The sequence below is a fragment of the Mus musculus genome, chromosome 10 (genome assembly GCF_000001635.26).
Source record: "Mus musculus strain C57BL/6J chromosome 10, GRCm38.p6 C57BL/6J".
In the NCBI taxonomy this organism is placed as follows: Eukaryota; Metazoa; Chordata; class Mammalia; order Rodentia; family Muridae; genus Mus; species Mus musculus.
Genome location: NC_000076.6, coordinates 70236774 through 70380952, shown reverse-complemented (window position 1 = coordinate 70380952; position 144179 = coordinate 70236774). Strand labels below are relative to the sequence as shown.

The window sequence follows — 144179 nt, the reverse complement described above, 5'->3', positions numbered from 1 at the left end:
TTCTGAAAGGATGTTTCAGCCTTACCTTGAGCCCAAATGCAATAGAGTTGGCTGACCATGGCCAAAACTGTAAATGAATTAAATATTTCCTCCTTAAGTTGCTCTTCTCAGTTATTTCAGTAAAGTGATAAAAATTAACCAACGTAGATTTATGAAGTACTAGGAAATGATTGTTCATTTCCTCAACCCAGTTACCAATGTAGCCCAAGTGTAGATTATGGGGGGAAAAGTATTGCAATAATTTTTACAATAAACAATAATATCTAGCTTTTATTTGATCTCTGCAATACTTATTTGCCTTTCAAAATATGCAAGGGCCCTTTGTATACATGAGCTCATGAAACACAAATAATAGTGAAATGAGGTATTCTTATTCCAATTTGACCATATGAGAACTAACCCAGAAAGCTTATTTAAGTTGAACACATCTGCAAGATGCAGTGTGTATACCACTGTCTCTCTGCCCCTGAGCCCGGGCATGTATGTAATCACTGTGCCAGGATCACATGAGGACCAAGAGGAGACAGACAAAGCTCCATGTCCAGGATACATCTGCCATTCTTCCTCTTATTTTGAGTTAAAGTCACGCTCACATAAAGATGCTGTTTGTCCTAAAGGAGTCACATTGCTGTAGCCATTGTGAGCCGTGCCATTCACGGCTGGCCCATCTTCTCTCTCCCACTGGTTGCTTCTAGTCTCGACCCAGGGCCTGCCTCCTGCTCATCATGTGATGCCTGCCTTTGTTTCTACAGCTGCCAGCTGTAGCTCCCTCTATTCAATCTTTCTGAGTCACTCTGTTTAGGACAACAGTCACATGGCTGCTCGCTCAGTTGAGTAGGATCAGGCAGATGAAAGGAAGCAATGGATCCCCGGGGGTTGTACTAATAAAAAGGGCTTGATAAAGCTAAGGGGTTAGCATATAGCAACAGCAAAGACAGACTAGGAAAGCACCAGAGAGAAAAGGCTCCTCTAACATCATGTTCCTGAGTCCTATCTCTTTGGCACAGAAAACACTTGATCCTCAGGGCCAGACCACCAAGCTATGCACTGTTGGTATCAGGACCTCCAAAACCCATGCCATCACATAGGTGGGACCCGCACACCTGTTATCAAGGCAACAGCCACTGTATTCCCAAAATCTACTTGGCTCACCTTCCACCTTTACGTGTGATTACGTCATCTCTCTCTCTTCCCCCTTCTCTTTCCACCACCACCTTGCCCTTCTCTCTCTCCCAATAAACCTCACATGGAACTGTTTGGCCTGGTGTGGTCCTTCTGAGGCCGTGCAACAATCAAGATCACAACATACAGGACAACGTGGGTTCAGAACCACATCTTGAAATATGAGTTCTTTACACCTTTGTTCATATCACCTACACCTGACCACTGACCAGACTCTGTGACAGAAATCAAGAAAATCTAGGTCAGGTGTGGATAATTCACACATACACACCTTCTAAACACAACGCCAACAAGCTGAGACTCGCCGTTCTGATCTGTCTCGCACGCCACCATAAGAACACAGCTTGCTTCATTTGGGTTAAACCAAGAGTCACCCCTGGTTTTCCAAGGATGGGCACAACTGAGAAAAACAGTTTGGATTTCCAGTTTTAGTCACACAGTTGATGACAACGGTCCACAAACATTAAATAGAAAGTTCCGGAAATAAAACCATAAGTTTTAAATTGCACGCCATCTGGATAGCTTGATGAAGTCCTATGCCATCCGTCTCTGTTCTTTATAGGACATAAATCATCCCCCTTCCAGAGTATCCATAACATATATGCCACCCACCCATTTATCAGTTATTAGCTGCCCCCATTACCTGACTGAGCATTGCTGTATTACAATGTGCGTGTTCAATTAACCCCTATTTCAATTATCAATGGCCCCGAAGCTCAATCAAGTACCATCTGAGAAACCCCTGATCTGCTCTCTGTTCTTACAGATGTGTCTTTCGGATGTGTCAGACAAGCTAAATGATACATTATGAGACTGTAGCTAAAATAAAATTGCTTATACCCACCCCCACCCCCACCCCCACCTCCTCAAGTTTACAACAACAAACTAAGGCTCAATTCCACCGAAGTTCATTCTGAGGAAGCAAGGAATTGACCAGACTTCCTGATAGCTCACGGGTGACAGGCTACTTACTGGAATGTGGGTTCTCCCTTCCAAAAGGCCTTACAGGAAAGTCTTTACTCTGCATGTGTGATGGCTTTCCCATAGCTGTAGAGATGGATCTGCCTTCCTCTAGGCTTCCCTGCCCCCCAGTTTATACACTCTAATCTTAGCCTAAAGCTACAAGGATGTGTGCAGTTAGGGAGGAGTTACACACAGTAGGTGGTAGGCAGTGGCTGGAACTCACAGGAGGGCTCCTAGGACCCTTCCCACCCAACTCTAAGAGGATGCAAAGAGACAAGCCCAACTGGGATGGTACAAGCAGGAACAGCCACACTAGCAAAGATGGCGGTGGTTTGGCTCAGCTGATAATCACCTGCAACAGTTCTCCTGTATTTACTGCCTTTGCAACACTTAGTGTGCTATTTCCACAATTCTACAAGACCCTCTATAAAGAGTACCTTAAAAGACCTTCCTGCTTGTATGTAGCAGATGTGCAGCTTGGCCTTCATGTGGGCCCCAAACAACTGGAACAGGGACTATCCCAAAAGCTGTATGTGGGACATGTTCTTCCAGCTGGGCTGTCTTGTCTGGCCTCAGTGGGAGAGGAAGAGCCTAGAGACTTGATAGGAGAGTTAGGAGGGTGAGGGGAAATGGGGGGGGGGGGCGGGGATCTGCTCAGAGGAGGGGGGGAGATGGGGAAGGATTGAGGAAGGGGGTGACTGGGAGTGGGCAGTGAGTGGGATGTAAAGTGAGTGAGTAAAACAATAAAATCAAATTTAAAATATTTTACATTTACTTAATGTAAATGTAGTGAGTGTGTGTGTGTGTTGGCATGCACATACCGTGTACCAAGGTGCAAATGTAGAGATCAGAGAATCACTTTCCATATATCACGTGGTTCCAAGTGGACAACACAAACTGTCTGCCTTGATGGCAAATGCCTTTACCCAGTGAGTCACCTCGATACTCCTGTAAAAAATATCATAAAATGGAAATTATTTCTCATTTCCATTTTATAGCTAAGGAGGGAAATGCAAGAAGTATCTGGGCTCATGGCAGACCTGGTCTTCGGGTGCAGAACTGCTCATTTTCAGCCTCTGAGATCTTCGGGAACAGGGGGATGGCTATAAAGTCCTGTTGTGATGAGTTAAGAACAAGACTTTATGTTTAATTTGGCTGCTAAGTCACCAAAATACTTGCAGACTGACCTTGGGCATGGTTTCTAGATTCCGCCTGCTCCTTTTCAAAATGCTTACCGTATGATTGTGAACCATTATTCCTACCGTGGATTTGTACATGCACTTAGATACACATGATACACTCATGCACACACATAGACATGCATATGGATACACAGACACACACAGACATGCACATGGACAGACACATGGACACACATACGCACACACAAGCAATACATCAGGTTTACAGGCTTCTTAAGCTCACGCAAGGTTAAGAACACACAACTCCACACTCTCGGCTCCTTGGGCTCCAGAATTCCAAGATGCCTACGGTACAAAATGCAATTCTGTATTTTTGACGACGTTTAGAGAAATTATTTTTTTCTTCCTGCTTCAGCAGCAAAATCGGAGTAATGCGATTCGGAATTAAACCAGCAAGTGGATTTACTGCCAAAAAAAGATCACTGTAGAGCAACCCAGCAGCTAAACCCGCAGGATGAGCACCCCTCAGAAACAAGGCTTCCTAAGCTTCAAGTCCCCAGTTCCACACCACACGCAGCATACTTCTGTTATTATTAGCAGGAATAAAAGAAGAAGAAAAAGAGATGCACTGTGACCCTGGCTTTAAGAAAATATTCATTTGGGATTTACAGAAAGCATAAGTATGCTTCTGTGGGATGAGTAAGAGCTACATAGGTTAAGATTAAGTGTGTTCTGGCGGAGCAAGCGGGCCAAATTGAGCAAGCAGAGCCAGAGCAAGGGGGTGGGTGCAGAGGGGCGGGAGGGGGGCGCAGTGTTAGCTGAGTTAGGTAGGGGTGGTGCACGCCTTGAATCCCAGCACTCAACAGGCAGAGGCAGCTGGATCTCTGAGTTCAAGACCAGCCTGGTTTACAGAGTGAGTTTCAGGCTGGCCAGCCGGGGCTCCACAGGGAAACCTGTGCCTTGAAAAACAAACAAACAATACAAGTGAAGAAAAAGAGCAGTGCAAATCCTTCAGGGGACCCAAACTATGAAGCGAGGGGGTGAGAATTAAGACACTCACTTTCTGAAAAACTAATTTCAGTTTCTCAGAAAGAACCGACCCATGCACATGAAGTAGCATGCTACTTAGAAAAAGAACAGCCAGGGACTTCAGAAAGCCCTCAGCTGGACGGAGTGGTATTGAGGAGCAGCACATCTGGGGGAAACTTCTGACAGATGGAGTTCAGTAGACAACCTCATTCCAAAGACCCACAGCAGATTCCGGAAAGCTGACTACCCACGAATCCTCAATATCACCCTACTAGGATTAGAAAAGATAGAAAAACGGCTCAACTGCTGGTTGGACCAAGCACATCTGTGGAGTGAGACTAACATAAGAATATTTAGATTATTAATATTAATAAAGAAAGTCAGAGACACAGGGAGCAAAAAGGGTAGCTTCAAAACTATGTTTTAACCTGACTCTGTGGGAAAAAATTACACACTAATATTCCTTGGGGAGGGGGGAGTCTGTTTGGCAAAAGGTCAGTTGTTATTTCCCTATGATAAGGTTTTAAGAATTTACTTTAATTTTTAAGTGTGTGTGTGTGTGTGTGTGTGTGTGTGTGAGAGAGAGAGAGAGAGAGAGAGAGAGACTATGTGTGTCTAGGTGCCCTTAAAGAGAGAGAGAGAGAGAGAGAGAGAGACTATGTGTGTCTAGGTGCCCTTAAAGCTCATAGGTGTCTGGTTTCCTGAAGTTACAGGTGGTTATAAGCCCCTGACATGAGTGCTGGAAACTAAGCTCAAATCTATGAGACATTTTAAAAAAAAAAAAAAGTTCTGTGGGTTAAATTTTTTTCCAACAAATGTATTATTCCCATAGTCAGATTGAAAAGTAATAAAGTTTTTCATTATCTGGCTAAGAATTCTGACTTTGTGAGAACTCGCTTTGCCTGGGGGGTGGGGGTTCTGCTCTTGTTTTTGTTGTGTTTTTATGTTTTGTGTCTTATGTTTTAAAGTCCAGCTGGCCTTATTTTAGGATATTTATTTGTATCTGTCTTGATGCGTTGCAGTTCGAATACCCACGCCCTTGCCTAGTGACCTTCAACATCTCTGAGCAACCGAAATAAAGGGGAAGGAAGGAACAGTCGTGCTGGGTCCTGACACTCATACCCACAGAGGGAAAAGGAGAGTGGATATTCCTGCTTGGTGAACAGGACAAACTGACATAGCTGTATGCTTCCTCCACCACTATGAGATTATTAAGACTAAGGTGCATAAGTTCTGCTGAAAGGTGATTATTTATACAAGACATGGTCCCTGCTTTGAAAGGCTGCATCTTCTAGCTCTCACATGGCGCAGGAACAGATCGACCACACTCTTAATTAACACCACTCTCATAGCATTAGTGGATTCTTCAATTGTGCTTTTACCACCCCCCCCCCCACAACAACCCCTCCCCCCCAACCTCCCCCCCCCCCCCAGCCACACACACACATGCATGGAAACCTGTTCTTAAAGAGGTTGAATTTAAGAACAGAAAAATTAAGGATCAGGGAAGGCAGTAGGCTGCCAGTGCTCATGAAATAAGGAGTGATGAATGAAAGATTTAAATCTGTGAAAACACGCCAGACACAACCATGGCAATTATTAAGGCAACGGCCACTCTAAGACACAAGAAGTTAAGATTCCCAAGTGGCTTCCAGCTAAGCTTGCCCTTGTCCAAAGTGCATGCATGTGCTGACATAGGGGAACGGTTCACCAGGCCTTGAACTTTTGTCTCTACCGCTGCTGTTTTCAATCTGCTGCCCTTTCCAAGATGAACGACTTGTGACATCATCTCAGGCCCTCAGAAATTGACTCGGAATTCTTATTTCCAATGACTGACCTTCCGTAACATGAATCAGAAGCAATGAAAGCTTTTTTTTTTTTCTTGGCTAATTATAGACTCTGGAATGATCTCAAACGTCATCTGAGGACTGGAGGCAGAGCACTTGCTACACAATATAAGGGTCTGGGTTCGGATTCATGGCACTCAGATAGAAACCAGAAGTGGTAGCACACACGTGGAACCCCAGCGCTGGAGGGTGAAGACTGAGCACTTGTGGAGGCTCACTTGCAGGCAGTCTAGTCAAAATGGCTAGCTCCAAGCTCAGTAAGGGACCCTGTCTCAAAAATAAAGTGACCAGCCGGGCAGTAGTGACACACGCCTTTAATCCCAGCACTTGGGAGGCAAGGCAGGCAGATATCTGAGTCCGAGGCCAGCCTGGTCTACAGAGTGAGTTCCAGGACAGCCAGGGCTACACAGAGAAGCCCTGCCTCAAAAATAAATAAATAAATAAATAAATAAATAAATAAAAATAAAAAATAAAGTGATCACCGGGCACGGTGGCGCACACCTTTAATCCCAGCACTCGGGAGGCAGAGGCAGGCAGATTTTTGAGTTCGAGGCCAGCCTGGTCTACAAAGTGAGTTCCAGGACAGCCTGGGCTATTCAGAGAAACCCTGTCTCGAAAAAAATAAATAAATAAATAAATAAATAAATAAAGTGATCGAGGAAGACACAGGAAGTTGGCCTCAAGCATACACAGTTAAAAGTAACAGCGCACAGGACTTCATTTGAGGGAAGACCAGTTACTGTTACCTAGATTTAGGTGGGGCGCCTCCAAGGAATGTAAGGCATGTAGCTCTACCGTGTGCTTTTCACAAACCCATCTACCAAAGACAGAGTGTACTGTTCCATTTCATCCAGAAAGGATGAAGCTCAGAGGTCTCCAAACTTTTCCAAGACAACACACATACACACACAAATATATATATGGAGGGAGGGAGGGAGGGAGGGAGGGAGGGAGGGAGGGAGGGAGGGAGGGAGGGAGAAAGAAAGAAAGAAAGAAAGAGAGAGAAAGAGAGAGATGTAGTTAGGATCCATGCTAGATTTCTAGGAAAAATCTGACATTTAGAGTTATCTATCATCAACCTAAAAAAATGATTTGTGGTTCAGAAAAAAATTGGTTCCGGAACATACAAACATCCCCAGACGACAGTTGCTGGCTATAGAATGATGCCACAGGAGTACTGGTCTCCTTCACAGTTACTTGGCTGCTATAGACGAAGCAAAAATTAATCTGCCATGTTTCGTGGCCTGAATGTTACACCCAAAATACCCTTTAATATAATAACCTGTGCTCTAGGCCAAAGAACAGGAGATAAAAGAAGGTCATTAGCTCAAATACTAAACGATAATGGAATTTTCTTCTTAATAAGATTTTCTGATTACCCAAGGCTCAGACAGAACCAACTTTGGCAAAAAACCAACTTTCTGAAATGTCTCAGTCATTCAGAAGGGTACATGGCAGAGAAAGCTGCTTCAAAGTTCTACGGTCAGCATTACATACACTAATATGTGCGTGCACATTGGAATGTGAGTGAGTGAGTGTGTGTGTGTGTGTGTGTGTGTGTGTGTGTGTGTACGCGCGCATGACATGAACTACTTCAAAACTGTTTCCTAAAAGGATCCCAGCTCTGTTTCGGGTTGGAAATGGCTACTTAATAAACAAATCTGCCTGCCTGGTTTGTGCCAGCTTCCCTATCTGGTACGATTAGTGCATCCAGGTTGTTGGTTTGGTGCTGTTTGGTTTTTTTTTTCTTTTTTTTTTCCAGACAGCTTTTCTGAATTCTAGATGTTTATTCTTATTCTATATCTCTGTCTGGTGTTTGTGGGAGGCATTTTTGTGCCCTGAATAAGAAACGCCATCTGGGGTTTGTTTCTTCAGTTCTGTTCGGAAAGAACATCTCTGGCATTTAAATCTCAAACTGCTGAGTTGTTCTCTGGCTGCTTCTGATAGAAATCTAACAGGAGTTAGGGCCATGCCCCCCCTCCCCCCCCCACCTCCCGCCCCTCATGGGTGTTTCCTAATCTGAGGTTCCATGGCTGCCCCATTAACCAGCTTGAACATCCATCCTCTAACCAGGTTAGCAGGCTTCCCGTCTCTCTGATAGGCTTGCAGACAAACACGCTTTAGAACAACTGACCCTGGCTCTGCCTCCAGCCCATGGTTACATGTGCTTGCTTGTAAATTTCCAGCCACTACACTTGAAGCCACTTCCTCAAGGTACAGAAAAGCTGTTATTTTCCATTAGTCTAAATGCCTCAAGACCAGGGCAGGAGCAGGCATGGTCCCACTTGGTTTTCTGTATACTTTATACAGACTTGGAAGATTTTCAATGTATTTCTGTCTCCAGACTTCCAGGGGAGGCTACCCCTATGATCTAATTGTGATCAGGGTGCCAATGTTCCAACTCACCACCAGTAGACCTCAGGAGGCAAACACGTGAGCCTCGTCTTCAATTAGCCTGCCAGAGATCGGAACCCATCCTTCCCTGACTGAGTCACGAGCACCAACAATAGAACCTCTGCTTCCAGGACTTTCATTTGAAGAAGAGTTTAAACACCAAAAAGTGAATGTTGAGGGCTTAGATGCTGTCATCCCATCCTTACAACAACAACAATAACAAAAATATTCTGAACCCACAAAAAAATCAATGACATTTCTTAGACCATCGAGGATCTGAGATCCCAGAGCAGCCACCACACTGAAATCTGAAAAGACTGTAGACAGAAGACACAGCCCAGGGTGCCTCCATGAGCAGAAGCCACCTGGGCCATCAGTTCAGGTTTCTAGATAAAGTTCTCCAGGCTGTATGTACACTGCTCTGAGAATCAGGGATGGGGTGAAGTGTGTGTGGGGGGGGGGGATGGTTTCCATCCCAGAGATGCCATTACATCAGGGAACAGCCATTTAGGAAACGCACTCATTTCATAATGAATATCAAGACAATCACACTAACAATACACACTGAGGAAAGATGGAAGCAACCACTTTGAAATACATTCGCTGTGCCTTCCACAGCAAAACCCAACCCTTCCATGACGGGGACTCCAGCAGACCCTAGTTTACCTTGAGTGGAAGAGATACTGTCTGACTCCAGCCCTTTTTGAATTTGTGTTTCATGCAAGGGATAAAAGAACAAACAAGCCCAGGGGTTCATACCTCATGGGTAGAGGTCTGCTGAAATTGGAGAAAATCTTTTGTTGTTGTTGTTTTTAGAGACAGGGTTTCTCGTTATAGCCCTGGCTGTCCTGGAACTCACTTTATAGACCAGGCTAGCCTGGAACTCAGAAATCCGCCTGCCTCTGCCTCCCGAGTGCTGGGGTTAAAGGTGTGCACCACCACGCCCGGCCTGGAGACAAGTTTAAGATAGTGGATGCTGCACTCCCCCACCTGTACAGCCTCGCTAGTTTTTAAACCTACTTTGAGTATAAGTCATAGACTGGAACCGGTGACCAATGGCTTGTGTAGCAGAAAGACCAAAGACTGCCTCGGCCAGGTGACCAGAGTTAACGTCAGCATTGATGACTTCCGGTGACTGTGGGTATTTTGATGAGCTATGACGAAACGGTGCCTCCTGCCTGAGCTTCCTTTCCGTAAACTAGACAGGGCACCAGCAAATGTCAGCGAGGTGGTAACGGACCATTCTACATAATGCTTGACCTCGTACATGTCTGTTGTATTTTATATAAAGATAAGAGAAGCCAGGTATGTGTCTGATGGAGGTGCGGTATGGTGTGGGGGAAGGGGATGCTTCTGCAGGTCCATGCAGGTTCCCCCTGAGGTAACAGCCACAGGACAGCATAATACAGAATGGAGTTTATTTGACGCGTGGGAAGGGGAGTTAAGGGGGTAGTAGAGACTGAGAATGGCAGAGAGAGATGGGGAGTAGAGAAGTAAAGGCCAGCCATGAGCACATGGAGAGAGGGGGAGGAGAATGGGGAGAGAGGGGATAGAGGGTAAGGGTGCAAGGGCAAGGGGAGAAGAGAGCAAAAGAGAGAGGAGGGGTGAGCAGCCCCTTTTATAGTGAGTCAGGCACACCTGGCTATTGCCAGGTAACTGTGGGGCGGAGACTAAATGCCAACAGTATCTAGGTTCCCAGAACAACAACAACAACAACAAACCATTGTCACAGCCAAAGGAAGACACAATGGCTGCAGGTATCACAGGGTACTGGGATATGAAAAGACTGTTAGTAGCTAAACATGCTTGCAATAAGTTAAAGGCTGGTTTAAAACTGCATTCTTTTCTACTGTAAAACAAAACGGTAACACACTGATAACAAGAAGGTGACAGTACACACCTGTAATCCTGTAATCAGCAGGAGATGCTGAGGCAGGAGGATATCAGGTTTGAGGGGTACCTATGCTGCATTGCAAGACCTTGTCTCAAATTCAGGGGTGGTGTGTGAAGAAAACACTATGTTAAAAAAAAAGATTAAGGAACAGAAATAAACTCTGGGGTTTAGTTAATAAGAGCATCGATACTGGTTCCTAAAGAGTAATTCTAAAGCAGGCTGTCAATCAAGTAAAACAGGCGTAGCTATCACAGCTCTTCTGTGAATTGCAAGCCAGTTTAAATCCTTTTTTTATTGTAAAAGGAAATGTTAGCACCTTGAGGACTGGAAAATTAACGTGCTTGGATTAGTTGGTTGGTTGGTTGGTTTTGTTTTTTCTGATATCCCCAACTTTTTAGTCTCAAAGGGAGAAAGTGTGCATGTAGAAAGAAAGAAAAAAGAAAAAAGAAAAAAAAAAGACGCTGTTCCCTAAAACCAACACAGTAGCAAGCAAGATGAAAAACGCAGCTTAAGCTTCCAGAGGATTTCAATTCAGCTTAAAGTACAGAAACAAATGCCGCCGTGCATTAAACTAACCTGAAAGGTTTCAAGTGTACCCTTCAAAAGTTGTGTTTATTCCAAATTCACCTGGAAGAGGCGTGGATTGCCACCTGTCGACTTAGCCCTGTGCCTCATCAGTGTATAACGTCACTGGGTCCTGTCGAATGGGGTGTGCGGCAAGCAGAAAACACAACAGTTGGGCCAGATCCCAAACTGGAGAACAGAGCTGAGTTATGGGAAAGGGGGTGGGGGTGGGGGACACAAAAAAGGAAGAGGGAGGGGGGGGTTAGAAGGGACTTCTGGCTGAGGTGGCTCATCACCTGAGACCAAAGGCTTCCCAGGAACTCCAAGCCTTCCCAGGTGAGAAGGAAGCTCTTTGCAGCCATGTTCCCTAGCAAAGCAGGCTGTGTGGGCAAGGCCCTGACTTCCATGGAAGGACTGTGTTTGTGAGCTGCCCGAGTAAATAGACATCTTCTAAAGGAACTGCAGACCCCACCGCCCTGTGTTTCCAGCGTCACTTGCGCACCCCAGTGGGGCAAGCTGTAGAGTTCTTAGCCAGTCCTCTGCAGTAGATATGAATGCTTTCAGACTCCAGCATCAGGCTTGGAACTTCAGCTACGGGGCTGAGGCAGGGAATCGTGAGTTCAAAACCAGCCTAAGGAGCTCAGTGAGACCTTGTCTCAAAATAAAAACAGGAACATCAAAGTGGAGCTGGGAATACAGAAGGCTTGCTCAGTGAGAGTGTGCTGTTCAGTCTCCAGCAGAAAATAAATCCAAACACAAAAACCAGAAAGGAAATCTACTCAAAGTTTGGACTAAGCGTCTACTATTTTGTTCCATAAAACAAACTTGGATGCTGTTGACAAAAAGGTACTAGTCTACACTGAAATAAACTACAAAGGTTTTGGGGGACATTAGAATAGGAGTTTATTACAGTCCTGGGCTGGTGTAGAGCAGGCAGGCAGCCATTCAGGAGTCAGACTCCAGTTGCCCTGTGGCGCCATCTTGCTTTAGGGCGGTAAAACTACTCGCTTTGGGAACCAGGCTGAAAGCCCGGGAAAGTGTCCCTAGCTGCTTCAAAACAGCAGCTACAAGTCAGCTCACACTGCACCAGCAAAGCCCGCAGGGCTGGGGAACATGGTCCCCAGGCTGGGCGCATGCTCATTAGCTGGGCAGCACCTGCCAGCCACTAGCCTGCACCACAGAGCCAGAAGGTATTCCTTCGGGGGGAGGGGGGGGGAGCCATCTCAGCCACCCTGGGGAGATGCAGAGCCTTAATGACAATCTGACTCCTTCTCAGACTCTGGGGAATCCAAAGCATAAGGCAGAAAGAATTTACTTCTAATTTCACCCCCTTGGAGCAGAAGTTACAGTAACTGAAAGAACCTGGAGAAAAAGCATAAAAGCTTTACACTAGAATCTCCCAAAGTACTGCCTGGGACAGAAGGCCAAAACTAGCACTTGCTGCCTTTCTGCCACAGAACACAGAATGCAGAACTATTCTGTGCAGAAATGACAATGTAACCTCCACCCCCCAATCTCCAGGCCCCTTCCAGCAAAGTCCAGGTTCTGTCCATTCTCATTGTACCAACAAATGCAGGCATCAACTTTTAAAAGTTTCAAGATGGTCTGGTCTTTGGTTCATTTATTTTTATTCTTTGCAGCCGGTGGGAGGCTGGAGGCTGACACAGTGTCTGCTTAGGAGTCGGAAGACATTGTTTCTAGTGGTTGTGGATATCTTGCCCCCTGGGGTTCCAGCAAAGAGCCAGGAAGAGATGTTTGGAGTGGTGGGTTGTTCCATCTGTTCTGTGGGGTTTGTCTGAGACAGCTTACACAGTAGGGGAGCATCCAGTTGTTGCAATAGAATCCCAGTGTGGAGAGATTCCGTTTACTATGTATGATGCTCTCTTGGGTCTGCTGGGGAGATGGCTGCTCCTGTTCACCTGTTCTGCTTTCTTCCTTGATCCAGCAATGGCCTTGGCAGAAAACAAAGGAAAGGAAAGATCGAGGGGAGGCGAGGCGAGGCGAGGCGAGGCGAGGCGAGGCGAGGCAGAAAAAGAGAAAAATCTAGTCTGCCACGCCCACTTTTCTCTTACCCTCACCCATTCCTGGCCAGAGAGTTTGGTATCCATGCACACATTTTCTGGACTCTTACCTTCGTTGTGCTTGTTAATTTTGCCGCTGCCACTGCTGCATTATGCTGAGTTAAACAGAAGATGAGCCAGCAAGATGCCTCCATGGTTAATAGCACTTGCTGCCAAGCATGATGATCTGAGTTCAATTCCCAGGCCCTACATCAGGGAAGGAGAGAACTGACTCCCAAAAGTTGTGTTCTGATTCCCACGTGTGCATGGCATGGCATAGAAGAGTACGCAGGAGTATTCTCTCTCTCTCTCTCTCTCTCTCTCTCTCTCTCTCTCACACACACACACACACACACACACTCAAATATAATTTTTATATATCGGTAGGGAAATGGAGGCAAGATCCTAGCTCTACAGATTCTCTACTTTCTGGTGAATGAACTCAAGGTCTTCACCTCCCTGCCCCCAAATAGCTACTGTTATCTTCCTCAATGACTGATCAAGGCCTGGTGTGTCCTGGAGGAGTCAGATGACATCATCATGGCTTTGCTAGGGACAGACCCAATGGACCATTTGACTTCTTAGTTCGCTCAGGGATTTGGTAGACCTGTGTAGAAAAGTCTTTTTTCCTGCCCATTTCCATCCTTTGAGGATCAACAGCCATTTCATTTGATGCTCACGAAGCAACCTGACCTGAAGATCTCTCGGAATGGGGTGACTTTGGAAAAGTGACTTTGGGGTGACTGGTCAGTTGACTCCCCACAGAGAGGAGAAAGAAAAGCCTCCGGTCCTCAGGGATAAACCGGTGCTTGCTGGATGTTCCCATGGTAGAGACATTTTGGTAATAAGAACCAATATCAGTAATATTATCATTGATAAATAATTAGATATATCTTAATAACTTCCATGCAAAGGCATACCAATTATTATATTCCCTTTCAAGGTCACTGTTTTTGTTGTTATCCGGAGAACATCACATTGGCATTTTGATAGCAGAGTTATCAGATCAACGAAGCATTACTGGACCTGACCCAAGTACTTCAAAACCTGTTATTTTTGAAACCATAAGCTTATTGCTAATTACTAATTATTTCAAGCAGGCTTATTATACATTTCAAGCATGGAGAAGCCTTCCTTGCATCCTTCTGAACAGAGGTCTCTCATTAGCAGTGCTAATTTTTGCTAACCTCTCCCCACCCAGTCCTCCCTTACTCCCCCCAACTCTGCTGCTACCAAAACCTACCTCTTCTCTCTCTCTCTCTCTCTCTCTCTCTCTCTCTCTCTCTCTCTCTCTCTGTGTGTGTGTGTGTGTGTCTGTGTGTCTGTCTCTCTGTGTCTCTCTCTGTCTGTCTCTCTCTATATATGTCTTTTCTCTGTCTCTCTCTGTTCCTGTCTGTCTGTCTGTCTCTGACTTTGTCTGTCTCTCTCTGTCTGTCTCTCTGTCGTTTCTCTCTGTCTGTCTCTCTCTCTGTCTTGTGTCTCTCTCTGTCTCTGTCTCTCTGTGTTTCTCTGTCTTCTCTCTGTGTCTGTGTCTGTCTCTGTCTCTCTCTGTCACTATTTCTCTCTGTGTCTTCTTTCTATGTGTATCTCTCTGTGTGTTTCTCTGTCTCTATCTTCTGTGTCTGTCTGTCTGTCTCTGTCTCTCTCTGTCTCTATCTCTCTCTCTGGCTAGGTTCTCCCTTTTGTATCTTTGTGAACCCTGGGGGAAACATGCACTGAGGAAGACAAAAGGACGACATGGTTTACCTAGCCCACCCATGCCTATACATGCTGCCTAACAGAGATTCACTCCAGCCCCCAATTGCCCATCTAGGCCCACCTGCTTAGTACGATTTATTTTTGTATGCCCAGTCCCTTAAAGAACTCAGTGCCCTTCAGTGTCAGTTGCTTCTTGGACTTTTTGGAGCAGGAGAGATTACCTTAGATTACCTAGACTTCGTGTGTCACCAAAGCCCTAGGCTACCATCTCCAGCATTTAGTGAGCTCAGACCAGATTCCATACAAGTATTCTTTGCCGGCCGCTTGCCCCTCTTGTTCCAGTGGTATGCCTTGCCCTGCTTTCTACAACGCTGCGCTGTGGTACTGAGCTCTGGAAGGCTAATAAGCCTGCTCAACTCCCATAGCAAACATCTACCCATGTGACCAAACATCTGCCCATGTGACCACGATTCAGAGATTTCCTTTATGGGTTTATAATTACCAGATGCCTGGCAAGAAACATCGTCCAGTAAGAAAGACTCGCTTTGGCCACTGTTTATGGGACAGGGCATCTGGGAGGGGAAATCATGGAGGCATGAGGGGCCGGTGGCCGTGGCAGTGGTACATACAGTAAGTCTCCTTGCTCATAGTTCTCTGGACCAGGAAGCAGAAGAGAAGAGAAGAGCTAGGAAGGGCTATCAGTGTCCCACACCTACCTTAAGTCCTAATTCTTCCAGCTAAATCTCACCTCCCGAAAGTTCTGCCATCTCTCCGAACAGTAGTATCAGCTAGCAGTGTTCAAACACATGAGCCCGTGACGGATATTGAGATCCAAAATTCTAATGCTTTCTGCCTGCAGCTCATTGGGTAATTTGATGACCTTGATTGAGTCCTCTGGGATGATTGTGAGTGGTGAGACTCGGGAAGCTTCTTCATGGGGGCTCTTCTTCCTTTCCAAGCTTGCTTCGCCCTCCCCTCACATCCACTGCTCTGATAAAATGGACTTACGTATGAGCACGTGTGTGCGCACAGTATGAGAGCAGCTTTGCCATGTGCCTACGCCAAGCGCTTACTCGACCAGTTCCATCACAGCGCAACTCTCTCCTACTGAAAAGGTGCACCCTTGAAACTCTCAGAAACTGGCTTGTCCCAAGAACAACAGAGAAACAGGAACAATAAAGAAACAATAGCTGTCACACCCAGAGTTTATTAGAAAGTAGGTTAGTGTGCACACCATATAAATGTTATTAATTCATTTCATCTTCCCAGCACATCCGAATGACTGTTTCGTTCGTAATTACCCATTTGCAAGTGTGGAAAGGAAGACACAGAAGAGTTCAGTCCAAGGTCACAAAGCCAGCAGGTGATGAGTCTGCATTCCAGTCCCTCCCTCGTGTCTCTCTTCCCCCCAACCCCACCCTACCCCACCCATCCTACCCCCACCTAGATTTGTCTCGCAGAGCATCAGGCTGTCCATTCATTTCTCTGCAATTTTGTCTCATCATGCAAGTCAGACAAGAACTTTTTCTTTCTCGTTCTCTCTGGAATGTTCTCCTAAGTTTCTTCTCTCATTGAGACTTGGCTGGCTTTCCATTAATGTAATTTGCTAAGTCATTAATATAAGGATGCATCAAGCAGCCAGGCGTGAGGGTGGGAGCCGTGGTAAATTACCAGGGATTTATGTCCAGATTCATCATTCCTGATGCACCGGTATCAGCCTTCAGATCGTTCGAGTCTGTTTATTCCTCTAATTTCTGAGAGCAGAAAGGAAATCATTCGTCACCTTAGGAAGGGCCAGACACGCTGCATAAATCTGAATCTAGTGCTCTGCCAAGCTTATCAGAGCAGAGGTTCAGCTCGATGGTGTGCATTTCCCTCTTGGTAAATTTATATCAACACTAAATGCTCATTATTTCTTAAATTACCTGTTTGATAAATATACCATAATCTTGCTTTGGGGCCCTGCAAGCAGACCAAATGGAAATGTCATTTTCCTTCTAAAAAAAAAGTTTTTTGTGTAAGTGTGAGAGAGTGTGTGTGTGCACGCACACACACACACGTGCGCAGAGGCCAAAGGAAGGCCTTAGACACTACTCCTCACGCACCATCTGCATTTACTTTTCAGACAGATTCTCTCACTGGCACAGAACTCTCCAGTTTGGCTACCATGGCTGGTCTGAGAGCCTCGGGGATGTGCTTGTCTCCTCTTTATCCAGCTTTTTATATGTGGATTCTGAGGACTGAAATCAGGTCCTTCATGAATACAACACAAGTGCTCTGCCCACTGAGCTATCCCCCCAGCCCCAATCGATTTCTTCTTTGCCCATCTTTCTACTTGTCCTCCAGTCCCAGGTTTCCTTAGGAGGCACAGAGGATGCTTCTCTGGGGACAGCTCTCCCTGTGTCCCTCAGAAGTCATCTCTGTAGATCAAGGAGACCTGCATTTACTAGGAGTGAAAAGCTCCTTAGCAGAAATCATCTGCCTAGACCTTGAGTTCTCACATGCCAAACTGGTCCTGATGTTGGCTCATTCTCAGAATGAGAGTCAAGTAGCATCGATGTATGGCACAGCTTCATCTTCAGACCATCCGTACCACGCTGGCAGCTGCTGGATGCTCATTTCGTTCTGAGCCTCTCCATGTTCTTATGAGTCATTAAGAAATATGGCCAAATCCCTCTTGGCTGCATCCACTCACAGGGCACCTAAGATGTAACCTTGTCATCTCTCCGGCCATCTTTGTGTTTCACTTCTTAAATGCTTTATTCCTTCTTGATTTATAACTTACTGATAACTCAACCGCCATTAAAATGCAGTTCTCAGAACTGGAGAGATGGCCTAGCAGTTAGGAGCTCTTCCAGAGAGCTGGGATTGGATCCCCAGGACCCTGTAACTCCACAACCATTTGTAACTCCAGTCCCGGGGTCCTGACACCCTCTTCTGGCCTCTTTGGGTACTGCATGCATATGGTACACAGATGTGCATGCAGCCCACCCATATACATTAAAAAACAAAAACAAAAACAAACAAACAAACAAAAACCTCAAGCATTTCTTGTGCTGAATACCCAAGTCTAGATAGTCAACTACCCTGAGCTGCTGTTTTATCCAAACAGATCCTCGAAACCAGCATGAGGTAGGCGCAAATGAGAAAGGATTCCAAAGGTAAAAAGACCCTCTGAAACTTTCCTAGGGTGGTAGCATGGGTCAGACATATTGAAACCTTGTCAATCACTTCCTTCCAGGCCCCAGTCTGCTGACAAATGCTACGGACTGGTGTCTTAGTTAGGTTTTCCATTGCTGTAAAGAGACACCATGACCAAGGCAACTCTTAAAAAGGGCAACAATTAATTGGGGCTGGCTTTTGGGTTCTGAGGTTCAGTCCATTATCAGCATGGCAGCCTCCAGGCAAACGTGGTGCTGGAGAAGATGCTGAGAGTTCTACATCTTGATCCAAAGGCAATCAGGAAGAGACTCTCTTTTGCAGGCTGCTAGAAGAAGACTCTCTCCTGCCCTGGGCAGAGCTTGAATATTAAGGAGTCCTCAAAGCCCACCTACACAGTGACACATTTCCTCCCAACAAGGCCACACCCACTCCTACAAGGCCACACCCACTCCAACAAGGCCACACCTCTTAATAGTGTCACTTCCCATGGGCCAAGGATATTCAAACCACCTCAACTGAGCATTTTCTACCCAGTGGAATGAGTTTATGGGTGTGGATCTGTCTAATTGGGTTACTGTGGTTCTGTTTTCAGAGAATGAGCCTTCATCACCCCAACTGGAGAGCAGAGCAGATGTTGGGGAGGAAAACCAAAGACCCAGCTGACCTCAGAAGACATGGGCAGTGAAATGAGAATTAATGAATACTGATAAAACTTCCTCACTCTTATGAAGGAGAGTTCTAGGAGGACATAAGAAGCTGAGATGACAGCTTCTTGTTCCCAGAAGTCAGTTTGAGGAAAATGGTAGGGAGGGCAATCAGTAGGCTTCTAAACAGAACCAATACAGGAAAATGCTGGAGCCAAGGGCCCTATAGCACAGGATGTTTGGCTGACTCACAGCCTGCAGCCCTCCAGCCAGAAAACATAAGCTAGCTGTTAGCTTTCTCATCATCCAATTTCTTGTTCATACCAGGGAAAGAGTTCTCCTTGCTGACCACCCACACCCCAGTATTCTTCCAAGTTATTGTACACCTAGCACATTGTAGGTATTCTATAAACTGTTTCTACTGCGCCAAAGACCCAGGCTGAAGAATATATGGGGGGGGGGGGGAAATGGGTTGTGGGACCTGTTAGTATACAGGGCTGTGGAAAGTTCAGGAGAGCTCCTGGGTAAAGAACTTTCTAGCAATGGTGCAAGCATGCTTCCCTAAGTACCAGCCTACACACACACACACACACACACACACATGCACACACGCACTGGCATGCTCATGCACAGAGCTGCAGCTAGTTCTCTTGATCTCAGCAAGCATCCATCCTATACTGCACACACACAGCTACTCTAAGTAAGGAGCTAATGTTGGTCTGAGAGACCTTGCAAGCCCAAGAGCCCAGAAGGCCCAAGCCTAATGGTCCCCGTTATTTTTTTTTTCCGAGGCAGGGTTTCTCTGTGTAATCCTGGCTGTCCTGGAACTCACTTTGTAGACCAGGCTGGCCTGGAACTCAGAAATCCACCTGCCTCTGCCTCCTGAGTGCTAGGATTAAAGGTGTGCTCCACCACGCCTGGCTTGGTCCCCGTTACTATTAGACCCTCTCCCCTTTAACCACCAGGGAACAGTGGAGAGACAGGCCTGCTTCACCGTCCTCTTTGCCTGACAAACAGGCCTCAGGTTTAATCTGCCCACAGAGGGTAAGCAGCTAGGGGAGGGAAAATAACATCTGTGGGTGCTAGCATGTTCCAGTGCCATCCTGCCTTTTTATCCTTAAGATAGATGTTCTGTTTTGAAACAATACTCTCAGGCAGATACAAAAACTGTAAGAATCCTATGCACCCTCCAGCCAGTTTCTTCCTGTGTTGCTCAGCCATCTCAAAGATGACCACAGTGATATTATTCTAGGTCTCTACCAGTGCACGATGTATTTAAAATAATTACTTGAGAGCATTGGACTAACTAAGCAAGCCATACTCAACCCAGTATAAACAGTCTTGACCAGTGGGAGACCCATTGGCCTCTGACTGCACCAGAACAATTATGGCTGTGCCCCTTTACCCATCAATGGCTTCCTTTGCCTTTGAGCAAAGCTTTAAAAAAAATCTTCCTTTCCTCCATTTGGTGGAACCCCCTATGCTGCAACAAGGTCTGGAGTGATTCACACAGTTCTGTCCCATCTTACAGACTCTTCAGATTTTAATGTGCCAGAAGTTACAGCATCCCTCACGGTTCTGTGCCCTGGCGGGCTCAGATGAATGGATGCTTCCTCCTGCTCTCCATCATAAACCACAGCTGGCTCTGTAGTAGTCTAAGTGATGTAGGTACCTCTCTGGGGGCGCTGATGGGAATGGATAAAAGAATGGGCTTAGCTGGGATAGTGGAGTGTTTAACATTTCTGTGGTTTCAGGGATTTATGGGGTGGCTGTAACAATGTGCATAATAAATAGTCTTGGGGGCTTAATGATGTTACCCTGGCTCAGTTATGTGTGGGGGTTGGGATTGGGGGGAGGGGGAATCAAGTTGCAAAGCAAAGTGTCCCTCATCCCATGATGTGTATTGCAATATATGCTTTGTGTGGTGCCTAGAAATCACTAAGTATGAAGAACAAAGAGGTCTGAAGAAAATATTCATGGGAATGAAAGGTTTACCTGTGAGGAAAGCTGGGGATGTAGGAACTGGAGTGGGGGGTGTTACCTGTCATTGTCCTTTTGAATCACCTTTAGTGTTGTGCCTTTTGTGCAGTTTGGTAGCTCAAGTTTTGCACCAGAGAATAGAGTGTGATTAGATTCCTCCGATGGGCTCTTGAGGTCAAGTGATGTAGAACCAAGGCCCACACAGGGAGTGGGAAGAAAATTAAATGACTGCCATTAAGGCGTCTTCCTGTTGGGTGATGAATCATGAGCACTGTGAATCTGGCATTTCTTCTTGGCTCTTTGCTGCAAACCGGAAAGGCAGAAGACTCAAGGTCTGTCTCCGTTTCTTTAATGGCTTAGATGAGAAAGACCAGAGTCCTTTCCAGTTCAGCAAGAGACAAGGCAAATAAGCACCCCCTCCCCTCCGGTGCCTCTCACTCCGCTGAGCAAACACAAAAGCAAAGAGATGTATAATGTTAGCTATGGCCACAAAGTGGGAAAACACACCGTGGGAAAAGTGCCTCCGTTTTGCATAAACAGCAACAATTGCAGAAACTACAGTAATTCGGTTCCTAGAAGTCAAGTGACCCATTCCTCTAGATTAGCAGTTCTCAACCTGTGGGACACAACCCGTTTCAGAAGCTGTGTATCAGATTGAGAAGGCTCGGCTGATTTCAAGACACACTTCAAATTGGCAGTTAAGGAATACAAACAACGGCAACAACAGGCTCCAGCCTTCAGGTAATGGAAAGTCCCAGCCACCTGGCCTGAGGCAAGGACAATGGGTCAGCAGCAGTTTCCAGACTTCCCCAGCTACTTCCTCAGCAACAGTTTCCAGACCTCCCCAGCAAGATTCCAGACTCCACACCCCAGTAATGGAATGTCCATAGAGATAGAGCAAGATAAAGGTCACCTACCGCCCCCCCCCCCCCCCCCCCGAATTCCCTAAAGTGCTTTAAATCAGGCCTAAAGCTCATTTGGGCGTCTCTCTGTCTTGGTAATGGGAAGACCCCAGTGTGCTGGACTTCTGCAGAATAAAACACTCTTTGTGTTTATATACTGTTTGAGTCTGGCATGTCATTCTTTGGCACAGCATGGACCCTTACAAGATGCCCTGCATATCAGATATTTATTTATGTTATGATTCATAACAGTAGTAAAATTGCAGTTATGAAGTAGCAACGAAATAATTGTATAGTTGGAGGTCATCACACCATGAGGAACTGTATTAAAGGATCTTAGATTCTTGACTTCCCACCCTGAATCTCCAATAATGGGTCTTGGCATCCCTCAACTGGCCAATCACAGGTTACCTGTATAAATGACCAATTTTAGCCAAGGAAGGAAACTTTTCAATCTCCTTCCCACCTCCTTCCTGTGAACACTGTGAGGAGGGTCCCCACTTGGCCATGAGGGGCTAAACTCAGAAGCTCCCACCAATGCTGGTGTCTGCCTATGGGGTTAATAACTCTTCTAATACATTCCGGCGTACTCAAACACCAATTCACCTCAGTGACCTCCTTTGAACCCAAAACACTTCATTTAGCTGAAGACCTGAAGCAAACATAGACAAGCAACCTTAGTGCCTGAATAGGAAATGATCAGACATGTCTATGTTTAGACTCACAGGGGGAGGAGACAGAGAGAGAGACAGAGAGAGAGAGAGAGATTTCATAAATGTTTTAAAAGTTAAGTCAACACAGATTTCAATTTAAAATAAAAAAAAAAGACATTGCTATCTGTGAGGAAGAAAAATTTAAAGTTCTCCTGGATGGTAAGCATCCATCAATAAATGAATATGTTTAAAAAAAAATAGGGCAGATCTGAGTGGGAGTGGTTCAATGATAGAGAAATTGCTTAGCAGGCCCAAGGGCCTGGATTCCGTCCCCAAGACTGGGGTAGGGGTAGTGGTGGGGTTAGGGGGTAGGGGTGGGAGTGGTGAGGGGGTAGCACACATACACAATGATACACAATAAAACAGCTTTCAGCCTTCAAAGTGAAACTCTTGTCTGTTGTAATAATATAGATGAACTTGGGAGATGATACTGTTAAGTAAAATAAGCTGAAAAGAAAAAGGCAAATGTTTCAGTGTCTCACACGCAGCATCTAGAAAGGTTGAATTCCTAAGGGGGGGTGGGGGACTAGAACATTGTGACCAGAAGCTGAGGGGGAGAATGAGGGGGATGGGGAGAGGAAAAGGAGATTTTAGTCAAAGAATATAAAACTCTGCTTGTCACAAAATAAGTATGTGAGCTAACACAGGTGCTAATCCGCTTGATTTAGCTAATCTACATCACAGACAAGCTCTACAAGCATTAGAGACAATACAGTGACTATGCAGGATTTTCTGTCAAGTTAAAAAATAAAGAAAACAATTGATCTACCCAGCTCATGGGGGAGTGAGTTCTCTAGAGCCTGCCCGGCATACACAAAGCCCTGGGTTCAATATGTAACATTGCATAAACTGGCTGAGGTACCTCATTCCTGTAATCTCAGTACTGAGGAGAGAGAGAGAGAGGCTACCAAGGGGCCCAAGGTCATCTCATCCATGCCTACAGAGTGAGCCAAGGTTAACTTGGGCATCACTTTAAAAAAAATTAAGTATCTACAAAGTAATTGGATTACGGAAGCCTCCATTTTCTCTATTTCTACAATATGAAAAGCCATGTCTATGGCCACAAAATCACCCTGTAAGATGTTGTTGTGGGTTGCCCTGGTGCTGTTTGTATTTTGATGTTAATTCTGCTTCCTCAAGAGGGACTGTCCCCAACGAGGAGTAGATCACATACTCTGGTGACCCCATTGAACACTCTCCCCATTCTAACTAGTTAAATGAAAGGTGGCACCTAGGCCGGGCATGGTGGCGCATGCCTTTAATCCCAGCACTCGGGAGGCAGAGGCAGGTGGATTTCTGAATTCAAGGCCAGCCTGGTCTACAAAGTGAGTTCCAGGACTACACAGAGAAACCCTGTCTCGAAAAACCCAACAACAACAACAACAAACAAAAACAAAAAAAGAAAGGTAAAGCCTATGATTGGGCAGTGGAAGGGAAAGGTGGGACTGGAGGTCTCAGAGGAGGGAGGAGAAGAGAGAGAGGACAGAGGAGGAAGAGGTGGAAGCCTGTATGGAGCAGAGAACCACATGGCCAGGAAAAACTGCAAGTAGCAAAGGGTCTCATAGTTGGGAAGTAAGGAATGATAGTGAGAGATCTGCCCAATCTAGGCATATAGCTTATAAATATAATAACTGGGTTGTATGTTGTTACATGGGCTTATTGGGTTGGAAATTACTGCAACAAACCATCAAATATAAATCATCTGCCAACTAGAGTGGAAACACTTATTACATAGTCCAGACAAAGCCCATCCTCAATAGCACAAAACGTCGACATCAATAATTCATAGATCCTGCGACCATGTTACTCTGATGCTTGGCATTCCCCACTGAAGACTGTGGCTCTCCACTGGAGAACAATTCTGAACAAATTAACATTCAATGTCTCAACGCCCGGAAGTTGAGCTTGCTGGTGGTGTGTTACACTGACAGAAGATTAGGTGGACCGGTTACTTTTCCATTGCTGCAAGCAAACACCTGACAAGAAGTAATTAATAGGAAAAAAGGTTTATTGTGGCTGACTGTTGAGTCCATCATGATAAGAAAGGCAGCTGTAGTATGGGTCCATGGCGGGGTGGCAGAAGGAGGGGTGGAGGGTGGAGGTGCTTGCTCACTTCTCAAGAAGCAGAGAAAAGAGAATGTGAGGACGCACTGGCTTTCTCATTCTACCCTTTCTGTTCCTCATGGGATGGTGCCATTCACCTTCCGAGTTTTGTTCAGTTCATTCTCTCTGGAAGTGCCCCCACAGAGACCCGTCCAAAGGAGTGTCTCATAAACACTCAAGGTGTTGTAATCCAATCAGACTGACAATTAGAATTAACCATTGTACAAAGATATCATATATCTCAGTCAGGGCTTCTATTCCTGCACAAACATCATGACCAAGAATTAAGTTGGGCAGCTTACATTGCTGTTCATCACCAAAGGAAGTCAGGACTGGAACTCAAGCAGGTCAGGAAGCAGGAGCTGATGCAGAGGCCATGGAGCGATGCTACTTACTGGCTTGCTTCCCCTGGCTTGCTCAGCTTGCTTTTTTAAAGAACCCAAGACTACCAGCCCAGGGATGGCACCACCCACAATGGGCCCTCCCCCCTTGATCACTAATTGAGAAAATGCCCCACAGCTGGATCTCATGGAGGCATTTCCTCAAGGGAAGCCCCTTTCTCTGTGATAACTCCAGCTTGTGTCAAGTTGACACACAAAACCAGCCAGTACACCATATGAAACTGTTCTGTGCTAAAGCCATGGGAGATAAGAACAAAGACTGACTGGCCATCCCTTAGAAATGCTCATGTGATGCCAGACCATGCTGCAGTCCAATCAAGAGAAATAAGAAGACACATTCTAAGAAAGGGTGCCATAGCACGTAAAGCTGAAATGGGGTGGCATCCCCTGTGCAAGACAGTGCCATCTGCAATGGAGATACCCAAAACAGCCAGACTACCACTTACAAATAAGTACCAACCTCTGGAGGAGGTAGACCAGAACTCCATAAAAGTACCAGCTTTTCCCCCACCCCCTCTGGTCAATAGTAGCCTAGGAACTTCTTTCCAGTTCCAGTGTGAAAACTGATCGAAGCACAAACCCTCTACCTTTGTTGTTGTCGCTATGCAGAAGTTTCTTCTAAATGGGAATATGTTCCTCCTGAAAAGGGAAGCTCAAGAGACTCAAAAACAAAACAACATCGAAAGGGGAAAGATGAAACCTAGAAGTTTCACAAAGCCCCTCCCTAAGGTCACACAAATAAAAAGAACTTCCTTGGGAGAGGAAACTCAATGACAAGTTTGGCTGCCAGCAAATTTTTCAGGGACCTTTGGGGAAGCAGATTTTGTGGCCCATCACCCATGTTTACATGGGCTTCTTGGTGATAACTCCCTTGAGTCATCTCTACCCATGTAAGCAACCCTTCAACCATAGTGTTTTAGGCAATCCCCCAAACTCTCCAGTTTTGACTTCAGTGGATGATTGCTTGGATCCATCTTGAGTCTGCAGCTAGAGTAAACAGGCATTTACTCAGACCTTCCCAGGAAACGTCGACACAACACTTTCCTGTGCTAAGTAATGCACAGCTCCCAAAAGTCCTATTGTAAGTGTTTCTAACTGACTCAGAGAGCCCCTGGGTACATTTTAACTGCAATTATTATGGTAATATCAAGTTACTTGTAATTAAACAACTAATATTCAAATACATTTGTTTTCATTTATTACATAACAAATTGCTACCAATTTCATAGCTTAATATCTATTTATGATCTCACAGCTTTGCAGGTCAGAATCTGGGCATGTTGTGGACAGTTTCTTTGGCAATGGAGCATAATTAGTAAGAGGCACGGGCCAGCAAGATGGCTAAGTAGTTAAAGGTGCTTGCTACTCAACCTGCTGACCTGAGTTAGATCCCTGGGCCCACATGGTAGAAGGAGCGAAGAGGATCCCACTAGTTGTCCTCTGATTGCCAGACATGCTATGGCAAGCATCCCTCACCCCCCTCATGAACTGATAAATAAACATAATTTTTTTTTTAAAAATCAAGATTGAGTTATAATTTGCATGCTACAGACTGACCATTTTAAAGGATACAATTCAATGGTTTTTGATATACAGTATTCACAAAGTTGGGCAACTATCACTATTTTAATCTAATATGTGAGAAAGAAATGGGAAACCTTCCTTACTTTCCCTCCTTCCCCTCCCCACTGGCAGCTGCAGTCTCTATCCATCTGAGTTTCCTGGACATTTTATGCAAATTGAATCATATTGTATATGACCTGCTGAATTTGGTTTCTTTCACTCAGCATATAATATTTCCAAGATTACTCTAAATTGTAGCATGAGCCAGTACCTTTTTTCTTTTTATAGGTTAGCAATATTTCATTGTATGGGCATACCACATTTTCTTTACCTATTCCTCTGAAGACTATTTGCATCTTTCCTTTTTATTTGATTTTTGAAATTGCAATATAATTACATTTCTCCCTTCTCCCATGTATCCTTTTCCAATCTCCTTCAAATACATGACCTCCTTTTTCACTGTTTTGGTGGTGGTGGTGGGTTGTTTTTTGTTTTTTGTTTTTTTTTTTTGGTTTTTCGAGACAGGGTTTCTCTGTGTAGCCCTGGCTGTCCTGGAACTCACTTTGTAGACCAGGCTGGCCTCAAACTCAGAAATCCGCCTGCCTCTGCCTCCCAAGTGCTGGGATTAAAGGCATGTACCACCACTGCCTGGCTCTTTTTTCACTGCTATTGTATATATGTATATACATATTCATATATGTACATGTATATATTTATAAATATGCATATTTATAGGCATACATCTATGTGTGTGCATATATACACACATATAAATATATCATATACATATAGACATATATTATAAGCAGATACATTGCATGTACACAACATGTGCATGTCCATATACATCATAAACATATATATATATACACACATACAAATACATCACATACATCATAAACATATATACATATGCATGTGCATATATATACATATATGTTTACATATACATATATCATATACATCACATACATATAAACCATAAACATATACATGTGCATGTACATATACATCATAAACATATACATATACATCATAAATATATACATAATAAACATATACTTATATGTATTCATATATAGCAATCATATACACATACACGTGCATATATAAATATGTATATGCATATTTATTCTTAAACATAATATGCTCAACCCATATAATGTTACCTGTATGTGTATTTTCAGAGTTGACGGTTTGGCACAAGACAGCTAGTTGGTGTGTTCTTTCCTGACAAGGGCCACCTCTCCTCCCTCCACTTTACACAGTTGCCCATAGTTCTCTGTAGAGGACTGAAGCCTCCGGCTTTCCACATTCACCTCAGCATGCTCACTGCTGACATCCTTGCTCAGCTCATGTTTAGGCCGTCATGTGGGTGAGAAGTCATGAGTGGAGCTTCTGATATTACTAGCAGACACAATCTCTCAGCACATTCCCTGCACTTGCATCCTTTCTGCGCCCTCTTCTGCAATGTTCCCTGAGCCTTGGGATACAGGAGTGTTTTGTATTCATTGAGGCTGGAGTGGTCTCCACTGGTTGCAAAAGGAAATTTCCATTTATCTATTTCTGAATAATGTTGTCTACAACAACTTCCATTTGTAAGTATCTTAGTCAGGGATTCTATTCCTGCACAAAACATCATGACTAAGAAGCAAGTTCGAGAGGAAAGGGTTTATTCAGCTTACACTTCCCCATTGCTGTTCATCACCAAAGGAAGTCAGGACTGGAACTCATACAGGATAGAAACTTGGAGGCAGGAGCTGATGCAGAGGCCATAGAGGATGCTACTTACTGGATTGCTTCTCCTGGCTTGCTCAGCTTGTTTTTTGTTTTGTTTTCCTGGTTTTTCAAGACAGGGTTTCTCTGTGTAGCCCTGGCTGTCCTGGAATTCACTTTGTAGACCAGGCTGGCCTCCAACTCAGAAATCTGCCTGCTTCTGCCTCCCAAGTGCTGGGATTAAAGGTGTGCACCACCACTACCTCAGCTTGCTTTCTTATAGAACCCAAGACTACCAGCCCAGGGATGGCACCACCCACAATGGGTCCTCCTACCTTTGATCACTAATTGAGAAAATGCCTTACAGCTGGATCTCATGGAGGCATTTCCTCAAGGGAGGCATCTTTCTCTGTGATAACTCCAGCTTGTGTCAAGTTGACACACAAAACAAGCCAGTACAGTGTTTCTTTTTTAATGGATATATATTTCTAGCTTCCTTGGGAATAGATCCATGGGTAGATTTGTGTTCACTGTGCTTATTTCTTGATGAACTGTCAAGCCATTTCTCCACAGCATCTTTGCTGTCTTACAGCCTTAGCTGCCATGTTTGAGGGCTTTCTGACTTTTAGGATAGGATTTTTCCTTACACTATGAAATGTTTCTGAGGAGATGAGGTATTTTATCCTTTTTCTTCTTTCTGCCTTTGTTTCTTTTCTATTCTTCTTTCATGTCTCCTCTTCCCTTCCTGTGTTCCCACCTCTCTTTCCTCCTTACTACAAAATTTCCTCCTTAAGCAACTCCAGTTCTCACTGGGTTGTAGCTAAAGAAGTATGGAGATAGCCAGGCGTGGTGGCGCACGCCTTTAATCCCAGCACTTGGGAGGCAGAGGCAGGCAGATTTCGGAGTTCAAGGCCAGCCTGGTCTACAGAGTGAGTTCCAGGACAGCCAAGGCTATACAGAGAAACCCTGTCTCTAAAAAACAAACAACAACAACAACAACAAAAGAGTATGGAGATTTCTAAAGCTCGCCTATTCAAGCACACATTAAAGTTAATGTGACCAAATGATCTACTTCAAAAACTAGCTCCGATAGAGATGATAGAGTCACAAATAAGAGTCACTGACTTTACCTTCCCTGACCCCCAGATCTTTTTTTTTTTTAAAGACTCACTAGCAGGTCCAGGTCCTGCTTCTGGCTTGTTTGTGATTTATTTATTCATTATATGTAAGTACACTGTAGCTGTCTTCAGACACTCCAGAAGAGGGCGTCGGATCTCCTTACGTATGGTTGTGAGCCACCATGTGGTTGCTGGGATTTGAACTCCGGACCTTTGGAAGAGCAGTTGAGCAGTCGGGTGCTTTTACCCACTGAGCCATCTCACCAGCCCCCCCTCCCCCCCGATCTTTTATTGTACTCGAAGATCTTAGCTTTAGGAGGAGGGTCCCATGCTTCAATAGATAAAGAGCCTTACCTTGGAAAATGTTTACCCAAGGATATTTTAAAGCCAGGAACCAAAAGGCTTCAGGGCCCTACAGATGGTCAGCGCCTCTGGAATTTAAGGTTGGGAAGATTTGTGAGGTTTCTGGGATAAGTTAGTGAGGGTCCCTTGCCCAGCCATGTACAGGAGTGGATCCCCAGTGTGATTAGTCACCCACCCTCCCAAGCCCACTAGTGAGAACAGTGAAGCCCATGGCCTCTACTCCATCATTTTCACATCCAACCCTTAGAGACCTTGGAAAATGAAACACGAAGCAAGCATAGCCATCGTGGACCTCCAGCAATACGAAGCACTATAAAGAACCTGCTCTCATCTACAGGGCTTAGGCAGTCACCTCTCATTGAACAGGATTTCTTGTTTTATAGAATTCTCATTTCTGTAAAAGCAGGAGCTCCAGGGAATGTGGAGTAGCAAAATTCCCGCCCCTTCATGTGCAAAAGCTAGAATTTTAGCTTCTCCAAGTGAAATGAGAACGCTCTTCCCACAGTACCACCACGTGTGAGTAGAGAGAACTCTGAAGAATTCACATGTTGGCATTTGATCCCACTGCTGAGAGGCAGGACCTCTCAGAGGTCACCAGGTCACCAGGGTACTACATCCATAATTTATTAGTATTATTATCTCAGGGATAGGTTCATTTTCACAAAAGTGAATTTCTTGTAAAAGCAAGCTGGCTGGGCATGAGGGGTCATGTCTGTAATCCCAGCACTGTGATGGAGGTAACTGTCAGAGGATTGCTATGAGTTCAAAGACAGCCTGGGCTACAGGGTGAGACTCTGTCTAGTAGACAGACAGACATATGTGCAAGCTAGCAAATTTGACCATTGCTGTAGTTGAATAAGGGTGCCCAAAAGGGGCATGTGTAGAGGAGTTTGTCTTAGGGTAGTGAGAACTGTACAGGGCGGGACTTAGTAGGAGCCCTTAGGTCAATGAGTGCATGGGTTTTTTTGTTTGTTTATTTTTGGGTTTTTTGTTTGGTTGGTTGGTTGGTTTTCTGTTTGGTTGGTTGGTTTGGTTTTGGTTTTTCGAGACAGGGTTTCTCTCTGTAGCCCTGGCTATCCTGGAACTCACTCTGTAGACCAGGCTGGCCTCGAACTCAGAAATCCGCCTGCCTCTGCCTCCCAAGTGCTGGGATTAAAGGTGTGTGCCACCACTGCCCAGCTATGAGCACATGTTTTAAAGACACTGTGAGACTCTGGCCTCTTCATCTTTGCTCCCTGGATTGTGGTATGAGTAGGTTTTTCCCATCATGCCCTTCTACTCTGGTGTGGGGTCTAATTCTAGGTCAAAGTGATAAGCTCGTCTGATCTTATGCCAAGAGCTGCAACCCTATCTGCCTGCACTTTGATGTTAGACTTCCCGGCCTGTAGACCAATGAGAAATAACTTCATTTCCTCAAAAACCATCTAGTCTCTCCTACTCTGCCATCGTAGTGCAAGATGGAAGATACCATCCTCATTACGTTTTGGACATATGGCCTCATTTGAGAGTAGAAATCACTGGAAAGAAATCCCCATGTATCCAGCATTGTGTGCCTTTGGCCTGCACCTCCCTGTCTCTGCAATACCTTCCACCTTCCACCCTCTCTACAATGCACCCCCCACCTTCTGCCCTCTCTACAATCCCCCACCTTCCTCCCTCTCTGCAGCACCCTCCACCTTCCCCCATCTACAATACCTCCACCTTCCCCCTCTCTGCAATGACCCCCCACCTTTTGCCCTTTCTACAATTTCCCCATCTTCCTCCCTCTTTGCAATACCTGGGTTGTTAGATTGACAGTTCACAGAAAGACAACGCACTTTGCTTCATCTCCATAAGAAAGGAGATAACGAGCTAGCCAATGTATCATTCCACACTGTTCTGTCTCGGGAACTGAGCATAGACCCTATTGCGAGTTCCCTAAGCTGAGAAAATGGCCTGCATCGGTCACTTTTCCACTGCTATAATAAGACACCATGATCAAGGTAACTTGTAGAAGGAAGGGTTTATACTCAGGCTCACAGTTCTGGAGGGATGAGAGTCCATCCCAGTGGGGAGGTCTGGCAACCAGAGCAGAAAGCTGAGAGCTCACATCCTGAACTCCAGCTACAGAGCAGGAAGATCAATGGGAAACAGCAGAGGCATTTTTATCTCTAAGCCCAACCCTAGTGACAAATCCCCCACCCTCAGCAAAGTTGTACCTCCTTAGTCTTCCCAACAATGCCAACAACAGCAGGCCAAGTATTCAAACACCTGAGAAAATGAGAGATATTCTCACTCAAACCACCACCATGCTGTCTTCAGTTCCATTTTCTGTACTTTCCTTTGTCGACTGAGACTACACCTTTTACAATTGTTTGGGTTATGATGTCATCTTTTATCAATTGTTTTCAAAACACTCTTGCACTTGGGTTTCTGGTCTCTTTTTTAAACCCAAAGCCAGAACGCTGCAGGCGATTTTAAGTGGAGGTGTTCCCCATATCCCACATTTCTTTGCTTCAGTACAAAGCCAGCCGGCAGGCTCCTCACCTTGAGAGGGAACATCTGTCAAACCTGACCTTGCAGACAATACATTTATAATATAGCAACAAAGTATTAATAACATGCTCATCATGAAGCTAAAGAGGATGTGAACACAAGCCAAGTTGAGGACCAAGTACAGGGGAATCTATCAGCACTGGAGTGGGATGTGTTCGAAATGTTTAAACTTACCCTGAAATCAGAGCTGTTGAGATGGCCCAGTAGGAGAAGGCTCTCGCTGCCAAATTAGACAACCTGAGTCCCCTCCCAGGACTGTCACAGTGCAAGGAGCATCCCACTCACTGTTGGTTTGTCTCCCCTTAGAGCAGTGGTTCTCAACCAGTGGGTCATAACCCCTTTGGGGGTGAGTACCCCTTTTGCAGGGGACACACATATCAGAGCTTCTGTATATCAAATATTTACATTATGATTCATAGCAGTAGCAAAATTACAGTTATGGAGTAGCCACAAAAATATGGAAGATACCATCCTCATTAAGTGTTAGACACATGACTTCATTTATGGTTGGGAGTCACCACAGTGTAAGACACTGTATGAAAGAGGTACAGCATTAGAAAGGTAGAGAACCACTGCTTTAGAGCAAAGAACCAGGGTGAGTGTGATGGTTTGTATATACTTGGCCCAGGGAGTGGCACTATCAGGAGATGTGGCCTTGTTGGAGTGGGTGTGTCACTGTGGCTGTCGGCTTTAATACCCTAGTCCTAGCTGCCTGGAAGTGAGTATTCTGCTAGCAGCCTGCAGATGAAGATTTAAAACTCTCAGCTTCTACTGCACCATGCCTGCCTGGATGCTGCCATGTTCCTGCCTTGATGATAATGGACTGAACCTCTGAACCTGTAAGTCAGCCCCAATTAAATGTTGTCCATATGAGAGTTGCCTTGGTTGTGGTGCCTGTTCACAGCAGTAAAACCCTAAGACATTCTTTCTCAAGTTTAGGGCAGTGAGCTCCCCCTGCTAAGAAAGAACTAGGCCTATGGAAGTCTGTTTGTCTCTAGCCTACGATTATGTCCAACCCTCTCTGGCTTCATCTGCTCCTCGATGCTGGCACTCCAGATCCATCGCCACTCCATCTGACATTAGATCCTTATACATGAAAATCTGCTCAGCATTTCCACATGATCATGACCAACATTCCAAACTGAACTCTTCATATGTTTGTGCTGAAGCCTGCTTCTCCTGACATCTTCATATCTCCATCATCATCATCAGAAACTCCATCCCTTCAGTTCTAAGACAAAGTTCTTGAAGGTATCTATATCCTTGAAGTTTTACTGAGTGGTGTTACAAAACCTCCCAAGATCCTAGAGACTTGCAGCAAGGGTGCAAAGCTAAAATACCAAAAACTCTACAATTAGTGACTGTGCTGGCTAGTTTTATGTCAATTTGACACAAGCTAAAATCATCTGAGAGGAAGAAACCTCAATGAAGAAAATGCTCCTATAAGATTGGGTTATAGCCAAGTCTATAGGGCATGTTCTTAATTAGTGATTGATAGGGGGAAGATCCAGCCCATTGTGGGTGGTGCTATTCCTGGGCTGGTGATCTTGGGTTCTGCAAGAAAGCAGGCTGAGTAAAGCCAGTAAGGAGCATCCCTCCAGGGCCTCTGCATCAGCTCCTGACTCCAGGTTTCTGCCCTGTTTGAGTTCTTATCCTGTCTTCCTTTGATGATTGTCTTAGTTAGGGTTTTACTGCTGTGAACAGACACCATGACCAAGGCAAGTCTTATAAAAGACAACATTTAATTGGAGCTGGCTTACAGGTTCAGAGATTCAGTCCCTTGTCATCAAAGTGGGAGCATGACAGCATCCAGGCAGGTATGGTGTAGGAGGAGCTGAGAGTTCTACATCTTCATCTGAAGGCTGCTAGAATACTGGCTTCCCAGCAGTTAGGATTAAAGGGTATTAAAGCCCACATCCACAAGGCCACACCTACTCCAACAGGGCCATACCTTCTAATAGTGCCACTTCCTGGGCCAAGCACATGCAAACCATCACAAAGCTGAACAGTGATGTGGACGTGTAAGTCAAATAATCCCTTTATTCTCCAAGTTGCTTTGCTCATGGAGTTTCATCTCAGCACTAGTAAACCCAACTAGTGACCAACTCCCTCCAGGCAGGTCCCATGCCCTCTGGGTTCTACAGACTCACAAAACAGCACTGCTAACTGAAGAACCAGCTTTCAAACCATGAGTCTTGGAGGAATTGCAATTAAAGCCATAACATCTTCCCCCAGGACTTTGCCTTCCTGTTGTTACAAAGGTCATGTAAGCACCCAGCCTCAAGTCTTTTCTCACTGATCCCTTTCTCCCCATTCTCAGATCTGTGTCCGGCTCCTTCCTGTCCTCCACATTTTAACAGCCCTCCCCAAGCCTACCCTCACTGCCTCTTTTAACATTTCAGCTTCTCAACCCGTCTTCACCGAGATTCTTTTTGCCTTTCAAATCACAATGACAGCCTCCTCATACTTATTGCCTTTCAAATCACGATGTGATTTACCCATGATTCTCACTGCCACGGTCCATTACAATGTTGGTCCCGCAAAGGCAGGCAGCTTTGCATAGTCTTAGTGCCTCCCAAAACAAAGGCTTATGGACCCTAAATCTATCCAGCTAGACCTCGGGCAGAGTAGTATTGAACACTGGGTGGGTGATTCAACATCTGTCAAGTGGACAGAGTGGACAACTGGTTGACCTCCCCTGACGCCTCTCCAGGTTTTGTCTTCTTCTTAGTCTATTACTTGCGGGATATTGCAATTAAGTGTCTGTGGTTGACTCAAGACTTCTCATTATCTGTCAAACTGTATGATTCATTTGAGTTCCCCAAGGGGAAAATAATAAAGGTTAGGTCAACTGAAATTGAGGTTCATTTTCTTTGAGGAATTATTTCCTGTTTCTTTAAAGCCAGATGACAGTATCATTAACTTCTGAAGCATGCATGTGGGCTCTTTAGTTGCTGTTGCTCAGATATGAGAGCAGGGTTGGGTGGCAGGGATAGAGGGAAGTATTTTAAGCCAATGCTTATCTCAGAACCATAAAAAAATAAATAAATAAAAGCTCCAAAATTATTTTTAAAAAAAGAATGCCATCTTGATTATAACTATCTTTAACACAACAACAGAAATGAACAAAATAAGCTCAGGATTAAGAAAAAAAGGGATGAAAGAAACTATTTCCAGATAGCGCTAAGCTGTGTTTTATCTTGAATGAGACTCTATGATTAAGCTGTGGTGCTTTTCAAGTCCTGCAGATCCTTTAGAAGAAAACCAATTTCTTCAGTTATCAGCTGCTTTTTTTTTTTTTAATCTTTTCAAAATCAAGTGGAACAAACGTGCCCTGCTAATTCACTTGCCATCGGTGATGGAGTCTCCACTAGAGTCAACACCAGAGTCCAAACTGGCATTAAACCAAAACGTTACAGGTAGAACTCACCCAAGAAAAATATAATTCTAGTAGCAGCCACATGGGTTCTGTGTAGAATAGACAAGATGCATTCAAAAGAACTATAGAAGTTGACTGACAATATATATCTTCATTTATAACCATAAATAAAATGAAAGTATTGCAATGGAGAGGTTACTAAGGAGAATCAGCTGTCATCAACATTACCAGGGATTCTACTACACAGTCTATAGTGGTTGAGATGATTAATCACCCACCCAAAACTTATGGTCCCCTTTGGGTTTCTTTGCCGGTGCTGCCGACTCTCCCACCCATGTGGGGCCCTGTTGCAAGTTCTCATCAAGCAAATGGCGACAGGAAAGGATTCCTTCTGGCACCTGGTAGAGGGCCCACCACGCGTGCTAGACAATATGGCAGATGAGCAGAATGCTCAGACCCCTTCTGTTTGCTGGAAGCAAAGTCAACATTAGGGAAGACAGCTACAGAGGGAAGGGGCTTGCTTTTGAGACTCGCTAGAGAGAAAAGCCCAGGATCTGAGCACTCAGGATCATGACCTTCGTAAGTACAGACTGGGGGGCAGCAAGATGACTTGGCAAGCCAGGAAGTTAACAGCCAATCCTGAAGGCCACTTACTCAAGAACCCATCTGGTAGAAGAAGAAGAGAATCCACTACTGAAAGCTGTCCTCAGCCTACACACACACACATCACCATGGCATGTATTTATGTATGTACACATACATATATGCACACAACAAATAGATGTAAAAGCATTTTTCAAAAAATAAAAAACTAGGCTTATACTTTCACGTCGTAATACCCAAGATTTTTATGTATCTATTTTAAAATCTATGAGTCACATATGAAAAAAAAAAGTGTGTTATTTATCATTTCAATACTGGCTTTATTTGCTTAATAAGAAAATAGAAGATCAGAGAAGACCAATGGGAGATCAGAGGGATGAGAAGAGGGAAAAGGAGTATGGGGATGGATGGATACACTCAACAACCAATACATGCTTGTATAAAATGCCCTTGATTAACGCAGTACCACGTTCAAGACTATGAACAGTTACAAACTGGGTAGATAGAGATTTAGAAACAGGTTCATATAAACAGCAAAATGGAAATAAAAGCTAATAGCAAGAGAACTGTTGAGTAAATTATAGTTTGTGCCCTCAGACAGTCACTGTGTGACTAACTCTACAGAGGTCGGTAAAACATGTCTTAAAGCAGGAGAGACTGTAGGATAGGTGGTGGTGATAGACAGGTCTGCGTGCCTGCATGTAAGCATGGGTAGATTGATTGACAGATGAATTTCAGAAGAAGAATCAGGCATTCTGCAACACGTACACCCCACCACCACCACCACCACACACAATGTAGAACAAGGAGCTAAGTCCCCACAGACCTGGAAAAGTGCATGTTGCAGGGTAGCTTCAGCTCCTCGGTGTCCCGAACAAGAGATGTCCACCACAGGCTCACATGTTCGAACATTTGATCCCCAGTGGGTGGCGCTGTTTCAGAAGGTTGTGGAGGAAGTATGTCACTGGCGATGGGTGGGCTTTGATTATAGCTTTCTCTGTTTCCTGGTGTAAGGATAAATGTGATTAGCCAGGTTTTTGCTCCTGCCAACTGCTGCCATGTCTTCCCTGCCGCTATGGACTCTAGCTCTCTGGGACCATAAGTCAAAATAAGCTTTTTCTTCTTCAAGGTGCTTTTGGGCATAGCCAACAGAAAGAGGAGCTGATATAGTTTATATTAAGAAGGCTATCTCTGTCCTGCAGTGGGGGTGGATGGTAGTTTTTAATCCCCACCATTTCATTAAAGTCAGACTCCACAGATCAAGTCTCACATTCCACCCCTCAGTGTCTAAAGAATACACACACGGGGTCCAATGTGTGCCCCTCTCCATCCGTGTCTTTCTTTCACATGTGATGCCATTCTCTAGTCTTCTACAATGTCCTCGTAATAATTCTGTTGCCTCAATAAAACACTAACCAAAACCAAGTTGGGTGAAAGGGGGTAAAGGGTTTACTTGGTTTGTACATCCTGACCACAGTTCATCACTGTGGGAAGGCAAGGCAGGAACGTAAGCAGGGCAGGAACTCGGCAGGAGAAACCAAAGCCAAGAACATAGATGAACCCTGCTGTCTTAGGATTTTACTGCTGTGAACAGACATCATGACCAAGACAACTCTTTAAAGGACAACATTAAATTGGGGCTGGCTTACAGGTTCAGAGAGGTTCAGTCCATTATCATCAAGGTGGGAACATGGCAGCATCCAGGCAGGCGTGGCGCAGGAGGAGCTGAGAGTTCTACATCTTCATCTGAAAGCTGCTAGCAGAATACTCACTTCCAGGCAGCTAGGGTGAGGGTCTTATAGCCCATACCCACAGTGACACACCTAATCCAACAGGGCCACATCTCCTAATAGTGCCATCCCCTGGGCCGAGCATATGCAAACCATCACACCTGTTTACTGGCTTAGTCAGTTATTTATACATCCCAGGACCAGGTGCCTAAGGGATGCACCACCTGCAGTGGGCTGGGCCCTCCTCCATCAATCAACAGTCAAGAAAATGCCCCTAAAGACATGCCCACAGGGCAATCTGAAAGAAGCAGTTCCTTAATTGAAAGTCCCTAGCTGTGTCTAAGTTTGTTTCTCGTAGACAGAAATGATAAAAGGTGAGGATCCAGGGCACAGAGTGTAAGGTCTTTGCCCCCTCCACATTTACATCAGTGGGAGAACACAGCAAGTTTTCCATTAGTTAATTCAGCCATCTTTTCCTACAAGTATCTAACATACCGACTGTGTTTGGTCTAATCCTGAGCGCTGAGAACAGCCAACAGGGAAGCTGTGTTTCCTACACCTTTTGTGGACTCCTGTGCCAGGCTGGAGTGTCCTGTTTCCCTTTACACAGAATTCATCTGGCTTAAGAACAGTACAGTCGCTTAACCATAGCACATCAAACACAGATTTAAGAAACCTTAAGCCCTGCCTGCTGTGGAGGGAGGCCAGGATCAAGACAGATTTTAAAAAAAATATTGAAAAGCATGTGGAGAAGTTAGAATCTCAGCATACTGCTACTGAGCATGTCCCCTGGTAGGAGCAACCGAGAAAATAGTTGGCCAGTTTCTCAAAAGGTTAAATGTGGAGCTGTCATGTATCTGCAAATGGTACAAGCCTCCCTGTAGAGATGTGTGCAAACATCCCTCCTTCCTAGACAGGACACCAACTGACCACAGCAATGGTTTCAGCAAAAACCCCAAGTCCAGCTTGGTGAGCCAGTAAACTTGTTCATTAAACTTCCTTATAGGAGTATGGGGAACCCTGGCACCCAAACAACCACACCACTAAAAAGCCCTGTCCTGGTATCTTAGAGCCATCTTGCTTTGTTGAGACAACATGTCCAAGGCAATTCTTATAAGGGACAACATTTGATTGGGGCTGACTTACCCTTCAGAGGTTCAGTCTATTATCAGCATGGCAGGAAGCATGGCAGCATCCAGGCAGCCATGGTGTTGGAGAGGTAGCTAACAGTTCTACATCTGGATCATCAGAAAGAAAGAAGAAACAGTGAGCCACTAGGCCTGGCTTGAGCTCCTGAAACATCAAAGCCCGCCTCTTCAGTGACACACTTCCTCCAACAGAGCCACACCTCCAATAAGGCCACACCCTATGAATCTATTGAGACCGGTTTTGTTGTTGTTGTTGTTGTTGTTGTTGTTTTATTCAAACCACCACACAGAGCTGTGGGTGATGACTTCCCCACGACTGTATAGATGGAGTCCCTTCTTCAGCTAACCTTCCACCTCTTACATACTCTAATACCATCTGAGAGCAGGGGAAGCTAGGCAGAGTTACACACAGCTCGGAACAGAGGTGCAGGGACAGGAGAGAAGGAACCATTCTGTCTCAAGTGAAAATCTAAAGACACTCACCGGTCCCTCCCTCTATGAAAGAACATCAACAGGCCCCATCATTTGAGGGTCTCATGAGTCACTACAGACATTCCATGATGCCTGCAACTCAGCCACTGCCCCCCTACGTATAAGCATGTACCCACATAAAACCTTTTATGTCAACAGTTCCTGGCATTGAAAGACAATGTGTAAAATGTGTTATCTGTACTGTAGGATAGTATACAGCTCTCAAAACAATGGTAGCACTGTGACGTGAAGGAATTCCAGAACCTACCTGTGCTACTGAAAAGAGTTCGTCGGGAAAGGCCACGTTGCATGATCCCATTTATATGAAGGGCTCAGAAGAGGGAGATGCACAAAGACAGAAATCAGGCTAGAGATTGCCTCGGACAGGGTCTAGTGAGAAAGGAGGTGAGGGGATGGTGATTGCTGTGTTGATCAAGTTGATGAGCAACTCTGTAAGAGTACCGAGAACCTCTCGGCTGTCCTCATAAATGAAGAGACTGTGACCCTGAATTATTCCTTGATAAAACGAGGTTAGTACTCCTTTAGATTAAGAATCACTCAATGTATAAGATAGTGGCCTCTGTCTGATGTGGAGGTTGGGCCTTTGGGGCCACCACAAAATGGTCTGTATGAAGCCTGGCAAGTATTTTGAGGAACCAAAGTCCCTCCCAATTCATCCTAATTGTGTTAGCAAGAGAACAATCCATCAAGAACTCTTAACCTTTCCAAAAAACATTGGAAATTGGTATCCCGTGGCAATGACACATCTTCTCTGTTAAATGTCAGGGGCCTCAAGAAAAGACTGCATTGTGTAAACGAATCACATTTTCAGTGGGGATACGGTAACCAACGTTGGCCATTGGATCATATCAACAAACTGGAGAAGGTACTACTTCCCTGACAACAGCCAACACCAATGAGTTCTGTGAAAGCAGATCTGAGTTTCTGTCCAGCTTGAAGACCCCCTGGGTAATAGACAAGAAGATTATTAGCTTTTGACTTGTTCTGGTGTGAGCCTTAACATTAAACAGTGAAACACAACATGTTATATGTTATTGCTTAGGCGGCAATCTCTCAAACACAAATGCAAACAAGAGTGAAGCTGTGAGGTTTGCCAATGCTCTATTTTCTGCATTAGTTAGATTATTGTGTTGAACATCAGACCAATCCATAAGGAAGATGACTAGTGTCCTGACTGTATACTGTCTGTGATGGTTTGTATATGCTTGGCCCAGGGAGAGGCACAATTAGGAGGTGTGACCTTGATGCTTGGCCCAGGGAGAGGCACTATTAGGAGGTGTGACCTTGTTGGAGTAGGTGTGGCCTTGTTGGAGTAGATGTGTCACTGTGGGTGTAGGCTTAAGACTCTCACACTAGCTGCCAGGAAGCTAGTCTGCTCCTAGCGGCCTTCAGATGAAGATGTAGAATTCTCAGTTCCTCCAGCCCCATGCCTGCCTGGATGCTGCCATGCTCCTGCCTTGATGATGATGGACTGAACCTCTGAACCTGTAAGCCAGCCCCAATTAAATGTTGTCCTTATAAGAGTTGCCTTGGTCATGGTGTCTGTTCACAGCAGTAAGACCCTAACTAAGACACTGTCTATCCTTCCCAGGTAATGGGGGAGGAAGGAACTGTGGCTGGTGGCCTCAGGGAAACCCAGTTCAATGCTGGCCTCTGGGACACACCCTACTAAGGAACACCCTACTAAGGTGACCTACTAAGTGAGGTCATCTCACACCACCCTGCTACAGGGTGCTTTGGAGGGTTTGCTTTTTAGATCTGTTGATATGATCTCCAAACCATAGCCATGTAAGTTAGTTACCTCTCTTGTTGCTAAATACCTAAGAAACACCTTAAGAGAGGAAGGCTTTATTTCGGCTCATGGTTTGAGGACTATGTCCATCACAGAGGGAAGATGGCATTAGGTGCATGAAGCAGCTGGTCACATTAACAGACAGGATGCAGGGCGGGGCTTTGAAACCTGAAGACCTGTCCCCAGGGACCCACTTCCTGCATCCAGTCTCCAGTTCATAAAGGCCCCACAACCTCTTCAAACCAGTGCCTGCCACCTACTGGTGACTGGGTGTTCACATTCATGATCCTGTGGGGGACATTCCATATTCCAATTACAGCACCATACTTTGTTCTGAGAGAGACTTCCTCTGAGCTACCTACATCTATTAATTGAGGTTTCCTGTGCTATTCGAAAATCACACACACACACACACACACACACACAAATCCATGTTTTTCCAAACCCACAGCCACTGGGGACATCAGGAAGAGGCTTCAAACTGCCTTCTAGCCTTCAAGTTTCAAGCTAGCCTTCACCTCTGAGTGTGTCGCACGTGTAGGATTATTTAATCATCTTCATTTCCTAGTTCTAGGAATGGAAACCCACGCTGCATTTTTTTTTTGAGTATATAATGGTGGAGCAGCTGGTAGAGAGACCTGGGAAGAGGCAAACGCACAGAGGTTGGGTGTTCAGTTGATGATCCTCAGGGCTGTATGCTAAGAGGCCAGGATGGCATCGTCTCTGTTCCTTGACATGAAGAGTTTTATCCAGGTACTTCTCAGGCTTCTGAGACCTGATCAAATCTGTCTCTCTTTGGTACATAAATCACTGTCAAGTAAGAAACTGGCTGCCGTTCCTCACTAAAGACTTTTTTAAAAAATCTGAATTCAGAGAAAACACCATCTATCTTTTTGCATCTGAGGGTCACTTACCAAAATGCATAAAGAAAGACTTTAAATCAAGCAGCCCAGAGATTCCTGGCCGAGAAATTGCTTTGGCCAAACCTTGAATTCTTTGATCACTTTTCAAAAACTTTCCCCTATATTTGGATGCTGGTAAATTTGATGGAATCAGTATGTACTTACTAGGCAGGCTGTGCTCTGGCTTCATTTTTCTCTTGTTCTGGGTGGGAAAAAAAAGCTCTTAAATCCAGAAAGAAGTTGTGGGAAGCTATACTACAGTAAGTGAATAGGTTGGTGTTTTTTTGTTTTACTATCATCATTATTATTATTAGTTTTTGTTTTTTGAAAGGTTCTACATTTTATTATTGGACAAACCACATCCCCCCTTTAGACATGAGCAAGTCTCCAGGTTAAAAATGTTGAACTCCGTCTGGTAGGATTGATGGATGACCATGATTCAGTATAAACTCTCAGTCTTGCCATTGTGTGAATCCTTACAGACCCAGCTTTGTTCTCCTCCAGTGTCTTCTCTTAGATCTGTACCTGATTTTGTTACCGGTTTTCATCTGAATCCATTGAGGGATAGGACAATTTCACTTTTGTTTCTTGGCCAGAAACTGCTTGATTTTGAAAGCCTTGTGAGAAGACATGGCTAGAAGCTGAATCAGGCATAGAGCACTCGATGGTGGAAGAAAGGAGAAGAAAAAGTCCAGGACAGAAGAGCAGGATTAGAGGACAACACTTAGGCTGGAGACATGGCTCAGCGGTTAAGAGCACTGGTCCTGAGTTCAAATCCCAGCAATCACATGGGATCTGATGCGTTCTTCTGGTGTGTCTGAAGACAGTCACAGTGTAGTCATATACATAAAATGAATAAAATAAATCTTTTAAAATAAGAGAGAAGACGATGCCACTTGGTTTGGGTTTTTGTTTTGTTTTTTCTTTTTTGGCGGGGGATGGGGGTGGGGCTTGTACAAAATACTGGCCCACATAGAAGAAGACCATGGAGGAGGCAATCTCAGATGCAGTCAAGAAGAATCTTGTCTCCCTTGTATACTGCAAGGCTGAGGCACCAAAGGTCCTGTGACTACTAGCAACTCCAGTGAAGAGAGATAGGGATTGAGTCTTTGCCTTGTTCAGACAGCCTTCACTCTGAGAATGGTGTGGTGATGCGTTTATAAGAAGATAAACAGGGGAGCAGGGGATATGTTCTACGGAGGTGTGGTGAGGTAGGGGGGAAGGGGGAAAGGGAAATGGGGAGGGGGAGGGGGAAGGGAGAAGGGAAGGGGAGTAGAGGCCGGCCATGAGCACATGGAGAGAGATGGGGGAAGGGAATGGGGGGATAGGAGGGAAAAAACAAGAGAAAGCAAGAGAGCAAGAGAGTAAGGAAGGGGCAAGCAGCCCCTTTTATAGTGGGTCAGGCCTACCTGGCTCTTGCCAGGTAACTGTGGGGCGGAGCTTAGACTGACTGCTAACCCATGGGACTAGAATCATACCCTAAGGAGGGGTGGAGACTGTTGGCTGTTGGCAGTCTGGAGGACCCTATGAACCACACCCTGAGCTCTGTGGTACTTCATAAGGAATACCAGGATGTCATGACTCCGCTATGGGCTGCTGGTGCATGCCCTGTGCACAGGAAGCTGAAGCAACACAAAAACCAAAGCCTAGGAGAAGACACTGAACCAAAATCAAAAGCACCCGGCTGGGGATTCCTTTGACAGGCTGGTTAATTAAGAGCCTGGCTGGTTATAACTGGTGTCTGGAAAGACAGGGATATCAAGAGATTTGATACCTCAAGCTACTGAGCTGAACTCTTCACCTCTGCAAACAAAATCTCAACTGAGTGGCTCAGGGTAGAAGGGCTAGGTAACTTTTCTTGAGTGCCACAAAGGACCCCATTTCCTCTCAGGGACACTATTCTGTTCCTCTTGCTACAGGTAGCTCACCAGAGATGAACAATCAGATGCAGTTTATAGCCAATTGAAAGCCTTTATTCAGGCCAGCTGGGACCACACCCAAGTTTTGGGGGGAGGGGAGAGGGAGATGAGAATGGAGGAAGGAGGAGGACATGGTGGTGGGAGGGGAAGGACATGGGTGTTGCCCCACAAGCCCAGAACATGGGGATTTTAAGGGCAGAGACCGTGTCAGGGCATCTTGCTCAGCAGCTTCCACTGGTGGTGGAGTTTCACAGACAGTACTTTGTGAAGCAAACGATTTTAACGGAAGCTAAGATAAGGGGTCAGTCAGCTGGAGGGAATTTTTGAACAAACAGGCAGCTAAGATGAACAGTTAGATGAAGGAGGTCCCGCACACCCAAGCCGTTTTAACAAAGGCTAAGCTAAACTAGCTAAGACATCCTGACCTTTCGGCTCGTAAAATAGAGCTGGGTAGTTTTCCGTGGGATTCCCCATTAAGGGGGTCAGAGTCTAGATAACCTGTAAACGGCCTCAGTGAGGATAAAAGATGGAGGAGCCTCTGCACAGTCCCGCCCTATCACAGATCTTTTTCTGAGATTTTGCCCAGCCTTTCTCTGCCCTGCATAAGCAACCCTTTTTGAAAACGTGTATAATTTTGGTCTGATAAAAACTTTCACCCCATGCCTCAGACTTGGCTTTTCCACAACAGAGCCAAAGCAGAGGTGATACAGTGTAGTCTCCTGGCGGTTACATTGTGTCTTTCCTTCCCAGTGGGGAAATTAACACTTTCAGCCCAAACAAAGCCCACAGACAGGGAGGTCCCTGGTTAACAGTGTCAGTTGCCCAGGGCAAGCATGGACTGACAGTATTAATGGAAAATGTCTCAGAAATATGCAATTCATCCCTTTTAAATGGCGCATGGTTTGAGTAGCTCGAGGGCATCTCACACCATCCTGATCCAGCTCACCATGAGCCACCACTCCATCACCACAAATTATCCTTTTGTCCGGATCACACTTGTTAGATGCCATGCCTAGATAGAGCTCAGTCACTCACTCGGACACCCTCTGGATTAGTGGTTCTCAACCTTCCTAATGCTGTGACCCTTTAATACAGTTCTTCATGTTGTGGTAAGCCCAACCTTAAATTCATTGCTGCTGTTATGAATCACAATGTTTTCCGATGGTCTTAGGACGATGCCTATGAAAGGGTCATTTGACCCCACTGGCTGAGAACCACTGCTGTGGATGATATTATCAAGTGCTGGAGCTCCAATGTGCTTGTTACTGAAAAGTCCTTCCTAATCGTGAGAAGGGTATTATGTAATCCTTCTCACAATCCCCACATCTTGGTAGCCGTTTCCCCTGAATTGAAGCATTCTCTCCTGGAGAGAGGCTCTTCAAGGCTTAGAAACTGAGCACAACTCACAAGTCTCAGGAAACTCCTGAAACAGGAGATTCACAAGGCTCCTCCCACAAGGTGATACAAGCAAATAGAAGCGCTGGGGAGAAGAGACTCTCCAGCCAGCTGATCTGACTGCAGTCCTGTTCTGGCACTGTGTGGTTTTTGTGAGTCCTCACCTAAGCTGGGGTAGACTTTTCAATGATGCAGCTAACATTGAGCCACCTATATAACCCTGTAACTAAATCTAGTCAGCAGCCTCACTATGCTGGATTTGGGTGCAATCATTTCGTTCGCTGGTTGCTGGTACCCTGTCTGGGTGAACAATGTTTGCTCACATGTCCTTGGGAGTTATTCAGGACCAGGTCATTCACCTGCCTGCATCTCCTAACACGGGCTTTACAACCTCATGGTCTCATGAAAAAAGGTGAGTGCGGTATTACATTAATAGCCCACTTACAGGTAACTTTTATGACTACTACTACTACTTATTATTATTATTACCATCTTATTTTATTGCTAATTATTAATCTCCAGTATGCCCACTTTCTGAATGAAACCATTCCTAGGTGCATGCATAGGGAAGAAAAGCATAACAGGTATAGGAGTCAGACTACCCACACCTTCACACAATCATCAGGATGCTCAGAACATGTGTCCTCAAATGAAGGTGACCCATGTGGCTTGCCCTACTGTGTCATCCCCCAGAGCCCAGCACAGTGTCGGGCGCCTTCACCCACTTGTCTTGACCATTATCACTAACTGCCTGCAGTTCTAGAATCACAGCTGCAAAGCTTGCAGGGCCGGATATTAACTTGCTGCATAATCTCTGAAGTCTCACATCCACCCTCTCTGCTGCTCGCAGTTGATGTGTTCCCCCACCTCTGATTGGGGTGATAAAAATGACTTCCGTTAGAACACATTACCATCCGGCATATAATCAGGCACCGAACCGCGTGGTACAAATGGCAGGGATTTAGAGCTCATGAACGCAGACACCTAGGGATACCCAGTTTGTGAGCAGATTCTCCAGTTTCACAAATACTTCCTGAGCCAGGTTTAGCAACAGACAGACCAGTTCCTCCCCTGACCCCTGACCTTGTGGCTTAGATGGACTGGTGCAGGGAGCTGCTTTGGCATCTGTCATTCACACCGGATCTCACCAGCAAAAATCAGTGGGCTTCCTCTGCGCCCAGCTCACAGGAAAGCCTCCTCTACACTGCAGGAAAATTCTGGTTTTTGGTTTTTTTTTTTTCTTTTTTCTTTTTTCTTTTTTCTTTTCTCTTCTCTTTGGTTTGTGTACTGGCTGGTTTTATGTGTCAGCTTGACACAGGCTGTGGTTATCATAGAGAAAGGAGCTTCAGTTGGGGAAGTGCTTCCATGAGATCCAGCTGTGGGGCATTTTCTCAATTAGTGATCTACGGGGGGAGGGCCCATTGTGGGTGGTGTCATCCCTGGGCTGGTAGTCTTGGGTTCTATAAGAGAGCAGGCTGAGCAAGCCAGAGGAAGCAAACCAGTAAGTAACATCCCTCCATGGCCTTGAAAGACTCTGAGAGGAGCCCCTCGCTCAGGCCTCAGGACAATAGCGGACACCCAAGAACTCACGACAGACTGAGCTTGTTGCAAACCACATGAGGCTTTATTCGGGGAAAGCCAGAGCTCTGGGGACGACTCATATCCCACGCAGGGGTAGAGGAGTCGTCCTCGAGGGGAAAGAGTTCCCAGTTTTTATAGGCCCTCAGGGGGGAAAGAAGAAGGGGGAGATTAGGGGATTTCCAGATCTAAACAATGTCTATTCTCAAGAAATGGGTATGGGAGGGGTACAAGGAAAGAGTCTAATGAAGGTGCAGCAATGGGCACACACCTGGTCAGAACATTGGCAGACACACAGGTTCAAGGAGTGGCCAGAGCATTGTGCACCTCTATTTTTCTAAATCAGTGAAGCTAGTTCTGCTAACACTGACGTCTATCTTGCCAATTTCAGGGCTTCTGTGTCCTTTTACATTCTGCCAGGATCTTTCAGCCTCTGCATCAGCTCTTGCTTCCTGACCTGCTGGAGTTCCAGTCCTGACTTCCTTGGCGATGAACAGCTGTATGGAAGTGTAAGCTGAATAAACCCTTTCCTCCCCAACTTGCTTCTTGGTCATGATGTTTGTGCAGGAATAGAAACCCTGACTAAGACAGTTTGGTTTGATTTTCCTTAGATTCTTTGTACCTACTGTACAGCCTGGTATATATAGAGTCCTCCTGTGCATGTTCTCATAGGCATGGCTCCTTTCCCCCACCACGGCACACCTGAAACTTACTGACACCTTATGTGTTTTAATACATAACTCTAGGGTTCTGGGGTTTGGGGTACAGTATTTCTACCTCTGCCTACCTCTTTGCATGATCTTCTTGTAGCTCCTGCTCCTGTGTCTCTTCTTTACCCACTAGAAAGGACACTAGTCCTATAGACTTAAGGACAATCAGATCCTATGCCACATCTTATCCAACCATACTTTCATGGTCTTGTTTCCTATGACTACATTTATATTATGAGTTTCCAAGAAAGACGTGAATTTGAGGGAACACTATCTGGCCTGGTATAATTATAACTATGACTAAAATTGTTAAATTATTCACTTTGATTGTTACTTGATTCTTTTCCAGCATAGATCAATTTTGTTTATTCTATCACTTGGTATATGTAAAATTATACAGTATACATTGTCTTAGGCTCTGTTGTATAGTCTTATATTACTCTGTGTCCCTATATAGTCAGGAGGTGGTTTGAAGAAATGTTTGAGGAAGCAGACACAAGCAAAGATAATGGCTTTCACTTGGATTTTGAGGTAGACATAAGGGAACTGATTCCTGAACAGGGCAGAACACGGAGTTCTGGCCACACTTCGGGTTTCAAGGTGTCTTTTGGAAGCTTTAGAATTGATAAAGTGCTTCCATGGTAAAGTTAGGGTTTTAATGTAGCTAATCAATTATGTATCACTTCAACAAGAAGACTTGATGAAAAATGAAGGAGGGCCGGGAAGTGGTGGCGCACGCCTTTAATCCAAGCACTTGAGAGGCAGAGGCAGGTGGATTTCTGAGTTCAAGGCTAGCCTGGTCTACAGAGTGAGTTCCAGGCAAGCCAGGGCTATACAGAGAAACCCTGTCTCGAAAAACCAAAAATAAAATAAAATGTAAATGAAGGAGGAAGATTACCAGTGATTTTCAGATTTTACCCTAGCTACAGGAGAATAAAACAGGGCCCTAGACCAGGTAGCACCACAGAGCCTGAGGTAGGCAGACCGCTATGACTTTGAGGCTAGCCTGCTCTACATGGCAAGATCCAGGCCAGCCAGGGCTACATTCTGAAATCCTGTCTCAGAAAAAAACCACACATGAAACAACAGCAAAACAGGGTTGTTAGAACTAGAATATTCCCCTAATATTCTGACAGAGGCTGACTGGTGAATCACACCAACCCATTCCAGAGCCCTTCAGTCCTCAGTGTGGAGGCTAAGAAGGGGAAACGCTGGGTTTCAAGCCCTTGTTTGCAGGGTAGTTGTGTTAGTAACAGCATGCATAGTCTGACTTCCTTTGTGCTTTTACTGTCTACTTATCTCAGGTCTCAGGTCCTTGCAGGACCCAAGAACATCAAGACCAGAATCACAATGAGATGTTAGATCCAGCTTCACTCTTCCCACCTACAATCCCCACAATAGGACACATAAGCCTGCCTGCTATCTTCGACCTCTGTTTAAGATTGACACAGGGTAACAAAGCTCTCCACCCAATGGTGCCATTTCTCAAAGATGCTGATGTGTTAAGATTTTAGCAGTTTAATAAAGGACCGTTTCTTCTCATCTTTTACCTGATTCTGAAAATCCCGAGGCTTTGCCCAAAGATGCCTTTCCTCTACATGTAAACAAAATACAAACATTAAAGGCTATTTTTTTTTCTGTCTGTGTAGTTTCTCTTCACCCTGAAGAACATTACACATAAGGTTGTCTCACTTTAGGACTGGGCTCTCACATGGCACAGGAGACAGCAGAGGGCTGGTCACATAGAACAAGGAATCCACCAGCTGCTTACATGGAGAATTCTTTGTACTCGCGTGTAACTTGTGCGTTCTCTTCCCCTTTCCTGATTTTCCTCCAATATCATCTAGCTTAATTCCCCAAAGATTTTTTTGAATGAATTATTTAAAAAATCCCAGTGGCAGGTTCGCTACCTGCCCAATGGTTTGTGGTCCCAAATGAGAAACACACTCAGACTTATATTTTGATATGCCTTGAACAGTGCAATAGCTGGGCCAGTGTCTAACCTCCTTGAGATTAATCTACCTCTCACCAATAGTCCCAAATTATTACTTAATAAGTTCTATGTTCTATCATGGCAGTCCTGACACAGTCGGTCAGCCCTCTGGGCTGCACTCTCCCAGGTTATTCACATGGCGGCCACGCCTCTCTGTCTTTCACTCTTCTCCGGCATGGTGCCTCTCCTGTACACCCTCCCAGCATGGTGATCTCTCTTCTCCCTTTCCCTTCTCTCACAGTCCCAAACTGGGATGAAATTCCAAAAACCTGACCTCTCTCTGTCTTTCTCATCTATCGACTACTGGCATTTGTATTGACCAATCAGAACCAGCAGGGGGCAGGTTCCAAGAAGCTACCTGCAGACACTTTTTTTTCTTTTTGCAAACCCAAGTTAACACTAGAATACAAGCAGCATTAGGCCAAACCCACTATAAGATTTGGACATTGAAAGCACAGATAATATAGCTGACTTACCACTTACCACTTTTTTAGTGCAATTTAGTCATTAACAGCGTGGCGGCTCTGGTGGGTTAGGACTTTTGAATCTGTACTACACCGTGGGATAACCTGTCACATCCCTTCCCAACTGGAGGCTACCACTGTGCCACCACTGAAGACAAAGTTGGGAGGAGATGTGACTTTATAGTCACTCTTCTATGGCTGGGATAAAACACCATGACCAAGGCAACTTATAGGGGAAAAGTGTTTTGGGGGGGCACTATGGTTCCTGCAGGATAGGAGTCCCTCATCACCATGGAGAAGTGCCAGGCACGGTGTCAAGAGCAGGATGCTGAGGGCTCGCATCCTGAACCGCAAGCACAAGACAGAGAGACCAAGCTCAAAAGGAGTCTTTAAGTTTTGAAGACCCACCTCCAGGGACGCACTTCCTCCAACAAGGACACACCTCTGAAACTTCCAAAATAGTGCCATCAGTGGGAAGCCGAATATTCAAATGTCCAAGCCTGTGGGGGACATTTCTCATTCGAACCATTACAGTGACAGAGCATCCCATCTTGCAGCAAGGTTCATCCTTGCTTCAGGACAAGGTATCCATTGGATTGTGGAAAATGATCCTCAAGAATCAATTATTCTCCTTTCCACAAACTGGACCAACCACAGACCCATTTAACTTTCGTATGTCTTCTTGGTTTAATTTTGCTAGGGCATATGTGTCTAGGAATTTATCCATTTCTTCTAGACTTCCTAGTTTGGAGAGCATAAGCTTTCAAATTACTCTCCAGTGAGTTCTTGCACGTCACTGGAGCTGTGGTAAGCTCGGGATTAATGACTGAGAAGAACCCTCAAGCCAAACTAACCAAAAAAAAAAAAAAAAAAAAAAGAATGTGTGGGTATGAATTAATAAAACCAGAATGAGAGAGCAGGGGTTGCCATCTCTTTGATTTCTTTACATTCGCACCCATAGGTATACGCTTTCCTCTAAGATGGTGGTTCTCAATTTTCCTAATGCTGCGCAGCTCTTAATACAGTTCCTTGTGTTGTGGTGACTTGCAACCACGAAACTAGTTTCATTGCTACTATCATTTGGCTACTGTTATGAATCATAATGTAAATATCTGATATGCAGGATATCTGATATGTGACCTCGCTGAGGGGTCTTGACCCACAGGTTGAGACCTCCTGCTCTAGGACCTCCCAACAGGTCTTGCCCCTTTCGCATTCATTTCACATCGTTCAGTCTCCACCCATCTGTGTAGTTTCTATAGCTCCCCTTGCTCTGGGGTTCTAGTCTTCTGAAAGCGTGACATGATAGGTTAGCAGCGTTAAATGGACAGAATGAGAAATGAGATGGGGGAGGGGTGGGGATGGCAAGTACTTAATGGAGAGACACAGGGTTGAAGCGACAAGAGAATTCAAAATAGCAAAAGGCTCAAAAAACAAGCTTAGATAAACATAAGAAGACTAACAAATAAAAATCAGACTGTTGAAAAGGGAAAAAGCCAGGGCTGGAGAGATGGCTCTGTGGTTAAAGGTGTGCATTGATCTTGCACGGGTTACAGGGGATCGAACCCACATTAGGCTTGCTATTCCCTTCCCAGTTAAACCTCTCTGGAAACTCCCTCACGGGCTAGCCCACACACTTGTTTCCTAGGTGATTTGAATTCTGTCAAGCCGACAGTCAAGATTAAATATCAAAATATACTGACATGTTACAAACATGTGAGGTAGGGAGACAGACGGACATACACAAACACACACAGACAGATTTAGCTTCCCTTCCAAATCTCCTTTAGAAATGACACATCTTTCAGATTCCCATTTTTTTGGCATTTGGATGCATTCCCAATGAGGAAGAAACATGTCAACAATAACACTCTAATGATCACTTACACACATACTTGATTGTGGGAAGCCACATGTGCCATTGCTGAGTGGCACTGACTACTGCTGGCCACCATGCATAAGATTGGACAAACAACCAATGTGTACATATGCAGTAAAGTTTTTTGCAAAGACACTGCCTGGCCCAGGCATGATAATGAGGTTCTGTAAGGTACTGAGAGAGTAACCAATCGGATGTGAGACATGCAAATGATGCATGATAATGAGGTTCTGTAAGGTACTAAGAGAGTAACCAATCGGATGTGAGACATGCAAATGAGGTATGATAATGAGGCTCTGTGAGGTACTGAGAGAGAGAGTAGCCAATCAGATGAGGAACATGCAAATGAGGCTTAGTGCATAACCAATCCGGGTATGAGACACGCCTCTCCTAGGCCTATAAAAGCAGCACCAGTTCTGGGCTCGAGGTCTCTTCGCCTCTACAATCAAGCTCTCCCAATAAACGTGTGCAGAAGGATCCTGTTGCAGCGTCCTTACTGCTGGCCAGTCCGGCGTGCGCAAGACTTGATTGACTGAAAGAGAGCATTGGGCACACGGGACCAGGCTACAGGCATCACTTTAAACTATTAATCTAACTCGTTTTGCCTTGCACCCATCCCTGCCAGGCAAAGGTTAATAGAGTTTATGAAATTCCAAATGCAATTAAGTCTCCGAGGAATCTCAGCTGGAGGCCATGTGGTTCCTATGGCAACCCAAAGGCTCAGGAATTCTGTGTGGAGGGGTTGATTGGAAGGCTAGGTGAGCACATGAATACATCTCCTGTCTACCTTCTCTTCCCCAAGTGACAATGAGCAAAGCTGGCTGCCTTTAAACTCTATTCTGCGAAGGAGAGGATAAGTCAGATTGTTTTCCTAGAATTAAATATATTACCCTGGAATGTTTAAAGGCAGTTTTCTGCATAGGCAATATTCCAGTGTGTCAGGTGAGAGCCTCAAGTCCTCTCTCTGGGGAGACTGGAGCAGAATGGGGTGTTGAGGCTGACGGGTGGATAACGTGGATAACCCTCTCCAATACAGGCTAAAGAGGTTTTGCTCCTACTCTGAGGAGCTGCAATTGGGATGATGAGAGAAAGGGTGGCCGTAGTCAGAGCTGGTTTTTCTGTTGCTAATTGTACAACAATAGCAAATTCCAGAAGACATTAGCTACCACCAAAACTTTGACCATATCACCAAAATCCAAACCAAAGCTGGAAACGAGGACCTGAAGCCACAACTTGCTTGGCACCGAGTGAGACCCTCTCTTCATTTATTCCAGAATTCCGGAACATTCTTAACTGGTTTCCCTATTAGATTGCCTGATCATCAGGCGACTGCTGACTTGCTGACTCAAATTGTAAAGCCACATCTATCCGATCTTGGCACCCTGGGCCAAGTTCTTAATTTTCTTCATGTTTGCCAAGCAGCTTCTGGTCTGCTGGGAGCCCCAGCTTATGTGAGGTCTGCAACGGCCCAGGCCCATCTGTCGTGAACTGTCAGCCCAGGAGCTCTGAGCTCACTAACAGCAGCCTGCACCTGCATGCACCACGTTGTTTTGTATACCAAAAGCCTGAAAGAAAGAAGGAGCTAAAAAAAATTGACCAGAGTCACAGCATCATGGTTATAACAGAAAGCTAGGAGCTGAGAGATGGCTCCAAGGTTAAGGCCCCGTTCTTCTAGAAGACCTGAGTTTGGTTCACATTATCATGTTGCAGGGTGTCCACAGCTTTCTGCAGGAATTGGGTCCCTAAAAGTTTCCTAACAACTTCATGATATTTGCCAGATGGCTGTGTGATTCACACTATGCCATGGTTTGAATATGCTTGACCCAATATTAGGAGGTATAGCCTTGTTGGAGGAAGTGTGTCACTGTGGGGGCTGGGCTTTAAGACCCTCATCCTAGCTGCCTAGAAGCCAGTCTTCTCCTGTTTACCTTCAAAACAAGATGTAGAACTCTCAGCTCCTCCAGCAAGTGCCATGCCTGCCTGGATGCTGCCATGCTTTCTGCTTTGATGATAATGGACTGAACCTCAGAACCTGTAAGCCAGCCCCAGTTAAATGTTGTCCTTATAAAAGTTGTCTTGGTCATGGTGTCTGCTTACAGCAGTAAAACCCTAACTAAGACACACTTTTAACTACTTAATTATTTACATTGTTCCTTGAGCTCCCTACCTCCAAAAAATTTTAAAAAGAAAGTTTTTTTTATTTTGTTTTTGGTTTGGTTTGGTTTGTTTTTGTTTTGTTTTGTTTTGTTTTGTTGTTTTTGTTTTTTGTTGTTTGTTGTTTGGTTTTTTTTATTTTTTTGGTTTTTGTTTTTTGGGTGGTTTTTTTTTGTTTTTGTTTTGTTTTGTTTTGAGACAGGTCTTATTATGTAGCTTGACTGGCCTGCAACTGTGCTATGTAGCCAAGCTGGCCTCACACTTAAACAGATTGATCTGCCTCTGCTGCCTAAGAGCTGAAATTAAAGGTGTAAGCCACCACAGCCCCCCAAAAGATTATAAAGTGTAACCCTCCACCTTTGAATTATGATGACATTATAATGATAATCAGGGTAAGTGCCCCCTTATAAGCACACTCTCTTTGTAACCTCAAGGGTCTTGAGCAGAGACATTTTTGTCTTGGCTTCATTATCTTTTCTCGAAGTCTAAGTCTCTTTCAGCCCCAGCCTGCCTTCCAGAAATACCTGGTTCATGTAAGCCATGGGCGGCCGGTTTACAACAGTTGTGCTAAGCTTTGCCACTCTGAGTCATGGGGGATTGAAAGGTTTCTCTAACATTCCTTCCACCTCTACAGCTGTCCATAATCCCAAACAAAAAGACTGATCTTGCCAGCCTGGTCTACAGAGTGAGTTCTAGGATAGCCAGAGCTTTACAGAGAAACCCTGTCTCAAAACAAAACAACAACAAAAACAAAAAGAGGAAGAGGAGAAGAAGGAACCAACGAGAGAGAGAGAGAGAGAGAGAGAGAGAGAGAGAGAGAGAGAGAGAGAGAAAGAGAGAGAGAGAAATCTTTTATGAATGCAGAACACAGAGTAAGGGAAGCCTACAGGTGATGGTTTCATGGACTAGAATGGTTATTGTCACATGAAACACATGGCCCTGTTGGAGTTGAGGCTCTCCCTTCCTCCAGCCTTCATGTCTTCGTAGCCATAGCATTCTGGTCTAAGAATTTACATCTTTGTCACATTAGTCAAGACGCCCATTGTGCCCTTCCCCCAGCCTTGAGTAGGCCAAACAAACCCAGGATGGTTTTACAATTTAGCTGAAGTGGCCTGGCCTCCCTGCATTTGCAACTTCCTACAGGAGCTTTGAGGAGCTGACCACCTGCTGAGCTTGCTTTGTAACTCAATCCAGCTGAAACAAAGGATGGGTCTGTGGGCTATTCCTATATAAACCCAGTGCTAACTAAATATTAAACTTAGAGCCTTGATCAGAAACTTTGTCTTGGCTTCATCCTTCTCTCACCCCCCCCCAATCCTTTTTCATTTCCAGCCTCCCTTTCAGGTACCCAGTTTATCCTCAGCTGCTGGACAGCAACACCCCAACCTAAGTATGTTGACTTTTTATTTTGAAATTGTACTTGCTAAGACAGACTCCTTGACTTCCTGTAATGCTCTCCTCACCAACAACTCAGATGCCCTCAACCCATATGATGACTGATCCAAGGACCCTTCCTGACCAGACATAATTTCTTGCACTGAGGGTAGAATGGTCAGGTAGTGAGAACTGTGCCTGTGTGACTAATACAACTTTTTCATTAGTCCAAAGTGAACGACACAGGGGCCTGGAATTTCAGCCATATTTTCTGAGGATTCCTATTGTAACCTAAAAATTAGGAATCTAAGGTCACTGGCATATCCTGAACCCTAAAGCTCTCCACTATGGAGGTCTTTCCCTTCAACAATCTACTACTACACAGAGTTGTACTTCATGCATGTGGCTCATTATCCAGCCCTTATCTTCTATGGTCACATCGTCAACAGTATCCTCACATCTAAATATTACCTCATTTCCTATCAAGTTCTGCATCATTACAACCCCCTAACTCACTACCATCCCACCTCCAAAGCTACAACCACTATTTTTAACACCCACCATGATCACCTTCCTGCTGCCTGTGTCTCTGAGACACACCTGAAGGTGTCACGTGAAAGGAAATAAAACTGTAATTCATGTAATGTATGTTAAATAGCCCAAAGAGTTGTTTCTGAGCTTTGAAACCTGGGGCTGAGAACAGACCAGGACATGCCCGGGCAAGCCCATCGCCTCCCTAGCTCCCACCCCTCTGACCTAAGTTAAATGTTACAGGCTGCTGATGTTTAAATGGACCAATCATGTGAAACCGCGCCAATTCCTCCCCCAGCCCCACTCCTTTTCTATAAAAACCCCTAGCTTCCAAGCCTCGTGGTCGAATCCACTGTCTCCTGTTATGTGAGATACGTTTCGACCCGGAGCTCCGCCATTAAAAAACCTCTTGTTGTTACATCAAGGTGTTGTGTTCTATTCGTGATTCTTGGGTGCACGCCGAATCGGGAGCTGAGTGGGGGTTTCCCCACTGAGTTCTTTCACACGTAAGCTCTGACTTGGGACCTCCCTGCTGCCCCTGGGCCATCAAGACTTCCAGCTCTTAGACAGAAAAGGAGGAATTGCTACAGACTCTCATCCCACGGTTGACATATAGAAGTGAAGGAACAGCCTATGAGGAATCCACAACTCTGCTGACTGCCTTTGTCCTAAACTTCATTTGCTCCTGTTTGCAGACATAGTATACGTTCTGCTAAAAACGACACCTGTATGATTACATCAGCAATCAGATATATCTGTACTTACCTAGTAGAAGCTGGTGGAGACCCTCATGCATCTGACCCTCAGCTGCCTTTAGGGACAATCACGTGGCCTTCGGAGAACATTACATTGTCCAGATGATTTTGAACTTAAGAGGAATTGTGCTCAGTGGTTAAAAGCACTGATTGCTCTTCCCAAAGTTCTGAGATTAAATCCCAGAAACCACATGGTGGCTCACAACCATCCATAATGAGATCTGATGCCCTCTTCTGGTGTGTCTAAAGACAGCTACAGTGTACTTACATATAATAATAATAAATAAATCTTTGAGCTAGAGCGAGCGGGGCTGGAGCAAGCAGAGGTCCTATGTTCAATTCCCAGCAACCACGTAATGGCTCAACAATCTGTATAGCTACAGTGTACTCATATACATAAAATAAATAAATCTTTATATTTTTAAAAAAGAGGTATTGTGCTTTTGTTTAAGCATCAGTTAAACCTGAGCACAAGAGAGTCATCACACACACACACACACACACACACACACACACACACACACCAGAAATGAAGACCACAGGAATCCAGCCAGGCAGAAGATCTAGAAACTGAGAACACAAGTTATCTAACAATTGTTTGGGGTGACCTTGCTCTGATTTACAGGTCAAGTTCGGCATGAAGAATGCTTTCCATCTTCAGGTACTTCTGAGAAGACAGAGAATAATGACTTTGCCCCGCCCCTATCAGGGAGGGGACATTTATAAGGCATAGAGCCAGTATTTTTCTTGGTCCCCAAGGTCAGAGCCTTTCCAGGGTTCTGTAAGCCTCTGGGTAGAAGACTGTGATTTGCTCTCTGCTCCAGAACTTCGATTTGTTCTCTTAGAGAGGAGTAAGGCCAAAGGCAGCTGTCTTCTGTTCACACGGCTCATGCCTCAGTAACATCTGGGTGTGCTGACCCACCCTGCAGCTCTCTGACCATTTTCTTGTGGCAGTTTGGGATATGTGAAGGAAAAATGTGAATAGACCTAGATTTCTGGCAGACACAGGGTATTGAGAGGGGAGACCAGGAAAACTTCCAGGTTTGTTATGTTGGGATTCCCATACCAAGATGTGATGGTTTGTATATGCGTGGGCCAAGGAATGGCACTACTAGGAGGTGTGGCCTTGTTGAAGTTGGTGTATCACTGTAGATGTGGGTTTTAAGACCCTAGTCTTAGTTAGCTGTCTAGAAGTGAGTATTCTGCTAGCAGCCTTCAGATGAAGATGTAGAACTCTCAGCTCTGCCTGCACCATGCCTGCCTGGATGCTGCCATGCTCCTGCCTTGATAATGGACTGAACCTCTGAACCTGTAAGGCAGCCCCAATTAAACGTTGTCTTTTATAAGACTTGCCATGGTCATGGTGTCTAATCACAGCAGTAAAACCCTAACAAGACACAAGGTTATCCCTGAGAAGTGATGAGTGCTGTCTCCCCTCCATCTGCAACCCATTTCCATGGAAGTTGGTGACTTACCTATCATGGTTCCCCCTAAACCAATGGTTCTCAACCTATGGATCTAGATGCCCTTGGGGGGTATCAAACTACCCTTTCATAGGGGGTTGCCTAACAGGGTCCTGCATATCAGATCTTTACATTGTGATTCCTAACAGTAGCAAAATTACAGTTATGAAATAGCAACAAGAATAATTTTATAGTTTGGGGTCACCACAATATTAGAAATTATACTAAAGGGTCGCATCACAGAGAAGGTTGAGAACCACTGCACTAAGCCAACACAAAGTAGGGAAATGAGCAGAAGAAGGGCAGGTCCAGGAGCACAAAGAGATAGAGAAGGGAAGCTAAAGTCAGTCCCTCATCAAAAACAGCTATATTGGATCTAGGATACAATGTAGCTATGCTGAGGTGTGCCTCTTCCTGCCTCCAAACTACAGCTACAGAGACAAATGAAGTTAAATATCTCTTGGGTCCTGATTTGGCCTGTTTTGCTTTTGGTGAAACTGGTACTAAATAAGTTGGACACACAGAGGGTGTTTTCAAAACCAAGCAGGCTCAGACCCCCTTAGGAACCTTTAGCATTTAAGAAACAAGCACCTTGCCAACCAGCTGTCTGATCTTGAAAACTGGCAGAGGTGGGGATCTTTACAGGCACCTGTGAGCATCAAAATCACTGGGAAGAAATGGTTTTCAGAAATGTTTTAAGATACTTGCTTTACAGGTCCTTCCTTCCAGGGTCCCATATATATATGAACGTTGGCACCTGTGGTGGTTTGAATATGCTTAGCCCATGGGAAGTGGCACTATTAGGAGGTGTGGCCTTATTGAGTAGGTGTGGCCTTGTTGGAGTAGGAGTGCTACTGTGGGCTTGGGCTTTAAGACCCTCATCCTAGCTGCCTGGAAGCCAGTCTGCTCCTGTTTGCCTTTGGAACAAGATGTAGAATTCTCAGCTCCTCCTGCACCATGCTTGTCTGAATGCTGCCATGCTCCTGCCTTGATGATAATGGACTGAACATCTGAACCTGTAAGCCAGCCCCAATTAAATGTTGTCTTTATGTTGTTTTTTTATAAGAGTTGCCTTGGTCATGGTGTCTGCTCACAGCAGTAAAACCTTAACTAAGACACTACACCATTGATTCTTTTCCTCTGTGTGTGTTTAAGAGAGAGAGAGAAAGAATACAAAGTTAGGTAGACAGGGAGGATCTGGGGGAGCTGGGAGAGGGGAAAGACTATGATCTAAATATATTGTATGGAAAACATTTTAAAGGCAATGAAAATCAGGATTGGTATGGCACATACTTTTAATTCTGGCACTCAGAAGGCAGAGGCAGTCAGATCTCTCTTTGAGTTTGAGGATAGCCTGATCTACATAGCAAATTCCAGGACAGCCAGGACTATATACTGAGACCCTGTCTCAAAAACAACAACAACAAAGACATGCTGCATATCAGAAAAGAGATTTGGTTTTATGATGCACGTTTCCCTCTGGGTAAATTTATATCGACACTAAATACTCACTGTTTATTAAATTACCTAATTGATAAATATACCATAATCTTGCTTTGGGGCCCTGCAAGCTCACTGAATTGATATGTCAGTTTCTTCTGTAGAGGCCAGGAGAGGTTGTTGGATCCCATAAAGCTGGAATTACAAGGTAGCCAATGTGGCTGCTGAGACCTGAACTCGGGTCCTCTGCCTCAGCAGTATGAACTCATAAGCACTGAGCCATCTGTCCTGCCCAGCACTGTTGGCTGTAGGCACAATACTCTGGGCTTCAGGCACCTCCTGCCTCACTGGGGACCATCTTCTTCCTGGTATAAAATGATTCTTCATCGGCATCTCAATGCTTCAGGTGTTAGGAGACTCCATACATGCCTTCCATCTTTTATCTGTCCTATTTTTATCTTTCATATTTATATTTCATATCTTTTGTATTTCAGCGTGTGAAGCCGGGCTCATGATGGAAGATAAGGGCTTACCTCAACACTTCCCCGCCAGAAGGGTGAGGGGCTGGGGTCCTGGCTCCATTCAAGTGGCCTGCTTTATTAGCACCAAGTACTTGCAGTGAACACTGATGCTCCAAAGGAGAGACATCTCTTTAACATGGGGAAGAGGAAGAAATCCAGGCTGGCTGACATTCATCTTCTTCCAATGCCCTTCCTGTGGAGGGCAAGGGGGACCTCATTATCTTCAGCCAAGTGAGAAGGAAGTAAACCTAATAATAAATAGCCATTTTTTAAAGATTTATTTATTATTACAAATAAGTACACTGTAGCTGACTTCCGACATACCAGAAGAGGGCGTCAGATCTCATTAGGGATGGTTGTGAGCCACCATGTGGTTGCTGGGATTTGAACTCAGGACCTTCGGAAAAGCAGTCAGTGCTCTTAACCTCTGAGCCATCTCTCCAGCCCCCTAGTTATCCATTGTTAAGTAAGCATTTTATTTCATGACCGTTGTCCCTTAGCATTAACAGGGAAAGAACACCTAAATTGGGATGCGCCTTGTTCAAAGTCACATTGATCACCAGAATAGAAGGAACTAGAATACAAATCCTCTGATTTATGGCTCATTTTGCCTTTCCTTCCTTGTGCCCTGTTTGCATTTTTTTTCAATGTAATGGCACATTTTGGTTCCTTCTCCCAACCTTGTTTTACAGGAATAAGGTCTTGGTTATTAGAAGGCTTTACAATATGAGTTATTCATAATGTCATGGCTTTAACGATACATAAGGGTTAGACCCTTACAGTTCCACCTTCTTCTCCCTACACTTCAGAGACTGCTCTGTTTATCTTCTATACAATGCCCAGGGCCTGGGATGCATTTAATTGTAAGGTGAGAGGCATGGGCTCACCCCATGCCTGACCAGAAGACCTTATGGTCCACTGTTTAAACGCTGAGTCCACCCTCCACCTTTCTGTCATTCTGCATCCATGGGGTATTAGCTAATTCGCTATCGCTGTGACAAAACACTATGACAAAGGTAATGTATAGAAGGAGTTTATTTGGGCTTACAGTTCTATCAGGTTAGAGCCTGCAATGGCAGAGTGAAATCACGGAGGTGGGGTCAGAAAGCTGAAGAAGGCTCACATCTTGAACCACAAGCACGAAGCGAAGATGATAAATTCAAAATGGCACGAGTCCTTTACACTCTCAAAGACCACCACCTCCAGTGACATACTTCCTCCAACAAGGAACAAGAATACTAATCTTCTGATTGGTGGCTCACTTTAGCCTTCCTTCCTTCTAGAATCGTTCTTTAATATAGAGCCCAACAGTTCAAGTGTTTATTTGATACTGGCAGCTCAACTGGTGTTTGAAGCTGGCTTTAACTCAAAAAGTTTAAGAAGTGCTCACATATGAAGCCCCCACCTCTCATCGCTCTCTCTCTCTCTTTTTTTTTTTTTTTTTTTTTTTTTTTTTTGCTAAGGCCCGAGAGGCAAGATTTTCTTCGGTCTTCCCAGGAGACTCTTATGTACAGCCAAGGAGAGTAACCCCTGGTTTTTATCTTCTTCTATGTAAAATAATTAGTTGTAATATAAAGTTTCAGTGGGCTTTGCTGGTCATGATGAGGAGAAATCACTGGAGATAAACACTGTCTGGCTCCTTCACAGCAATGCCCCAGTCCCCATTGTGTGGATTCTAAGGGGCGGGTGCTTGTCACTTCCCCAATGCATTTATGAGGAAGGAAAGGTTCAGAATGGGTTCAAGGGAGAGTGATAACGGATTGGACAGCAAGTTCTATACAAGTGAGTTTGCAGCTACCAAATGGAGAGAGAAGCAGACAGACTGGGCTCAAGCCTTTGATTTTTATCACTGTGGTCATTGCTACAAGACCACAGCAGCAATCAGGAACACAACACTGACCCCTAGTGGCAGAAAATGTAATTTTACATTCTGTGTTCCCCAGAAGTGAGAGAGCTGTGACAGGAGGTAACAAAACCCGCAGGGCTCTGAAGAGATCAAGCAGTCTATTGCCGTCATCATCTCTGATGAGTCTGATACAATAGAGCTGGCTAACCAGGGGGTGGCTGCCTTCACCTCAATATCCCACAAGGCCCTCTGCCCACCACCAAAGCAGGTCTCATGATCAAAGCACGTGAATGAGAGTTGTCATTTTTAGCTTAGATGGAGGTGATCTGAATAGTCTGGGGGTAGGAGACAGAGAAGTGCAGTCATCTGCCCTAGACATTTTTACCAAAGAACTATAAAGAGAGTTTTGTAATTTGACTCAAAATTTTTTTTCTGGTTTAGACTTTGAGACTAGGTGCTGAAAAGGCAGATAGAAGACATGAAAGAATCCCTGAAGGTCCAAACTCTTCCCGAGGTGCCTCTCCATCACCTCTTGGCCTCCTGGATGTGTTGACTTACCGTTGTGGCTGATGGGATTTCAGTGCCCCGGTGCTGGAAATCATGCAAGATGCAGGATAGCTCAGACTCGGAGCAATGGAGGTTGAGGAAATGCAGCCTGGGGGAATCCCCGAGGAACCACAGAATTTCCATCCTCTGAGACTAAGGCTTTGAAGTAGAGGATGACAGGTAGGGAGACTGAGTCTGTTGCTAAGCCATGGGCACAGGGAGCACAAAGGAAGGCAGAGTACCAACAAGGGCAGACTTCCCGGCCTTTGAGCCCCCCCCCCACCTCTCATCCCCCCCCCCCCCCCAGTTCTCCAATCATCTTAAAACCGCAGTTCTGGTCTGGCCTATTATCAACATTCCTATTAAAATATCCTCTTGTCTCTTTCTATCTGGGTTATTTTATAATCACTTGAAAATATTCGTTTGCACCAGACCTCTTGCCAACCACCCCTGGTTTCCTAGGGAATAAATGACGGGCTCTGTAGCTGCGCTTGCACCCATAGAAAAGTGCCCTTTGCTGCGATTTTTTTTAAAAATTGCTCCTTGTACTTAACTCGGTTTAAATTAACTAGGGCTTGATTTTCAGATTAATGTTCTCAAGAGGAAATGCATCACATCATGGTTTTTCATTTAGAAAACCACAAGATCCTCATTACCATCTCAACAGCCATTCGGATATTAAGTGGTAACTTGTGCCTGAATCGAGGCCAATGACAAGGGAGGAGAGCCTTCTTTACACTCCTAGCCACAGCGGTGACCTCACCTACCCTGTCACGGCCTGGGCCTATCTTCTGTCAGTGTTGAGAACAGCCATTCAGGTGCCACCCGCATAGCTATGACCTCCTTAGGCCCGGCAGGATCCAGACTCTGACCCCAGACATCACCAGTACCAGCAAGGTGCTTTCTGCCGTTGATATTTCAGATTGGCGTGTGCCTCCTCAGTTTAAAATGAGTGTCTCTCTGATTTGGGGAACAGATTGGCTCGGGGAAGTATTTGGGATGGGGAGCTATGCGGAGGCTTCTGGGTGAGAATGGTGCTCCCCTAAATTCAAACGCTGGAAATGTAATCCCTCTGCAGTAGCGTGGAAATCTTTGGGAGATGTTTGAATTGTCGATGGATTAATACCATGTGGGAACAGGCCTGAGGACAGGGGTGGAGCTAGAGGTGACAGAATCACATGACAGATCCCGGAAATCTGATTACGGAGACCAGCAACAGGGTGCAGATCTGAGTTAACTGCGCAGCACATAAGCTTATATACAGTGTTGGAGTCAATCCCAAGCCCTTAAATCTTCAGCCAATCGAATCTCACCATACAGTCACCATGCTCCAATGAAAGCCCTGCTGATGAGGTAACTCAGAAGGAGCAAGGGGGTGGGACTTCCGGGAAGATGGGGAGGGTAACCATCGCCCTGGTCTCCATTCCTTTTTGCTGTCCCCAACCCCACCCCCACCCCACCCCCACACCCTGTGTTCCAGAAGCTATCTTAGGTCAAATGCTGTGTACAGCGGATCAGGACTCTTGGAGGACTCTCAGGAGCCTATAGCACCTCGTTCTCCATCCCAATTTTTCCTGTGCAAGGTTTACCTCTTTATTTCATACAATACCATTATAAAATGGCTTGATAACGAAGCCAGCCCACTTCCTTGACTTTCACCTTCCACCATGTGAAAAAAACAAAAAACAAAAAACAAAACTGAAGGATTCTCTAAAGCTAGGACACACATGCGGTTGCATACATACATATACATGCCATACACATACAACGTAAGAATTCTTAAAACGGTAGTCGCGTTTCAGTGGCCACCAGAGGCTCCACCTGTTCCTTACTGTAGATGGAAGAATTACGAGCTTCAAGAGACCTATGAGCTGGAAGGGGTCTATAAGGGAAGAGGAAGGAAGAGGAAGGAATGGAGGGACAGACGGCAAGAGGCCAGGAAGCCGATCTTTCCAGCCGACCTGTGCAGACCTTGTCTACTGAATTTGGGTGCTGAGGACCTGAAAGAGTCTGATGCTGTAGACAAACTTACTTCAGATTCAGTGTACTTTTCTATGTGAATGTAACAATTAATGATTCAAGGAAGGTTGTTTTGACTTCAGAAAAACATGTAAATAAATGTCAATAAGCACATGCTAAATATTAACAGAGCAACCCTTTCCCAGGACTTTCTCGGGACAACCTAGTTTAAACACAATTGTCTGGCACACAGGATAGACTACACCCAGCAATGCACAAAAGCAAGGCAGAAGGCCATATCCAGATTCAGGGTTCACTGAGCACACTGGGCATCCACCTCAGGAGCCAGGGACAAACTCTGCGAAAGGAGAAAGGGCGTTGGCCGCCATGGCTCCAGACAGGAAGATGCGCAGGAAGCATGAAGTGATATCTAGTTCTGCTTCTAAAAGAATATTCTCATCCGAGGGAGGTGTGGGCAGTACATTTTTAATATTATTGGAAGTGCCAGAATGTTCTCATAAAACTTGAAGATGTGTGCCGCCAGGGCCCGCAGAGAACATACTGTGCCTGTTTGGACTATCATTCCTCCTTAGGGGACAGTAGGGAGGGTGATCTTTCTGGCTGGGCTCCTCTACCTTGGCTTTTCTGAGCTGCCTTCAGGAGTTACTGTCTCACACCCTTCACATCCCATACCCAGTTTGATCCCTGGCAGCTGACGCCACTACCTACCTGCCCATACACTAACAAGTCACGCCCCTGGTAACTGCCTGGGAGGTTCCCCTCCAACCCACAAGATTTAAAGGGGCGCCTGTCCACAGTTGCTCTGTCTAAAGAGCTCGCCTCGCTGGTAAGCTGACAATCTGACCCCCTTTAGGACTGGTTAACAGATGTGAAGGAGGCAACGCTGGCCTGAAGTCTGGGGACAAAATATCAGCAGCTATAAATTGGATGTGATTATTTGACACAAGAGGCACAAATTGCATACAGGTCAATCACCTATCTCCTTCCCCTGCCCCCTCCACGTCCTTTTCATCAGTCCCAAACTCGCCCTTGCTTGGCTCAGCAACTTGCCTGCCTTAGTCTATCCTAAGAACCGCAGGCAGCAGGTAGCAGCTCAGCAGCCTGACCCCTGACACCTGACCCTCTGCAGATCCAACCGAGCCTCACTTGAAAACATTCTAGAAATGGTTCTCTCTCCTCCCATCCTTGCTGAGAACACAGGGCGCCCTGAAGTTGTTGAGACAAGACAGTCCACTAACCCAGCACAACATCGGGACACCCGATCCGCTCCAGGTCCCACACTCACGGCCTTTCGTTGTCAATTTGTCATTTTGCAGGACGCTGCAGGAGGAAGTCCGTTTTCTTTTTGTATCTGCGTTAGAAGAACTTGGAGATAGTCATCCAAAGTGTCCTCTGATAGAATTTTACCCTGTCCTTTCACGTCCTTCGGCAGTATCATTAATACCAATTTATTGTTCGCACCCAACAAAAAGATTTCCAGTATGCCCCTTCGCTGTAGAACCTGAAGCTTACAGGGAAGAAAGTGGGAAGGAAATGGATGTATGGACAGACAGAAAGACACACTGACAGTTTTTAATTAATTTTTACCTATTCAGTGGGTACCATTTAGGTGGTCCTTAACCTGTGATTGGGACACTATTGATCCCAGGAGAGGGTCCTGAGACAGAATAGATCCACAATGAAGCCAAGACAGCAAGTGATGGGCTGGCATTATCACCCTCCTCAAGGACTCTGCGTACACACGTACACACACACACACACACACACACACACACACACACACACACACCCGCCAAGGCTGCAGGAACTCTTTGCCTTCTCCATAGCCTCCACGGGCACCCAGGAATCTCAGCATTCACAAGAGGGCTCTGGCCCCCAAACCAGGAAACATCAATGAGAGAGACTGCAAGCAGACAACTCTAGCTCAGGGCGTCTTGACCCAGAAGGCAAACTCACATCTCCTGGATTCATGGGTTAAAAACGGACACCAAGCCTTACTGGGTTCCTGTCCCCCCAACCCCACCCCCAAGAAAATCAGAAGTCCTCTGGTTCTTGTCCGCTGGTCTCTTGTGACACAGATCGCCTGAGCCATCTTCGTTCAATTTATTGCTACATTAGTCCCAAACCTGGTGAGGGAAACCCATTAACTTTTAATAACACGCCTTTGATGAGTGTAGAAAGCCATCCCTGCCAGCTCCTTCCCAGTGTTTATCCATAAAAATCGGGGAGAGCGGGCAGAAGGGCACATTAAACCCTGTGTCCTCTGCAGCTGATAGAAAGGAGAAACCCAGAATCGATGAAGGAACTTAAAAATACATATTTAGTGTTTGGTGATCTGCTGGAAGCATGGGGTAGTGAGCAGCTTGGTGTTAGCAGCCTTCGGAGACTGGGTATATATTTTACTCAAAACCTCAGGGAGCCAGGAAAGGACTCCTCTCAGGATTCCTTTGGGAATTACTCCTCCGGATCATAACTCGGCTTCCCAAGGTAGGGAGCAATTTTTGTTTTGTTGCTGTAATAAACCTGAAATCAATTCAAAATCTAATCATACCAAGAGCTTGGAGAACCCACCCATGATCAACAACAAATGTTGGCAAGGCGTCTAGGACACCAGATGCTGGCAGGGCCAAGAGGTCTGGACACCATCTTCCCTCTCCAGAGGGAAGAGAAAGGCAGGAAGAGGGGGCAACATGGGACAGATATGGGAACCACTGCCCAGAGGGCACAATGCTAGCGAAGGAGGCTCCAGAGGCAGGAGCATACACTTCTGAAAGAGGAGCAGTTTGCAGCAATGGGAGCTAGTGGGCTGCTGTCATGTCTGCTAGGACTAGGGTATCATCAAAGGTTCTAGAGTGAGGGAGTGACAAGGCAGAAGACATCTAGGAAGACCTCTGTGGGCATGCGCAGTGGAAGACTGGACTGCATGAAGACAGAGAGTCTCTTAGAAAATGGTCCCTGGGATACTAAGGGGGGGGGGCGGTTACAGATGCCAGACTTTGCCTTTGGGATTATGAAGTCAGGGAGGGACATTGTAGACAACAACAAAAGAAATGAGATGCCCACCCTTCCCCTATGCACACCTCCCCAATTCTTGGCAATCTGCTGCTTCTCTTCCTACCTATGACAATATACTGACAGGCCAGAGGGGGGATGTCCCACCTTTCTCTCCTGACTTCTCCCCTTGACAATAACTGTCTTCTGCTTTGTTGTTTGTTTGTTTGTTTGAATTTTCTACCGTGGAGAGCTCACTAACTTCTTTACATTTTATCAGTTTACATTTTATAGTAGTCAGGGTTTCATCGTTCTGATCAAACACCATGACCAAAAAGCGAGTTGAGGAGGAAAGCCTTTACCCTGCCAGATCACAACTGGGGGAAGTCAGGACAGGAACTCAAGCAGAGCTGGAACCTGGAGGCAGGAGCTGATGCAGAGACCATGGAGGGGTGCTGCTTACTGGCTTGCTACCCTGGCTTTTTTTTGTTATAGAACCCAAGACCACCAGCCCAGGAATGGTATTACCCACAAACGGGGTGGGTGGGGTGGGGTAGGGTGGGGTGGTCCCTCCTCCCCCTTTGATGAGCAAATGCCTTACAGCTGGATCTCAAGGGGCATTCCCTCCGTGGAGGCTCCTTCCTCTCTGATGACTCTAGCTTGTGTCAAGTTGACACACAAACCCAGTCAGTAAGTACATCCACGTTGGTGAAATCAGGAAACTTTGGACACTCTCATTTCAACATGCCACCTCCTCCAAGGAACTTTGTAATGTTGGGGGTATCACTCAAGTGTTGGGATTTTTGTGAAGAAAGACGTAGAGGACAGAAGACCATAAAGGCGAGGCTGCTTCTAGAAGTCATGAAGCTGGTATGGATCTCCTGAACGGGCAACCAGAATGGCTACCGTTGGGCATCTGAGAAAATGGCTGACACTAGACATCCAGGGGCCCCAGAAACAAACAGAGATGTAATCTGTTCATAACTGTTCCTGGTAGAATGAATGCTACTTTTGTGTGATTCTCTAGAAATACGCCCTTGAGATCAGAGGTGAATGCCTTTGCCTGTGTCTGCAGGTGTGCCATATGTGTGCCTGTGTGTGCCCTATGTGTGCCCTGTGTGTGCCTATGTGTGCTCTGTGTGTGCTTGTGTGTGCCTATGTGTGCCTATGTGTGCTCTGTGTGTGCCTATGTGTGCTCTGTGTGTGCTTGCGTGTGCCTGTGTGTGCCCTGTGTGTACCTGTATGTGCCCTGTGTATGCCTGTGTGTGCCCTGTGTATGCCTGTGTGTGCCCATGTGTGTCCTGTGTGTGCCCTGTGTGTGCCTGTGTGTGCCTATGTGTGCTCTGTGTGTGCTTGCGTGTGCCTGTGTGTACCTGTATGTGCCCTGTGTGTACCTGTATGTGCCCTGTGTATGCCTGTGTGTGCCCATGTGTGTCCTGTGTGTGCCTGTGTGTGCCTATGTGTGCTCTGTGTGTGCTTGCGTGTGCCTGTGTGTGCCCTGTGTGTACCTGTATGTGCCCTGTGTATGCCTTTGTGTGCCCTGTGTATGCCTGTGTGTGCCCATGTGTGTCCTGTGTGTGCCTGTGTGTGCCCTGTGTGTGCCTGTGTGTGCCTATGTGTGCTCTGTGTGTGCTTGCGTGTGCCTGTGTGTGCCCTGTGTGTACCTGTATGTGCCCTGTGTATGCCTGTGTGTGCCCTGTGTGTGCCTGTGTGTGCCCTGTGTGTGCCCTGTGTGTACCTATGTGTGCCTGTGTGAGCCCTGTGTGTGCCCTGTGTGTGCCTGTGTGTGCCTAATGCCTGCCACTGAAAGCCCAGACCTACTCCATCTTGGGACCGGACTCCATCTTAAAAGGAAAAAAAAAAAAAAAAAAAAAAAAAAGCCTGAGAACTTGATCTTCAACTGAATCCAAGATGTATCCAAATACCAGGAAGGACGCCATGGCTTGTCCTTGGCCCATACCCCAGAGTTACTCCTTAGCTGGTTAATCAAAGATTAGTCTGATTGTTTCAGATGTACTTCCAGACAGTCTGTGATTGTTCATGGTCTTACTTCAGAGACCCTACCAGTCTACTTACAATAGTCATTCTAATAGATGCTTGCCAGGCTGGGCACCCCCTCACTTGCTCCCAATTCCTATAAAACCCTGTTCCAGTGAGGATTCGGGGCTGCTTCACTAAACTGTCCTGTGGGTGAGTAGCCCAAACCTGAGTTTGTAATAAAGAGGTCCTAGTGTGATTACATCAGAGTCAGCTCCTTGGTGGTCTTTTGGGGCTCACAAACACTTCCTGGCACAACACCACATCTGTCTGCTCAGTGGCCTCTGTCCCTGTGAATTTGGTATGTCCTATGTGCCTGTGACTCCGGATTCCAAACCTCCTGGTCTCCTGTGACCCTCTTCCATTCCTATCATTGGAGCTTGGACCTCACAGACGCTGCCTCAGGAGCACTGAGCACCGCCCCGAGCAGGCTTTGTTGGTGCTGTTTGCAGCACACTCATAGCCTGACCCCTTCTCACTAGCACAGTTGTCTCCAGCCAGCTTTTCTACAACCACCCGAGGTTTTTCTTGGCTAGCCTTCCATGTCTTAGTTAGGATTTCCATTTCCAAACCATCATAACCAGGGCAACTCTTAGAGAAGCTAATATTTAATTGGGGCTTGCTTACAGTTCAGAGGTTCAGTCCATTATCATCATGGTGGGAAGCATGGCAGCATCCAGCAGGCATGGTGCTGGATGAGCCAAGAGTTCTACATCTTGATCCAAAGGCAGCCAGGGGGAGATTGAATTTGTTTCACACTGGGAATAGCTTGAGCATTTAAGACCTCAAAGACCCAACTCCACAATGACAAACTTCTGATAACAAAGCCACACTTCCTAACAGTGCCACTCCGTAAGGGCCAAGCATTCAAACACATCACTCTATGGGGACTGAACCTATTCAAACCACCACACCCCATCTCTTTTTCTACCAAAAAACAAAAAAACAAAACAAAACAAAACAAAACAAAACAAAAAACCAGAGAACCTTTTAACTCTCTACAGGGCAAGGAACTTTTCTGTTCAAAGCCCTCTCTGTTGAGCCATGTCCCTCAAAGTGGAGGAAACTCAAAGTCCTTACCACAGACTTGTCATCGTACTCTTCATCCTGGTTAGTCTGCTCAGTTGAGGAGTTGTCTAGATCGGACTGACCTGTAGACATGTCAGTGGGATAGTTTTTGATTATTAATTGAGGAAGGAGGGCCTGCCCACTGTGGGCGTCACCGTCCCTAGGCAGGTGGTCTTGAAAGCTAGCTGAGTATGAGCTGACCTAGAAGCCAACTGGCAATCATCATTCATCAGGATTCCTGCTTTACTTTGGGATTTGTGAAGTGAGTTCTCCAATCAGAGGTAATACCCTGTGGTAATAGCAAGTGGACCCACCGTCTGGTTCCTGCCTTGACTTGCCTCAGAGATAGACTACAGTCTGAAAGTACAAACTGAAATAAGTCATTTCCTTCCCATAGTTACTGTTGATTATGGTATTTTTCACAGCAATGGAATGAAACTAGATTAGTATCTCTTCCTAGTCCCTACTTTTGGGATCACCCCAACCCACATTTTGAATAGTAGGAATCAGGTCCAATTTCTATCCTCCATTCCAGGAAAAACTGTCTTCTGGAACTTCGGGTGTAGTGACTGACATGAGTTTTGGAATTTTCTGAACCTTGGACATCTGAGTTTGCGCATCGGTTGTGCTTGCTGCTGACTGACTGAAGCAGCCTGAGAGGTGAATGATTGGTACTGGCTCGCAGTTTGTAGGGTAAGGTTCATCGTGGGGGCAGAGGGAGACTCAGCACAGGACAGTGAAGCACTGGTCACAGAGCCGGGATCACAGAGCAGGAAACAGAGCAGAGCCTCAAGGCTCGCCCCCAATGACACATTTCCTCCAGTAAAACTCCGGCCCCCAAAGGTTCTGCAACCTTCTAAAGCAGGGTTGACAGCAGCGACCGAGCACCTATGCGTGTGAGCCTTTGCCGGGCATTTTGCATTTTGCATTTAAATCTCGATTGTTTACAATAAAGTGCATGGCGATTGAATAGACCTCTGGCAAATGGTTCAGTAGGCGTGTTCAACATAAAGTATAACCACTGAGGGCTGGAGACATGGCTTAGTGGTTAAGAACACTGGCTGTTCTTCCAGGCCTGGCGTGTTCCCTAGTACGCACATGGTGGCTCACAACCATCTCTCATGCCAGTCTCAGGGGTTCTGATGCTCTCTTCTGGCCTGTGCTCAGGAAACACTCATATATACATTATATATATATATATATATATATATATATGTATATATATATATATATATATATATATATATAATTTAAAAGTTTATAACTGGAGGCTTTTTGTTCTTGCAAATGACCTGGGTTCAATTCCCAGCACCCATATAGGAGCTCACTCTTTCCTCAGGCACCAAGCATGCATGTAGCACACAGATAGACATGCAGGCAAAACACTCAACTACACAAAATAAAATAATACTTATTTTTTTAAGGCTGGGCAGTGGTGCACACCTTTAATCCCAGCACTCGGGAGGCAGAGACGGGTAGATCTCTGAGTTCAAGCCCAGCCTGGTCTACAGAGTGACTTCTAGGACAGCCAGGATTAAACAGAGAAACCCTGTCTCCCCCTCCCCTCTTACCTCAAAAAATAAATGTCTAACAACTGAAAATGAACATTGTTAGGAATATTAGGAAATGCATCATCCATCCTTACACATCATACGTATAAAATATATACTAACCCAACTAACAAATTTGCCTTTTGTTGTTCTTAATTTTCAGAGAAACCCATAAAAATTAACTTTCCATGAACTGACTCAAAATGAAATGTTTCAGTTCTGTCAGAATTCATTCCAAAGAAGAGATGAGTGAATCTGTAGGTACTCTTCCTGTCAGGAACTCTCTCCCGAATTTTTCCATCATGGTGCTTTCATCCCGATAGCCTCGTATAGAGGACCACGATAACGCTCAAAGACATTGATTTGCTTGGTGAAGGTTACCTAAGTGCAGGGATGCAGAAGAAGAAATCTTTAGATTCCAAAGCGACAAAGTCATAATCATTGTGGGATTTCAATTCACCAATCATAATTCAAAACAAATGGGCTGTTGGCTGACCTTGAGAAATGTTTTACAATAAAGACAGTTCGTGCGGTGCTCTTTGGTAAAATGGAAGGAATAAATTACTATCCGGGGGCGGCTTATTAATAAATAGCTGCAAATCACCAACCAGAAAAGACCCACAGTGAGATGACATTTTAAAAATTGAAAGCTTGCGGGTGGAAGGAAAGATAACATTTCCTTTTTTTGGCTCCTTGTTTGTTCTAGGTCAGAGTAACCATTGTATTGCCTCTTCCAGGGACAGAGACGCAGTGCCAAGGGACCACCAGAGAAATAGGTGTTCATTCCGCTGCTATTTTGCTTCCGTCTGCTGTGTCTGTAAGCATTGTTGCTACGCTGCTGGGAAAGGTGAAGCAAAGATTGCCGAGGGGGAATTGAAATCACCAATAGATAAGGAAATGGCGAACAGGAGCTTGGCCGCTTCTAAATGAGTTTCAAGCCTGGACAAAGAACGAGTCCAGGGGACGCAGTGAAAGCTGCCGAAAGCAAGGTGGACTTTGAGGAACAGGGGCGTACAATTACAGACCCCATCCTCACAGAATAAAGGAGTGACGGCGTGTCTGCTACCGTGCCTGGAGTTTAAAGGAACAAAGAGAGATTCTAAGGATTAATGCCATCTAGAGAGGGCACTGGTGCTGTGGCCGCCTGGGAGGTAGCACAGGAAGTGAGCCAGCTCCTGCTCTCGTCCAGTGAAGGGCACTCCCCTGCTTAAAGTAATAAGGAAATAACTCTTCACCTTGTGGGGTTTTTTTTTTTTGGGGGGGGGGGGAGATCCAGCACTTTGAAGCAATAATCCATTGATCCATGAAATGGCCTGGGTTGAGGCCCTGAGGTCCTATGGAAAGCGTATCCTATGCACTCAAACTAACTGAAAGGGAGGAAGGTCTAACCTGTGCTCAGACAGGAATAAAAGAGGTGAGAGTCCCAATCCCATCCCAGGCATGGATATAGAGACTTGAGTGGGAGGCGGCTGGGGCAGGGACAGCATGCAACACCAGAGGAGGCTCGGTAGTAGTACAGATGTTCCCCAAATCGTCCCGGCTTGGGAGTGCATCTCCAGACACATCGGCAAAGACCATGGATCCATCCCTCCAAAAGTCTGGCACGTAGAAGACAATCACTGCTGTAATGCGCTGAGCGTCTAGTGTGCACCAGGCGCTATGTCTGATACAAGCTCCCTTAAGCGTCCGTTGGACAAAGCAACCGATCCCTAGGAAGCTGGCCAACCTGCTCCACAAAACACAACTGGTTAATTCCAGTCAGGATATATGAACCCTGGTCCACATGGCCCCCCTCAGTGAGTACTGCGTCCGTTACATTTGATGAGACATTTTGACAAATCGTTATCTTGTCTCTACCTGTGGCCCATCTTTGAGTCAGTATACAATGAGGGAGGGCCCTAAAGGTGGAATTAACACCGTGGTTAAAGAGAGAGTGGGGTGTGGTGGGGTGGGGGTGGGTTCCTGCATTCAGAGGCAGAGGCAGGTGGATGTCTGTGAGGTCCAGGAAAACTTGGTCTATTCAGTGAGTTACAGGCTAGCCAGGGGAACATAATGAGTCCTTGCCTAAGAAAAGAAAGAAAGAAAGAAAGAAAGAAAGAAAGAAAGAAAGAAAGAAAGAAAGAAAGAAAGAAAGAAAGAAGGAAAAGGAGGGGATCGATGTGTATGTGTCTGTGTGTCTGTATGTGTGTCTGTTTGTATGTCTGTATCTGTGTGTCTGTGTTTGTGTATCTCTGTGTGTGTCTGTGTCTGTATCTGTGTGTGTGTTTGTATCTGTGTGTGTGTATGTGTGTATCAGTGTGTGTCTGTCTGTATGTCTGTTTGTGTCTGTGTGTGTATCTGTGTTTGTGTGTCTATGTATGTTTATATCTATGAGTGTGTGTGTGTGTCTGAATGTATTTCTATGTCTGTGTGTGTGAACAAGCTGTCTCCCTCCCCTCTCTCTCCTCTCCCCCTTGCTGGCATATAACTAAGAGGCAGGGCTCCCTATGACCTGGTCATGCTGGCTTTTCTAAATTCAGATGTCCAGCCTCTAGATCAGTAAGAAAACCTTCCTGTTGCTGCAGCCACATCTTTTGAGGTACTCTTCTGGCAGCCTGGACTGATTAAGATTACAATGGTCTACCGAAGACCCAACACAGCCCTAGAGAAACAGATGCAGTCACTGGGCACAATCTTAGGCTTGCTAACTGGTAGGCTATTCCTTCTCGGTAAAATTCCCCTCCTGCTTCTCGCCTATCCGTTTTATTAAGGTCACTTAGCCTCAGAGTGTCCCCATCCCAGGCAGGGAGAAATGAATATGTTCTGTTTTTCTGAAATGCGCACTGATTTTTTTGGGCAAGATGGTGTGATTTCTGGGCTTTGCATCAAAATAGTCTGAGGAAGGTGGGGCGGGAACTGCTAATTTTTACTATAAGTCTTAGTCAGTGTCTTAGTCAGGGTTTCTATTCCTGCACAAAACCTCATGACCAAGAAGCAAGTTGGGGAGGAAAGGGTTTATTCAGCTTACACTTCCACATGGCTGTTGATCACTAAAGGAGGTCAGGACTGGAACTCAAGCAGGTCAAGAAACAGGAGCTGATGCAGAGGCCATGGAGGGATGCTGCTTCCTGCGCCGCCGCCCCCCCCCCCCAGACTTGCTCAGCTTGCTCAGCTTGCTTTCTTATAAAACCCAAGACTATCAGCCCAGGGATGGCACCACCCACAATGGGCCCTCCCATCTTGATCACTAATTGAGAAAATGCCCCACAGCTGGGTCTCATGGAGGCATTTCCTCAACTGAAGCTCCTTTCTCTGTGATAACTCCACCTTGTGTCAAGTTGACACACAAAACCAGCCAGTACAATCATCATTAGAGCTAAATAGATAGCTATCCTCTATGCTATTAGAATCAACTTTTTTTATCGATAACCCCAAATTAATACTTACTACTTACTATATTTTATCTGGGCTTCTCTTAACTCTAATTGGCCAGCCCTCAGGGCCACATCTTCTTCTTCCTCCTCCTCCTCTTTCTTCCCCTCGGGGATTCACCTCTGACCCCTAGATCAGGAATTTTAAACCCTGCCTATGTTTCTTCTGCCCAGCTGTTGACTATCAGCATCTTTATTCATCAATCAAAAATAATTTGGGGACAAGGTCACTCAGTATCACTTGGGTCTACATGCAAATTTTCTCCTCTCAGGGGCAACCATGTCTTGGGGGCCCAATATTAGCATTAGAATATAAGCAACTTCAGACCACAGCAGCAGGGGGAGCCATGAATTCCTGAGACTATAGGATGAAGTTGTTCTATTTAACTGCTTGAAATTCTCTGTTGCTCTTATAACATCTTCATTTGAGTTAAAACTTTTAAATTGAATTAAATTAAAAAATAAATGTCAATAAAAATTAAAATTATTAAATAAATAAAATTTAACAAAAGCACTAATACTTATTAAGTAAATGGTTTGTATTAAATGCACCTTAAATTTTGATAAAAATTAATATGGTATTAAATAAAAATTAATAAAAACACTATTCATTAATGAATAACACTAAGATTTCCATTTTCATTATAAGTAAAATTTAATCAAAATTAAAGTTTTATTAAATAAAATTTTAATAGAAATTTGATTCAAATAAAGACGTTATAACAGCAGCAGAGAGTATGGAGAAGTAAAAAGTACAACTCACAACAGGGAGACCAGCCTCAAGCAGGGAAGTCATATGACCACCCTGAGTTGGGGACACGCTAAGGCTAAGTGACCTTAGTGACATGTGAGGGAGAGAGTGTTTATCTAGAAGGAAAATATTTGAAGGCCCAGAGACAAAAAAGGGAATGCGCTGTTCAAGGGACAGAAAGAACTCTGTCTTGAGTGATGGACACAAGATGGAGACTCTGCCAGGAGCCTCCGACCTGCGCTGAGGGCCACTTCATACAGGACAGTGGGGTGCTGCTAACTCAGGACTGCCACCTCTGTCCAGATGAGGGGTGCAGCTTGGCCCAGAAAGATGGTCTGGGGTGAGCGGAGTAGCCTGTGAATTCAAGAGACTCCGAGGAGGCGGAAGCTATAGAAACAAGCAAAGGATTGTATGGAGGGGGATGGGAAGGGAAAGAAGAGAGTCAAGTACCCTAACGTCTGGAACAATCATGGGGTAGGGAGCTCTGAGTGTCTACGCCTTCCCCGAACGCACATGACAGGCCTTTGGGAGAGACTACACTGTATGTAAATATACACGTTTAGTTGAATCCACTCTCACCTTTCTACCATGTAGGTTTTGGGATCTGATTTCCCGTCATTGGGCTTCATAGCAAGCGCCTCTGCCCCACTGAGCCATCTTGTCCACCCCCGAGCCACACTTCTGTTGTTGTGCCTGTTATCAGCCTCTGTGCCTTCCCCCTCATTCTGTGGGTGTTTGAGGCTCGGGCATTTGAAACACTGCCTCAAGTTAGTTACCGCTGTTAACACTTGGTGTTCCTTCAGAGATATCTGGGCTGGGGAGAGGGTTAGTTAACTCAGAACAAAGAGACCATTAATAGTATGGTAATAACGTGTGTGTGTGTGTGTGTGTGTGTGTGTGTGTGTGTGTGTGTGTGCGCGCGCACGTGTGCATGTGTATGTGTATGGTCTCCTATCTGAGTACGGCATGCAAGCATGTCTTTAGATCACAGATTATGAAATAGCCCCTTCTCTCCCTCCTGTGCCCTCTTAGGGAGAGACTACCAAAGCATGCAGGGGCCTAACTTAAAAGATTAGATTGTCTTTAGGTGTCTATCTGAAGGCTGCCCAATGGTTGGAAGCCAGAAAAATGTATTTAGACTTACTGTAAGGAAGACGTTTCCATCGCCCCCTTCTGACCTCCAGGGGTACTGCATGCACATGATACACAGATACTTGCAGTTGATGCTCATATACATTAATTAATATGTAAAAAGGAAAGAAACGTGAACTTCACGACCGAGTTAAGGATGGAATCAAGTAGTGACCTTGATTCTGCTGTCTCCCACGTCTGTGTCTCAGCTCCTATGACATCAGCATGAGTTAGGTAAGATCTAAATATTGTTATAGTTTGATTGTAAAAGAATAGTAGCAGCCAGGCGTGGTGGCGCACACCTTTAATCCCAGCACTCGGGAGGCAGAGGCAGGCAGATTTCTGAGTTCCAGGACAGCCTGGTCTACAAAGTGAGTTCCAGCACAGCCAGGGCTACACAGAGAAACCCTGTCTGGAAACCACGTACCCCCCTCAAAAAAAAAAAAAATAGTAGCAACAAGCTCATAGATGCACTGTAAACTTCAGGGAGACAGCTGGGCCTCTTGGGAGTATTTTGTCTTACACACTACCTCAGAGGACCATGTAAAAGGTTGCTGATATTTGGGTAATGGAGAATTAAACTCTTATCCCCACCATCCAACGGAGTTTAGCTCTCATGACACAATATGCTCGCTGCAGAAAGGAAAATAAATGTCGCATTAAAAGTGACTTTTTCAGTGGTGTCTTTATTCTGCTCAGAAATGAAGGATTGGGCTTATAAATGGCTGTGTGTAGTTCTAGAAGGGAGGCCCCATTTCTCTCGTCACCTTAGATCACACAGTTATAAAGCTTTTATCTCTCTGTGGTGATGAGAGAATATATAGGTTCAGAGGCCTAATCTTTTTTTTTTTTTTTTTTTGGTTTTTGGTTTTTGGTTTTTCGAGACAGGGTTTCTCTGTGTAGCCTTGGCTGTCCTGGAACTCACTCTGTAGACCAGGCTGGCCTCAAACTCAGAAATCTGCCTGTCTCTGCCTCCCAAGTGCTGGGATTAAAGGTGTGCGCCACCACCGCCCGACTAGAGGCCTAATCTTAAACTCCAGTATGACATTTGTGTGGTCTTTGCCTCTCAAGTCTCTCTGCAAGGTATAAAGGACAGCGCCCCTCACAGCACCACAAGGTCAAACGGGGACCAAGGACACTGTTGGGGTAGTGTTTGACACAGGTTTTTTACACACTGGGCAGGGAGAGAAGTTAGACACACACACACACACACACACGCACACACACATCATTTAAAACTAATGAACCTTGGTGGTGAATGTTGGCACACACCATTAATCCTAGCATTTGAAGGCAGAGGCAGGAGGCTCTCTGAGTTCAAGGACAGCCTAATCTAAATGGTGAGTTCTAAGCCAGTCTACAGAGTGAAACCCCGTCTGAAATAACAATGATAAATAAAAGAGAGCATTTCCCCTAAGGTGCCCATGGTTTGGACAGAAGCCCCGGCTTTGTGTAGGCCCTTGTCTCTATCACACCCCCTCAGGTATTCCTTAGGTCAGTGCCATTCCCAAGAAAGGAAGAAGCTATGTTTACCCCTACGGCTGGACTTGATTTTGACCTAGCAAGATTCCATAAAAGCACATTTTCAACTTTTAGTCTATTACTCCAAAACATGCATGTCTTTTGAATGCAGAAAATGACCTTTGCAGGGAAACAAAATGTCCCCAGAGGAGCAGAGCTATCATAAGCAGAGACAGTGGCTGGCCTCTCTGTCCTTCCCCTGCCTGGCATCACAGATGATAATTAAACAGGGAGTGAACTCAAGAGTCAACAAATTCATTACAGGAAAAACACTCAATGCACGCAGGGAAAGGGGTTTGCGTCAAAAGAACACCTTGGTGGAGGAATGCCGCAAAAAAAATCGTACCATGCCACAGACCTCATGCAGGAGATTTATTGGGGATGGAAGAGGCAAAAGGCTACCTCTGAGCAGGGCTGGGGAAAGAGAGAGACCAGGAGGTCAGAGCATGCACACAGGGAAAATACAGGAAGGTAGAAACCCGACACATCAATGGTTAAAGGCAGGGTGGGGGATGGGGGAGCTGCTGGTCCTGGAATGTGGGAGGTTCCTAGTTAACTAATACCCAGAGGCTGGTGTCCCTTGTCCTGTGCTTAGCCTTGCCCTGTCCTTAAATACAAAACAACCCTGGCTTCAATATTCTTGGGAAGAGATGAGGGAGGCTCTTCCCTCTAACTCCTAACAAGAATCACATCCTGGAGCTGGAGAGATGGCTCAGTGGTTAAGAGCACTGACTGCTCTTCCAGAGGTCCTGAGTTCGATTCCCAGCAACCACATGGTGGCTCACAGACATCTGTCATGGGATCCGATGCCCTTTTCTGATGTGTCTAAAGACAGTTATAGTGTACTCATATACATAAAATAAATTTTTAAAAAATCTACACACACACGAAAAAAATCACATCCTATATGCTTTAAACGGAAGTTCTAAGGTTTCAGAACACATTTCTGGAACCTTGCTAAGATGGTTTGAAAGAGAAGGGCCTCCACGGGCTCATACATTTAAATGCTTGGTCCCTAGTTGGGATGGTTTGGGAAGGATTAGAAGGTGTGGCTTTGTTGAAGGAGGTGTGTCACTGGGGCGGGCTTTGAGGTTTCAGAAGCCAACACTATTCCTAGCTAGTTCTCTCTCCCTCTCCCTCTCCCTCTCCCTCTCCCTCTCCCTCTCCCCCTCCCCTCCTCCCCTCCGTCTCCCTCTCCCCCCTCTCCCTCTCCCCTCTCCCCTCTCCCCTTCTCCCCTCTCCCTCTCTCCTCTCCCCTCTCCCCTCTCCCCTCTCTCCTTCTCTCCCCTCTCCCCTTTCCCCTCTCCCCTCTCCCCTCTCTCCTTCTCCCCTCTCCCCTCTCCCCTCTCTCCTTCTCCCCTCTCCCTCTCCCTCTCTCCTCTCCCCTCTCCCTCTCCCCTCTCCCCTCTCTCCTTCTCTCCCCTCTCCCCTTTCCCCTCTCCCCTCTCCCCTCTCCCCTCTCCCCTCTCCCCTCTCCCTTCTCCCCTCTCCCTCTCTCCTCTCCCCTCTCCCCTCTCTCCTTCTCTCCCCTCTCCCCTTTCCCCTCTCCCCTCTCTCCTTCTCCCCTCTCCCCTCTCCCCTCTCTCCTTCTCCCCTCTCCCTCTCCCTCTCTCCTCTCCCCTCTCCCCTCTCCCTCTCCCCTCTCCCTCTCCCCTCTCCCCTCTCTCCTTCTCTCCCCTCTCCCCTCTCCCCTCTCTCCTTCCTGCCTGTGGATTAAATGTAACTCTCTGCTGCTGCTCCAGAGCCTTGTCTGGCTGCCTGCTGACCTGTTCCCCTTCATAATAGCCATGGACTCACCATCTGGAACTGTGTACCCCAAACTAGATGGTTTCTTTTATTAATTGTCTTGGACATGGTGTTTTGTCATAGGACAGAAAAGTACCTAAGACACCTACCACAAAAATACCACTGCTGGGAGGGGGCCATAGATAAAGACTGGCTGACGGTCACAGAGGACACATAGGCTGCAGCTTGGCACAGCCTGCACCACTGCTTCTGCAGTGGAAGGGGAGGGATGCAATGCAGCTGTCCTTCAAGGCTGTGCCCTTGGAGCCAGACCGCAGGAAAACTGACAGCCAGCCCACTCTCTCCCACTTTTGTGTGTTTAGTTCAACAGCAACCAAACTGATATCCTAGGAAGAGAACAGAGTAGAAGACGGTAAAATACAAACAAGTTATTTTCTCCCACGTGGCCTCAAAATGTCCTTGGGCTAGTTTGTTTGAAGCCAAGATCTCACCACAGAAAATGATGCTATCTTTAATATCGATTTTTCTCTCTTCCTTTTTCAATCTAGTTCAGCCCCCAGGGTACGTGAGAGTGACAGCCTTAGTGATCCCGGAGAACATGACCCATGGCCAGAAATGTCTTTGTTGCTCTGTTGTATACCATTTTTTTTAACTATTCTGTTGCAGCAGATGTCTAGTCTATCCAGATGTGGTGGATCAGTACTCAGAAGGTTGAGGCAGGAGGTTGGGATTCCAAGGTCAGCCTGGAAGACTACATAAAATAAATAAAATAAAATAAAATAAAATAAAATAAAATAAAATCCTATCTTAGAGGAAATGACAAGTTCACATTCCATACTTCAAGGGTTCAAGTTGTACCACATCAAGAGTTGTGCAGTGTTTAGCGGTCATAGATAGCACGCCCACATCCTGTTACTATCCCCTGTGGGAGTTTGAGATTTCCCCTTCAGCAGCAAGATTTTTAACCATAAATTGACCCAGGAAGGACTGGAGTGACACTGTTGTTTGTTTGTTTGTTTTGTTTTTTTAATGATCCCCAAAGGCATGTTTTTCTATTTCTTTCTTAAAATTCTCTGTCCCCCTCTGAGCCTCCCAGCTGACCATAGACACTTTCCTTAACCCTCTGGCTAAGATAGGTGTGTAGGACCTCACAGCCTTCCACATTGTGCTGTGAAGGATGTAGGGAGCATGATCGGGCCACCTCTCCATGAAAGGTCACCTCCATGTCTGTGTGTCTTAGGAGGGTGCTATTTGAAAGGGTAGCATGTGAAAACCCGGGAGATAGATGAGTATCTTTCTACATAGGGTCATGAAACAGGTCTTGGGAAAGGCTTTCTAGTATAGGTTAAGAGGACACAATTTAAAACAGATCTGCTTCTCCCCCACTCCCTGACCTGGCCACAGCCATACCTTCACCCCATCATTCAGCTTAGTACAACAGAGACCACCCAGCCTAGGTCAGATGGTTGTGAATGGTCACATGGGTGCTGGGAACCAACCCTGGGTCCTCTGAGAAGAGCGGCAAGTGGTCTTAACTGCCGGGCCATCCACCCTGCCCCATCTCCACCCGTTCCAGTGTCCTCTGTGAGGATGCCTTACTTGCCAGTGTTGAGTTCTGTGACTCACTGGCTGAGGCTGCCTCCGAGTCTGCTCCCGCACCAGGATGGGAACTTGCAAGTCCTGAGTTAGACATCTCAGCTCCCAACTTCTCTCCTGATGCCAGGACTAACAGAAGATCTTAGGTACTGTTCAGAAGCTCAATACCTTCTTCCCATAAACCTCTAGCCTCTGCCCCTCAGACATACGTACGTGTGTAGACGTATAGATGTGTAAAGCTACAGATGGTGCACAGACATCCGACCTCCTGAAGTGCCTCACGCTGACACACCCTCGCGGAGAAAGGACCAAATTCCGTCACTGGCTCCCATTGATGAACATCTCCCATAGAACCCACATAATGAGAACTTTTATGCTAAGGTTGGGATGTCAGGTAAAAGCTTAAATTGTTTCCCTACAAAATTGGACTTTAAAGGCTTTTGATGCCTTAACGGAAATGAAAAATACACTTAGGAACTCTAAGTGCTGGGGCCACCGGGTGGGAAGGACTTTGTATTTCTGAGGTACTCTATTTAGCAAGGCCTCCCAAAGCCACCGTGGCCATGGGGAAACTTCTGCTCTGGCAGCCATAAGCCTCAGTAAAAACTTGAAGCAAAGAGCAGACTCAGCTTCATGGGGTCATCTCTCCTGCAAGACCCGGCAAAGTCAGGGTCTGGGGCTGATTTTATTTCCAGTCTGAAATTGCAGGTGGCTTATGACTCAGGGGACAGGGGTGTGCAGCATACAGAAAAATCATTGAGGGAGAAGGAGGGGGCATGTGTTGCCCAGCTCTGTTGATGAAAACCACTGTTCCTGTCCCTTGTTGGAACATGATTGAGGAACCTTCTGTGTGTTCACACGTTGTCCCCATGCATAGAAGCCAGAGGAAAACTTGGGGTGTCATTACACAAGCGCCATCCATCCACCTTGTCTTCAGAGACAGGTCTCTCCTTGGCCCGGAACTCACCAAGTAAACTAGAGTGGCTGGCCAGCCAGTGGAATCGGCTTGTCTAAACCAACCCAGAGTTGGGACACCGATCCCCTGTGTGAGTTCTGTGGTTCAAACTCAGGCCCCCCAGCTGCAAGGCAAGTACTTGACTGACTGAGCCATCTCCCTAGCCCTCACACTCCTTCCTTGATACAGGGATTTCCAAGCATATAAGGCTTGGAATAAGACAATATTATTGTATTGTCAAGCATAGTAGGCTGCAACCAGCCTTATCAGACTTTATTATCTTTACATATTTGCTTATTTTTGTTGCTTGTTTGTTTTGGACTGGTCATGGCCAGAGCTAACTCCAATGGACAGACCACATACATTTAGGCTTAGGACAGGATTCTGTCTAAACGACAGAGGAGCAGCCTGGAATTTATGCTTCCTCTTTGTTCCGGCTGTAGTCACTACAGCGACTGAACTCTCCGCAGGCAGCTCGACCCCTAGGAGACGGTGCATATTCAGTAACAAATCTCATTTCCTCTCAGACTAAAGGCGATTACAAAAGCCAGCTGGTCCTTCCAGGCTGTTCTGCTAGGTGAGACCTAGATGCGGGAGGCCATTTTCGGATTTTTCACAAGTACCACAAGGTGGCGCAAGAGTACAGGGAATAACTCTTATGCATGCAGGGCTCGCCCTATGGAGAAGACCGAAGGCAAAGAAGCCCCCATCTCAGGTGGCTCGAAAAGAGGCCTGGGTAAGGCCTCAGCTCACTACGCATCTCCACCTATCCTCAGGAACCCAATGGCGCCTGTGTTCAGGAGCTCAAGGGTGCAAGTAAACTATGCCTGAGTCTTCAAGGAAGCTTTAAAGAGGGGTAAGGCTCAGCTTCCATGGCCAAGGCAGGGCTAACAGGCCAGGTAACTAATATAATTGCACCGGGAGCTGAGCCAGCTAATATGATTTTGGCACAACCTGCACACGTTAAAGGCTGGGAAGGTTGACAGAGGAGTGGGGGTGGGGCGGGAGTTGGGGGGCGGGGCACCAAATCCCCAGAAAGCTGGGAAGGGAGGGAGGGAGGGAGGGAGGGAGGGAGCGAGCCTTCCTCATAGGCCTGTGGGGAGGGGTCACCACATGTGGCCTCTCTGTGCTCTCTGGATTTTGAGATAGACTTTTAAAAAGTCAAAGTCTCTCATTAATCATCAATCTCATTAATTAGTCATATACTGATTACATGTTTAGCATTTTGTGCCTCTCAAGCAAGATGAAACAGCAAAATTAATTTCTCCTGTTTCTTTTCTTCTAAGAAAATGTCTCGCTGTATATTTGGTACATGTACCTTCTTCAGATGCTGCCATTCAATGGTGCTTGAGAAATACTGAAGTGCTTCTGGTCCACTGAGGAAAAATAGAGTCTTTAGTCCCTCGGCTCCCGTGTCCCGACTGCCTGCCTGAAGTCCTATCCAGTTAGGCTGGGGGCCTCTTGGTTCCCTGTGCCCATTCCAAGGTGCCCACAATGTCCTGGACCCCAAAGAGGTTGACATTCTTTTTATTGGGGGGGGGGGGTTCAAGACAGGGTTTCTCTGTATAGCCCTGGCTGTCCTGGAGCTCACTTTGTAGACCAGGCTGGCCTCGAACTCAGAAATCTGCCTGCCTTAACTCCCAAGTGCTGGAATTAAAGGCATGCGCCACCATGCCCTGCTGAGGTTGACATTCTTGGTGGTAGCAGCAGAGCCCTGAAGATAAATGTCAGGCTCTTGCTTGGGACGCCTTCCTTAACCTCCGAGGCTGCTGCAGAGGGAGTCGTCAGCTTTTCCTTGCTGGGATGAGATTCCTGAGAGAAATGATTTGGTAGCCTAACAGTTTCAGTGCCCTTGGCACCCTCCCTCAGACTACACAGGACACCCCTGGAGTGCACACTGCATTCTGGGACTCCACACAAAGCCCACCTCCAGTCCCAGCCTCTGCCTGGCACCTTGGACTCCTGGACTCTGCTAACCTCTCAAATTCAGAATGGCTTTCTCCAAGGAATACTGAGATGAGTGTCCTGGTCCTCGGGTTCCCCACCAGCAGCAACACCTTCAGGTTAGGCTACAGAATGCAGAAACGGTAACGAGGATCCCAAAGCTCATTTTCACACACACACACACACACACACACACACACACACACACATGAACTTTTTATCTGACAATTAAATTATAATTGAGCATCCTAGATTTTATCTGGCAAGCAACATAACATGCTGCTGTAATGTTGTAAACCAAGAGCCGCTCCGACTTCTCTCCCTGACTCCCACCTACACAATCAGCACCTTTAACATTTTCTCCTATATGAGATCCATATGCACCTGTGAAGAATATTCAAGGGGCTGGAGAGATGGCTCAGTGGTTAAGAGCACAGACTGCTCTTCCAAAGGTCCTGAGTTCAATTCCCAGCAACCACAGGGTGGCTCACAGCTGTCTACGATGGGATCCGATGCCCTCTTTTGGTGTGTCTGAGGACAGCAAGAGTATGCTCACGTACATAAAATAAATAAATAATTTTAAAGAAATATTCAAATGGTCAGAAGAAAATGAAGGGTAAGATTTCTCCTACAAGACGCAACCATTCCTTTAGTTTTCGTCTATATCATCCCCAAAACCAAAATGCATAAGTATGTGTATGTATTGCCACAATCCCTGCCCTGGAAGAGACACCAACAGCGTCTACCCCTTCTCCTAAGGTCCTGATGACAAACTGAAGTACAAGTTCATCATAGTTCCCCAGGGAGAAACAGTGAGTTTATGGCACTTACAGGATGTCTTTCTTAGGGTTTCTATGGCTGTGGGGAGATGCCATGACCAAGGCAACTCTTATAAAGGACAACATTTCATTGAGGCTGGCTTATGGGTTCAGAGGTTCAGTCTATTGCTGGCATGGGAGGAAGCATGGTAGCTTGCAGGCAGACCTGGTGCTGGAGAAGGGGGCTGAGAGTTTACATCTGGATCGCCAGGTGGCAGGAAGAGAATCACACTGGACCTAGCTTGAACATCTGAGATCTCAAAGCCCTTTACATACACACACACTTCTTCCACCAAGACCACACCTCCTAATAGCACCACTCCTATGAACCTATGCGGGCCCTTTTCTTTCAATCCACCACACAGAGCATTGGGTGAGGGGTTATAGACATGAGCGTGGATAACCTTAAAGTAGCCATGCCGGAAAGCCTGTATCCAGCGGGGATGTCGGCTTTCCCTCTGCTGCATAGATAGAACCCCTCCTCTCATCCTTGACTTCTGTTAGGGCAGAACTGGATACAGCCGGCTGAGAGGCAAGGCTGACTGCTCAGGTGAAGCTCCCATGACCTCCCCTACCCTCTCCCCCTGTGAGGGAAAGTCAACACACCCAGCTGTGATGACCTCCCAGCAGACCCAGCCAAATTCCTGAAGCTATACAACAATATACACTTGTCTGTATATTGCCTCCTTCCTGTTCCTGTCAACGGGAAACCCTGTGTCACTTCGTTTGCCCCTTCCCCCTCATTCATGCGGGGGGGGGGGTTGTTTTTCCTCCCAGAAGTCATCCCTGAATACCTCATTACTCAGAATGCCATGCTGCCTTCTTTTAAGGACAGACACAGGGAAGGGACAGGAGAGGGGAGAGAGATTTGGTGAGCTTGAGGTTTTTCAGTGTTGGCCCCGAGTCCTTGTGGGAGTTGGATACTTTCCCAGCTAAGCTCCAAGCGCAGCCTCTTCCTCCAGGCAGGTGCCTACACCTTCAGGCCCTTGGCTCCTGCACCATAGGCCTGCCCTTAGATTTCTAGGAAGCAAGGTAGACAAGAGGAGCTTGTGGGTAGATTTCTGGGAGACAGATAGCAAGACAAGTGGAAAGGCAGGTCACTCAGGAGAAGCTGACCTGGGGAGCAATTCAGTGAGGTCCCCCCTGCTGGCACTTCTGGGGGGGGTCCCTTAATGGTCCCAACTTAGAGGAAGGGTCTGAGCCTGAATATGCTGGGTCCTAGGTAACCCAAGGCAATTCATAGTGGAAGGGCACAATTGCTAGTCCCAGGCGCTGAAGAGAAGACCAGGGCAGAGCAGCCCCACAGGTGTCATGGCTTCCCATCGCTGCTGGTATCCAAGTGTGGGACCTGCCCCCGCCCACCCTGTATTCACAGTCCACCCTTGATGTCATAGTCTCTGATGTCATAGTTACCTGCTCAGGGGTAAATTCTGTCTCTAGACAAGCTCCTGACTCACAAATACACCCTCACATGCACTCTCATGTACACCCCCCCCCCCCCCTCTCTCTCTCTCTCTCTCTCCACACACACATACACACACACACACACACACACACACACACACACACACTTCCCTTAATCTATCTTAAGCACAATCTGTATTCACCACATCCCCCAATTTCTCCTGTTTTTCTCATGGACCCTTCAGCAGCTTTAAAGGCATGTGACACCATCAAGGGCATTTATCTATCATATTTCTTGGGTTAGTGGAAACTGGTGGTCTGCTAAGTTAAACGCTTCTGAGGTTTGTTTTTGTTTTGTTTTGTTTTGTTTTTGAGTTTTGTCTGTCTGCCTATTGTTTGTTTGCTTTTGGTTTGGTTTGGTTTTTCCAGATAGAGTTTCTCTGTGTAGCCTTGGCTGTCCTGGAACTCACTCTGTAAACCAGGCTAGCCCTGAACTCACAGAGCTCCAACCTACCTCTGCCTTCAGAGTACTAAATAAAGGTGTGCACTGCCATTGCTCAGTGTCTAGAGGTCTGTATTTACTATCACAGGGTGTCAGTTCAGACACAGAATGGAGCAAGGAGTGGCTGTCCCAGAAGGCTAAAACTAACCTAAGATAAGGTAGCCTCTGAACCTACAAAACTCCAGTTTCTACACACTCCTGAGATTCCAATTGGTCCATCAGTCTCTGCTGACGTGGGGGGCGGGGCGGGGGTGGGGTGGGGGTGGTTTGGTTTGATTTGCTCACAGCCAAACACATAACTTCTTTTCAAGAATTTTCATTCACACCCACGAGCACAAACTGAAATCCTATCTGTTAGGATGCTATGTCATTTCATCTTACTCTTTGATCTCTTGACTTTAAAGGGAGCCACATTTGATTCTAATAGACCTAGGTAGGATCCAGTATCATTCGGTAAGAGTTACAGTCAATTCTTAGGCAAATCTGAGGTATAGCCTGTGGAAAACAAACAACCAGAAGAGATCAAAATGAAGAGACAAGAGAGAGCTCTCAGACTGGCTGGGCGGGGTGAAGCTGCCCCGGGCTGTTGACTACCTCAGACAGAGCCAACGTCTTTTCCTTTCCTGTTCCGAGAAAGACTTCTCACCAAAGCCAGTTCCAGCCACTGCTCACTGGAGCTAAAGGCACCGGGGCTGCACCCACCTCAGAACTGAACAGTCTTCCCAGCAGGAGACAGGAGGGGACCAGGAGGCAGTCCCTTAGACACAGGAATCTTTAGTTTCCTTCTGTGTTTCCTCCGGGGAAGAAGGGTGGTAGCATCATCTGCTTAGCCTCTGTCAAGGTTGCTATGGAGACCAGATGAAAGAATGGATAAGAAAGTGCTTCCTGGACCAGACCAGACAGAATCCAAGGGGCTGTTTGTTTCTCTAGGCCCTCTTTGACACGTGGCCTCCTGGCAGATCCAACTGTAATCCCTTACCCATTTGACTCCAAGCCCAGAAGGCATCTTCCATAGGATAAAAAGGCCAGAGACCCCTAGCCAGTCAGTCTTATCTGGGAATGAATTTATAACTGTCTGTCTACACTCTCCCAGGCTAACCCCAGCGGTGGGTACCATGGGTGGTCAACATCAGGAATTCTTTTTTTTTTTTTTTTTTTTTTAGTCAGAAGCCAAACAAGCAAATGGCCCCGGAATTTAAATCTCAAAATATCTCAGCAGATAAAGGACCTGGCATAGGAAACTGTACGTCATTACCTGGTCACCGGAAGCCAATATTGGAGCCTGCTCCTGACCCACCGGGACTGGGCAGGGAAACGAGTCAGATGATCATGGATTAGCAGCGACCCCACTAATGCCTAGCAAGGGTTCTAGGAGGGAGCCCCAGGCTCCCACTAGCTAACAGTTACCCGGGAGGGTGCCATTTCCCTCTGCTGTCTTCTTGGTCACCCTGTTGACCTACCGTGCCTGCCAGCCACTCTGCCCGCCAGTTTACCCCAACTCTAAGTCATTTCTAAGCACCAGCATGGATGAAGGTAGAGGACAGGCGGGTCGCCTTCAGTGTGGAGGTAGCGCCCTCTCCACAAGCACCTTACCTCGCGATCGAGGATGGAGCGGACAGTGAGAACTTTGCACCGGAACCCCAAACACATCACTTTTAGAGGAGAGTGGCTGCGTTTAGGATTACCGAAAGGAAAATGGATGGCAGGAAATACAAAGGATATGGGGTAACCCCCGGGTGCTTTCCAGGAGGCGGGTGTGCACCACCTCACTCGGGAGGAAGGAACTTAAGGAACTGCCAAGATCAAATTGGCCTATGGCCAATTTCTGAGAGAGACAGCTTTGTTTGGTGATGGATGTAAGAGGTCCCAGCCCACTGTGGGTGGCACAATTCCCTAGGTCTGGGCTGTATAGGAAGGCTAACTGAGCATGTGCCTGCAACCCAGCCAGTGAGTGACCAGGAAGCAGCTTTCTTCCAGAATCCTGCGTAAGCTCTCACCCTGACTTCCTTTTGTAACAGACTGTGACCTGGAAATATAAACCAGTAAACCCTTTCCTTCCCAAGTTGCTTTTGATGACGATGTTTGTTCCAGCAACGGATAAGAAACTAGATCACCACAGTCCTGGTCATCATAACCATTTTTAACGCTTATCCCAGGGGATTTGATACCCTCTTTTGGCTTCTGTAGGCACCAGGCAGGCACAGAGTCCACAGACATATAGGAAGATGAAGACCGTAGGTAGGTAGATAGATAGATAGATAGATAGATAGATAGATAGATAGATAGATAGATAGATTTTTTTAAAAATCAAAGGCTTCAGTAAGTAAAAGCTGTTGCAATGCAAACCTGTCAACCCGTGTTCAATCCCCAGAGCCCACAAGAAGAAGAGACCTAATTTCTAAAATCGTTTTATAGCATCTACATAATGTGTACATATGTGTTCGCACACAAACACACAGGGATCAATTCAATTATCCCTAACTGTCTACAAGAAAAAAGATGTTCGGTGCTCAACTGTAATAGAAGAAATATCCTATAAGGAAATCAGGATAATAACACAAATACACTTAGGTGGTAGGAAGTGAGTGGCTTTGTCACTCAGACAGCCTATTTTCAAGGATGCAAACCAAATCTGGTCAGGTCATGCTAGGGACATATGTGCTACAAAGAAGTGTTTTGCAATCATGCTGCCAGAAATAATGTTAATGTTACTTTTCTAATGTTACAATCTGGGCACAGTAGAACAAACAAATATGTCACTGTCGTTAGACAGGTGAGACTAAGTCACAGAGAGTTTTGGTGTAAAGTCAAGTATATCAAATGTGAATTATGTCAACTAGAAATGACCAGGAGGAACTAACGCATTATGACTTCTGTTTAAAAAATAAACAAAAAGTATGAGTTGTTAAAAAACAAAACAAAGCCGGGCGTGGTGGCGCATGTCTTTAATCCCAGCATTTGGGAGGCAGAGACAGGCAGATTTCTGAGTTCGAGGCCAGCCTGGTCTACAGAATGAGTTCCAGGACAGCCAGGGCTATACAGAGAAACCCTGTCTCGAAAAAACAAAAACAAAAACAAATCAAACAAACAAGCAAACAAAAAAACAAAAAGTACTTACTATACAGAAGCATCCCCAACAGATTGTCAGTATCTTTAGCATCCACTAGTGGTCCAAGAACCACGCCCAGGAGATTCTGGGAGGAATGGCTAACTCCAGATCTGTCCGAGAAAACACACAAGTGAGCCTAAAATATCTTATCGGGAACTAGGGAAAGAATTTGAGATTGCTGGATTCCTGTCTTTAGTGAGGTCTTCTGGCGAGAAACAACCCATCAAACTGAGCTTGCCCACAGGAAATGTGAGCACCTTTCTCCTTTATAGCTGGGGTACTGAGTCACCTGTGGACAGCATCCCATTAAAGCTGAAGATCTTCAGGATTTTTCTGAGCCCAGCCTTGGAAATAGCAACTTCTATTATCATGTCAAGAAGATTCCACAGGAAGAGGAGCCAGGGGTATCTTTTATTGAAAGAGATTGCATAGTAAAGCATTCAGAATACCGCTTAGAGAAGAAAAAAATTAATAAAGGGTTTAAAAATATTTATATTATATTTCTCAGATTTATTTGTTTTTAAATGTTTTATGTGTATGTTTGGAGGTGTGTAGGTGTGAGTTAATAAACCCCGTGTTGGTGCAGATGACAGCAGAGACCCGAAAAGGGTATTGGATCCCCGGGAACTGATAGGCAGCTGTGGATAGGAACCAAATCTACCGGCCCTTCCAGGGGAGCACGTGCTCCTAACCGCTCATCCATCTCTCCAGCCCCCTTTTTTCTTCTTAAAAGGAGGAAGCGTAAGATAAATGAGTCTGACAAGCAATGTATGTGGTAGGAAGCAAACTCAGGCTGCTGAGAGATAAATGAATCCCAGAAGTCCTGGCCTAGAGCTATATTCACTCCCTCAACAGTAAATCACAAAGGCATCCTGGAAAGGAGTGGTGTGTGTGTGTGTGTGTGTGTGTGTGTGTGTGTGTGTGTGTGTAGGTGCTGTGTTTTATAAAAAGAAAGCAGGGTATATTTTGTAGAGGTGCGGTATGGTGAGAGGGTGCCCCCGCGGGTCCATGCTGAGGTATCCCTTCCCCCTGAGGTACCAGCCATAAGACGATGACATATGACATACAGTATAGAGCAGAGTTTATTTAGTACATGGGAAGGGGAGTTGAGAAAGGAGAGATGGGGGGAGGGGGAAGAGATGGGGGAGGGAGGAGGAGAAAGAGGAGGAAGAGGAAGTGGGGAAGTGCAGGCCAGGTACATGTGGAAAGAGAGGGAGCCAAACTGTTAGCATTCTGTCTAAGCTCCTCCCACAGTTACCTAGCAACAGCCAGGTAGGTCTGGCTCACTATAAAAGGGGCTGCTTGCCCCTTCTTTGCTCTCTTGCCTCTCTCCCCATTCCCTTCCCGCCTCTCTCCACGTGGTCGTGGCCAGCCTCTACTTCTCTACTTTCTCTCTTTCTCTGCCTTTCTCTCTGCCTCTACTACCCTCTTAGCTCCCCTCCCCATGCCCTGAATAAACTCTATTCTATACTATACCAACGTGTGGATCGTCCCTCAGGGGGAAGGGATGCCTTGGCATGGGCCTGCTGAGGCACCCCCTTCTCCCACCTCCCCATAGAACATATTCCCCTTCTCTCTTTGTCTTTTTATAAAACACATCACAAACAGCCCCTTTATTATAAGCCAGGTCCACCGGGCTGTCCCCAGGTAACTGATGGGCGGAGCTTAGAAGGAATGCCAACAGTAGGGACAGAGCTGAAGGCAGTTAGCTCTCAGTAAACACTCAGATTATTTTCCTCTCTGCCCAGTTCCGGGCCCACCTTCCGGGCAGCTGGCATGAAGGCTTTCGAAGAAAAATAAATAGAAGTCCAGGCTCCCACAGCCATTCAGCTTACACAGCGGATCCAGTTTGACTCTGGGAGGAACGGCCTTTGGTTTGGTTTTCTTTGCTTTGACGTGGTGTGTCAGATCTCCTGAATGGCAACGCCAGGGAAATGTGCTGAGTCACAGTTCCCTTCTATGGAGGATTTTGACCAGAGCAAGCTTGGGGGAGGGTGAAAGCTGCAGCAGTTCTACAAACAGGGGACAATAGAAGGCTCCTTGTCCCTTTTCCAAGTGAAACTGCAGCATAAACATTACTCACCTGTACCCAGGGACCCTGGCTGCCTCCCACAGGAGAAACCACACTCTTGAGAATAGACACAGAAAGAATAGACATAGTGAGCAGTAACGGGCATCTAGGGCTTGCCAGTCACCTCCATGTGTTCTCTCCTTTCTCAGGATTGCCCTGAGATGGTGTCATCTATAAAAGTGGGAAGCAGTCTCTGGAGAAGCCAATAATGCGCTCATGGTCACCCAGACACAGAGGCAGAGCTAGACTGAGCATGTGTCATCTGGTCATGGACGATGAGGATGTAGACGCTACCCCAAATGTTATCCCGTGTCCACTGACTTCTGGTTCCTTTCATTGGCTGCCTGCCTCAAAGAGGGATCTCAGAGGTGGCATCCTTCAAACCCAAGGACTCGATGACAAAAGATACCGAGAGACAGTGATTACATCGGAGAAAATGCACTGTGGATGCTAACTGCGCCCCTCAGGCACTCCTAAGGGAGGCATTCTCTTCTTCAAAACGGATCTCTCCTTCATTCTCGGAGCCTCCAGTCTAAGGATAATCCTGTACTGATTGATGGCAGCTAAGACTCTCTGAGGTGACAGATCTTATACACACACACTCTCTCTCTCTCTCTCTCTCTCTCTCTCTCTCTCACACACACACACACACACACACACACACACACACACTGGGCTATGACCTCACTGTGTTGTTTCATAGGGGTTGTTCCTCACCAGTCCTTTGAACACTGGAGACTGAAGCATCCCTCCTGACAACAGGACTCCCTGGAGAGAATTAGGCCAGCACCTGACTCCTCTGAGAAAGCAAAGGTGAAGACTTGCAAAACACTACTAGGAGGTGCATTGCAGACAAATTCCCTGGGTCCACACTGGTCCCACCCTCAGCTCTTGGCATTTCTAGTATCCAGGAATCTCTCTCCAGTCACAGAAGACTTGCTTCTGGTCCGTGTAAACTTATTAAGTTCATTTTTAATGCTCATTCTTGCCGGGTGTTCCTATTTATATAACTTCTCTGCTGAGACCTTTGACTTGGCAGAAACTCTCCTGGCTAGATATCTTTTCCCATCCGAGTTAGGAATCAAAGGGACAGCTTTGGTCTCTTCAAAGAGAGACCTTTTTGAAAATTTTTGCTCTTGGAAATTACCTTCCTGTGCTTTTATGTGAAGAGTGATCATGTCAGGACAGTTACATTTTGTATTATAAAATCAGAGTCATGGTTACCACATCACAGGATTGTGAGAAACGGGATAAGCTTGGAATGCTTTGAGCCTTCTACAAAGGATCAAGCTGGACATAGTGGTACCCACACACCAACCACCTCAACTATTGCACAGACCAGCCTTGGAGCGCAGACCAGCCTGAGCAACATAGCAAGACCCCAACTCAAAAGGAAAAGTTCTGTGTGTTTGTGAAATCATTACTGTGACTCTTCCTTCCTCAAGGCCAGGCTCCTGCAGTTGGGACAACAGCTCTGCTAACCCAGGGGTCAAGGCAATTCAATATGATGACTTTTGAGTCTGCTTTGGTCCAATCTAGACCTAAACTATATCCAATAACTTATATATTTAAATTCATCTGGAGTGTCACTGTATCGGGAAAGAAAAACAATAAACAATCATTTTCCATGTTTTTCATTGTAACTCGCTCATATACCATGTCTAGACAATGGCTCATGCACACATGCGTAATATCAATGAGAAAGGACACCTCTGCATTAATTGTCAACATTGATGGCTGCAGGCATGTCAGCAAAATCAAACCTCTCAAGTCACCAGGAATCTTGGACACACTATTGACGAAAACAAGACTTGGAATACAAACGAGTATAATTTTTATTTATTTATTTGGCTTAAAAAAAATCATAGCTCTAAATTTTAAAGACATCTTTTTTTATTTTTATTTATGTGTGGGGGTATATATATATATATATATTATATATATATATATTCCACCAATACACAGGTGGCTGTGGGGGACAGAAGAGGGTGCCGGATCCCCTGGAGCTGGAGTTAGGCTTTAGTTACTAACTTTGATAGACTGAAGAATGAGGTACAAAGAACTTTCCAGAAGTCTGAGTGTAGAACACAAGTCTCATGTGCTTGGAGCCCCATTATTGCATTGCCACAGGACTGACTATGCGATGGAATCTTTCTACTTGATGACACAGGACACAGTTGTACCTCTGGGAGGTGCTATCCGGGATGTGTAATAAAGTGCTTCAGGTGTCCCCAAAGGAAGGCAATGTAGTCCTGCAAAATCATTTCACATATTAAAAAAAAAAAAAAAGGAAAATTTTGGCACAACAGAAAGGGAGCCCTTACTTAAAGAACCCTTGGCTGTTTGTTTTATAATACCTGACTTCATGGTTTATCTTGTTTGTTTGTTTGTTTGTTTGTTTCCTTTTATTCAAGAAAAACAGTACTAGCCAGGAAAGGTACTCCTACTTAATCCCAGTACTTGGGATGCAGCCGCAGGTGGATCTGAGTTCAAGGCCAGGCTGGTCTATACTGCAAGTTCAGATCAGCTAAGGCTACGCAGAAGAAACCCTGTCTCAAAAAATAATGCAAAGGAAAGCAGCATAGTAGCACGCATTTAAGTTTCCACAGGGCATTTCCAGCCATACCAAACTTGAAACCCATTTCTATAGAGGAAAAAAAAGCCCATTTATTAAACATTATTTTTCACCCTCAAACATTGTTCTTGGGATTAAATACGGTTGGGTGAGAGTAGCGAGTTCTCTTTACCTTGTCCTTTCCCACATCTTATGGACCGAAAGCATCATTTTTTTTTTTTTTAGCACTGTCCACAAATCGAAACGCAATAGTGGAAAAGCCCAAGAGAAACCACCACGGACTTCATTTGGAAGACATGCAAGCAAGGCCTTGCAACCCGTTCTCGAGGTGCTCAAAGCAAATGGGCGCTTCCCATTGGCCAGATTTCGGAATGGTTCAAAGGTCTATTTCCAAGGCGGAAACCGGCAAACCAACAGGTTATTTGGAGACATCAGCAGAGTGGTTGCCGATCAACACCAGCGAGCAAGGTCCTAGGAGCCGGCCATGCAGGCGGACTGCTGGAGGAATCGAGTGAGTTCGAAGGCAGTGGACACCAAACTGCCTCACAGTACTTCATCGAGCACAGTAAAACAAAACGGACGTCAGACATCTGTGATTTAAAACTATCTTGTCTAAGGTCTTCGACAGCTCAGCGATGTTGCAACCGCTTTCATTTCCGGAAATGAAATGGCTCATTGTCTTCTCTGGATTTGCAGGTCTGACATCGAGGAGACAGCCATTACTCCTTCACGCAAATCCAATTGTGAGGAGCGCACAGTTTAAGACAGGACCCACTGAGCACCTTAGAGAACTCACGGGGAAAGCAGAGACTTTAAATTTCATCCAGAGAAAACTGTGCGAGGCTAATTCTGAACTCATGAACAACGAACAACCATGAAACAGAACAGAACAGAACAGTCCCACTTCTCGAGGGGTGGGGGAGGGGAAGACAAGGAATCAAGGTTATACAAGGCACACAAAGACAGAGCGTGCGTTGTCCTTCAGAGTCAGCCAGAGAAGTTTTGCTATAAGATTGTGACTCTAGAACCTGCCTAACAATTTGTTATATACGAATATTCATTCATTCATACATACATACATACATACATACACATATTGCTGTATGGTATAAAGTAGAAAAATAGAGAAAATAAGGCCTTTTAATATCCCTCTAAACATTAGAGGCAACTTTGTAGAAAAAGGTGGTTGGCACTGCTGGCTTAGGTAGTTTTTTGTTGCACATATCCCAACAGGGCAAGATGGCGAGCAGCAGGATGAATCCCCCGAGCAGGACACAGAAGCCACTGAAATAAAAGGCGATGTCATAGGTCTGGGTCCAATCATAGAACCAACCTGAGGAGAGAGTGGTTAAAACAATGTAAGTTTCACAGAGGCCAGGTGCATGCTCCCCACCCACTTCCAACATGGCTGCCAGTAGTTTAAGAGAGAAGTCTGTTAAATAGTTGAGGCAGGTATTTTTAGTTTCTTCCAATTAAAGAATAGGCACAAAGTCAGAGGAAGTAGATCTGCTTATCTCTATTGCAGGGTGTGTGCTGAGTGTGCATGCATATGTATCCACATGCATGTGTGTGTGTGCATGCATATGTGTGCATCTGTGCACACATGTATGCATATAGGTGTGCTCGTGCATGTGTGCGTGTGCAAATGCATGTGCATGTGTGCATGCGTGTGTGTACATGTGTGTGTGTGCTGGCCTAAAACTCACCATATACCAAACATGAGCTTCAATTTCACCCTTTAGGCCCTCCCAAGTGCTAGAATTACAGGCGTGAGCTCCCACACCTGGTTTTAGACAGAGCTGGAGAATAGACCAAGGGCTTCCTGCATGCTAGGCAAACACTCTATTGACTGGGCTACATCCCCAGCGCTACCAAAAATCGTCTTGAATAACTACCGGGAAGCAATCCATTTTACTTTGAGCGGATCTATGCTACTGCTGAGAACTTCTCTATCTGGAAACATCACAGAGAGGAACAAGGAACTGAGCTGACTTGAGTGAGCACCTTACCAACTATGGGTGGCCCGAGGCTGTTCCCAAGTCCAGCAAAAAACATGAGTATTCCATAGGCGTGGGCTAATTTGTCAATCCCCACAGTCTTCGTGGTCACATACGGGAAGATAGACCAGTTACCAGTAAGAAAACCCAAGATGCCAGAAAGGATAGCCAGCGTGACGTAACTCTTGGCAAAGGGGATTGCGCACAAGGCCAGGCCAGTGATGATCAGGGTAGCTACGTAGAGATACAGGGTGTTGATCCACTTGAAGTCAGCCAGGATGCCCAAAAGAAGCTTGCCCACGGCTGTCATGATGCCGAAAATGGAGATGAGAGGCATGGTAAGATCTTCTTCCCTCACGTGGTAACTTCTCGCGACATCCTCCATGAGCAGCGATGGTGGAAATCCTCCGATGTCAAAAAGCAAGATGGCGATGAATAGCGCGGAGAAGACTTTGTTTTTAAAAAGAGACGCGGTCTCTCCACAGTAGTTCCTATATAGCTGCCATTTCCTCTTGGCAAGCTGCTTGCAAAAATTAGTCTGTTCTACGACCTTCTTTTTGTACGTCTCGGGCTCCTTGGTGTGTGCAGCGATGGCGAGGCTTTTAGGAAGGGAAGTCTCCCGTCCCCAGTCTCCATTGGGCAAGCATTTATCTTCGCTACTGTAGCCCTTGTCTTGGAAGTTCATAGTCTCCTCTGGGTTCTTCTCTTTCTCGTTATACATGGAGTATCTGTCTGGAACATTCTCTGGAGCTGTCTTTTCAGGAAAAGGACAGTCGGAGGTTTGCAAGGGCCTCATCAGGCTGCCACAGGCTAGGATGTTTAAAGCTAAAGCGCCCACGATGAGCAGGCAGCCATCTAGGCCATAGAATTCAATCAGCATCCTCTGCAGAGCTGCGTAGATGAATAGACCCACACTCGAACCTGCGAGAGAGTGAGACCGGTTCAGTCTTGATCCCCCCTTTTTTTTTTTCCAATTTTTTATTAGGTATTTTCTTCATTTACATTTCAAATGCTATCCCGAAAGTCCCCTATACCCCCCACTCCCCTTGATCCCTTTTTATAACCTTAGAACATGCATTGGTGGCATTATTATTAATTATTATTATTATTATTTTAAAATTTTATTTATTATATACATGAGCACAACAACATTGCTCCCTTCAGACATACACCAGAAGAGGGCACCAGACCCCATTACAGATGGTTGTGAGCCACCATGTGGTTGCTGGGATTTGAACTCAGGACCTCTGATAGAGCAGCTGATTCTCTTAACCACTGAGCCATCTCTCCTGCCCTGATTATGCTTATTATTTACACAGGTGTTCGCGGGGTCTTTGTATTAGTGTCACAAGAACACTCAGATGACAGACAGCACATCAGAACGGACAGGACACCCTTCTTCAGCCTGATGTTCAATGACCTTGTTTGCATCTAGGATTTAGTTTATTTTTTTTTTAAGGATTTTTAAGTTTTTATTTTATGTGTATGTGTGTTTTTCTTGCATGGTTATATGTGTGCCACGCATATACAGAGCATAAGGAGGCCAATAGAAGGTACTGAATCCCCTGGAACTGGAGTTTATAGACAGTTGTTAGCTAGTGTGTGTGTGTGTGTGTGTGTGTGTGTGTGTGTGTGTGTGTGTGTATGTGTGTGTGTGTGTTGAGAACCAAAGTCAGATCGTCTGCACGAACAGCCAGTGCTCATAACCACTGAACATCTCTGCAACCCCATTATTTGTGAATGACGTGTGTGCGTGTGTCTCTGTGGAGTGGGTGCCCACAAAGGCCAGATGAGGGCATCAGATCCTGGGAGCTGGAATTATAGGTGACTGCGAGCTGCCTGATGCAGATACTGGGAACTGAACTCAGGTCCTCTGTGAAAGCCATGAATGCTTTTTACCTGCTGAGTCAGCTCCCCAGCTCCCTGTTGGGTACTTTGGATATTCAATCTTCTTTGTCATTTTCAGTGGTCCTATTATAACCTACTATAACCCCCAATCCACAGAGGAAGTGAGAAAGGGCTTGAGAGCTTGAGATTTTTACCACAGATTTCAGAGCTGTATACAACACAAGCAAGACTCCAACCAACCAGCCTGACTCCAGGAACCCATGGAGTTTTTTTTTTTTTTTAATTTTAAAATGACATTTGTTTGTGTAGTGTGGATTTTTATATGGTTGTGCACTTTCCAGAGTGTGAATGTGAGTATGTGTGTCTGCCTGCCTGTCTGTCTGTCTGTCTGTTTCTATGTATGCCTGTATCTGTCTCTTTGTGTGTGTGCTTGTTGTATGTTAGTGTGTCATTGTGTTTGTAAGTATATTTATATGTGTGTTTCTGTGTCTGTCTCTATGTGTATCTGTCTCTGTGTGTGTGTTTGTATGTATGTATGTATGTATGTATGTATGTGTTAGTGTGTCTCTGTGTCTGTCTCTTTGTGTGTGTGTGTGTCTGTTTCTATGTATGTCTGTGTCTCTTCCTGTGGGTGTTAGTGTGTGTATATGTGTCTGTGACTGTGTCTGTCTCTATTTGTATCTGTCTCTGTGTATGTGTTTGTGTGTGTGCGTTAGTGTGTCTGTATGTGGGGGTGGGAGGGTGTCTGTCTGTCTCTATGTCTGTCTCTGTGTGTGTTAGTGTTTCTTTTTGTGTGTTAGTGTGTGTATGTATGTGTGTGTGTCTGTTTCTATGTGTGTCTGGTCTGTCTCTCTGTGTGTATATATATGTCTGTCTCTTTGTGTGTGTGTGTCTATGTGTCTGTCTCTATGTGTGTCTGGTCTGTCTCTGTGTGTGCATGTATGTCTCTGTGTATGTGTGTAGGTCAGAGGACAACCTTTAGAGAGTCTCAGGACTTAAACTCAGTAAAGTGCATTTACCCACTGAGTCATCTTGCTGGCTCTTATATTCTTAGCAAAAATCTTTGACTGCATTTTGCATTTAGTATGTAGTGAGCTCCAAGCTACATTTTATAGCCTTTGTAAAAGCAACTTTTTACGTTTCGTCTTGAAGATGACTGCTATTGAGTTAATTTTGGGATATTTATATTGGTTTGATCACTTACATTCACTGCAGACTCACCAGAACATGTGATTTATATTCTTAATGCATTAATACAAGTATTAGAAAAGGCTGAAATGAGATTTTATGGAGTATTTCAATTATAGTATACATCACACAGGGACACAATGCCCCCTCTTAAGCATCCATCTCCCTAAGCCCGCTGCAATACTGTTTAATTTATGCTGTTCTTCTTGGGTTCTTATTTCAATTTTTTAAAAAAAATGAGTACTTTAAAAATTTAAATATCACTAGGAAATGTCATGAAACAGCAGGGAAACGTAAACAAGTTAAATCTTAAAATTCTGCATTGGATGATCATAATACACATCCTCTAAAAACCCATCTCATCAAAAACTTTTACAAGGAGCAAAGGGATATATATACACATGTGTGTGTGTGTATACATATATATATGTATATATGTGTGCGTATATATATATATGTATATGTATGTATGTATGTATATATATATATATATATATATATATATCTCAATCGATTAAGAGCACTGGCTGCTCTTGCAGAGGACCCAGGTTCAATTCCTAGCACCCACAGGGCAGCGCTCAACCATCTGTAATTGCACTTTTAGGTGGAATCTATCGCCCCCTACTGGTCACCTCAGACACTGCATGAATGTGGTGCGAAGACACACAAGCAGGCAAAACACCCATACACAGAAAATAAAAATAATTAACAAACAAATTCAATCCCCTCCCCGCCTTTGAAAAGTGATGCGTGCTTTGGCATTAAAAACGGTTCAGAAAACAAGGAATGAAGTGGAATGGGGGAACTTCAAGACAAATGTTTCTTCACTCGTGAACGGTTTGTGACTTCTGTCTAACCCGCTATACAGATTGTAATAAGACGCCACACTGTTAAGACATTAAGCGTGTTCTTTTTAAAAGGTTTAAATGTTTTGTGTATGGGTGTTTTGCTTACATGCCTGTCTGTGCACCACATGCGTGTCTGATTCCAGGAGAGGCCAAAGAAAGCCTTGGAGCCTCTGGAACTGCTGTTACATATGGGCTCTGCCCTCCCACGTAGATGCTTGGAACTGAAAGAAAAATAGCCATCCATGTTCTAAACCACTGAGCCATGTCTCTAGCCCCTCAGACATGTTCTCAATGTTTTCAAGTTCTGTCTTGGGGGCAGAGAGATGGATCGGCACAGCTGAGGCTCTGAGTTCAATCCCTGTGCCTCACATGGTAGAAGGGAGCCATCTTCAGCATGCTTTCCTATTACAACTGTGTGAGCTGTGTGTGGCAAGTAAGGGTCCATACTTACCTGTGAATGCACACAGTGGATGCACGCCGTGAATTCGTGCACACATACACACATACACACAATCACACACAGGCACATACATACACACAGATAAAGAAATACAAGTTAAAAGTTCCAAGTTCTGCTCTGCTCTTAAGTTGAAAAAGAATTGTCAAATACTAGCAAAGACTATTAACTGCTACAATATACTGTGTGACAGCGCAGGCCAAATTTGGTATCTCAGCCTGCATCTCATGAGAACACGGTGGTGACTTAGAGAAGATGCGGGAATTCTTTGGTGGCCACAGGAACCGATCTCAGGGTTTTCTCGTGTTTTGGAAAATGCAAAGCTCTAATTTTTAATCGTCTACAGGAACATCTTAATTGAAAAATAGTCAACATACAAGAGCAAAGTGAGAGAACACAGTAATTATGCTTTCATCGGAGTCCAGATCTTACACGGCTACAGACAGGAAAAATAATTGGTGTTTAGGGGACCTCGAACAGTAAGAGGCACGCATGTGCATTAATTAGCTCATCAATACCAATTGCTTCAGGCTTTTCCTTAAGAGGCCAGAGAACAAATATTTAAGACATTAGTCATCCAATGCCGGTCTGTCCTCAGTACTGAATTCTCCCGGAAAACACGGAGACACCAGACAGCCAGATATTTTTGGACACTCTGCACTTCGTTTCTCCCAATATTTATACACCATGAAATGTTCTTTTCACTTTTAAAATAGGGCTGAAAAGAGAAAGGCCAAGCTTATACGATGCATGAGAACAGAGAGTAAAGCAGACTGGACCAGAGGCCAGTTTCCTAACCTCTGTCCACTACTGAGGAAGATCACAGCCCACCAACTTCGTGGTTTTGCAGCTGTTTGTTTTGATACAGGCTCCGCCCATGTACCCAGAGTTGAGCTTGAACTGGAATTTGCATTTATGCTTATATGTCTGCATTTTACCCTTCTCAACTGGGTGATCATGTTTCAAGAAATGGACTCATGGTTTTTCCTTTGAAAAATTCTGACTGTGACTCTGTTTTGCTGAGATGTCCTCTGATGTAGGAGAATCGCACCCGGCTTTGGACCTCACTCTGTAGACCAGGCTGGCCTCGAACTCAGAAATCCACCTGCCTCTGCCTCCCAAGTGCTGGGATTAAAGGCGTGTGCACCACTGCCTGGTCCCCGGCTTTACTTTCGAATTACCTGCCTCCCGTAGGTTCAAACTGAAAACCCCTTCCGTTCTCCACTACCCACGTGTGTTGCGTTTTGGATTTGCTGTGCTACAGTGCAGGTTCTCTGCCCTGCCTTCTCCAAGGAGGGCAAAAACGAGAGGCACACAATGGCAGGATATCTTCAGTAACTTTAGCATCAGTGAATTTGAACAGGATGGGATATTTTGATCACAACTACAATCGCTGGCTCTCCTACAGTCTGTGTACAACTTTACAGTCCCCAAAACCAAGCACCGTGTCTGATATTACTATTTCTATTTTACAGTTCAGAAAATGGAAGCCAAGAGCAGAGAACCTATCTCTAGCTCCAATAGATAACCACTTGCAAAAGAAGAATTAGTGTTTTCTAGCAGATGGCCAACCCAAAACAAACTCAGTAGTATTTTTGGAGGTGTTTTCAGGTGATTTCTATGCACACTAATGTGTGTGTCTCTGAGTCTATATATGTTTCTTGGGCTCTTTTTTTGGTTCTTTGATTTTGTCTTGTCATAGTCAGGTTTACTTGTTTTCATTTGATCTTATTTTATGATTATTTATTTATTTTCTTGGATGCCTGTTTGTTTCCTAATGAGAAAGGGCGTGGATTTGGGTGGGTGGGGAGGCAGGGAGATTTGAGGAGGGGTTGGGGGAGGAAGAACCCATCATAAAAATATACTGTAAAAAAAAAAATCCATTCTCAATTTGAAATAAAACACTTCCTGCTCTTGCAGAAGCCTTGTGTTTTCAAGTTTGTGGAGAACTTATGGGCTCTTCCAGCTCCAGGGGAATCTGACGCCCTCTACTGGCATCTGAGGGTACCTGCACTCACATGCACAAACCTATACCCAGACCTATGCACCATGGAATAGAAGTCTTTAAGAAGCCTGGCTCCAGGATGTGTGATACCTGCTTTTTAACTACACACACACACACACACACACACACACACACACACCCTGAGGTAAGACCCTTTATCCTTCAGGTTTCTGGACCACAATTACTTCACACTTCTGGGTGATAGTGACAGGTGTTTTAAACTCCATCCCCACTGCTCTGGATTCCCAATCATCTGCTTTTGTGTTCCTTCTCTGGTTTCCGCTCAGCCATCTGCTCAGATTCTACCCTCATCTCCTCCTGGACCACAGCTCACACTTCCTACCTAGTACCTGGACTTCCTTGGACAAGCTGAGTCAATATCCAACGTAGTTCTTGGTTCTCTTGTGACCCCTGGCTAGCCTCATGAACAGGTGTTTTTGTAGATCTGAGTGCCCCTTAATGGCTGAGGTCTGGCAGCTTGGCTGAGTTAGACCTGCCTCCCCTCAACTCTCCCTTCTCCAACAACCAGCTTGGGTAAATGATACTTGTTGCTAACTTAGCAGCTCACCCCTAAGCCACTGGTTCTCAACCTTCCTAATGCGGCAATCCTTTAATACAGATCCTCCTGTTGTGGTGAACCCCCCCCCCCCACACACACACCATAAAATGATTGTCATTGACACTTCACAACTATAATTTTGCTACTTTTATGAATCATAATGAAAATACCTCATATACAGGATATCTGATCTAAGGCCCCTTTAAAAGGTAGGTTGAGCCCCCAAAGGAGTCACATCACGACCCCATTGGTTGAGAACCTCTGCCCTAACTAGACAGATAAAATACTGGCCACAGAAATTGATACTACCCTAACTTTCTTTTTAAAAAATCCATCTAAAACATGAAGTAACACTTCAAGATATCTAGAGGAGCCCAGAAATTATATTTAAATCTTATATATGGTTTTCTCTGTTTGTTTGAGATAGGTTCTCTCTACATATAGCCCAGACTGGCTTCATGGTCACAAATCTTCCACACCAAACACAAGTGTGAAATGAAAGAGATGTTTGGTACTATCTCACCCTGGCTTAAGATTTATATCTAATGCCTTGGGGATCATCTGTTAGATAGGTGTGTGTGTTGCTTGGTGTGTAGCTAAATCAGTTAGTAAGTTCTGGTTAGGGATCAAGCCCTTAGGCAGGTTGTGAGTTCCACATTACGTGGCAAGGCTGCCCTCAGACTCTCAGACAGTGGCTTTGGGAAATCTTTGTTTCATTTCCTTCCAATCCTTCCTTCTTCTCAGAGCAGGATTCTCTGCTCTTCACCCAAGCCCTTTCCTGAGTATAGCTGCCAACACCCTGAACCTAGAAGTTTCTTCTACGTTCATCACACTGAAGTCAAGTACTCAGATTCGCCATTTACAGATCTTGGCGGCAGGGATGTGTGCATGTGTGTGTGTGTGTGTGTGTGTGTGTGTGTGTGTGTATGTGTGTGTGTTGGGAGTATGAGGTTGTTTTCCTAAGACAGGGTTTCTGTATCTCTGGCTGTCCCTGAACTTGCTCTGTACACCAGGCTGGCCTGGCTTCAAACTCAGGGAGATTTACCTGTCTCTGCCTGGGATTTCAGCCACCAGCTCCTGGCTTGGCTCTTGGGGTTTCTGAAAGCCATTCCTATAGTTACAGTAGAAAATAAAACTTTCCTTCTAGAAGCACTGTAAAAAACCATTTTGCTTTCTGGTTGGCAGATGGCTAGAGGTTGGTTTATACACACGTGACTTATACCTCTTCACCTGGTTTAGAACATTAGCTTGGGACAATAGTCTACTCATTTTTGAAAAGGTACCTGTTGAAATCAGGCCGAGGGCGAGGCCTCTGCGGCTGTCAAAATACTGGCATGTGATGGTCACCGTCGCTGTGTATAATAAGCCACATCCGAGACCTGCACATGAGAAGATAGCGGGAATTCAGACAGGTGCACAATTGCAATGCAAACAAAGAGAATGCAGGAGTTCCAGTAAGAAGCTGTGGAACTGGCTGCCTAAACTTCAGGGTCCTGAGACACCGCCACGTCAATATTGTAAACTGAACGGACATTTGGGATAGAATCCATTTGGGGAAAAGAATCATTTTTCCCCTCCCCCTTAACATCAGGGTTTTAAAAAATATCCCAATTTCTGAAGTATGCAAGAATAATTCATGTGTGACTGGAGACACAAGGAGGAGACAGGACATGGTGAATCCATCCACCATATATCAAAACTTAATTGTGATAGGTCAGCCCTCCACCTTATGAGAATGGCTCTGTTCTTCCTCCACAGCCTCTACACACACACACACACACACACACACACACACACACAAAATTTACTTTTATTTATGTGTATGCACCCAAGCCCTTTCCTGAATATAGTTGCACGTATGTGCAAGTGCCCATGGAGGCCAAAAAAGAGAACTGGATTTCCCTGGAGCCGGGGTTATAGGTGGCTGTGAGTTACCCAATATGGGTGCTGAGAATGGAACCCAGGTCCTGTGGAGGAGCAGCCTAGGGCTCTTAAATCTCCTTAGCCCTCCTTAAACAACTTTAAGCTCCTCCCCTTCTTGCCCCAAGCTATTCTGCTGGAGTTTTTCTTTCTTTCTTTTCCTTCCTTCCTTCCTTCCTTCCTTCCTTCCTTCCTTCCTTCCTTCCTTCCTTTCTTTCTTTCTTTCTTTGTTTTTTTTTCTTTCTTTTTTTGTTTTTTTTTTTTTTTAGAGACAGGGTTCTCTGTGTAGCCCTGGCTGTCCTGGAACTCACTTTGTAGACCAGGCTGGCCTCGAACTCAGAAATCAGCCTGCTTCTGCCTCCCAAGTGCTGGATTAAGGGCATGCACTACCACTGCCAGGTTGGAGTTTATCTTTCACACATCAGCCACCAAAACAAAGGCTCTGGAGGGATTGGTTGAGATCTCAATCAGCTCCACAAGGCATTTTTATCTATAAGTCCCTGTGTTTAGAGATGCTCAGTGGCCTATTTAACAGCAAAATACAAGTGACTGCTTAGTTTCAACTAAAGTAACTCTCAAGAAGGAAAAACAAAAAGGACACAAATTAATTAAGCTACTCCCCCCCCCCCCAAGTCTCAGGCACATGGTTCTCTGCAATGATATTCTTGCAATGAAAATCTTCATTTTTATGTAAATTTGAAATTTTCCATAATCAAAATCAGTCTTGCGGCACCTTTGTCTCCTTGACTTCTCTTGTGGTCGTTTCTAGCTTGTTGGCTCTGTTGCTTAGTTTCTATCATTACTGGGAAACTCTGCCCCACTTTGCTTGTTTCCCATTAGCTTCTCATTCGGCTTCCAGGTATTTACTTCTTACCTTTCTCTGTTAGGATAGCTGGTCTTGATGACCACTCTAGGAATAACACATGTATTGGCTGGTTTTGTGTCAACTTGACATGAGCTAGAGTTCTCACATAGAAAGGAGCCTCCCTTGAGGAAATGCCTCCATGAGATCTAGCTGTAAGCATTTTCTCAATTAGTAATCAAGGGTGGGAGGGCCCATTGTGGATGGTGCTATCCCTGGGCTGGTAGTCCTGGGTTCTATAAAAAAGCAGGCTGAGCAAGCCAGGGGAAGCAAGCCAGTAAGGAACATCCCTCCATGGCCTCTGCATCAGCTCCTGCCTCCTGACCTGCTTGAGTTCCAGTCCTGACTTCCTTGGTGATGAACAGCAATGTGGAAAGTGTAATCTGAATCAACCCTTTCCTCCCCAACTTGCTTCTTGGTCACGATGTTTTGTGCAGGAATAGAAACCCTGACTAGGGCAACACATAAAGCCACTCACCAAAAATAAGCCACAGGTTTATAGAGTGCACTGAGATGATTTTCATTACTTAACTGGAGTGGCACTGTTTGGAGGTGTGGCCTTGTTGGAGGAAGTGTATCTCTGCGGGTGTGGGCTTTAAAACCCTCCTCCTAGATGCCTGGAAATCAGTCTTCTCCCAGCAGCCTTAAGATAAAGATGTAGAACTCTCTCAGCTCCTCCAGCACCACGCCTGCTTGAATGCTGCCATGCTCCCACCTTGATGATAATGGACTGAACCTCTGAACCTGTAAACCAGCCCTAACTAAATGTTCTTATAAGAGTTGCCTTGGTCACGGTGTCTGCTCACAGCAGTAAAACCCTGACTAAGAGAGATGGCATGGTTTTAACAAAGGTACAAAGAAGCACTTTGGGAACTCAGTGCTCAGCCACACATTTCAAGACTTGGTCTGGCCTCAAACTTCCAATCCTCCTGCTGGAGTTCTGAGTCCTGGCCTCAAACTTCCAATCCTCTTGAGTTCTGGCACAGCCATATACACTGCCCTACCCACTGAGTTAGTGACAATAATAAAAATGGCTTTGGGCGATTTATCATAAAATGTGTTCTTTTATTTCTTAGAGAACCAATAATTTTCAAACAAGCAATGAATGGTGTTATAGAATCAGGTCTGGATATAGATCTTCTCCAAGCACAGAATAAACCAATGGATCCCACAGCACAAAAGATGGAAATATGCCTACCCAGCATCAGGTTCTGCATTACAGTGAATCTATCTCCTACCAAGTTTTGCTGCAGCATCAAAGACAAAGATCTATATTAACAACAACAACAAAAAATAACCTCTTTTCTGAGGCTGGAGAGATGGCTGAGCTGTTAAGACAGCACACTGCTCTTGCAGAGGACCTGGGTCCAGTTCCCAGCCTACAACTGCCCAACTTAGTCTTACTCTTTCTGCTAGTCACTGTGGGTACCTCCCCTCACGTGCACAAAATCACATATAGGTGTGTGTGTGTGTGTGTGTGTGTGTGTGTGTGTGTGTGTGGTGTGTGAAATATGTGTATGTGTGTGGTATATGTATGGTATGAGTGTGTGTGGTATGTGTTTGTGTGTGGTATGTGTGCATGTATGTATGTGTCTGCATGTGATGTGGTATGTGTGTGTATGTGTGGTGTATGTGTGGTGTGTATGTGTGGGTGGTATGTGTGTGGTGTGTGTAATATGTGTATGTGTGTAATATGTGTATGTGTGTGGTGTGTGTGTATATGTATATGGTATATGTATGTTTGGCATGTGTGTGTGTGTGGTGTATGTGTGTGGTGTGTGTGTATGTGTGGTGTATGTGTGTATGTTTGTGGTATATGTGTGTGGTATGTATATATGTGTGGTGTGTGTGTGTATGTGTGGTATGTGTTTGTATGTGTGGTGTATGTGTGTGGTGTGTGTGTATGTGTATGTCCATATTTTCCTCCCATGCTTCAAAAGTACTCCCTGCAGCAGGCTGAGTAAAGACAGACTCAGGCGGTGGATCCTGACTCTCAATTTGATTGCAGTCTGAAGCATCCGAGGGAATAGTAACGCCCGCCTCTGGGCATGGCTGTGTAGGCCTTTCCTGAGGGGAGACCCAGCTTGAATGTGGTGGCACACCCATAGCTGGCCATGGATGGGACCAAAGGGAGAGAGTTAGGAAAGTCACTGACAGAGAATGCATTCTCTGCTTTCTGGACTCTCCAACCAGGATGAGCTGACACCTCTGAAGATGGGTGCCAAAGGAAATCCTCCCCTGTCTGTGATGCTCAGACGTGCGTCACAACTGTGATAAACTAAAGCAGTTTGTGAACACAAGGACAAGACCACTCGTCTCATGGATAGGAGATAACTTCCTTAGCGTACATGCACGGGGCTACGTTCAACTCTGGCACCCCCAAAACCCCTCATACAATACAAACACTACTGTCACTAAATTCGTTTTGTTTCAGGAAATAGAATTACTTTTCGCAATAAATCTGTTACCATACACTGTCAACATACACTGAGCCTGTGACCTTTAAGTGGACTGCTAAACAAATGCTTTTCGATTTGTCTTTTTAGTGGGTGGAGAGATGGTTCAGTGGTTAAGCCCTTTAGTGCTTTCACAGAGGACCTGGGTGTGGCTCCCAGCAGCCCCATCAGGCAGCTCACTCTATTACAGGGGAGCTGACACCCTCTGGCCACCACAGGCACCTGCTCACATATAGTGCATATATACTCATGCAATCACACATACACACATACACATAAAATAAAGACAAATAAATAGCCGGGTGTGGTGATGCACGCCTTTCATCCCAGCACTTGGGAGGCAGAGGCAGGCAGAGTTCTGTGAGTTCAAGGACAGCCTGGTCTACAGAGTGAGTTTTAGAACAACTGGGGCTATAGAGAGAGACCCTGTCTGGCAAAAACAAAACAAACAAAAAACAAAACAAAACAAAAACAAACAACTTTTAAATGAATTTATCGTTTAAATTTGTATTTCTTAGTTGTTAACATTTATTTTATTTTACATGTATGTGTATTGTGTGTGTTCGTGGTCTGTATGTTGGTATATGGTGGGTATGCTATGTCTGTATAACTGTCTGAACCCTGTTGTCTGTAGAGAACAGAAGCGGGCAGCCAATCCCTTAGAGGTGGAGTTACTACAGGCAGTTGTGAGCTGCCTGCTGAGAGTGTCGGGAGCTGAAGGCGGGCCTTCTGCATGAGTAACGTGTACTCTTAAATGCTGGGGCATCTGTCTCCTCAGCCCTAAATTTATCATATTTCATATGTAGTATATTAAAGCATGATGCAATATGTAAATATATAATCCATACCATCTAAAGTTCCTTAGAGGTCTAAGTAAGAACATTAAAAAGTCCTAAGATGTTAAAGGTTCTAAACTATTGTCTTAAAGCACTCTCTGGTGTCAATCAGCTTTGATGAAATTCTAGCAGTGAAACTTGTCTAAGACACATAATACTTTTGACACCAAATAACCATATTTAGGCAGAGTCAGCTGACGTCTAAGAGACTAATGGGAGGCAGAGGGGAGGGGCAAGGGAGAGGAGGTTGAAAGGACTGCATAATGTGTGTGTATGTATACACATATACACATACACTGTGTGAAAGTGGAATCCAATAGAGTCATTTTTATCTAGCCATAAAACAGAAACAAAAATACACACATATATACATTCATACAAATATACATGCATACATATACACACATACATATACATATATACATGCATATATACATTCATATAGATGGACGGACAGACAGACAGACAGCGAGGAGCTGTGAAAAAACAAAATCTCAGGCATATGTCCCCAAAAGTGAAAGCTGTCAAGAGCCTTTTGCAAATGACTCTACAAACCATGACTTGCACAAAAGCCATTGTAAACACACACACACACACACACTTCCAACAAGGCCTTCTGCCAAGCTACAGTTTCATTTTGGACCAAGGCCACCTTAGAATAATAGATCAGTGTGGCCAAGGATGTTTGCTTCAATACACCTTATATAGTTCTCTTTATCTCACCTTTACAGACTTTAAACACACCCACCATTCCCTAAGGTGTGTACTCAATATACTCTCTTCAATTGTTCAAAAAGACGTAGATGATCTCTGAAAACGCTACAGTCGTTATTCAGCGAGCTCTGTAACTCAGCCAGACGCTAAGCTCCACTTCACACCCACTGCAGCTCCCAGTTTACCTCAGCATTTTTCTCTGACCTCCTGAAGTCATGGCAATTCTGACTTCCTCGTAGCTCCCTGAACCTTTAGCACCGTTCCTGTCTACCTAAGCTGCGGTGTGCACCGCTCCAAGTTTCTGCAAGAAAAAAAACCGACAGAAGATGCAACATTTTCCCAACAGGCTGCGTCTATCAGATGCTTTGACATATCTGCAGACTCTCAGATGACACGTGTATTTCTTTTAAAAATAAATATGTAGGAAAAGGCTGCTGCTTGGGACTGGCACTTTGCTGCTCTACTGGGGCTCCTGAATTTGGTTCCTAGGACCCACGCCAGCAGGGGCTATGACGCCCTCTTCTGGCCTCCGCAGGCACTGTATGCACGCACCCACCTACCTATGCACGCATGCTATCCACCGTATCCCTTTCTGAGTGTTTGGCTCTGTGCGTCCTCCACTACCCTCCTTTCTCTTCTGGTCTACATCCACTGGCCACAGCCCACCTGTGCTTAAAGGTCACACAGCAATTCCTCAGCCAGGCTCTGCACACATCCCCATAGCTCACAGGCACAGGGCACTGGTTTCACTTCGCCATTGGCCTCGCTTCTGCTATGTGGCAACTTACACATTTATCAGCCTGTCCTTCTACCTAGATGACCAGCAACGTGACTCACCGATTCTCACTTCTGATCTTTAGCACAATCACATAGGATTTAAAGACATTAAAGGTATAAGTATGCATTATCTATATATAGTATATAGTACTGAAAACAGCCCTGGTCTTGGTGTTAGCTCTTATTTCTCATCTGAGTCTATGGCTTATATATTACAGATGCAGCCTTAGACAATACTAAAAATCATACTTAATAGCCAGACATAGAGAAGCGCATGTGCAATCCCCAAAGTAGGGAAACTGAGCCAGGAAGATGGAGAGTTCAGGGCCAGGCTGGGCCATATTAGGAGACTCTGCTTCAAAACAAAACAAAACCAACCCAGAATCACAGCTGCTTAGCACAACTGTACATCCATGAGAATCAAGATTGTCTTTGGTTGAAACTAGTGACAGATATCTTTAATCCCAGCACTCGGGCAGCAGCCCGTCCAAGGCTTTATAGGGAGGGCCTGTCTCAAAGTGTGTGTGTGTGGGGGGGGAGTAGGGAAGGGATAACTATTTTTGATAACAAAACTATTTAAATAGGGGCTGAGGGAGACGCTTATGACACTGCTCTTTCCAAGATGAATGAATGTACAGGAAATGATCGTTGTTTAGTTTGCATAATTAAAGTAAACAGAGCCTGATAGAAACTCGTCTAACTGTCGTCTAGTGATTTTTAGCATCGAACACATTTAAATACAGTATACTGCACAGGAATTTTCAGGGTTAAGACTCTACTCTTCGATCATCGAGCATCCCCAGTATGCTGCCTTCCTAACTCTCGTGCCTTAGTTTTAAAATCCACTTTGTGCATCCACTCGAACTTCTGGATTAGGGGCTAGCAATAAACTGAAACTCTGTCCACTGTTGCTGAAGGTCCCAGTAGCAAACAGACAAGTGTCCAACGTCAAGAACGTCCGAGCTTACGTTCTCCTGCCTCAGTTTCCCTTGCCGGAGCTAGGTAGAGATGAGAGCTTGACATAGCTTCCTGGAAGTGCCCCTTTGAAGAGGGCATAAAGGAACTGTCAAAATGTGCTTATCCCGTGCTAGAGAGATGGATCTTACCGCTGAGCCATCTCTCTCACTGGCTGCTCTTCCGGAAGACATGGGTTAATTTCCCAGCATGCACTTGGCAGCTCATCACTGTAACCCCAGTTCCAAGTGGTCCTTTAGCGTCTTCCAACTTCTAAGAGTGTCAGGCATACGCATGGCACACGGACATCCATGCAGGAGAAACACTCATACACATAAAATCATTAAAGAACCACAACAAAAAATGAATGTGCCTAGCTCTTCCGGCCCTTGGGTTTGTTGGACCTTTCCTAGAGCAACAACTTAGAGAGAGGTGGCCACGGAAAGGAAGATAGCAAGAAACATTTTCACTCCTCAGATTAAGAATAAACAACATCAGTGAACTGATGTGGACCTGGGGTTAGAATACTCACGGAGACCCGGCTCCTTACCTACAACGATGCCATAGGAAAAAAACAGAAAGTAGATATTGGGGGCAAGACTGCTCAGCATTAGACCGCCAGCCACCAGGAAGCCACTGAAGATTGTGACGGGTCTTGCTCCAAAAGATGAGACGAAGAGACTGCACACAGGACCTAGAAGAAATTGAGACTTTCATTTATGTAGCAGTGACCCCTTTCTTATAACCACACGATCTATCCATCGTTTGTTCGAGACGATTCCATCACAACGCCGAAAGGCCGAGTCTACAGTTCTGAGCATGCGCCGTGTGCTAGCTCGTACAACAGACGCTCCATTTAACAACCGTGCTCCACTTTCATCTTACTGCAGTCCTGGGATGTAGATGCTCTTATCCCCATTTCTTGAAAAGAAATTAAAGAACGGTGAGTTCACTGTGGAGAAAATTGAGTGTCTGGAGTCAGACTTGGCTCGGTGTTGGCTTTCCCTTTTACTGAGCTGTCAGATCTCTGGCTTAGTTTCCTCATCTGAATATTGAGATCAGACACTTGGCACCTCTGGGAGCTGTGAGCAAGCACTTGCTCACTTACCAGCCGGAGTGATTCGTGCCTGAATTTGTTCAGCCCAAGAAACCACTGGATATGAAATGGGTCTTGAGACAGATTGTGTCTCGGGGGCGCTCTGCCAGGGGAAGTGTCCAGGGAAAGTACCCAGAATCACTGAACCCAGCAAATTGGAAAGAAAGGGTATTGGGTTACTTGGCCCAATAAACTGATTTCACATGGAAGGATCTACGTATTAGATATTCACATTAAGATCCATAACAGTAGCAATGAGTAAGATCCATGATGGTTATTAATTAGCAACGGAAATAATTTTATGGTTGGGAGGGGGGTCACCACAAATGAGGAACATGAGGATTCCAGTATTAGGAAGGTTGAGAACCACTGCAATAAATGGAGCTCTAAACGTGATAGGGCCTTAAAGGGAACGAGAGGCTTCCCTTTAAAACCTGGATAGGCGGTTCATTAAGGGGAGGGGGAGGGGGAGGGGGAGGGGAGGGGAAGGGGGGATGGGGATGGGGAGGGGGGATGGGGAGGGGGAGAGGGAGAGGGGAGGGGGAGGGGGGAGGGGGATGGGGAGGGGGATGGGGATGGGGATGGGGAGGGGGGATGGGGAGGGGGAGGGGGATGGGGATGGGGATGGGAAGGGAGAGGGAGAGGGAGAGGGGGAGGGGGAGATAGCAGTCAATTCTATGAGGACACGGGAGGCCAGAGAAGCCTCTTCAGAAAGCAGCCTCCAAAGTAACTCCCCAAGCCAATTCACCTGTGGCCTCTGGAACCAATCTGTTCAACACAAAAAGAGATCTGACTTTTTATGGCCTCTTATGGGTGGCGGGAAGATTTCACATGACTCGATTTTAGTTCAGTATAGCTTATGCGACAAAGGCCATGGAGGAGCCAGCTACCGGTTAAGACCATAAGTCAGGGGCTGTTGTTAAGTCACCTCTTGGACAGCTTCTTAATTCTGTGTCCCAGGGAGAACTACCGGAACGACAGGCCTGATGCCTTCAAGCTGTGGGAATTTGGCTTTTTTTTTTTTTTTTGGTAATCACTGTCTTTTAGGGTAGGCCCTTGTTCTAACAGGTTTCAGTCCATGGTCGGCTGGCTCAGTAAGACACAGCATTATAGCAGAAGGCATGGGAGACAGAGCCAATTACCTCACAACAGCTGGAGAGGAGAAACAGAAAGGGAGGGGGGAGAGGGAGAGACAGAGCAAGAGAGCAAGCATCCAAGGGCAGGATACTCTTGAAGGCATGGCTCCACTGACCTCATTCCCCCTCCTAAGGCACCCCCCCCTTCAAATCTCACATGTACTCCAAAATAGATCCCTTCACCTGGCGACCAATCCTTTAAGATGTGAGCTTGTGACCTTTCAAATCCAAACCATGGTAGGTAAGCCCAGTGGTGAGTGCCTTTAATCACTGCACTCTGGATGTGGATTGCTGTGAGGCAGGCAGATCAAAATGAATTTGAGGCCAGCCTGGGCTACATACCAAGTTCCAGGCCAGCCAAGGCTACCTTGTGAGACTCAGTCTCAAAAAAACTAAAACTAAAAACAAACCAACAAACAAATAGAATATATAGCTTTAAGAAAGAAATTATGCCCCTTGGGGGAAAACAGTCATTATATTTCTCTCCTGGCATCGCTCCCTCCTAAAATATTTCTGAGGATCCAAGAACCAAGACCAGCCAGGTCTGCTACATCGAAGCCATAAGTTAGCCAGCATACAATGAGAAATAATCCTGTGGTAAATGGGTGGACCCTGTGTGCAAGGAGAATTTCCTACTAGAAGGACCCGGTCATGTGAGTGCCTTGAGTCTTCCTCAGTAGGTAGGAGTCTAGTGTGGCTGGCTCCTCCCTCTTTGCTGCAGCTGACATCATGGATCTCAAACTCACTCGAAGAAAGACAACCTTTGATCACATAAGTATTGGTTGACTTTTGCTGGCTGGTTGCTTTCTGGTATTTGTACGTAATGGTATGTGTTGGGGTGGGGGGACAATAACCAAAGCCCATTTAGTTGCCAGCCCAAAAAGGCCTGCACATGGGAACTCGCCTATGCCACAGACTCCTACTGAAGGATGTAAGTCAGTCCAAGTCAGTCCTCAAAGGAGTTAAGGGTACTTTGCAGCTCAGGGCTAATTCTTATCTGCAGCCCTGGCAGCGTTCAAAACACGTTGAGCCAGCGGACCTGCCTGCAGCGACTTAGTTGGCTACTGACTCATGGTGGCACATGGAAGGCTAGAAGAATGAAAACCAAAACTGGGAGGTGGGGGGACTGCTAAGTCTGCCTTGAACCTCAAACTAGAGGACCAGAGAGTCCCCCATTGTTTCAGTAACAAAGTTGGCTCCATTCCCCTCCTTGTACTTGGAGAATGGCATGTGGACGGGGTAGGGGGTTGGGGAGGGTGGAGGTGGGAGTTGGAGATTTGGGGGGGCTGCTTAAGCACATCTCAGACTTCTTCTAGACATGGCAGTCATCTGATTCAGCGACCTACTACCCGTTCTATGCTCGTCTGAATCAACCAACTGCAGAAACAAAACCAACAGGAAACACACTGGGAAATTTATTGCAAGGGCTCTGTGGGCTAAGGGCCATGAGATGCTTGCCTAGGTAAGCAAATCTAAGATCAGCAGGGCAAGCCACCAGGAGAGGCAAGCTGGGACTCTCAGGCAGAGCTGCTTTTTTTTTTTTTTTCTGGGAAAGTTCCATTCTTCTCTGGAGTCCACCCAGATTAGGATAAGCTCTTTTTCTGAAAGCCGATTGCATACTTAACGTCTTCAGCAAACCCAGCTCTGCCAACTTCAGGACTTAAGCAACCAAAGAAGGAATGTAGCTTAGTAAAATTGACAAAGAGAACTAACCTTCTCCTCTCCCACCATAAGCCTTCTTCTTCAGTCAAACTCATCTCCCCGGAATGTGTCATGAACAGTGCACGCTCTGGGTCTGAGCCATCCAAAGATTCTTCAAGGCCTGCTGGCTCCTTGCCTGCCTACCCATGACAACCCACTTTCCTGTCAGCCCACCTCAGACGATCTCAATAAAACTAGTCAAGAAAAAGAAAAGGAAGCAAAGACTGATGAGGTCATTCTGTTGATAAAGTACTTGCTTTGCACGAAGACCTGAGCTCCTCTGCAGAACCTTCTAGAAAGAAGGGTTTGGTGATCTATGCTGGAATCCCATTGCTGGGAGATGGGGGACTGGAGGTTCCCTGAGGAGTTCCCCAGGACTCACTGCCTGGGTAACCTCGCTGAATCTGACAGCCGGAGGTGTTGTGACACCTAAGGAAGGACTTAAGATTGATCTCTAGTCTCTATCTACATGTGCCCAGATGCGCATGCACTGATGCGCATGAGCACGTGCACACACACACACACACACACACACACACACACACACACACAGAGCTCTGGGGGAAGACACTGAAAATAGAGGGGGTAGGCTGACACCAATCACACTACAGGTAACACCCATACACAATGGAACTTTTGAACAAGCCCAGACACACTCACCTCAGTTACACACGAACCTTCCAAATACTGTGAAGCTTATCTGACCTTCAGTACAATGGACCCCCACCCTACGAAGGACTCAGACTTTGCCTTTCTTTCTAGACAGCCTGATTGTCCTTCCCCCACCCCATCCCCACCTTTGCACTAATCAGAACGCCTGACTCACAAGTCACGCAACTTCTAAGCTCTTTGCTATGAATAAAGCTTCATTCTGGAAAACCCCGGAGCTTATGTGTAAGGCTGTCTTAGGCCTGCCTGCTTGGATTACAATCTCATTTAGCTTCCAAATAAATACAACTTTCTTGGGCCTTGCCTTGGTTAATTTTATCCAGGAATCTCCAGAGACGACCCCACGCCTCCTCGTGTCTACACCCTGAGACTACAAGACCCATAGTAGGCATGCATTTTGTAAACTCTCTTGGCATGCCCACGGGGATGGGCTGTGTCCTGTTCTACAGGACTTGACTCCACCCTGTATAGTCATATTGCTTTGGCCCCAAATGACTCCTTATAAAACTGAAATTTGCTCCATCTCTAGGGCAAATGCTGAGAATGGATTCTACATCTTGGTTGTGCGGGCCAACAAAACCCCATCTACTCACAAGTTAACCCAGCTGAATCAGGCACAGGAAGATGGATCGAGACCACCCCAGATAAACCATACCTCTAAGCTTATCGCTCCCGTTAGATGTAACCCTCTTCCTTGGGTCAAGTAAAAGTGAAGGACACCAAATTTGGGGGTATAGAGGCACACACTGACATCTCATCAGACAGCAGGTGTGGGTCATAAGATCAACTGTGTCCCCCCTGCAGCCTCAACTACTCAGTGTGTTCCCTCTGCTTGAGGCAGCCCCACTTGAACTGCTATTTACCCAGGCAGGTCAGCTCTCTGCACCTTGATACAGCTGGGTGCCTTGAACTAACTGTACGAGCAACTTTGTACTCTCAGGACAGCTCCATGACAGGGTTCATAGGTTAATAGCCACTCACCTGCAGGCACTCTGTGTGTGTGTGTGTGTGTGTGTGTGTGTTGGCTCTCTGCTCTCGCCTTCAGTGAGGACTCGGAATTCTGTAGCTTCTTGAAACACCCCTCCCTCTTTTTAGAATTACTTAATTATTTCATGTATGTGAGTACACTGTCACTGCCTTCAGACACAACAGAAGAGGGCATCGGATCCCATTACAGATGGTTGTGAGCCTCCATGTGGTTGCTGGGAATTGAACGCAGGACCTCTGCAAGAGCAGTCAGTGCTCTTAACTGTCAGTCAGTTAACTGACAGTGCTGAGCCAATTCTCCAGCCCCTTCTTGAACCTCTTTTCAGTCATACTGGCAGATAGAAAAGTAGACAGACATACATACAGACAGACAGACAAACAAATAACTGTGTGACATGCAATGTGTCGTAATAGTAGCCTAAGTAAGACCAGAGTGTAAGACTCCATGCTTGCCCACAGCAGCAACTACTGAGTGAAATCGGTCTTGTATGGATAACTAAAGTCAATGAAACACACGCACTTTGCGAACTTGTCATTCAGTAAGATCTGAGATCATGGAAACCACGGACATGATCATCTGTGTTTCCAGTATAGCTTGCTCACGCCATCACCAGCACAGACGAGACACCATGACTGAATCATGGCACTGAGTTCATTTGTGTCTTGTAACCAAGGAAGGAAGAACTAGCCAGCTGGAGACTTCTGAATTAATTAATGGTGAACAATTAATTCAGGCAAGTTGGAGGAGTAGTTTGAGAGATGCTGTTTCAAAAACTATATATGAATATTTATGCAGTCCATCTTTTAGTAAAAGATGTATGTATGTATGTATGTAAAATTATACATACATGTATGAATTCATCTTTACCAAAAGAACACAAAGATGCTTATTTATTTGGGTAGGATTTGGACCACAAGAGCCATACCAGAATCAAAGTCGTATGATTATTTCTCATGATCTAGTGGTATAAGCAAAGTCATGACAAAGCAGGAACTTACAGTACAGTCCATCTTACAAAACAAAAAAAAAAACAAAAAAAAACCCATGCTCAAGCAAATTACACATCATGGTTACTTCACAATTGCAAGATTAAAATCTAAATAGATCTCAGCATGGTGGCGAAGGCCTTTAACCCCAGCATTCCAGATGCAAAGGCAGTCGAAGATCGCTGTGAACTAGAGGCCAGCCTTGTGTAAAACTTAAGTTCCAGGACAGCCAGGGCTACATAGAGAAACCTTGTTAAACAAACAAATAAACAAAATTCCAACAAAATAACAACAATAATAACAATAAATAAAATAAACTCTAAATCCAAAGGGTTCACAGAAGTGGGGGTTCCTAATTTAAACTCACTTGTGAGACCTCAGGGGGAACAATCCTTTGGCTGCAGGTAGCAGGTGTTGCATTGTGCAACGTGCACAAAGAATGACCTAGGTTTAAACCTGCCAAATCAAAGAAAAGGAACAAAAACAAAGCAAAAAATCCTGAGTCTGGGCCTCCTCTCGGGGCAACTTAATTGGAATACCTGAGAGTCAACAGCTAAGCAACTATATGCTTTCATGATTCAAATTATCTCCCCAAGTCACCAGCCAGTCCCAAGATCATGACATAGAGCTTGGCTGTCAGATGCAGTGAGACCAAGGCAAACAGCAGGAGAATAAACAAGAAGAGAAATCAAAACATCCAGAAATGGCTTCGGGTTGAAGGACAGTGAGCTGCAACTGCAGGCTGCATGTATAGCCTTCCAATTTGCACCACAATATGACAAATGTCACATTGTGCTCCTTGTCAAGCCCAATTAATGTCATACTTCACACACACACACACACACACACACACACACACACACACACACACACACACACACACAGATTTAGCAAGAGAGAAGGCTATAAGGCAGGGCTATCTAGGAAGCCCACCCTGCCTCTTGAGTGTATAGTTCTATTCTGTAATAAAACCTCCCAGACTGTTGTGGAGTGGTACAAACCTTTAATCCCAGAACTCTGGAAGTAGGCAGATCAGCTCTCTGTGAGTTCAAGGCTAGCCTGACCTATACAATGAGTTCCAGTATAGCCAGAGCTACATAGTGAGACCCCATCTCAAAATGTGTATATGTGTGTGTATATATAATATAACATATATTATATAATATAAATATATAATTATATATAATATAAGCTACTTATAAATATCTATGAAATTAAAATATATAATTTTAGTATATGTAAATATATAAAAATTACAACTCATATATATGTAACCTCCCCAGGATGCTTTCTTGATGCTAACAAAAACTGGGAAACACTAGGTCTCTATTTGGCTTCTCTATATCTGAGACCTCCCAGCCTTCTCTAGCAACAAAAGATATGCCAGCTGATTTTCCCAGAACAAAGGCACACAGGCAGGTGAATGGTCAGTGTGGTTCTGCAGTGAGTACTGTGCACACACATACACACACACACACACATACACACACACACACATATACATACACACATACACACACATACATACACACATTCACACACATACATACACACATTCACACACACACCACACATACACAAACACACATTCACACATTCACACACACATATACACACACATTCACACACATACACACACACATTCACACACATATACACACACATTCACACACACATATACACACATTCATACACACATACATTCTCACACATACACATTCACACACATACACACATTCACACACACAAACACACACACACACACACACACACACACACACTTCCAGAAGTATTTGCTCTCCCTCTCTTCCACCATGTCTTTTTAATGAGTTCCTCACTAAAAAGCTCTCAGCTCTTCTCCTTTTTTATGCTCATTCTCAAGAGCTTTGAGCTGCAGGTTCAAGCACCTCCTCATCTGGTAGCTGGTGTCAGGCTCCAAGAAGATGCATGGCCTGCTCAAGGCTGCCTGCCTAAAGTATGGTTGAGCCAGAACTTGAGTTTGACTCAGGCTATCCAAAGGGCCTTTGAGTACAGGTTTTCATCCTAATTTTGTTAATGTTTCTAATTCCATATATTCTAAGTTTTTCTTTTTCTGTTTTTCTTTTTTTTTTCTTTGCTGGAAGAAAAGTCCATTGACCTAAAAAGCCAGCAATTTGGAGCCGCTTCATTTAGAACACGTATGCACTTTTACTTTGATAGTCCCTTACATTTATGGTATCGGAAGAATGTGCAGTATCAGCCCTTCAGCTTACACTTAAACATTAATGAGAAAATGTATTATCGGTGCTCTCGAGAACAACAAAGGAGGTTAGAGAGATGTGTGGGAAATGAGTTGACACCGCCAAAGTGGCTTCCAGATAGGATACACTCAGGATTTCCTGGAAGCACTGTGAGATGTAATTTGTTCTGCGCAGACAATGTAGTTGTTAGCCAAAAATTTACCTCTACAAAAAAAGAAGTTCATAGCCGTTTCTGTGTTTTCTTTTTAAATGACCTCAAACTTGGGAAACATAAGCATTTGAAAGAAAAATAGAAAATTGGGTCAGATAACTAATATCCAATTATAGTTGGTGCTTAACTTTTCCAAAGGCCAGCCAGCTTACTGTGACTGTTGCTTCTCCATGTCGTTCCTATTAAGATGTGAACATTGACATAGGTTATCAAAACGCTACATTCAAGCACATCCAGAATTCTTGCCATTCTTAAACATATTAAGGGGTGTAGGAGAGCATGAGTAGGTATCAGTAGAGGTCAGATTAGATTATGTGTCAAAGCAATCCCATGGTTCCAAGGGAGAAAACATGAAGATGAATTACCTAATTTGCCTCTGGGTAACAGTGCTTCCAACCTTACCCTTTATAATTCCAACTTTTCCCAGAAGTCCACTTACGTCTATATCTCGAGTTCACCTGAACCAGGCTGGTTTCTTAGACCAGATAAATAAGGCCCAGTTTTTAGGGCCATGGTCTTCTGTCATTGTCATGAAACACTTAGTAATTCTTAAGCAAGGATTCTTATTTCACATTGTTCTGGGGTTGATAAATTATGTAGACAGTCCTATTAAAATGAAGATGGCTTGCCCTTACCTTTGAGACAAAGGTGGCTGGCCTAGGAACATGGAGATGTTAACCTAGGGACATGGAGATGTTGGCCTAGGAACATGGAGATGTTGACTTAGGCACATGAAGATATTGGGGGGCAGAGATATTTTCTAAGGGACACCAACTTCAGCTTCTACACCTGTGTCCACATCCCAGATGCCACCTATCTTCTTCTCCCACCTGAACTAATTCTGGGACGAGCCTTGTTCTCCTACCATGTGCTAAGGGGCATAGCATTGCAATTATCCTTGGACCCTTTTCTGGGATCCCTGATAGTCACTGATCTGTCTAAGAATTTACTAATAGAAATGATGAAATAAAGGAATACCCCATTAAAAAAATAAAAAAACAAACAAACAAAAAACTCCTCTCCATACCAGGTTGTTCTCCAGAAAGCCATGTGTTCAAATCTCTTTATGAATTTAGTTCAGACCTCTTTATGAATGTATCAGTTACTAGCCGCTTGCACTTTGGCCATTTTACAAGCAATCTTGTTTAAATGTTACAGTCGAGCGTGTGTGTGTGTGTGTGTGTGTGTGTGTGTGTGTGTGTGTGTGTATGCCTGCCTGCCTGAGTGTGTGCATTGCACCATGTATGTGCAGGTACCCACAGAGCCCAGAGGACATTGGCTCCCCAGGAACTGATATTACAGAAAGTTGTGAACCACCTAACTGGTAGGAAGCGTCTCTAAGAACAGCAAATATGATTAACCACTGAGCTGTCTCTCCAGCCTGGCAATAATTGTTTAAAAACTCTTTCAAACAGATCCTGGGCAAACTTCCTGTTTCTCTTGACTCTGCAACATCAAGATTTCTCCACTTGTTTAGTCATGCTTAGTTTCTTATCTAAGAAGGTCAGAGTTGCCTGCTGGGTTTCCCCCACACCTATGTATCCTGTTTTGGATTTACTAACTGGATACCACTGCCTTTCGCCCACAGCAACCCCTTTAATAGCCAAGAGGCAGACATATCTTTAAAAGGGAATGACTAATTTGGGGTTATTTTAAGCAGACTTTCATAAACCCATTTTAAAATTCAAAAACACCTTATGAATCACTGCACCCCGTGTCCCGAGTTTCTCTGCAGGGCAGAGATCGGTTTTGCGCCTGGAATCATGATAAGTTTATAGTACACAGGAAGACTCTCTGTGTACCGATTCCACCCATGCCTATCTTAGTATACAGGAAGAAACCCTATGTGTACCCTCCTGTGCCCACTTGGTGCTTAAATAGTGCCATAGGACAGAGCGAAAGTCATTAAAATCACTGCAGAACTCAAACCATGACTCAAGACACTGAAGTGGTACATGATATTCATGGTCAAAAGGTTAGCAAGAAAAAAAAAAATCCTTCCCTGTTTGCTGTAAGCAGAGCCACCACTACCACACCACAAACAACTGTTTATCGAAATAGATCTTCATATAACCCCTGCAAAAAGCCCAAAGAGTGCCAGCACGTGAGCTATGACTACCTTGCTGTGGGATATTTTTCTGAGGAGGTTTCTGTGATTGGCGGGCGTGTGCAAACTGACCCTAGTGCCGAGTCAGAGGAGGAGTCAGAGGTTGGAAAACACGAAGATCACCAGCATACTGTGGCTATCCCAGCACATTGTAGACATTCTGTACTTATAATATATATCCATGGGAATATGTGTGTTTCTCGTTAGAGGGTAAGGGGTGTGTGTGTGTGTGTGTGTGTGTGTGTGTGTGTGTGTGTGTGTGTTCTCACATGTGTATGTGGGCGCCCACAGAGGGCAGAAGAGTGTGTCTCATCCCTTGGAGTAGGATGAGACAAGCAGAAAAATATACACTATGTTTGAAACGTGTAAAAGCCTTCCATGCTCTGTACGGTATCAATGACACGGCAAACATAATTAAACGCTTAAAGAGTAAAAAACCATACAAACATATCCACTTACTTGCAAGCAAGCCGACTCCGCTCGCCAGGGATCCCACCCAAGCTGTTTTTCCTTTTCCTTCACCGAAGGCATCCAGCCATTCTACATACAAGACCCCAACAGCTAACGGGGATCCGTAAGAGAGGAACTGGGTGAAGAAGGAGACAACCACAATCACCCAGCCCCACCCTCCGTCAGGTGACTTCTGAAATTCCATTGTGAGATGAAATCAACGCGGTGGTTCGCCGAAGGCTCTAGAAAACAACCAGAAAAGAGTAAAAAAGCCTTTAGGGGGTGGTGAGTACAGAGTTCGGGATAAAATACCTCTTTCTGGGATGGAGAGATGGCTGAGCCGGTAAGAGCACTGATTGTTCTTGCAGAAGACCCCAATTTGGTTGCTCGGACCCATGTTGAGTGGCTCACAGCTGCTGATAACTATTACAGCTTTAGGAGTTCTAACGCCCTCTTCTGGACTCTGCAGGCACTGCACTCACCTCTCTCTCTCTCTCTCTCTCTCTCTCTCTCTCTCTCTCTCTCACACACACACACACACACACACACACACTTAGAATAAATCTTAAAATATAAATAAAAATTAAATATCTTTTCCTGACTCAAAGAAAATTCTCTAAACACATGACATGGATAACTATACAATATGACTGCCTTATCAAGTTTACATCTTCACTTAGAATCTGCATGAATCACACAACCACTAGAACACTTCTTTGAATTATAAGAAGGCAGATCGCAAAATGGCTTCCTCAACCATCTCTGTCACCTGGCTCTCTCCTTTTCGCAATCATAAGAAACCATTGATTTTAGTCTCCGAGCCTTTTCATTTCTGAGACCAGCCAGGAAATGGTGGATTAAGAAGAAGATCGCTATAGGAGTGTTCTTGGGTCAGAACAAAGAGGCTTGAACCGGTCTTCCGGCTTGGAGACAGGTACCCTAACCTGCTAAGCCACCTCCTCAAATGCAGTCAGTTTCCCTGGAACTCACACGGGGGAAGACACGCTTTCACTCACACACACACACACACACACACACACACACACACACACAGTACTATGCACATGCCTGCCTCCATAATAAATAAGTAACGTGGAACTTTTGTAAAGGAAGAGGCTTAGACACTTAGGAAGTGTTTTCAGTCCAACCCTGGCGCTGGCCCATATACCACCGGTACTGCCCACTCCTCATCACCATAGGAAGTCATGGTAACTTCTGGTGTGGCACTCCTGTCCCCGAGGGCTGTCAGCTGAAGGCCTTTTTCCAACTGAGATTCCTGAGCCACAGCAAGGATGCATTCATTGGCTCCTGGAGTCTGAAGGGGAGCTGATGGCACATTTCCATCTTTGGCAGCCTGAGCATAGTCCCAGGGCTACCTCACTGTACTGGCTGGTTTTGTGTGTCAGCTTGCCACAGCTGGGGTTATCACAGAGGAAGGAGCCTTCCTTGAGGAAAGGCCTCCATGAGATCGAGCTGTAAGGCAATTTCTCAATTAGTGATCAAGGGTGGGAGGGTCCATTGTGGGTGGTGCCATCCCTGGGCTGATAGTCTTGGGTTCTATAATAAACCAAGCTGAACAAGCCAGGGGAAGCAAGCCAGTAAGTAACATCCCTGCATGGCCTCTGCATCAGCTCCTGCTTCCTGACCTGCTTGAGTTCCAGTCCTGACTCCCTGTAGTGATGAACAGCAGTATGGAAGTGTAAGCTGAATAAACCCTTTCCTCCCCAACCTGCTCCTTGGTCATGATGTTTGTGCAGGAACAGAAACCCTGACTGAGACACATACATTCAAGTAAGCAAAACTGAGCATACATTCTTATAAATTTTTTTGACAAAAAAAAATCACCATTTGGACATTTTATTGTTTCCTGCAACCTTGAGGTTGCATATGATCCTAGTCTCTTTTAAAATCAGCACACAGCCGCTCACCATGGGACTATCTGCTTACTCCTGCACTATTTATGTGCTGACTAGGGGTTTTAAAAAAAAGTGTTTTTGCAATGGTTCAAAATTGAAAAAAAAAGTTTAGATGCTCATCCTCTTTTATGTCTATTATTTTATTTTATTACTTTTTTTTATCATTTGTGTCTCCGTATGTGCACCTGCATGTGTGCCCACAGCACATGTGTGAACACTGGTCAGACAATCTGTGGAAGTCCTTTCTTTTCTTCCAGCGTGTGTACAGAGAGTCGAACTCGGGTCATAAGCCTTTACCTGCCATCTTGCTAGTCCCTAATTCATCTTTTGGAGGCACAGCCTTCCACTGGCCTAGAATTGTTCATTTAAGCCAAGCTGGCTGGTTGGTGTGGCTCACAGATTCACCTGTCTCCCCCCACCCCGCCCTCAGCGCTCATGTTATAAGCATGGGCCAACAACCTGCCTTATTTATGTGGGTGCTGGAATAGAATTCAGGTCTTTGTGCTTCTCTGGCAAACACATTACTCTCTCCCCATCTATCCCCCGAGCCTTTCTAAGGACCTATCCTAACAATTCCTGCTCAGAATCCCATTTAAGGATAAGACAGTCTTCATCCCCCAAACCTGGAGCGGGAGCAACCAAACATCTTATTGAATGGACAGGCTCTGTGAAGACAAACGCCAATTGAGAGCCAACTTCATTTAAATCCCCAAATTATAACACTTTGGGAAAGTGCAGGCATGGATTTTCAGGAAGGTGAGAGTCAAGACTGTGTCCCTCTTAATAGCTAAGAAGCTCTTTTTGTCAGTGACTACCCTTCCACCTTGCTGCGGGTGATATTTCAACACGCAGGACAAGAATAGGGTAATTGCTCACAGTAGGTGTCCAGGATAGCAAATCTTTAGCAAAGCAAGTGCCTATTAAGTTATTAACTGTGGCTTGGTAGACAAGTTCTCGTGGTGTTGACTGACACCTGGTCACTGATCCATCATCATCCCCCAATTTACACGATCGTCATCCTGTCTCTCAAGGGGACCAACGGGACGGAGATGGACAGAGATGTAATGATTTCCTGTGCGTTCCTTCATGTCTTAGCTACCTTTTGCCTGCTGAAGTGCTAAAAAGCTCAACACATCAGAGTATCCAGTATAGCAGAGCCCCCTGCCAGGAGCTAGCAAAGGTGACAAGGAGGGTGACAGGTGAAGGAAGACAGGCTAGACAATAGCGACCAAAATCCAGTTAAGGCAGGATTCATCCTAATGTTTAGCATTATAGGGTAAGTGCAGTTTTGTTTTGTTTTGTTTTGTTTTGTTTTGTTTTGTTTTGTTTTGTTTTGTTTTGTTTGTCTAGACAGGGTTTCTCTGTGTAGCCCTGGCTGTCCTGGAACTCACTCTGTAGACCAGATTGGCCTCAAACTCAGAAATTCCCCTGCCTCTGTCTCCCAAATGCTGGGATTAAAGGCGTGTGCCACCACTGCCCGGCTATGTAACTGCATTTAGGAACATTTCATTACGTATTTCAAGGTAACTGAAAGAGACATACGATAATAAATATCGGAAACAATAAAAATCATTAATGACTCTGATTTGACTTTCCACTGTTACACTGTATACACGAATTTAAGTATCACACCGAATACTATGTAAAAAAAATACTGCCAATTAAAAAATAAGATTCAAATAAATGCTAAAGTTACATATTTGGTGGAGACAGCTGCCATATTCACTAAAGTGCAAGTCGGGGCTGACTTGTTAGGGCTCCAGCATAAGAGCTGTGGGTTTGTACAGTCGTGTCAAGCCCTCTGTGTATTCTCTCCAGGCCAGCTCAGGCACATAAGGTCTACAGCCTCTCAGAATGCACTGGTCTCATTCTGTTTGTTCAAACGGGTTCTTCTCTTCACCCATGTCTGCTCTGAAGTTCAAGCTACACCCAGACCCACTTGTTTATAAAATAGGCCGTTGACATGAATCAAGGAATACACACAAGCCTGTCCAATCCCAGAATCCATTTCTGAAAATACTCTGCAGCTGGAAAGGGTGCCACATGCCTTTCATCCCAGTGCTTGGGAGGTAGAGCTATGTGGAGCTCAATGAGTTTGAAGCCAGCCTTGTTTTTTAGATAGATAATCTAGCCAAGGCTACAAAGTGAGACCCTGTCTTGATTGATAGATAGATAGATAGATAGATAGATAGATAGATAGATAGATAGATAGAATTTTTTAAAAATTAAAATGCAGTTCAGTTAAAGAAGTTCATTGCATAATTCCCCTTGGAATCATTAAGGAAACCCATAATTCTGTTTTCCTTTCCCTTTTGGACTCAGATAAATGCACTATAAAACAATCTAAACTGCTATTATGATTCAACTCACAAGAGCAAAATTCAAGGAGAGCCCCAGATTGTTCTAAGTATACCGAGGGACTGGCACCACGATGTCACCACCCCTTTAATCCCAGCACTTGGGAGGAAGGGGTAGGCAGATCATCATGAGTCTCGGGCCAGCTAGATGTATAGAGTAAGGTCCTATCTCAAAAGGAGGGGGAGGAGGGGAGGAGGAAGAGGAGGAGAAAGGGAAGGAAGAAAAGGGGGACAGGGAGGGGGGGAGAAGAGAACAGAGTGAATGTATGGGCAAATCTTGCAGCACAAAGGCAATGCAGAGTTCCAAGCATCTTGAGTTGGCCTCTAAATACACCTTGACCAAGAGGAAGCCAGTTTACTATGTCTCACTGAGATGGAGCCCAGAACAGCAGCAAGGAGAGTACTCAGAGAAACTCCTCTGGATCCTGGAACTCAGCCGTACTAAATGTCACTGGCAGGAACAATTAGCAGAAGTCATTAGCGGCTGAAGTTTCGGCTGTGATATGCAACAGGGTCATAAGCAAATAAATGCCCTTTGACCTTCAAGCTTGGTAGCTGTCTGAAGCTGAATCTGATGACCTGTCAATTTGATACAGTCTGGAATCACTGGAGAGGGGAATTACAGAGAGACAGAGACAGAGAGAGACAGAGACAGAGAGAGACAGAGAGAACCAGCCTGGATCAGAGTGTCCCGTGGACATATCTGTGGGTTTTTTCCTGATTAACAATTGTTGTAAGAAGGTCCAGACTATTATTTCCTGGGAAAGTGGCTCTGGGCTGGATAAGAACACCCCTGCAAGAGGGCCAACAAGCTGCACTGTTTCTGCTTCAAGTTCCTGTTATTCTGCCGTGGCTTTCCTTGGTAATGGACCTTAACATGGAAATGTGAGCTAAATCGATCATTTCCTTCTCTAAGTTGCTTTTGGGTGGTGTTTGATCACAGCAACAGAGCGAACACCAGAGCAGCCTAGCACTTGCCAGAAATCGCCACCAAAGGGGCAGTGACATTCTAACAAGGAAGAGGCCAACTATGAGTCAGTGGACTCAGGCTAAGGTTACTGCATCACACATGGCCGATGTTAAGGCCAAATCTGGCCCCAAGATGGTTTGGTTTGACCCCGCTCAGTGAGGGAACTTTTGTTCTTATTTTGGGTGGATTTGAATGAACTGCCAATGCTTCAAAAACTGGAAGGCTACTCATAAAATTCCGAATTTCTGGGTTCCTCTCCCCCAAAAAAGAAAACAGAAACTCTGTCAACACTGGGCCCTTATTTTTATGTAATAATTAGCTGGACCTGAGTAACTGTGTCCTTGGTTGGATGAATCTCTCTCTGGTTTCTTCTACTCTCTAATAAGTCCCTGAGTCTGGATGAAATGCTAAGCACACTTAATGGCTTAGTGTCTCCCAGGCACACGCCCCTGCCCCCATCCCCGAAGCCTTCTCTGTTCATCTAGGGTCTGTCCCACCTGGAACCATTGACTTTGCTCAACAAGCCAGTGAATAGCCACCTAGCTTAAGTCCTGTCCAACATCAAAGATATCAAGCAGGATGTGTGAACTATTGGGCGCCAAAAGGTTTAACAGAATACAAACATGCAGCCACCACGCCCAGATCTACACACATTTGGCAAGATCCCGGCTCTGGGTCCTGCCCTCACCATATTCTTTGTGCTGCTGAGATCTTGCTACATTTGTTCCGTGTAGCCCAGCCTAGAGCTTGGCTGGGGAGTATTCTGGCAAAGATGTCCATTGTGAGACTGCACTTCTGTTTCACATGCTTATACAACTTACGTGTGATTATTTAGAACCCAATCTGACGTCTGAATTCCCCATCCGATATGACCCCAAGTTGTGCACCAGAATTAAGCATCCTCCCTTTCACCAGTCCACCAAGAATCTGTCTCAGGGATGAGAAAAGCAAAGTCAGGCAGGCCTCAAAGGAGATGCTGACAGGGTTACCAGGTATGATGTCTCATCTCTTCTCTCCTCTCTGCTCCTCTCTCCCCTCTCTCTGTGTGTCTGTCTCTGTCTTCCCCCATCTCTTTCTGTCTCTTTGTCTATCTGTGTCTCTGTCTCTCTCTCTTTCCCTGTCTCTCTGCTCTCTCTGTCTCTGACTTTCTCTCTCTCTGCCTCTTTCTGTCTCTGTCTCTGTCTCTATGTCTCTGTCTCTCTCTGTTTCTCTTTCTCTCTCTCTTTCTCTTTCTCTCTGTCTTAGGTTTTTCGAGATAGGGTTTATCTGTGTAAACCAGTCTGCCTGGAATTCGCCTTGTAGACCAGACTGGCCTCGAACTCAAGAGATTTGTCTGCTCTTACCTCCGCATGCACCACCACTGCCCAGCTCTGATATTTTCTTTCTCTTTGGAATATAGTGCATTTGCTACTTAAACTCTCCCTATACATCTCACCAAATAAATGCTGTATTTTACAAAGTAACTAAACGAATCTAAAGAGTATCTACCATTCTATATGATTTTTCCCCCACCATGATGGCCAAATAGCACAGGTGACTTAAGAGAGAAACAGAGAGATTCTTAGAAATAATGAGAGACTTGGGGATCCTGGGTCCCTCAGAAACTCTGGCTACTCTCATCTTCATACTTAAGGCTGTCAAGTTTGCTAGCATTTTCCTGACTTCGTATTCCACGTGTGCTCAGGATTAAGAATTTCTTTTAAAGCACAACATGATGTACCTGGGTGTGTTGGTTTGTTTAAGGGAGATTTTCACTGTGGAGCTGGGCTGCCTCCAAAATACAATCCTCCTTCCCACATCATCCTGCATGCTGGTATTAGAGGTGTGAGCCACCACACCCGCCTCTGTGGAACAGTCTTAGAGGGCACAAAAACACTGAAATGGGCCCCAGAACGGAGTGTGTAGAGCAGTGTTAATCGCACTGATGGGGATAAGGACGGTAAGAGAGGGCTCCCCCGCCCCCCCCTGCAGGAGCCATCCAAGGATGCGAAGCCATAGCTCAAAGGACAGGCTCTGACGGTGGGAAGCTTAGGTTCAAATGTTGGGTCGGCTGGGTTTTTTTTTTTCTTTTAAGGAATTATTTTATTATTTTTAATAGTATGCATGTGTGTGTGCACGCATGACTCCTGGTGCCCAGGAGGTCAGAGGTTTCTTTCTATCCCCTTGGAGCTAGAGAGGGAGAGAGAGGCAGTTGTGAGCCATCTAAGTGGGTGCTGGGAACTACTGAACTTTGGTTCTCTTCATGTTCTTCACAACTGGGCTATCTCGCTCGCCCCAAGATGGACTAGTTCCTTAGTTGAGTGATGAAAATTCTCAGTCTATAATAAAAACTGGGTGGCTCTTCATGGCTATAGGTTGGACAAGCACCAGTAGTTAGTAAGATGATGAATAACTGAAATAAGATAGTGTATTGTTACCCTACTGGCCCAGGTGGGTCTAGAGACAATCGCAACCGGATGTGAAAGGCTATTAGAGTCAAACACATTAGTCGTCATCCCCCCCCCACACCTCCCAGCAATGTGGATGGGAAACGAACATGGACCTTTAATCCTTTACTGATTTTAGAGGCAACTCAGAAGACCAAACTGGAGGCCAAAAACCTATTCAAGAACACCTAGGTGGTTACCACACATCCCAAGGGCAATATTCAAACTCGAGTCAGTGTGTTAGCATCAGCTATCCCATTTATTGCCACCTTATCTGCCAGCCTCCTTGGCTAGTGTAAATTCCAAGGCCCGGTCATTCCCAGCAGCTGTGTTTCCTCGGAACACAGCCCGCTCTCCCCACCTGTGCTAGGCTCTTATTCAATAGAACCCTTTCCCACCAGGGAGACTCCTCTCTCCATTTCAGTCTTGGCTGAGACCCTGAACCCACCATATACGTTTGCTCGTAGTCCTCTAGGTTCTTGTTATTTAATAATCGTAAATATTAGTCTTGCTGCCTTTGGACTCCTTCCTCCCTGACATCTTACACCATACATATGCAGAAGCATGCTGTCTTTCCTACCAGACTGAATAGAGGACATACCTTTTATTTTTTATTTTTTATTTTTGGGCTCAATAATTAATTATAGTTTAACCCTTTTGTCTACAAAGAATCATTTGGTATAAAAACAAAACAAAACAAAACAACCCTAAACATAAACACTAAGCTGGCTTAGAATACCAGCTTCTCTTCTTTGACAATCCTGAATTAAAACTGAATGATACTTCTCACTAGATGATTCTTTTCCAGAGAGCTGTGGTCCCTCAAGAAAGACCCCGATTCCTGTCTCCTTAACCCCTCTTCTTCTTCACACAACAGCAGTCTATCTGTACAAGTTGGGGGAAGTTTTAATGAAGAAAAGGGCCACAAAAAAAAAGAGGGTTCAAAAGTGGAAGGAGGGAATAAAGATGGCAAATCTGATGGCGTCTATCTAAGCATTAGCCTCTTGGTCTAGTCCAACGGTTCCCAACGTGTGGGCCGCAACCCTTTGGGGTCCAACGGCCCTTTCACAGGGGTCGAATATCAGATATCCTACATATCCTTTATTTACGTTACGATCCTTAACAGCAAAACTACAGTTATGAAATAGAAATGAAAATAATTTTATGGCTGGGGGGAGGTTGTCACCACAACATGATGAACTGTATTAAAGGGTCACAGCATTAGGAAGGTTGAAAACCTTTGCTCTAGGCAGTGGCCAGCTGTACCTGAAGCCCAGGACCTGCTGGGACATTCAGACACCAGCCACTCCCCATTGTCATAGCTGGTATTGCAGAGCTAAGCAAAGAAAATACTGCCGAACAGTGGTGGCGCACGTCTTTGATCCCAACACTTGGGAGGCAGAGGCAGGTGGATTTCTGAGTTTGAGGCCAGTCTGGTTTACAAATTGAGTTCCAGGACAGCCAGGACTACGCAGAGAAACCCTGTCTCAAAAAGCAAAACAAAACAAAACAAAAAACAGAAGAAGAAGAAGAAGAAGAAGAAGAAGAAGAAGAAGAAGAAGAGGAGGAGGAGGAGGAGGAGGAGGAGGAGGAGGAGGAGGAGGAGGAGGAGGAGGAGGAGGAGGAAAGAAAGGAAGGGAGGGAGGAAGGAAGGAAGGAAGGGAGGGAGGGAGGGAGGGAGGAAGGAAGGAAGGAAGGAAGGTAGGAAGAAAGGAAGAAAAGAAAAGAAAAGAAAAGAAAAGAAAAGAAAAAAATCCAGTCCAGAGTTCCTAATTTCACTCTTTGCCATCTTACCACGACCCTGAGGAGGAGGAGGAGGAGGAGGAGGAGGAGGAGGAGGAGGAGGAGGAGGAAAGAAAGAAAGAAAGAAAGAAAGAAAGAAAGAAAGAAAGAAAGAAAGAAAGAGAGAGAGAAAAGAAAGAAAAAAAATTTAAAAATCCAGTCCAGAGTTCCTAATGTCACTCTTTGCCATCTTACCACGCCCCTGGCCCTTTCTATAGAACCTTCATTAGAGACGAGTAGGATCCCTGTCTCTCCACTTACCCAAACACAGAAGGATGGGAAGCAAGGAAACCTGCTCTTCGGACATCGGCGGTGCTGAATATACAAGTTATTGCCAGTTGGCAGGTGAAAAGATTTTATTGTCTAATTTCTATTTGCTAGTCGAGGGTGGTTAATGGGTACCGACACTACTCTCTGCGCTCACAAAGTGTTTAACGGAGGCTGTAACCAATCGGCACACCCTTTCTTTCTCCAACCTAGCTCACTCCGTCTGTTGCCTAAGAGTATCTGAGTGGCCTCTGCTCTGCTCTGCTCTGCTCTAGGTGAACATGCCAATCTGGGCAAGTCAAGATGTCTAACTATTACCACTGAGCTGTAGCCCATCAGATGGGCCCAATGAGGCAAGTAAGATATCAACATAAATAATATGTAAATAATATCTGTAGTGTAAACACTGCCTAAACTTTCCGGATCATTTGTGCTGCATAGACCTGACATTCCAAGAACGAAGTAAAATCCCGACCTGATTGATGGTCAAGTTCCATGGCTTGCTGTTTCCCCTGAAGCCTCTGTGCATGGCTAAAACCAAAGAAGGGTTCCCTAGGCGAACCAGAGCTGAGGCATGCGCACCAAAATCCTTCTAAGTTTTGTTCAGGTGGCGGAGGAGCCGCCTGGCCGTTAGGCTCCTACACCCTGTAGCGCAGCCCGGGTGCTGCCCTGCCCGGAACCCAGCAGGATCTGCCCGCAACGTGAGCTGCTGTCCTTGCAGTTTACCAAACCTATGCGCCCCAGCCTGGATTCTCCCCAGCACCTGAGCCCACCTCCTCGGGAGCGGCCTTCTGGGAAGTGAGGACCCACTTGGGTCACACGTAGAAGGTATCCCAGGAGACTCATCTGGTGACATCCGAGCTCTCATCTCCCCCATTCTCCCTGCAAAAGGCAACCCTACGAGTATTTTTGCAGAGGCAGTTACTCTTTCTAGAAGAGGGTGCAGAGTGCTCCGCGGCGCTCTCAGGACGCTTTCAGCCCGGGCAGACCAGAAGCCGGCCGGTAGCTGTGCACCCGCGGGTGACAGCACCGCCTCCTTTCGGTGCAGTTTGCAGGGTGAGGGGACAGCTCCCGCCGGGACCTTCCCAGTTCCTGGGGTTTTTACCTGAGTCCCGGCCTCGGCTGGGGCCGCGGGCGCAGCTCCGGCCGCAGCTGCTGATCCGGGCCCTGCGCTGGGCGAGCAGTCCCGCTGCGCGCAATATACGGCCGCCGCCCTCTGCCCTCGGGACACATGGAGTGCAGCCCGCCCGGCCGGCTCCACCTTCCCCACCCCCACCGCCCACCCCGGGAAGTCACTCCCGGGGTGGTCCCACTCTCAGATCTCCTCTGCAGGGGCACCCTGGCCAGTCTGAACCGGCTGAGACTGCACGCCCGCTGGGGGAAGGAAGAGGAGGCGGAGGAGGAGGAGATGGAGGCGGTGGAAAAGCCGGCGGTAGGGGCGCTGCGTCTACACCCGTAGCTTAAGGCCCGGCTAGGAGTGGGGGGAGGGCCGGACCCGAGTCCCCTTGGTCTCCCGAAGCTCTCCCGCATACCCCCCGCCAAGCACCGTGTGCATTTGCGAGGAGCCTGTGTGGAACTGAATACAAGGGTCGCCTGCTCTCCCTGGCTTCCCTGGGTCGCTGGGAGCCTCCTGGCCAGAGCTGTACTCGTGGGCAGAGATCCCAGAGGAAAGCGAACTAGAAACCTAGAACTTTGTGAAGTTGGTACTCTTTGGCAGTAGGGAGTATAAGATGCCAAGGGCTTTCCTTTGGGACAACTCCGCGGGAAAGGCGGGTGTCCAGGAGGTCGAAGAGGGAGGGAGAAGTTATGTGAAGACCGTCAGGTGTCTTGAAGTAGAACCAGGCTGTCACTAGCTGTGGTGCAAAGCAACTCACGCTGGAGCTACCTACCATGCATGGCTCTCTGCGCTGTCACCGAAGCCCACTGCAGAAAACTTTAGGGTTCCAGGGGCTAACGAATGTGTGGACACCGTTCGCTCCAGGGATATGTCTGCAATGTGGCGTGTGCTCACCCTCTGCCCCATTAACTTTCTGTCTGTTGAATTCTTGAAGAGAACTATGTCTATCTAACAGCGTGAGAATTCCCTTCATACCACGCAAAGCCTGCGTTCTTAGGCGGCAAGGACTACCTCCTGCAAAGTTAAGAGTTGAGCCACCTAGGTCTTTTCAGCTTATTTCCTTATCTATGATATTTTCAGAATCTTGCCTGCATCGTGGAGAGTGGGGGAGGGTTGAGAAGTCAGAAAAGGTACGGAATCTGGCCATGCCCACCACCCTGAGAAGTGGCTTTAGCGCTTCTCTCCAACACCCCCTTTCTATTCAGGTTATGGAGAAGTCCTCTCAAACATATTATTCTTGTCCCCGGAGAGAGCTTACTTGCCACCCCCAGCACCCAAGTATAACTAAGCATGACTGCAGCTGCTGTCAAAACCATAGCACCAAAGAGGTAGAGGCTACCCTTATTAGAAAGCTCCGGGTCTCACTTAGAGACCCTCTCTTCAAAACCAAGGTGGACTGTTGCTGAGAAACACACACACAGACACACACACACACACACACACTCAAAGTGGAAGAAAAATCAGAAAAATACTTAATAGTAACAGTAGCCCACTGTGGTGATTCACACCTATACCCAATTGAAGAGGCAGATCGCTGGGAGTTCAGGTCCATCCTGGGCTACATAATGAATTTTAGGCTAGCCTGGGCTACAGAGACCTCATCTGAAAAGAAACACTACCAATTAAAAACAATAACAAAACAGTGCCCATGGAAGGCAGGTAGTATCCAAACAAACAAAAACCTTATGGGAGGAAAAAGAAAGGAAAAGCTGTCAGCATCCTAAAAATGTGTTTGTGAAGAAGAAAGGGGCTCTGTATCCACTCCCGATGGTGGTCTCATTTAGAACGGATGACTTGTGTTCACTCACGGTATCTACAGCTGCCTGAAAACCTATCTCATCTCCCCCTCTGTGCTTCAGGAACAGGTACTTTGGAAAGCTTTCCTTGATCTGCATAGATTCCAGCTGCCAGAGTACATGCGGATGCCCTCACGTGCAGATCAAACAAGTTACTGTCTGTGAAACTGTTTGGGAAACCCTGCCTATTTGCATCCTCAGCTGTGTGAAATCAGCACAGGCTGTTTGTTCCCTTCTGCTCCCAGTGTCTCTTAACAGTAAGTGGGAGGGGCCTGTCTACTCAGGCCAGTTCATGCCCGTCCATACAGAATGAAGGAGTGTCCTTATGCAACGGCAAGGTTCCTGCTTTACTGTGAAACAGAACCCTGAGGGCTAGACTCAAGCAATGGCAAGGCCTGGCTTGTTCAATGAGTGAGGTGGCTACAAGGTTGCTCTAGCGCTTGGAGGCCAGCTCCAGGAATAAAGGGCATGCCACCTGGATGCCATTCGAAAGTTGCCACCTGCCCCCATCCCTTGAGGTCCTCTGTTTAGCCACTCTGTGGTGGAACAAGCAAGAGAGCCCAGTGATCTAGGCCAGCCCTGCCCTTGTATCTACAAATAGAATTTGACCCAGAGCAGCCCGAGGAGTCCCTCCCCCACCACACTGGGTCTGGAAGCGCAGAGAGACTGGAGGAAAGGAAACTAAAACCATCTCCTCCTCCTCGTGTCCCCAGTGTTTTCAGGGGACATGAAGAGCCAGGGACTGTAGACTCAGCTGGGGCTCTTGGCCCAGAGGTCAATATACTTTTAACCTGTCAGAGGGAGAGAACATGGCAGGCTGGTAATGAAGCTGAATTTAAATGAGCTTGCCCTGGCAAGAAAATAATTTGAAGCAAAGTTTTTGGAGGCATGCTCAAGAGGGCATATAGGCGATGCCCCAAACTGATGGGTTTGCTCTTTGCCTAATATTGCTACCACCATCAAACATTTTGTTTAGGAAGGGCTTTGTAAATATTCTCAGGGGCCCCAGTTCTATGTGCTGCACCAGTCATTGAGAGAATAAGATGGAGGTCCCAGCTTGATTCTCATCTCAGGAAAGCAGCAGAAACCAAAAGAAAAGACATCAGAGGGTTGGGAGGACGCTTGGGTGGATGTATCGGACTGGTGCAGGAGTCTTAGCAGGAAGACCAACACCCTGGTCCACTACTCACCCTGCTGACACAGCTCTTCTTCCTGACTTATGAAGAAAGGGCAGGTTTCTTTCTTTCTTTCTCTCTCTTCCTTCCTTCCTTCCTTTCTTTCTTTCTTCCTTCCTCCCTTTCTTTCTTTCTTTCTTTCTTTCTTTCTTTCTTTCTCTCTTCCTTCCTTCCTTCTTTCCTTCCTTCCTTCCTTCCTTTCTTTCTTTCTTTCTTTCTTCCTTCCTTCCTTCCTTCCTTTCTAAGGGCGGGTTTCTGTAGACATGTTTATCCCCTGTTTATTAATGACAGCATAGTTGCAAAGACCCTGCACTTTGAAACGACAGTAACTAAAGAAAACACAGTTTAGGGTTTTGTTTGGTTTCCTGAGAGATCTGTCGATCATTAAGTGAATTCTACTTCCTTCTCACACACCAATTAACAGCAGGAAATAACAAAAGTAGGTAAGACATTTTCTCTTAGGCATACGCAGTATTTGTTTAAAGTCAAATGTTTTAGGTTTATGTATTTTTGTTTTATGGGTATGAGTATTTTGCCTGCATGCATGTCGGCACACCACATGCGTGCCTTGTGCCCGAGGAGACCAGCAGAGGGCATAGGATCCCCAGGAACTGGGGTTGCCGACAGTTGGGTGCTGGGAGTTAAACTTAGTTCCCTGGAAGAGGAATCAGTGCTCTTAACTGCTGAGCCATCTTCTCTGGGCCTTAAAATAGTTTTTATTGTTGCAAATAACTTTGAAGATTCATTACATGACATTTTACTCCTTTCTCCAGATTTACATTTCAATCTTTTTATATTCTCCACACAAATGATTTGAAGATTAAAGGATGAAGGACAAGAAATAAATATCATTCTCTGAAAGTCCATTGATTCCCCAGAACTCTGACATCTTCTTTGCTCTCAGAGCCCTCTCCTATGGTTAAACATTCTTGTCTCTACTTACGGATGAGGATATAGGCATTCGGAGGGGCTGTGGCTGGTTGGATCCACAGGAGTGTGGGTCTGTGATGGAGGAGACCCATATTCCTTCCACTGCCTTAGGAAAAAAGAAAATGATGTGAGACACAAACCCTGAATTTACACGTTGAGGACCCACAGTTCATCTGAGCCAACTCATCTGAGATCAACAGTTTTAAACACGCAGAATCCGTAACTCAAGGGAGTCCACTCACCTGAGACCACGATTTAAACACCTGGGACCCACAGCTCATATCATGAGAGACCAATGCCATTTAAACAACTCTCCTATGGCTTCCCGAGAAACCTGAGCGTGTTTTGCTGATAATGAAAGCGAGCTTAAAGAAAGGCTAAACCCGGGCTGGTGAGATGGCTCAGTGGGTAAGAGCACCCGACTGCTCTTCCGAAGGTCCAGAGTTCAAATCCCAGCAACCACATGGTGGCTCATCTGTAATGAGATCTGATGCCCTCTTCTGGAGTGTCTGAAGACAGCTACAGTGTACTTACATATAATAAATAAATACATAAAAAAAAAAAAAGAAAAAGAAAAAAGAAAGAAAGGCTAAACCCTTGGCCCTGGTCCCAGTAAGTGGGAGATGAGCTGAGGTTTCCCTGTGGGGAGTCTGGGTACAGAGAATGAAGCTCTGAACATCTACTCCCCATTGTCATGAGAGGTGAAGTCAGGAGTGAAGTTATACATGGCTCTAGGGCCCAGGAATGTGTGTGTTTTCTGTCTTGAGACCCTTGGGCTTGCAGTGGATGGTTTCAAAGCCAACTGCAGCAACCCACTTCTCAGTGGCTTGAGTTCAGAGCATGTGACCATACATGTCCTCATTGAAGACCCGCAGTGTTCACAGTTGCTCTTCATGTAAACGTGCTTATCATCTCTCTCTACACAGCAGAATGGTATGCTTCTCAGAGCGAGTGGGAAGCAGCCTGCTCGTCACCGCTCCCCACAGCACGGTGGCCCGAGCAGAGCCGGAACCTGCTTAGAGATCGTCGAATGGACGACCGACCGGATGGATGACCAAGGGGTGGAGCAAATAAATGAACCATCAACGTCTCCGTTAGCAACTTTAGCCATGTGGGGTTGAAATTCCTTAGCGGCTGTGCTCCTCCACGATCCGTTCTAAGTATTTAATCCTCTGAAGCAAATTCTGTAACTTTTATTCATTTTCTACAGAAGGGAAACTGTGAAGGTTTGGAGTGACCCCAACAGTTCGGATGTTGAGCCCTTAATCCCCAGTTATTTAGCCTTGAAGCTTTGAGAGAGTATGGCATATTTAGCAGGATGTGGTCACTAGCTAGGGATGGGCCTTCCTGTAATTAATATATATATATATATACATATATATACATATATTCTTGTTGTTCTAGCCCCACTCTCTCCAGCCCCCTGTTCTCTCTGGCCCAAAGATTTATTTATTTATTATATGTAAGTGCACTGTAGCTGTCTTCAGATATACCAGAAGCGGACATCAGATCTCATTACGGAGGGTTGTGAGCCACCATGTGGTTGCTGGGATTTGAACTCGGGACTTCTGGAAGAGCAGTCAGTGCTCTTAACCACTGAGCCATCTCTCCAGCCCAGATAGTGTGTGTGTGTGTGTGTGTGTGTGTGTGTGTGTGTGTGTGTCCATGTGTGAGCAGGTGCCATGTAGATCAGAAAAGGATATTAACTTTGCTGGACCTGGAGTTACAGATGGTTTGATCCACCCAGTATGGCTGCTGAGAACTAAACTAGGTTCTCTCCTTCACCACTGAGCCATCTCTCCAGCCCCATAGGGGAAGCCTTTGAAGTTACACTAGCTTCTACTTCCAGCCTGCCTTCTCTTCTTGTCTGTTACCATACGAACAAACCACTTCCCAATCTTCCCCCTGCCACCGAAAGATCCTCTCTGTCCACCCCACCTTCCCTCAGCAATGGACTAAAATCTCTGTGGAACTTTGAGCTGTTCTTTCTGTTAGTGTTCTGGTTGCACAGATATAAAAAATAACCAATACGGAAAACAAGTCACCGTGAAGTTGAATGGACTTTTCAGAGTGAGAGCGTATCACTGTGGCAAAGACAGCCACAAAACAAAACCCCAAACCAAACGAAAAAGAAGACAAAAAACAAACAGGCAGTGAGTGATGCATACACTACGTGACCTCCACATTCATGTGCTGCACACGTTCACAGCTCACCCCATGTAGTGAGAGACTGCCCTACAAGCTCCGCCATTGTGGTCTTAGCCACGTAGTCAGAGAAGCTGTCATCGTGTGCAAGTGACCCTCAAGACTGGGCCTGCTGATGTTCCCTCTTCTATGAGGGACCCTTAGACTCCTTGCCTGTGATTCCAACCTCTCCTTCCCTGCTTCATGTAGTTCTGTCTCAGCTCCGTGTGGGTCTTGGAAAGCACTAGTATACCCAGGAGGCGGGTTAGCTGAAGGGGTGGGTACCTCCATCAGTGCAGATATGGGAGGTCACCACACTGGGGTCAGACCTCTTAAAGATGTAATTATGCTGGGGTTATGCAACCACTTAGCCATGGGGCTGGAAAGATGGCTCAGTGGTTAAGAGCACTGACTGCTCTTCCAGAGGTCCTGAGTTCAAATCCCAGCAGTCACATGGTGGCTCACAACCACCTGTAACGAGATCTGATGCCCTCTTCTGGAGCTTCTGAAGACAGCTACAGTGTACTCATATATAATAATAAATAAATAAATCTTTTTTTAAAAAAAGATTGCAAACACTGCAAGCTACAAGCGGGCTGCCATATAATAAATGTTTGTTGTTTTTTTTTAAGTAACCACTTAGCCATGCCCCTGTAGGTGTGTGCCAGTTCTCACTAGGTCACCACACTAGGCTTGAGAAGAGCCATCTCTTTGGTCTGTCATTGGTGCCTTATCTGAGGTAAGTGAAAGTTTGCCCACATCCCCTCTAAGAAAACTTAATGCAGCAGTCCAGGATCCAATTCTTGGCGCACAATGGGTTCCCAGATGGGAACATGAAGTCCAGGATCTAGGGTATTTCATGGTCATTCCCCACATGGACTGCATACATTCGGTTGACGTAACCATACAGTACAGTTTTGTGAGATAATACACTCGGAGCAAAGGGCTTTGCCTCCCAGAGACAAGCTGCTGGGTCCAAGTGTACCAAAGGATCCACTTTCTTCTTGGGAAAATATAGGTGGGATTAATGGATATTATTTTAAAACAAACATTAAGACCAGTGAACTGGATCTTTCTCCTCAACAGTGCCAACCCCTTCAAATGAGCCTCTACCTCAGAGTCAGACTTCCAGGCATTATATAACAAGCTGAGAACTGCCAAGTACTTTCTCAGTTCAAAGTGTCACGTTAGAGAGAGAGAGAGAGAGAGAGAGAGAGAGAGACAGAGGACATGATCTATACTCTATATACAAAGTCCAGACAAACCCACGTTTGTGGTCAGTTCACAGGCTTGACTCTAGGTCTTCAGCAGGTAAAAGCCTTGGAACTGCTAAACTGCAGCCATTTTAACTTTTGGGGTCTAACTGAGATGAGACCATTACCTTGTGAGATGAAACAGAGAAGCTGGACTGTAACTGTGAATAGAGTCTCAGTTGATTTAGACCAGACCTAAAGGTGAACAAAGTGTCCACTCTATCTTAGGGTTTTGCTGCTGTGAACAGACACCATAATCAAGGCAACTCTTATAAGGACAACATTTCATTGGGGCTGGCTTACAGGTTCAGAGGTTCAGTCTGTTATCATCAAGGTGGGAGCATTGCACTATCCAGGCAGGCACAGTGCTGGAGGAGCTGAGAGTTCTACATCTTGTTCTGAAGGCAGCCAGGAGGAGACTGGCTTCCAGGCAACTAAGACTAGGGTCTTAAGGCCCACACCCATAGTGAAACACTTCCTCCAACAAGGCCACACCCCAAATAGTGCTACTCCCTGGGCCAAACATATTCAAACCACCACACAATCCCTTACTACAAACATCAAAATATTTTCTCATTTTTATCCCTAAGACCCACCATATGGTTGAAATTCTTGTGATCTCATTTGTTTTCATCTGTGCTGGGGGCCAAGCCTAGCACCTTGCTCTTTCTAGGTAAGTGTTCTACCACTGAGCTAAACTCCTAATCCCTATGCTATAGAAGGTCTTACATTTTTCTATCACAGTGCTTGTCTTACAGTTTCTATTACTGCAATGAAACACCATGACCAAAAGCAACTTGAGGAGGAAAGAGTTCATTTCATTTCCAGTTCCTCGTCACAGTTCATCATCTAAGACAACCAGGGCCAGAACTCAAACAAGACAGGAACTTAGAGGGAGGAAATGATGCAGAAACCATGAAGGAGTGATGCCTACTGGCTTGCTTCTCAGAGTTTGCTCAGCCTGCCTTCTTATAGCACCTATGACCACCAGCCCAGGGGTAGCACTAGCCACAGTGAACGGCTCCATGACCAGTTATCAATCAAGAAAATAGAGTACAGCCTAGTCCACAAGCCAGTCAAGTGATAGTGTTTTCTTAAGTGAGGTTTCATCTTCCAAAATAACTCTAGCTTGTATCAACTTGACATACAACTAGCTAGGGTAGTACTTGAGAGTTATTGAAACTATAAGCAAAAGAGCCTTCTGAATGCAGAATGTGGCCTCTGCCTTATTTGGAAGATAATGAAGACAATCCTG

At 45.5% G+C, this 144179-nt stretch overlaps 1 protein-coding gene, 2 long non-coding RNA genes and 1 pseudogene across 6 annotated transcripts; all 4 read right to left on the bottom strand.

Annotated features, from left to right (window-relative positions):
- Positions 1–42478: 42478 nt before the first annotated feature.
- On the bottom strand, positions 42479–42651 carry Gm20108 (annotated as a pseudogene).
- Positions 42652–72503: 29852 nt separating this feature from the next.
- Gm40687 lies at positions 72504–91185 on the bottom strand. 3 transcript variants are annotated; one of them, XR_003948905.1, is made up of 3 exons: positions 91110–91185; positions 88694–88836; positions 72504–72594 (listed from the first exon to the last, which is right to left on the bottom strand). It is a non-coding gene; the product is annotated as a predicted gene, 40687 (long non-coding RNA). The 3 variants fall into 3 exon arrangements; XR_871813.3 differs by lacking the exon at positions 91110–91185 and adding an exon at positions 89585–89639; XR_001779810.2 differs by lacking the exons at positions 72504–72594; positions 91110–91185 and adding exons at positions 81405–81523; positions 89585–89639.
- Positions 86896–87558, bottom strand: Gm33704. The gene is made up of 2 exons (XR_380557.2): positions 87202–87558; positions 86896–87105 (listed from the first exon to the last, which is right to left on the bottom strand). It is a non-coding gene; the product is annotated as a predicted gene, 33704 (long non-coding RNA).
- A 3816-nt stretch (positions 91186–95001) lies between the features above and the next one.
- Slc16a9 (solute carrier family 16 (monocarboxylic acid transporters), member 9) lies at positions 95002–135677 on the bottom strand. Of its 2 annotated transcripts, none has more exons than NM_025807.3 (6): positions 135575–135677; positions 124761–124993; positions 113718–113861; positions 105932–106027; positions 97756–98664; positions 95002–97079 (listed from the first exon to the last, which is right to left on the bottom strand). In NM_025807.3, the coding sequence occupies exons 2-6, from the start codon at positions 124954–124956 to the stop codon at positions 96898–96900; spliced, it is 1527 nt and encodes a 508-aa protein (NP_080083.2). In that variant the 5' UTR covers positions 124957–124993; positions 135575–135677; the 3' UTR covers positions 95002–96897. The 2 variants fall into 2 exon arrangements, with proteins under 2 accessions (NP_080083.2, XP_006514023.1); XM_006513960.4 differs by lacking the exon at positions 135575–135677 and adding an exon at positions 134464–134566 and having other exon boundaries at positions 95819–97079.
- Positions 135678–144179: the final 8502 nt, after the last annotated feature.

Coding starts and splice junctions, on each gene's coding strand:
- Slc16a9 (NM_025807.3), bottom strand. CDS start 124,956: ATGGAATTTCAGAAGTCACCTGACGGAGGGTGGGGCTGGGTGATTGTG. Junction 113,862..124,760: donor CGGAGTCGGCTTGCTTGCAA/GTAAGTGGATAT, acceptor AATTTCTTCTAG/GTCCTGTGTGCAGTCTCTTC. Junction 98,665..105,931: donor CCTCGGCCTGATTTCAACAG/GTACCTTTTCAA, acceptor ACTCTCTCGCAG/GTTCGAGTGTGGGTCTATTC.